This window comes from Mus musculus, chromosome 1 (assembly GCF_000001635.26).
Source record: "Mus musculus strain C57BL/6J chromosome 1, GRCm38.p6 C57BL/6J".
NCBI lineage: Eukaryota > Metazoa > Chordata > Mammalia > Rodentia > Muridae > Mus > Mus musculus.
The window spans coordinates 64514826-64659004 of record NC_000067.6 but is presented as its reverse complement, the minus strand read 5'-3'; the positions used below and the strand labels follow the sequence as shown (position 1 = coordinate 64659004).

Below are 144179 nucleotides of genomic sequence, written 5' to 3'. Positions count from 1 at the left end.
AGGCTGCAAACCCGGACAGGAATTCCGTGTATTCCGGGAGTTGAGATTTTTAAGAACAAATATGAAACTTGTATTTTCATTCTCTGCAGAATAAACAGCTTTGCCCGCATCCATTCTTCCTCCGTGGCCCCAGTGACACTCTGTGAACCATGTGAAATGTTTTTATTTCCATACCTCTTGTTGGAGAGGACCCTTGTCCTGCCTTGAAATGCTTGTGTGTGTCTCCAAGGAAGGCTGTGCGTAAAGCTTCCACTACAAATTAAGGTTTCCCTTTCTTGCGTTTCTGTATTTTTCTGTAGTTGAGAAGCATAAAACACGATGTGATGGCACACACCTGGAATACCACAATTGCTACTGTAAAAATTACTCAGTAGTTCACTGGATAAAATATGAACATGTTTCTTGAAAAGGAAAATAAATTTCTTCAGAATCAAAAGGATGTATCTGTACCTCTAATCACAGAGATACAGACACATACACACAGAAAGAGAAAAAAATAGACAGACAGACAGACACACAGACACATCAACACACATATGAGTACTCATATTTAATTTCCAAACAATGTAAGAATTACTAACAAGACAGATGAAGTTGTCCTGTTGACTCCAAATAATTTTTTAAATTTATTTATTTGGCTATAAATAATTTTAAATAATGGAAATGAGACAAAAAGTAATGAAACCTTAAATTACTTTAATTAAAAAAAATTCCCTAAAGGGGGAATGTGTTTAATTCGAGACTTTTTAAAATTCAAATTAACACGTGATGTGTTCCTATCAGTTTTCTTCAAATAAATACATGAGTTTAATAAAGGCACTAAGCAATTTCAGCACGGCTTTTAAATTTAAAAATGGAAAACTAGACAAGATTTAAAAATACATTTTGAGAAGAGAATGCATCAGGACAATGTATCAAGAAATCTAAGAGCTGCAGTAATTAAAGCACAATGCTGCCAGCAGATGGTGAGGACAGAGGACATAGCTGATATGTGAGACATTCTGGTTCACTTATTATAGTTATGTACAAACCTTAGTAAATGATGATGAGATATGAACACATTTTCAATAAAAGGTACTGAGAAATTTAACTGTTTAGAGAAGCACTTCACTTAATAATAAAATATATTCTAAGTAGAATGTTTATATATACTATATAATACATCTCTATAATCACAAGTGTGTGTGTGTGTGATACTGGGGATTGAACCCAGGGCCTCACATATGCCAGGCAAGAGCTTTATTATTAGCTACATATCCTGCTCAAGCCCTAAACTTTTATGTCATAGCTCCTTCTCCTGAAAAACCATGTTCCTCCGTGTCTTAGTTAGGGTTAGGATTGCTATGACCAAACACCATGAACACAAGCAAATTGGAGAGGAAAGGGCTTGTTTGGCTTATACTTTCATATCATCAAAGGAAGTCAGGACAGGAACCGAAACGGCAGGAACCTGGGGCAGGAGCTGATGAGAGGTCTTAGAGGATGCTGCTTACTGTCCTGCTCTACATGGTTTGCTCAGCCCATATATGTGTGTGTGTGTGTGTGTGTGTGTGTGTGTGTGTGTGTGTGTGATGTATGTATGTATATGTGTGTATATGGATGTATATGTGTGTATGTGTGTGTGTGATGTATGTATGTATGTATGTATGTATGTATATGTGTGTATATGTATGTATATGTGTATGTATGTGTTTGTGTGTGTGTGTGTATGTGTGTGTATGAGAGCGAGAATTCAGGACTACCACCCCATCCCAGGGATGGCACCACCCACAGTGAGCTAAGCCCTCCCCCCATCAATCATCTATTAAGAAAATGCCTTATAGCTGGATCTTATGGTGGCATTATATCAGTTAAGAGTCCCTCTTTTCAAATATCTCTGGATTGTTTGTCAAGTTGACATAAGACCAGGCAGCACACTTCTCACCCTTGGGCTCCACATGCATTCTAGATACAAAATAATAATAAATAGCATAAGAACAAGGACAAGTCAGACTGATGCAGTTGGATTCAAAAAGCAGAAATGTAAATAGTGCAATGTCATGTAAACAAACAAGATTGGCCCAGGGCTGCATGGGTGTACATGTTGACCTCATTTCTGGGTTCATGGCTTTTCTCCCTTGGGTTATCCAATGCTGACAGTGTTTTCCATACTCTGGAGAGCCTTGAGGGTTAGGGTGAGAGCTGAGACCCCTGTTGGTGGGAGACTGAAAGAGCTGGCAACCCATTGCTTAAGCCACGAATTTATTAGAAGCTGCATATTGTGGGAAGTCGAATTAGAGGCACATCCTGATGTAGTGGAAGGCTGCGATGTCTATAATATCAGGGTAAGGTAAGTGTTATGACTTGGCACTATTTGGAGTGTGGCATTGTTGGAGGTGTGTCACTGTGGGTGTGGGCTTTAAGACCTTGTTCCTAGCTGCCTGGAAATGAGTCACTAGCAGCCTTCAGATGAAGAAGTAGAACTCTCAACTCCTCCTACACCAGGCCTGCCTGGATGCTGCCCTGCTCCTGCCATGATGATAATGGACTGAACCTCTGAACCTGTAAGCCAGCCTCAATGAAATGTTCTTATAAAAGTTGTCTTGGTCATGGTGTCTGTTCACAGCAGTAAAACCCCAAGACAGTAGGAAGACCAAAATACTACTGTCTTCCTCCTCACATAGTGGTTTCTAGTTGCCATGTAGAAGCAAAAGCAATATTAGCAGGCATGAGGTAGTGAGGATGCAAGAGATGAGAAAGAGTAGAAAAAGCAAAAGCTTTGCCCACTCCATATCAACCTCTACAAAAGTCTCCACACTGTACTAAGACCCTAAAATGAGGTGAATTATGAGCCTGACTTCCCCATTTAGAACATGATTTCACTGTAGATAAAATCAGTTTTGTAAAACTGTTAGTAAATAATTGAAAATAGGAACTGGAGAGATGGCTCAGCAGAAAAGAACACTTAATGTTCTTCCAGGGGTCCGGGGTTGTACTCCCAGAACTCAAATGGTGCCCAACAACTATCTGTAACTCCACATCCAATGGTCTGGCGCCCTCTTCTGCCTCTATAGGCACCAGGTGGTGCACAGACATACATGGGGCAAAACATAAAGCAAAAATATATCTTAAAAAAGAGTTGAAAATGAGTAGGCTTAAATTGCTAAAAGAAATAAACGAAAATACTCCTCCCATTAAAAATCAACATGAAAATATGATGCAAAAATTTATTCATGAAACCAAAAGTTTAAGTTTTTGAAGATGATAAAATTTTGTAGGTCAGTCCCATGTGGTTTGAGCATACTTAACAGCATGCACACCTGCACTCTTAAGAATGGTTAAGATACCCCAACAGCTGGAGCAGATAGAGGCTCTCCCTAAAGCTGCAGCCTGACAGTGGTATTCGTTCTCCAACAGGGCTGCATTGTCTGCCCTCAGTGGGAGAGGATGTGCCTAATCTGGCAGAGACTTGTTGTGCCAGGGTTGGGGGATTTCTGGGAGGGGCACCCTCTCAGAGGAGAAGGGATGGGGGATGGGCAGAGGGGAGACTGGGAGAGAGGCAGCTTTGGGGATGTTAATAAATAAATTAATTAATTAAATAATAAAAAGAATGGTTAAGGTAGCAAGTCTCGTCCTCTTTTCTTTTTTCAATCCTACAACACAGCTGCTTCTCCTTCTCCTGCCAATTTCCCTGTAGGAGCGGTAGAGGGAAGGAAGGCAGTATGCATTTCTTTAAGCTTCCTAGGTGATCTTTTAAAGCGGGACAAAAACACTGAATGGTGAGCTGCCTTGAGGGACTCAGTGGGAAGGAAGCCACATGAGTTTAGGGGCAGAAAGTGTGTCTAGAGATATATGAGATATAAAGCAAGCACCGAAATAGAAAAGTGCCCAGCTTAGCAGTTACTGAATCTAGACAAACTAGAGTGTGAGACACAGAGCTTAGGTAACAAAGATGGCACATGATCATCAGGAAGAAAATCATACTTACTCATAAATTTGTATGTAGTTAACAACAGCATTCCAAAATATATAAGGCAAAAGCCTGTTGAAATGAAAATAAGATACAATCCAAAGTCATATTGGGGAATGTTGAGAACTTTCATCAGGAACTAGTAAATCCAAGGAACAAAACCTTGGGAGGATGCAGGCCAGTAAGGGACTATAATTAACAAAACTGATAATAATAGGGATATAGAGAATCCCCACGTCGATAAACAGCATATATTCATCTTTTCCACAAATGCAAAAAATAAAACAAAAATAAAAATGTATAACCTCAGGTTGGCCATGGTAGCTCACACCTCTAATCCTAGCACTTGGGAGACAAGGACAAGGAGATCTCTGTGAGTTTGAGGCCAGCCTGGTCTACTTAGCAAATTCCAGGTCAGCAAGACCCTATTTTTTACAAAACAATAACAAAAACAAACCTATAACCAACAAGGTTACAAAGTCTCAACAAATTTCAAAAGTTTACCATGTCATTGTTTAGACTATGTATTTTTGTTTCCAATTCTAATTTATTTCCTGTTCCTATTCTGATACATTTCTGAAAGCTTGGTGACTTAGTTAGGGTTTCTATTGTTGGGATAAAACACCTTGACCAAAAAGCAAGTTAGGGAGGAAAGGGTTTATTCGGCATATGCCCATATTACTGTCCATTATCAAAGGAAGTCAAGACAGGAACTTGAATAGGCCAGGAACCTGGAGGAGGAGCTGCTGCAGAGGCCATGGAGGATTGCTACTTACTGCCTTGCTCCTCATGGCTTGTTCAGCCTGCTTCCTTATAGAACCCAGGACCAACTGCCCAGATATGGAAGAACTCATAATGGGCCCACCAATCACTAATTAAGAAAATGCCTTACAGGCAGAGCTTAGGGAGGCATTTTCTCAATCAAGGTTCCCTCTGCTGAGATGACTGGAGTTTGCATCAAGTTGACTTGAAGCTACCCAGCACACATGGTAGCACATTGTTTAGTAGAGCCACGTAAATAACCCACAGTAGATTATGACGACTGTGTGATATCTCTCCAAGTTTAGAACCATCTAGTTAGTCCTTACTGAGGCGACTCACCTACTTGAGTCAGATGACAGCTGAGGGACAGTCACATGAAGGCTGGCATTGGAAGGGGCAGCTGTTCTCTAGGCACCTCTCTTGACCAGCTTGGGTACAATCATAACACGGTGGCTTCAGGGAGGTTGGATGTAACTGTGCCTGGGGGATTCAAGGGGAGACAGGAGGAAGACCTTAGACCTGGGCCCAGAAGCCGTCGCTCCTGGTGTATTCTGTTGAGAAGCCTGCACAGATTGAAGGGAGGGCAGAGCTCAGCCCCTCACAAGGTACAGTGCCGTGAAACAGTTTTCATCTGCCAAAGGACAGAAGACCAAATGGAGACTCCATGTGACCCCAGTGGACAGGCTGCTGCCGGAAGAACTCATCTGAGTGTACCCGAGTTCCATCCCCGAGGCAGGATAATTGTTTAGGTCAGAGAAGGAGGACGTGTTGATGACAGTCCCACCTATCACATGAAGGCACTCTCATCAAGGAGTGAATGGATGCCAGGGAGGGAAAAGCAAAACCAGAAATGGAAACAAAAAACACAAAGGGAAACAAAAACAATATACCCTGCCTCAGATGTTCAGTGTCAACTCTTAATCCTTTTTTTTTTTTTTTTTATCTTTTTTATTTTTGGTACAAAGTGAGAGTAGAGTCTTCATAGGCATGCACATTCTCCCTCAGTTTCTTCATACAGAACATGTATTTTCCAGGATCCTTCTTCGACTCCAATAACAGGTATTTTCCGTGGCAGTGCTTGGCAGGCCTAGGCCAGGGTCAGCAGCCAGATAAAGAAGAGTTCCACACAGAGCTGTCCCCACCCCACAGTGTTCAAGTCAGGAGAAAGGAAAGGGAGAGTGCTGTCTGGCAGTATTGTCTCCAGCTCCTCACTCCTCTTGCATAGTCTCTGCTACTGACTCTGTGGTTGGAGGACATCAAAGCTGCCTGGACAGTTCTGTTGTTCCTCCCATCCACGTGCTGTCTCCTCCAAGGCAGGACAGTTCAGGAGGCAAACTGCAGGGGCTATTACCCAGGGACTTCCACATGCCTGCCCACAAAGAAGATGATGACAGTCAAATATTATCCGAATGAAGCCTGTAACAATGTTGTCCTTCACTACCTCACCAAGATCCTATGCATGAGACAAAGTAGGAATTAAAGACCCTAAAGTTCCCAACTACCATCTTTATTTACCTTTTTAACCCAGTAGGAGGAAATACCTTTCTGTCGACATCACCTGCCTCCAATCACTGACATCTCACTTGGACGCGCTCTTTCCCTTTGGCTATGCAGAAAAATCAAATAAAGGTAATTGATGGAATAGGAAACTTCACTTTGGGTGGGCATCGTTAAATCAGTCTCAGGTGTCCTGTGCACACTGTCACACACCTCAGTATGCGGCATCACAGCGATAGTCTCCTCCTCTTCCTGTGCACACCATCAGAATGTTGCCTTTGGTATAGGCTTCCAGGCCTTTCTGAAAAAAAAAATACTGTTTCCCTGGTTTGTTTCTTATTTTTAAATGACAGATGGTTAGGCAATATCTTCTTCACTCTTATAATTATTTCCCCCCGTATTTCTCCATCAAACAGCAATTACTCTCAGGCATACTCTTGTAAGTAGTTATTTTCTAACTCCTGAAGAGAATAATCACAGTGAGTTTATTCATCTGATGCACTCCGTGGCTTTTCTCGAGCTTCCACTGAATATAATTTGTACCCCAGTAACTAACATTGACACCAGAAACACGCTTGGAGTTAGGGTTTTTTTGGCTTTTTTTTTTTTTTTAAAGTGGACCACATTTTCTGATGAAGTATTCATCAGTTTCATGGAGGATAGCTTTCCCAGACTCTCCCACAAAGTATACCTTCAAAAAGAAATTAGAAATGTTGCTACTATACTGCAGACATTTTCTGAGAGATAGAATAAGGGAAAAACAAAAACAACAACAACAAAAAATCTTTATCTTTGGTTTAAATTACCAAACATTTCTAGCATGCTAAACAATTTATAAAACACAAGGCAAATTATCTGCCTTGTAGAGAAATAAAATCCCTTCTGAATTTATTTCTCAATGCTAGCAATATTGAAAACAAGTTAATTTACATTACACCATCTTCAAAAAATCCTTCTTAACATAGATTTAATAATCAAGTATTAACTCCTGGAAAAGTACCAGGAAGAAATAATTACCAAGTCCACAGAGAAATTGTCACCTGTTTAAACTTGGAAGTAATAAACGAATGTCAAAGGACAAAAAAATCCAGAGATTTGGGCATTTGTAAATTGTAATATTAAATGTCCAGCAACCTTATTTCATCAGAGATCATCCATGTTTACTTTAGAAAAAAAAAATCCCTGGCCTTTTTAGTTCAATGATGACCACATTTCATAAATAGTCCTTAACGCCAGAGCAAGGATTTTGAGTCAAGATCTTGTGGTGTGCTGAGGGCAGGGAGTGCCTGATAGTCTGTCACTAAGATTTTCATTCTGACTTAATCTCGGTCTTTTGTGCTGCTATAACAAACTATCTCACACTAAGCAATTTATGAGGGGGGGGGGGGAATATAAGCTTATTTCTCTAGGCTGGAGAAATGACTCAGCAGTTAAGAGCACTAGCTGCTCTTCAAGAAGGACTAGGGTTTGGTTCCCAGCATCCACAAGACAACTGTGTGTAACTACAGTTCCAGGGAATCCCATGCCTGCTCCTGGCTTAAGTAGGTGCTGCACTTGAATGGTACACGTACATACGAGTAGGAAAAACACGCATGCATCCATACATGGACAGTTTGGATGGCTGATGAGCACCCAGTTTCTGTTTCTAGGGTAGAGTTGTGAATGGCACCTCCTCTGGAGAAGAGAAACACTGCCCGCTGGCAGAGAGTTGGAGTGCAGAAGGCTTCTGCCAGGTTGTATTGAAGCGTCTGACTCTGCCACAGCTCCATCCTCAAGATTTAATTACCTCAGGAAACCACCTCTGAATGCTATCACTTTGGCAGCTATTTCATATCATGGATCTGGGAGGAGACAACAAGCATGCAAACTGTGGCAGTCCCCCACCCCCAGCACCTGAGCTTCTTAGTCTTTTTGCCCGCTTCCAGAAGTTAAATGTTGATGCAGTTGTATAAAGGAAAGCATTTGCTGCCGTTGGGCAGCAAGGTTTCTAAACGTGGAGGGTTAAAAGCATCTCGCCAACAACCACACTACTAGAGAGCAATAATAAGGTTCCTGGAAACTATGATAGAAAGAGGGTAAAACAAATGTAAAGTTGGTGAATTCCTGGAGGTATCAAAACCAGGACCCCTCAGTGGTTCTCAACCTGCAGGTCTTGACCCCCTTGGGGATCAAACGGTTTTTTCACAGGGGTCACATATCAGATATTTACATTACATTTCATAACAGTAGCAAAATTACAGTTATGAAGTGGTAGGGACATAGTTTTATGGTTTTGGGGTCACCACAATATGAGGAACTGTATTAAAGGGTCACAGCACTAGAAAGTTGAGAACCAACATTGGAGTCTGATTAGTTTAAGGAAAATGCAGTCTTGAATGTAGATGATGGTATTCAAGGAAATAAATACTACTGTTTAAAAAAAGAAAGAAAGAAAAGGGAAAGGACAGAAGAAAACAAAGAGAGACAAGAAAGGCAGAGTTACGCAAATCAACAGTTACAAGCCAGTTAATGTGAATTCTGACAGCAAGTCCTTTGTCTTCAGTTGCCTTCAGTGCAAGGTCAGTAAAGCCAAGCTGGCCAATGCTCAGACCTCCCCAGCTAGACATGTCTATGGTGATTGTACACCTCAGAGGTAATGATAGTGGTTCCCAGCTGCTCCTGCATCCCTCAGGGCTGCCATACCTCAGTCCTTACCAGCCCTCTAGCTGCCCCATGAAACACTTCCTGCAGAGGTGCTGTTTAATGTGCCAGTGATTGCATGCCCCTGGAATCTCCACATGCCCCATAGCCTTCATGAAAGACTCGCCGCCAGTAACTGTTTCTGCTCCTCTCATGCTCTGGCCTTGAGCCCCACTCTCCTCGTCTGCTCATGCTTCTCTGGAGCAGTGAGGAGAGACGTTTCCTAACAGTCGTCCTACTTACACCCCCACAGATAGTCCCGGATGGGCTGTTCTCCCCACCACGTGTCTGGACTCAGGGCAGAGCCTATTTCAGCCGGAACGACAGATTCCCAGAAGGATTTTGCTGCTAGAAAGCCATCTCTCACCGTGTTCCATAACTCTTAACCTCAAACAGATTTGGACTTTTCCCTCCTCCGCACCTTACCCTCTCCATCTATAAACTCCATGAAGTCAGGGCCAGAACAATTAATTTTCCAACCCTGTAGTTTAGCATGGGGATTGCCAGAGTTAAATACTTTTTGAAGGGAGTAGTGTATAATGACTCACTTGTGTAACTCCACCCACTAGAGAGGCTGAGGCAAGAGGCCTATCTCTGAGTTGGAGGGCAGAGAAGGCTACATAATGAGTCCCAGGCCAGTCTGGACTACAGGGTGAGACCTTGTCTTAAAAAAAAAAAAAAAAAAATCCAGAAGGAACAAAGACATCAAAAATTCTGAAGGAAGAAAGGAGGTTTGGAGGGTGGGAGTCAAACAAGAACTGTAGGAGACAGGGACTCTCTTCCCTTTGGGCTCCAGCTGGCTGTATAGAAGCCTCATCTAACCCTCTGTCCTTCCCTCCCAAGTTCAATATCCTTTCCTCCTCTACTCCCACTCAGGTGCCCACAGGGGACCTTGAACTCAAGGACTGTACACTGATGCTCCAGTGTGGTCTGCCAACTGAATCAGACCTTGGGTTACTTCCACAGATGAGACTCAGGCAAGCCCTGAGATGTGCTGGCACGCCAGCCTCACTCAGCATCCCTGCCTGGGGGTCTCACCGCCAGAGTGCTCTGGTGATCATGTCATGACACCTTGAGGTTGGAGCCTTAGCAGATTTCCAGTACATGTGGTTTGTGGCTGGAATAATTACAGTCATGTATCTCTTAAAGATGAGGATGTGCTCTGAGAAACGCATCTGTAGGCAGTTTTGTGGAGGAACGTCACAGGATTCTCACAGACCTGGTTGGAAAGGATCAGTCACTCAGACAGGCAGTGGACACTGGGTGGTCTCCCTGTTAACCAAGGAAACGCTTGTTTTAGTCTAGAAGCAGTGTACATTAAGAACAGTAAACATTCTAGTGAATGGACAGTCATCTGTTATCAAGTATTTTGTATCATGACTGATGGGATGTTGGTCCAGAGAAGCACCACAGACATGTGGAAACATGTTATGCCTCAAATGTCACTAAGTGATAGGAAATTTTCAGCTCCATTACAGTCTTCTAGTCATTATACCCTCATTTATACCATCTGTCATGGAAACATCACTATCCCACGAATGGCCACATTTATCAGCCCTCAGCTGAGCCGTCTATTGACCTCGAGGTTTTTAGAGCAGGAAGATGACTTAGTGTCTGTGTGATCTAATCCCCTCATTTTGTAGATCTGGAAAGCTAACACCTTGGCAGCTACTGTACGTAGAACAGTAACTAGCCTAGAATACAGTGCTTGGTAGAGGGAAAAGATTTTTCTTTTACTTTTAACAGTCTGGTGTTTTCCCTTCTGAATATAAGAATAACACAAGCTCCGTGCTGAGAAAATTAAAAACTAAATAAAACCAGAAATTAAAACAGTACCCATGGCTGAGAAAGATGCCTCTGAGGACGAGCATTTAAAGAGCAAGCATGGGGACCTGAAGACCTGAGCTAGGCTCTCCAGCATCCCCTCAACATGACTAGGCCCAGCCACACACCCACGCTGGCCACACACACGTGCCGTAAACCCAGTGGCATGGGGAGTGGAGACAGAAGGATGTCTGGGGCTTGACACTTGCCAGCCTAGCTCCAAGTTCAGTGAGAGACCCTGCCTCACAGGAACAGGGGAGAGTGTCTTACAAAGAGGCATCTGATGTCCTCCTCTGACCTCTGAGTGTATGCAAATAGGTGTGCGCATCCAAAAACATACACATGCATATCACCTACACAGACACACACAACATAAATGAAAATTAGTCCATATGTGATAACTCACTAATGATGTTACATTGATCCACGGTTGGAGGCAGTTCTCGTGTGCTTCAGTTTAGGCTCTAGTGAACACATCTTTGCTTGGTGGAAGTTTGTATACTTACACGTTCACTTTAGATAAATGGTATTATGTCTTTATAAAAGGGACTTTATTTTATTAAAGCATCAAATATTTTTATTTTCATGATGGAGATGGTTTTTAGTCATAATCAGTGAGTCCTGCTTTCCCACCAGGAAAAGGAAACATAACAAATACAATTCTAGGGACTGAAGCTTAGTTGGCTCCATCAGTAAGGTTCTCATTGTACAAGTGATAGCACCTGGTCCCAGCATTTGTGTAGAGGGCATGTGGCCTGTGTCTGTAACCCCAGCAGAGTCTTAGAGTCTCAAAAACTAAGGTGGAGAGGGAGCTTGAGGAAGATACCTCTTGTTTTCCCTGGCCTCCACACACATGAAAACATGTGCATACATAAACATGAGGGTGCACATGTGCTTGAGTTTACACACACACACACACACACTTCTCAATTTTTGGATTTTTGGGGGGTGTTTTTTGTTTGTTGTTTTTTTTTCTTTTGGTGTTGTTTTTGAGACAGGGTCTCTCGACATAGCCCTGCCTGACCTGGAACTCACTATGTAGACCAAGCTGGCCTTGAATTCAGAGACCCACCTGCCAGTGCCTCCTGAGTGTTGTTAAAAGTGTGGGCCACTACATCTGGCACACGCACAATTTTTAAGTTTTTAACGTGAAAATTCAATTCTAAAATGAAACTCTATTGTTCCATCACTGCTGACATGTTGATTATCATGGTTGTTTTCGCTGTTTGTGCAAATGTATGCGATTGAACCATTGGATTGGTATTTTAAGTTCCCAATACATGCTGCCAACTCATGTTGCAGCTTTATTTTAATTTAAACTCGCTAGCATCATTGAGTGAGAATGATTGTCATAGTATCTTTATATGCTTGCAAAACTGGATTATAGTAAATGCAATTAAAAGAATAAAGAAGTGTCAGATACAATAGAGCCTCAAGTAAAAACTGCAGCAGAGATGGAGGCAATTTCTCTTATAATGTAAATTTTCTTCTCTTTATTTTCCCAAGTTCTCAAAGGGAAAACCCACAGCAAAATATGTTGATCACAGAGTATATGGCCAAGCTCTCAGATCCCAGTGGCTTCTTTAGAACCACTGCTCTTTGGAAGGGTACACTCTATAAACAGAAGCCAAAGAACACCAACTGTGGAAGCTCATCTTATGAAACAGTTGATTCTTACTTCACTATCTGCCCTCCTAAGGCTTGCCGGTCTTAGTCACTGCTCTATTGCTGTGAAGACCATGACCAGGGCCGCACTTATGAAAGAAAGCGTCTAACTGGGGGCTTGCTTACCCTTTCCTTAAAGGGTTAGTCCATGATCTTCCTGGTGGGAAGCACACAGATGTGGCACTGGAGCACTAGTAGCTGAGAACCTCACATCCTGATCCACAGGCAGCAGGCAGAGAGAGACACAGGGCCTGGTGTGGGCTTTTGAAACCTCAAGGCCCGCCACCAGTGATAGCTCACTTCCAGCAAGGCTGTACCTCCTGATTCTTCTCAGTTTCACTCACTGGTGATGACGCATTCAAACTTATGAGCTTATGGGGCCATTCTCATTCAAACCACCACAGCTCCCCAGCACCGAGGCTTGTGTGGCTTTTGTTACTTTGAGTCTAAAAAAAATTAAGTAAATATTAATATGGATTAAATATCTGGTATGAATTATACACAGTGATACTGTGATTGCACTGTACAGGGGAAAGCAAGATCATATTAATGGAATGCTGCTGGAGGCATAGAGTTCACAGCTCTCAGTAGGTTTCTCTTCCTAGTGAAGGGATGGCATGGTCAGTATGTGATATCAGCATGAAAGGCTAGCTCTGCTATCTCTAGATAACTGAGAGACAGCCCTGGGAGAAATGGAGCAAGAGTGGAGTGGAAATCCCTGGGTTGTATTTCGTAAACATCAGGACTTGTGGGAACAAGTATAAAATTCCGTTAGATAACGATGCTGTCACTGGCGGCGCTGTTTGAGAAGTGGAACCCCTTCAATGTGTTTGCCTGTCTCTGACTGTTACTTGTCAGCAAACAATGCTGCTATTATTCTGAAGCCTTTGTGTTAAAATATGCATAAAAAACTGTAATAATGGCAGAGTGGAAATCAAACTCTCCTGACATTAAAGTCCTTAGATAGCAGGTCACTCGGTAGCCTTTGCAGCCTGATCTCTCCTCTAGGCAAAGCTTTGCTCCAGGGAAACTGTGTGTACAGCATTCCTTCCTGTGGCTGTATGAGGTGCATCTCAGTGAGCTGTGAGTTAGGACAAATGTGTGACGGCTTGTACCCACCACTACAGCTTCTTTAAAAGTATCTTCAACCAACCCACTGTGGCACATCACGTCAATGCAGACTACACACATCCTCTCCCACTGAGGGAAGTGGAATACACAGGCAGGCAACAAAGTCAGGGACAGGCCCCATTCTAGTTGTTGAGGGATTCACATGAAGACCAAACTGCACATCTGCTACGTATGTGCGGGGATCCCAGGTCCAGCCTGTGCATGCTCTTTGGTTGTTCAGTCTCTGGGAGCCCCCAAGAGTCCAGGTTAGTTGACCCTGTTAGTCTTGGGAAGTCCCTATTCTCTCTGGGTCCCTCAATCCTTTCCCCAACTCTTCCATAAGGCTCCCTGAGCTCCATCCAATGTTTGGCTCTGGGTTTCTGCTGTGCCTGTTTTATTCAGTTGCTGGGTGGAGCCTCTCAGAGGACAGTTCTTCTAGGCCCCTTTCTGCAAGCATAACAGAGTATCATTAATAGTATCAGGGATTGGTTTTTTGCTCATGGGATAGGTCTTAAGTTGGTCCAGTCATTGGTTGGCCATTTCCTCAGGCTCTGCTCCATCTTTTCCCCTATACTTCTTATAGGTGTGGGGGTGGGGGTGACTCCCCCTTATCAGAGGAGGAGTGGGCGAGGGGCTATGTGAAGGAGGGACTGGGAGGAGTGGGGGCTGCAACCAAGATGCAAAATGAATAAAAACATAAATAAATGGAGAACCCCTCTCAAAGTATTTTCCCTGAACTGAAAATCTCTTGTCATCCCTAGTCAATCTATTCCACCCACCCACCACCTGCCCTTGGCAACCTTCGGTCTTTTTGCTGTATTCGTAGACTTCCCTTTTCTGGTATGCCAAGTAGTAGAAAGTTACACAGCACACATTCTTTTCAGATTGGCTTTCTCTCCTCCCCAAACCCCTCCTCTGTGTGTGTTATACATGTGTACATGTGTTATGCATGTGTGAGTGTGGATGTGGGTTTGTGTGGAGGCCAGAGGTGAGGTTAAGTGTCTTCCGTTATCATGCTCCACCTTAGCTTGAGGCAGGGTTTCTCACTGTTTGGAGCTCACCAGTTTGGTGTGCTGCAAGGATCCTGTCCCCACGTCCTTAGCACCAGGATGACAGGCTCAGACCACCATGCCTGAAGAGCTCTTTACACTGCTGCTGGAGAGCTGAATTCAGAGTCTCACACTTGGGCAGTAAATTCAACTGTCTCCCAACTCAGGTTGGCTTCTTGCTCTCAGTAATAATATGAGGTTATTTTTCCAAGGCTTTAAAAAATTTAGTTCTGAATAATAATATTCCACTGTCTGGTTATAATACAGTTTATTAATTCGCACCCTGAAAATTGATTCCAAGTTTTGACAATTATGAGCAATGCTGTGGGGTTTTGTGTAAACATATGTTTTTAGATCTTATGGAAAAACTCCAGGGTGTGTATAATCATGGGATCATGTGATGAGTGTGTATGGATTTTGACATGTTATCAAATTGGTCCCCAGGGACCTATCTTGTTATTTTACACCCTCAGCAGGGGAGTTACGTTGTTCCTCTGTTAGCATTTGTTATTGTCATTATTCAGAATTTTGAACACATCAGTAATGGTATCTTACTGCTGTTTTAATTCATATTTACTTGTGTCTTGTGGTGCAGAACAAACTTTATGTGGTTACACATTCTCTTTGATGAGGTATCTGTCAAGGTCTTTGGCCTATTTTTCTGTTGGTGTGTTTGTTTTCATATTATTTTGTTTCTTAGTTCCATGTAATTTCCAGTGCCCCACCTCAGCGAATTAAAGACTTATCCTTATGTTCTCCATAATCATCACTTGTTGGGTGTGGGCTGAGATTCAGATCCATCGTAGCGGCAGAACATTCCCGAGGCCGTGGGTTCGATACCTACCACTGCAGGAAAGGAGAGTTCTTTCCCCCAGTCTGCCCTCTCACTGTCTTCACGTACACTTGTTAAACGCTGATGAAGTCTGGCACGCCCACTGTTTCTTGCAGATTGTCTTTTGGTGTTTGTATAAACAGTGCCACTACATTCAAGGTCAGCTAGCTTATCTGTGTCATCTCTAGGAGATTCATAGTGTTATGTTTTACATTTTTATATATGAATCATTTTGAGTGATTTTTTTGGTGAGAGAGGTGAGGCCTGTGTCTAGGTCTAGTGTCCTTTTGGAGGGGATGAGGTTATCTAGTTGTAGCACCCCTTGTGAACAATGGCCTCCCCCCCGCCTTCTCCATTAAATTAACTTTGTTCATTTACCAAAATCCTTTGAGGGCTGGGGAAATGGCGCAGTCAGTAAGGTACCTGCTTGTGGGCATTAGGACCTGCTTTAGATTCCCAGACCCCACAGAACACCAGGCCAAGCCTGGAGTCATGCTTGTGGGGTGGTGTCTTACACGCGTTCTCGCGACCGGCCAGGAAGAACACAACAAACCGGAATCTTCTGCGGCAAAGCTTTATTGCTTACATCTTCAGGAGCCAGAGAGCAAGAGAGCAAGAGAGCAAGCGAGCAAGAGAGAATGGCGAAACCCCGTCCCTTTTAAGGAGAATTATCCTCCGCCTAGGACGTGTCACTCCCTGATTGGCTGCAGCCCATCGGCCGAGTTGTCGTCTCGGGGAAGGCAGAGAACATGGAGTGGAGAACTACCCTTGGCACATGCGCAGATTATTTGTTTACCACTTAGAACACAGGATGTCAGCGCCATCTTGCAACGGTGAATGTGAGGGCGGCTCCCCACAGTGGTGGAGGCAGGAGAATTCCTGGGCTTGCTGCCCAGACAGTGTAGCCTAATTGACAAGCTTCAGGTCTGACTCCAAGGAAGTGGGCAGTTTTCCTGGGAATAACATGAGATACTATTCTCAGCTTCCACACATGTGTATACACACACACACACACACACACACACACACACACACACACTTGCAAGCAGATTCATAAATAATAATCAGTTGACTATTTCTAATCTATTACTTCTGACCCACTGACCTAATTTTCTAGTCTGGCACTTGGACCGACCTGCCTTGATTATGCAGTTTTACAGTAAGCCATGAAGTCAGGTAATGTCAGCCCTCTAGTGTTTCTCCCTCAGTATCGTGTTGTTATTTCAAGTTCATCTGCTTCTCCATGCTCATTAGCCTAGGATGTTTGTTAGACCACAAAGTAACTTTCTAGATTTTGAATGGGGTCACATTGAATCCACAAATCGAGTGGTGAGGAAATGGCATAGTGACCAATTTGTGTCTACCTACCCACGAACATAGAATGCCTCTCCATTTATCCCATTCCTCTTTAAACCTTCATTTGTAAAGTTAATGCATATATTCTCTCAGAACATTCAATTCCTTTGACGAAAGTTTTGATGATGGAAGCTTGGCTTTAGACAATATGGATGTCAGAGTCTCCCAGCTTGTTCCTGCACTTCTCCACTGGGTACTCGCTGTAGAGAGATGACCATCTCGGCAGAGATAGCTCACATACAGGCATGACTGTAAGAAAGTAACAAGTGTCACTTCTAGGCTAGTGTCCAGGGGATGGCCATGTAGTGCCACGTCCTCCAGGGCAGGAGCTGGAGAGAGGAACTCCAGCGGCGCAAGCAGCTCCTGCATGAGGCCTGCTCACTGAGAGTGAGTGAGGCCTGCTCACTGAGAGTGCATGGGACCTGCTCACTGAGAGTGCACGAGGCCTGCTCACTGAGAGTGAGTGAGACCTGCTCACTGAGAGTGCATGGGACCTGCTCACTGAGAGTGCATGAGGCCTGCTCACTGAGAGTGCATGAGGCCTGCTCACTGAGAGTACATGGGACCTGCTCACTGAGAGTGCATGAGGCCTGCTCACTGAGAGCACCTCAGAAGATGGCAGTTACCCTCTGAAGTGAGTGAGGTGAGTGTCTGTTGGGTTAACCCTAAACCCAGCACTCTCTCTCCTAGTGCACTAGATCCCTGTCCCTGGCTAATACAACTCAGTGTCCTTTAATGCTCCTGCCATTTCATGTAATGGGAATCAAAATGCATGTGTTATATCTAAATGGGTATTTGGTGATAGTAAAGTAGCTTTACTGATGAAATATAGCTTGAGATATCTGAAGTATTGAAGTCATTTACTTTGAAAGTACTTGTGCACTTATACTTTGAAATCCCGTTGTCACTTCATTCTTGGCAAAGAAAAAATAAGATGTTTGGCAAACTGGCGGTCATACTGGCAAATGTAGATGCCAGTCTTTCTTCTGACTATATAAGCCAGATGGTGTAACTGAGCAATAACGGCAGGATGGAGGGAACTCCTTTCTGATTGTCAGACTTCCAGACAAGGCATAATTAGTAAACAGGGGCTCTTGGCCAACTAGCGCTCCCATACACACACCAGTTAGTTGTTCTCTGTAAACCGATAGTATTTTTATTGCTGATATTAGTTCTGAGGTTGAACGAGGGTCAAAAGGAGAGCTATGTATTAGCTCCAAAGTATCCCCAGTGAAAACAAGGTTGAATCTTTAGACCTTCAATTTCAGCTTTGGAATAATTCAGTTTGATTGAATATTATATTAGAATAGCAGATCTAGGGCTGGAGAGATGGCTTCATGGTTAGGAGTGCTTGCTTCTATTACAGAGGATTTTTCCATCCCCAGCAGGATTACAAATGTAAGCCACAATACCTGGCTCCTTTTAAAAAATGTCTGTTCTGGTTATGGAATCCAGGGCCTCATGCTTACAACCAAAGCACTCCACCAAGCAACCATCGTCTCCCATACTTTTGAGGCCATACTTTTTGGTAGTAATCACGCTGCCTTAGTTGCTTTCTCTTTTGCCATGTTAAAATACTAATACTTGAATAAAAAACAACTTATGGGAAAGAGAAGAGATTTATTTTAGGTCACACTTTCAAGTAGAGCATATCATGGAGAAGAGTCAAGACAGTAGGAGTCCGAAGTGTCCAATGGAGGAGAGAGCAGTGAATGCCTGTTACTGCTGCTCAGGCTCCTCCCTCTCTCTGCTTCCATAGTCTAGGACCTCCAGTCTAAGGCCTGGTCTCCACCACAGTTAAGATGGATCTTCCCACATCAACCAACATAATCAAGCATGCTCAGAGCCTCATCTCCCTGGTAACTCTGGATTCTGCTAGGATGACAGTAGTAACAATCACATAGCCCACTGATGACTCGTGGTATGTGGGAACTTTACTAGTGAGTGTTAAAACCAAATCAATGCATTACACCATTAGTCAATGCATTACAGCACACTTTCAAATTATAGGAGTATATTATTGTAGCTATATATAAGTTGGTATGTCAAGTCATGAGTCTTCCATTAATGTTTAAATTGTTCTTATAATACTAAGTTACTCTAAACAAGACAAAGTAAAATACTTCTTAGTGTGGGTTAAAAAAAAATTGAAACTCATTAATTTGGCACATATTTTTCTGGTTACTATTGAATTTATAATTTAACCATATGTTAGGATTGCTCACAAAGTAAAGAAAAAGATCAAGTTTTTAGTAATTAGTATTGTTACTTAAGATAAAATGAAGACATAGAGATAATTTCTCTTTGAAAGCATAGACAAAACATTATTATAAAATTATAAAATTATTTTACAGTGGAAACCTTGAAATCTGTTTCCTAAACCACAAGATTGATAATGAAGTTGTCATAGATTTGCCTGATTATTACCTTTAAAGACTTGCTCCTTTGCATTCTCCTTTATTTTCTTCCTGGAGATTGAATTCAGAGCCTTGAATTGATGAAAGAATTCAGAGCCTCATGCAGCTAGGCAGGCCCCTTCTCACTGGGTTACATATAAGTCCAAGGCTTACTCTTAAAAAGCAGCTTTAGTGCAATAAAATCAACATACTACAAAATTCACCCAGAGGAAGGATACATTGGTTCTTAGTATGTTCACAGAATTACAGAACCATCCTCTGAAAAGGAAATCTCATGCCTACGAGCCAATAGCTCCTCACTCTCTGCCATCCCCGAGCTGAGCGCACCCAACCAGAGCTTTTTTCTGTCTTTAGAGGTTTATCTATTCTGCACATTTCTACACAGATACCACTATCTGACGTATACAGATGCACACATGCTCCTGTGGCATTTTGAGAGTTCAGTAAGCATGCTGTTTTCAAGGTTAGTCCGTACTGTAACATCTGTCAGGACTTCTTTCCCTTCTGTGGATAAGTAATCTATTCCATCCTATGGTTCATCTAGATGCCCATCCATCGGCTTTTGAGGGTATTGTCTACTGTGCTCTTGCCTCCTAGAAGCATCTTGGGAAAACGCAGTATAAGAAATGGTGGTGCCAGTTGTGGTGGCACACGCCAGCAGGATTTGCTGAAGGAGGCAGAGGCAGGAGGATCACAAGTCAGAGGCCAGCCTGGGCTACACGTTTTTTAAATGTTTGAAGTGCCTTTAGACTCTTGCCATATTTTCAAAATAAAATTTCATTAAGCTAAAAAAAAAAAAGAAGAAGAAGAGAAAAGAAAACAAAAGAAAAAAGAAGGAAAGAGAGAGACAATAAGAGAAATGGTGGCATAGTTTTCAGTGCCTTTTGTCTGGTGTGTTTGGTTTTGTTTTTCCATAAAGGAAATATGTCTATTCTGTTCCCTCTGTCTCACATCCTGCACTGAACTGTGACTCTTCCCTGAATACTCGAGACTATTAGCATGACTATATATTGTAGACAGTTTCATTACATACAGCCTCCTGTTCATTCCCTTAATGTGACTATTTCCTAGAGTCTCTCACAACATGGCTTATGACGGCTACATGGTGATTTATAACTGCAAAGGAAACATTAATTTTGATCACCTGGTTGACTCCTGCTATTCTGTATTATAAATAGCACTGCAGTGACTTAATACATTCTGAGAGACCACAAAGCCTGCTTATTTTTGTCTTTTTTGTTTTGCTTGGTTTGGTTTGGTTTGGTTTTTTGAGACAAGTTTTCACTGCACACAGCCTTGTACATAGCCTTGGCTGTGCTAGAACTAGCTCTATAGACCAGACTGGCCTTGAACTTAAAGAGATCTGCCTGCCTGTGCCTCCAGATACTGGGAACAAAGGCATGCACCACCACCACCACCACCCAGCTGATTTTGCCTTCCTGTTACACTGTGTCGCATTAGCATCTTTGTCTCACAAGAGACACAATATGTGCAAAATGAATGCGTTTCACTAAGAAGCATTTAAGTATTTAAGTCTTCATAAATTTGTGAAAAATCCTCAAAGGACAAACTGATGAATGGATGGAGACTGATTTTGAACCCTTGCTCAGTATTCTCAAGTCATCAAAATGTTTTGTTAATTTCCATCCTAACTGGATATACATGGGAATTCCTGGCCATACCGACTTGTTTAAATATATGGAACTGGTTGCTGAAGAGAGTGGTGTTTCTGCAGCTTAAATGTTTGACGTCCCCTGTGGAACAAATGTGTTGAACTATTTGAGTTTTTCACCATGCTTCTTTCTTGCCCCGCAGAGCGTGGCCGTGAGGGAAGGAGAGAGTCTGGGGGCCGCAGCCTGGTGCTGCTGAGGAATAAAAGGGCAGTTTTATGATTTTCCTAATCCACTGGCCTCTCTGACGAAGCATCTTACAGGGTGGCTGGGTCTCAAAGTGTAGAACGGTACCACAGCATTAGATTTTGCTCGATAGTGACCCAATTGAGTATCCATTATACAAAATAAACATGCAAGTTCTTTGAATAAGGGAAATGTATACAAAATAATGTAAGTACTAAAACTAAAATGGTTATTTGACTTCACCTGGAGAGATGGGAGCAAATATAAGGGCTTGATGACAGATCAAAGCAAGTCTGACTTAGTGAACTAATGGGTTTATTGGGGGTTACTTTCAGACCCTTATGGGAGGAATTGTTTACAGGGCATGAATGACTTAAAGCCGGCCCAGCATGAGTAGTGATGCAGGAGCGCTGCCTGCCTGCAGATCCTTGTAGAACTTGCAGGGAAACAAGCCAGCCCCAAAGTCTGCTCACCCCAGCAACTATTACTGCTTAGACAGTGCTAGGGAGGGGGCCCTTTGAGTCTTGTAATTCTTATATTTTTCCTGGGCCTTGTAAGTGGTATTACTCCCTGGATCTTACAAGTTAGGAAGGAAGATTTCAAGTTGGAGGAAACAGCTATACAACAAAACTCATAAAAATAAGAAGACACAAGCCAGGTGTGGAGGTGCACACTTTTAACCCTACCACTCAGGAAGTAGAGGCAGGTAAATAAGAGTTCTAGGCCAGCCAGGGCTATGTAGTGAGACCCTGTCTCAAAAAAAAAATTAATTTAACAAAAAGATACAAATAGGATCTATCAGGAAATTTATTTATAGAAAAACTTTCAGCCAGGTTTTTCTTAGTAATGCTTTTCATCAAAGAAAGAAGGAAAATCCTCTACTAGATTTTAGTTGACAACTTTTGAGGAAGGGGGAATGAGGTCAGAGCCAGGGTGCACTAGAAGCCTCCCTGAAAATGCTTGCTGCATGGGAATATCAAGGCCCTTTAGAGACAGCTTTGGGCCCTACACTTACACACTAACATGATTTCTGATCTTGGATTGTTTTGTTTTGTCTATAAAGAGGGAGTAAACATCTTGCTGGTAGAACAGCACAGTGACTGTGAACCTACAGCTTTGCTTGCTCGCTTGCTCTCTCTCTCTTTCTTACTTTCTTTCTTTCTTAAGTTTTATTTATTTATTATATGTAAGTACACTGTAGCTGTCTTCAGACAGTCCAGAAGAGGGCACCAGATCCTGTTACTGATGGTTGTGAGCCACCATGTGGTTGCTGGGACTTGAACTCAGGACCTCCGGAAGAGCAGTCAGTGCTCTTAACCACTGAGCCATCTCTCCAGCCTCCACAGCTTTGCTTTCTATAGTTCCAGGTACCCTCGGTCAACTATGCTTTAGATCAGAAGTACTCATTGAACTTCTAAAATGTGTGTGTGTGTGTATGCATATGTTATATATGCTTATATAACATATGTATGTGTCTTAGTTTGGTGTTTACTGCTGTGAACAGATGCAATGACCAAGGCAACTTGTCTTATAAAAAACAACATTTAATTGGGGCTGGCTTACAGGTTCAGAGGTTCAGTCCATTATCATCAAGGCAGGAGCATGGCAGTGTTCAGGCAGGCATAGTGCAGCAGGAGCTGAAAGTTCTACATCTTCATCCAAAGGCAAACAGGGAAAGACTAGCTTCCAGGCATCTAGGAAGAGGGTCTTAAAGCCCACACCCACAGTGACACATCTACTCCAAGACTATACCTCCAAATAGTGCCACTCCCTGGGCCAAGCATATTCAAATCACTACAATATATGTGCATGTATATATATATATATATATATATATATATATATATATATATGGTTTAAATTATATGTTACTTGAAGTAGTGTGGCAAAAATCACACTCAGTCTCTCTCCATCATACCCAGGATAGGATATATATATATATATATATATACATATATATATATATATATATTGTTCCTTTGTCCAGTGTCTCCAAACTCTACAATACCCACCAATAAGCCACTCAGAAGTCATCTGGGTGAAGCAGGAGCTAGCTCTCTGTAGGTAGAGAGGGAGAGGGGCCCATGGTGAAAACTGCAATTGCATTGAGGCCAGGGTTGAAAGGAAGATAAAGGGTTAACGTGGCAAGGTGTGAGACACTGAGGAAGATTAAATAAGAGGGTGTATGTCTCCATGTCTGATAGCTAAGCTAGCCAGATGAGAGGAGGGCAGAACACTCAAACAGTAGCAGCAGGCTGCCAACTCCCAATCCCCAGACCTTGAGGAGCTGTGTCAGGCACCCCTGGTTTTCACACATCCTTGTTTCTAGTGCAGCTAATCATAATAGAGTCTAGTAGGGGTGAATTTTAACGCAAAGCTTCCAAGTAGGAAACTACCCAGACTACCCTATAGATAAGGAGCAAATTTAAGACTGAAACCACAAGTTAGTTACTGGGATAGAGTTAACTCTCTGCCATGGGAAAGCCACGGGCTGATGACTGAATGTGAAAACACAGATTAGTATAATTAACAGCACTTGAGACACCTGTGCCACTGCAGGGTATTAATGCTGGCTGAGTGCCTAACAGGTTCCAAGCTCAAAGCTGGGGCCAGAGAGGGATAGATGTCCTCACTGGATGGGCAGTGTGTGAGCAGTACATGATCATCTTCTTAGGTGAGCTAGGGGAACATGATTACAGCGTGAGTGTTCTCCATTGGTCCAGATCATGAAAGCCTAGAGGATCACCCAGTCTCAGTAGAGGTTACTTCAGTTTTTGTCTGTAAAAATATTTTTAACTCCATTTTTTTCTTTCAACCCTTTAGTTTCCATCAACAACAGCTCTGAGACTAATTAGTTATTATTATGTTATGCCTAAGCCATAAGTTTTGGCTCATTCCCTGACTAGTTTGTAACTTGGTTAGTTACCTCTCCTTCAGTCCCAGCCGGTTTCTTCCTGAGTGTCTCTCCTCAGTATCTTCCTGCTGGTTTACAACCCTCTTCTCTGTTTCCTGTCTTGGCTCTCTCAGCTCTCCCAGAGTCTCTTATCTTAGTCTTTTCCAGAATCCTCTCTCTTCTTGCCAGTGTCCCACCTCCTATTTCCTGCCTCAGCTCATTGGCCATTGACTTTTTTATTGACAGGTGATATTTATGAGAGATTCTCTACATTTGTCTAGCTTCTATCATTGTTGTATGTAACTCCTGGATTATGAAAATCCAATGTTTTTTTTTTTTTCCGTTGAATCCTCTCCAACTCTTAGGAGTTTCTCTTCATGAAATTCTCACTTTCCTATAATAAAGTTTTCTGCTTTGCTTACTTCCACCCGTGTTCACACCCTTAACTTTCATTGGCCTGGGCTGTGAGCTTAGGAGCCACTATCCTGGGTCAATCTTTGATGAGTATCCATCCCACTTCTTAGTTTCTTGAGTGATATACAACTGGATCATGAAAGGCTCTGTTACTGTCAGAAACGTGGAATCATCAGTGATCAGATTCAGTGTAATAAATAGTTTCATAATACAGGGAGTCAGCTCTTCCGTGTTTTATGGGATAATTGTGGCGTAATTGCCGCAGAGTGATGGTGGCACTTTGGACATGACAAAGAGAAGACAAAGTGCTTCCTTTGAGATAGAAGGCACAGATAGTAGTACAGATACTGAAAGAGATCATATTCTTGTAAATTTCATTAGAGCATATTGCTACAATTGCTCTATTGTATCTAATTCATGAGTTCACCTTTCTCTCTCTCTCTCTCTCTCATGTGAGAGAGAGAGAGAGAGAGAGAGAAGACTTAATTCTTTTCATAGTTCTAAGCATCTGCTGATTATACTGAAGCAGGTTTCCTGCTGGCTAGTGGTGTGTGTGTGTGTGTGTGTGTGTGTGTGTGTATGTGTGTGTGTGTGTGCATGTGTGTGTGTAAAATGCTAGGGATCAAAACTAGGGTCTTGTACATGGTATGCAAGTGCTGTAATTCTGTGGCACTGAGCTACACTCCCAGCCTGCTTTCTTTCTGCTATTACTGTTCTCCCATCACTGACAATGTAGAGAGAGCTCGCAGTATCTTTAACGTGACAAGGACTGAGCTCTTGCTCTCGCTCTGAGAAATGGCCTTGCTCTGTAACTCATACTGCTTGAGACTTACTTTATGGTCCAAGGTGGCCTCAAATTTGCAGTCCACTTTTCTCTGTCCCACTCCTGGGGGCTGCCTTTACAGGCACATCACTAAAGGCAGTCGTAATGTTGAGATATGCCCCTGCACAGCCAAGGCTCTTTGATCAGCTTCAAGCCCATAATGCAAGGAAGAGGGCTTCTTCTGAGGGAACCAGTAGCTGGAACCTTAGCTCTTCTGTGATGTGATCAGTATTACATCTGCTCTTGGCTCCAGAAGATGCTTTTCTTGGTTCTTCACCTTTAATTCTAGGTACCTCTCCTGTTGTATACATCCACATATTCAGCAAAACACATGCACTCCCACGAAAAAGCCTGTTTTGAGAGAAAGCTTCTCTATCCAGCTCTTTCTCTCTAAGCCTTCTTTGCTCCTGATTCAGCCCTGTGAACGCAGGTTTATATTTAGCCCCACTTGGAGTCTCCATATGTTCCTTCTAAAAACATTTCCTATTAAGGAACTTGCAGTTTTGCTCTCTTAGAGAAATGCTGAGTGAACATGCATGAGGTGGGTCATGTGTCTGGCATCATGTCTGACTGAAGCAGGCATTAGGGAATACCTCACAGAAAGTTCTCCTGTCTGCCGCCTGAGTTCATCTTCCTGAGTATCAGCTATTTCTTGCCTTTACCCACTGTCTGGATACCACTCTGCTTCGAGGAGTGGAGAGGCCCGAGACTGGAAGACATCACAGCATGAGGGGAAACAGGAAGAGACACAAATGACCTCTTGTAGGTGGAGAGCAGCCGTGATGTTTGGGCTAACAGGGCAGAGCTAGCTTGGAGTTCCCAGACAAAGCGAAGTGTCTGGGTGCCAAGCACTGGCTGTTTTGTTTCTTAATCTCCTCCTCTTTTTATTTTAGTATTATTTTTAATTATTTCTCTTTAATTTTTTTGAGATTATGATATAGTTACATCATTTATTCCTTCCTTCCCTTACTCTCTCCAAACCTCCATATACCTCTCTTTGCTCTCTTCCAAACCTGTGGCTTTTTGTTTTGTTTTGTTTTGCTATATACATATAAGTATATGAAGTGGAAACTTAAGGGTTCTTTGGAAAGTCGGTTGGATGGTGTTTTGCTGGGGCAAACACATGAAGGAACGTTTAGCTGCAGCAGACACAGGTGAAAGGATGTTCTGCTAAAGCAAGCACATGAAAGGACGGGATGCCTCACTAATGACACGAGCACGCATTGCTCTGCCTTACATTGTGTAGTTGAGCTGCGTTTGCTGGGACTCCATAGAGAGAAAGACACCAAAACCTTCTGGTGGTGTGCTGCAGCTTCTTGCTGTTTCCATGGACTGGGGCTGATTGGCAGAGTGATGTCAGCTGAGACAGAGGCACTTGCTGATGCCCATGCTGAAGTAAGACCTGTGGAGGACATGTGATGTTTGGAGGGAGTATAAATAGGACTTGACAGACACTGACAGAGGCTGATCTAGGTTTGCTTACAGAGCTAGCTGTGCAATGCTTACTGGTCCCCAGGTCCCCTGCCGGGCTGACTGCAGTTGAAGCTTGGTTGTCTCTGCCACCGTTGCGGATTGCTGATTCGTGTTTGCAATTCCAACTCTACCAAACTGAACTTCTGATTTCCAGACAACACAGATGAGATTTGTTCCAAAGAACCTTTCTTTGTCCACTCCCCCCGCCATCCCTGCATCCTTTTTTTTTTTTTTTTTTTTTTTGCATCACTTCTGGTGGGTGTTGGATTACAAGGGAGGTTAAAGCATTTAAGAACCATCATTAAAAATAAGGTTTGAAAATAAAGTTATATACCCACACACCCCCCATACACACACACACACACACACACACACATATCCCTAAGTCTGTATAAACTCACTTGTGTATGTGGTTTAGGCATGGGCTGTAAGAGCCAGAGGATGAGGGAGTTTGCTGTGAGACTGTGACTCCTAAGAATGTCAGAAGTTATACCAATAAAACCTCAGCAACAAGATTACTTAAACACGGGCTGAGTAGGGTCATCAACAATAGACAAGCTAAAGTGGATACGAGAAAGCCCCGGAGGCCTTAGGGATACACACAGAACTACAGACAACTAAGGAATGCTGAGAGGAGAAATAGTTTCCTCCGGGAAAGAGACACACTTGGGTTTTTAATGAGTGGATCTTGGCCAGCTTCAGCAGTAGGTCCCTACGTGGGGAACAGTCTGTAGTCTTGGCAACAGCCTAGATTGTTTGAGGGTTACTGTAAGACTGATTTGGCCAACAACTCAATTAAATATAATCTATTCCCAGTGTCAGAAGCATCCTTTTTTAACAAGATGTCCAGCTGGGGCTCTGTCTACCCCATTATTTTCAGTTTTCATTTAGAACACCTTCATTTTTGTATTTTAGAAAGTTTCTGATGTATTAGGTGTCCTACTACTCCTTAAATGGCCCATACTTTAGACTGTCTCTCCCTATATTCCCTTCCTTGTCACCCTCCCCCACTGGATCCTCCCATTCCAGCTCCCTACACATTCCATCCATAACTATATTATTTTCCTTTCCTTTCCTTTCCTTTCCTTTCCTTTCCTTTCCTTTCCTTTCCTTTCCTTTCCTTTCCTTTCCTTTCCTTTCCTTTCCTTTCCTTTCCTTTCCTTTCCTTTCTATCTGTCCCCTCTAGTCCCTTACTCTATACCTAGCCTTTGTGGTTCTATGAACTGTAGCTTGGTTATCATTGACTCAACAGCTAATATCCACATATGAGCAAATATCTTGCCTTTCTGGAAACATGTTGTCTCACTTAGAATGACCTTTTCTAGTTCCACTTATTTACTTGCAAAATGATTTTTTTTTTCAGCTGAGTAATACTCCATTGTATAAACATGTCACATTTTCTTTTTCAATTCTTCTGTTGATGAACATCTAGGCTATTTCCAATTTCTAGCTATTATGAATAGAGCCAAAATGAATAAATATGGTTGAGCAAGTGTGTCTGTGGTAGGAAGAAGTGTCCTTTGGGTATATGCCCAAGAATGATATAGCTGCATCTTGAGGTAGATGGATTCTCATCTTCCTGAGGAAACTCCACGCTGATTTCCACAATGGCTGGGCAAGTTTGCACTCTCCTCAGCAGTGGACGGGCACTTCCTTTACTCCACATCCTCACCAGCATAAGCTGTTACTTTATTTACTCTTAGCCATTCTGACAGGATTGAAATGAAATCTCAAAGGAGCTTTGATTTACATTTCCCTGATGACTAATGATGTTGAAGGTTTCTTTAAGTATTTCTCAGCCATTTGAGGTTCCTCTTTTAAGAATTATTCTGTTTAGATCTGTACTCCATTTTTAATTGGACTGTTGTCTTTCTTTTTCTTTCTTTCTTTTTTTTTTTTTTTTTTTTTTTTTTTTGGTTTTTCAAGACAGGGTTTCTCTGTATAGCCCTGGCTGTCCTGGAACTCACTCTGTAGACCAGGGTGGCTTCGAACTCAGAAATCTGCCTGCCTCTGCCTCCCGAGTGCTGGGATTAAAGGCGTGCGCCACCACGCCCAGCGTTGTCTTTCTTGATATCTAGTTTTTTTTAGTTCTCTTATATATTTTGAACACTAGTCCTCTATTGGTGGAGAGTTGATAAAAATCCTTGCCCATTCTGTAGTTGCCACTTTGTTCAAATGGCAGTGTCCTTTGCCATGCGCAAGCTTTCCAGTGTTATGAGATTCCATTAGTAAATGTTCAGTCTTTCCCTGTGCCACTGGGTTCAATTTCTCTTTATCAGGTTCAGTGTATAAAGTTTGAGGTCTTTTATCCATTTGGAGTTGAGTTTGTACAGAGTGATAAGTGTGGTTATATTTAGATTCTTCTACATGCAGCCACCCAGTTGATCAGCACCATTTATTGAAGATACTGTCTTTGTTCTACTGTGTTTTTGGCTTATCGAAAGTTAGGTGTCCATAGATGTGTGGATTGATGTCTGGGTCATTGATTCAAATCTGTCAATCAGCGTGTCTGTTTTTGTGTTACTACCATGCTGTTTTTATTACTGTAGCTCTATGGTGATATAGTGAGGTTGGGGGTACCTCACACTGTTATTTGATTACTCAGGCTTCTTTCAGCTTTTTGTTGTTGTTTCCATATGAAGTTGAAAATTGTCCTTTTAAGATATGTGTAGATTTGTATTGGAATTTTGATGGGGATTGCATTGAATCTGTTGATTGCTTTTGGTAGGATGGCCGTTTTTACTACATTAATCCTACTGATCCATAAGCATGGGAGATCGTTCCATCTTCTGATATCTTCTTCATTTTCTTTTTTCAGTGTCTTAAAGTTTTTATCTTTCAAGTCTTTCACATTATTATGAAACTTTACATACCCCAAGATATTATATATTATTTGAGACTTTTGTGAAAGATATTGGTTCCTTGATTTCTTTTTCAGTCCATTTGCCCTTTATATATAGGAGAGCTACTGATTTTTGTGAGTTAATTTTGTATCTAGCTTCTTTGCTGAAAGTGTCTCTCAGCTATAGGAGTTTCCTGGTGGAATTTTTTTGGGTTACTTATGTAAGCTATCATATCTTCCTTTTCAATTTTTTGATCACCTTCAGTTGCCTTATTGCTTTAGCTAAGACTTCAGGTATTTACTGAATAGGTATGAAGAGAGTGAACAACCTTGTCTTGTTCCTGATTATAGTGGAATTGATTTGTGTTTCCCTTCATTAAAATTGATGTTGGCTATGAGCTTGTGGTAAACTGCCTTTATTGGGGTAAGGTATGTCCCTTGTATTCCTAATCACTGCAGGGTTTTTATCATGAGGGGAAGTTGGATTTTGTCAAATGCCTTTTGTACATCTAATGAAAATATTATGAGATTTTTGTCGTGGTTTATTTATATGGTGGACTACATTTATCAATTTATATATGTTGACCCATCCCTGCATCTCTGGGATGAAGCCTATTTGATCATGGTGAATGATATCTCTGATGTGTTTTTGAATTCAGTTTGCAAATATTTTATTGAGAATTTTGGGAAATTGGTCTGTAATTCTCTTTCTTTGTTGAGTCTTTATGTGGTTTAGATACCAGGGCCACTGTGGTCTTCTAAAACAAATTTGGCAATGTTTCTCCTGTTTCTTTCTGTGAAATAATTTGAGGAATATTGACATTAAGTCTTCTTTGAAAGTCTAAAAACCAAAACAAACAAACAAAACAAAACAAAAACCACCACCACCACCACCACCACCAAATCCCAGAAAGTCTAGTAAAATTTTTTGCTAAAATTATCAGGCCCTTGACTTTTTTTAGTTGAAAGACATTTAATGGCTATTTCTATTTCACTAGGAGATATAGGTCTGTTGAAATTGCTTATCTGATTTTGACTTAACTTTATTAAGTTGTATGTATTGAGAAAATTTCCATTTTCTTTTAGATTTTTCAACTTGGTGGAGTAGTTCTTGAAGTATGCCCTTATGATTCTCAAGATTTTCTTGAGGTCTGTTGTTATGCCTCACTTTTCATTATTAACTTTGCCCTTTTTAAAATTTGGATAAGGGTTTGTTGATCTTACTGATTTTTCTCAAGGAACCAACTCCTTGTTTCATTGATTCTGTATCTTTTTATTTGCTTGTTTCTATTTTATTGATTTCAGCACTGGGTTTTATTATTATTGCCTCTACTCCTATAGGTATGACCTTTTTTTCTTTTTCTTCCCTTTTCTTTTCCTTTCCTTTCCTTTCCTTTCCTTTCCTTTCCTTTCCTTTCCTTCTTCCTTCCTTTCTCTTATTTATATGAGTACACTATAGCTGTCATCAGACACACCAGAAGAGGGCATCAGATCCCATTACAGACGGTTGTGAGCCACTATGTGATTGCTGGGAATTGAACTCATGACCTCTGGAAGAGCAGTCAGTGATCTTAAGTACTGAGCCGTCTCTTCAGATGTGTATGCTTCTTGTCCCTTGGTAGGCATCTTCTTTAGGTTATGGGCATTTTCTTCTATAATTTTGTTGAAAATATTTTCTATGGCTTTGACCTGGATTTTCTTCTTTATCCTCTAGTTCTATTATTCTTAGAGTTGGTCTCTTCATAGTGTCTCAGATCTCCTGGACATTTTATGTCAGTATTTTTTTTTTTTAAAGATTTAACATTTTCTTTGTATATCTGTTACAGAGCTGAGAATGAGAGTGGGAGATTGAGTTTGGAGACATGGAGGGAGAGGTGGGGATCTGCAGTTAGCTTACCTGTGTCCCTGGTAGAGTGGACTGTGGATTCTCAGGGAGTGCCTGTTGGAGTTGGGAGCTAGGATGAAGTAATGAGTATATCTGTGTCGGGGGCCGGGGGTTGGGAGTTGGTAGGGGAAGGCCTTCATGATCCAGTGGAGGCCAGGGCAATGGAGGTCTCAGCATGTGTTCTACAGAGCTGGGGGATTAGATTTAGAAGAGAGGAAGGAGAGATAAAGATCTGTAGCTAGTCTACCAAGCACGTAGGCTTGGCCAGAGTGCAGACACATGCTTGGTAACACACTCTCTGTCTCTGTCTCTGTCTCTGTCTCTGTCTCTGTCTCTCTCTCTCTCTCTCTCTGTGTATGCTCATGGTGCACGTGCATGTGGAGGTCAGACCTCGATATTAATTTTCTTCTCTTTGCTTCCCACCTTATTGCCTTGAGGTATTTAGGGTGGGCCTGGCTGGACAACTAGTGCTCAGAATTAGCCTGTCTCTGTTTCCCAACCTGGAGATACAGGCATGCATGCATAGCAGTGCCCATGGGTGCTGGGGATTCAAACTCAGTCTCCTTATTTGCAAAACAAGCCATCTCCCCACTCCCTACACATTAATTTTAAACTGAATAAATGGTTTATTATTTTAAGTTTAATGCTGTTGATATAAAAAACATCAATAATTATGACTCATATAAATAAAAGTCCTTTAGAATCCTCAATAATTTTATAATTTAATGGATTCCTAGACCAAGGAGCAGAAGTGATACATTTAAACAGTTACTTTAAATTACGTTTCAAAAGGTTGATATCTCAATATATTTGTCTTTAAACTGAGATTGCAGAATACTCTTTGTCCTAACTACACTGCAGGCTTCTGTCTATAAAGACACACCAATATCAGGAGTATGGATTTCGATTCTGAAACACAAGGAACTCAAAGACATTTCCTCACCTTTCTGAATACTAGAGATTGATAGCCTAACCAGTTTCCCTTGGATTACACTAATGAAAGTTCACCACAGCCCAAGTTTTCTGGTAACAAAACTAATTTTTGACTCTACATCATGAAAACAGTTCTTGAACTTTGACAGATGGTGTTTCTTGCTACTCTAAGTATGGTAAGTGTAAGGGGCTAGGGAGATAGCCAGCCAGTTAGTAAAGTACTTGCATTGCAAGTGTCAGTACCTAAGCTTGATCCCCAGCATCCATAGAAAGCAATGGATGGCATGGTAGTGCGCACCTGTGATTCTAGTGATGGGGGGTTGCCCTGAGAGTGGGATCCCTGGAACTCCATCCCTGGGTAGCCTGGCTTCTGTGGAGAAGTTCCAGGTCAATGAGAGACTGTCTCAAACAAAAGTGGAAAGTGCCTAAGCATTGCCACCTGGTCTCCACATGCACTCATATGGAAACTGTGCACACAGATGAGCACACACACACACATGCATACACACACACACACACACATGCACACACACACATCTACACACACTGGCTTAAGTAAAGTTACTTTCTTCTATCTCACTGAAATAACTTGCCACAGTAACTTGGTATTTATAACCATGTGACCTTAACTTAGAAAGTAAGTTCTGGGTGCAAAGTTGACAGTTTACAGAATGACAGCTGAGCTTTGCCCAAGTATACCACCATGCTTGATTTAGGGTTCACAAGGGGTTTATTTAAAGTATGCTAGCTTTTTTAAAAGCTTTGATTCTAAGTAACAAATTAGAAACAAATAAAACAAACAGTAAATCAGCATCACTATCCACTGATGCTATGAGTTAGTCTCAGAGTCAGTGGAGTGGTTATTGTGAGTAGGTGTCCGCGTGGCACGCTCTGATTCCTCCTCACTGCCCAGTTCTTCCACAATGTACATGTCACCGTCTCATGCTTTACAAAGGTGAAGAAGTGATCTTGTCAGTTTAAACCCAGACACTGATCCCATGTACTTGAATCTCGGCCTATCCCTGCTTCAGTATAAAACTGTGGGGTTTAAACAAATTCATAGTTTATGAACATTTTCATTGAATTGTCCTTATTTGTTTGTCTTAGAGGTTGGGCTACTGGCTGTTTTGTCTCCCTGCCTCAGAGAGATTCACTGAAGTCCTAAGAACCCTGTATGTTATGTTTCTGTTGCTGTGATAAAACATCATGATCAAAGCAACTTAGGGGAGAAAGAGATTATTTAAGCTTATGGTTCCCAAGGGAGAGCCCATGATGGTGGGGGAACCATGGCCACTGGCAGCCAGAGAAGCTGACAAAGCCAGCCCTATCCTAGACAGGAAGCAGAGAGAGCAAACTTGGGGCAAGGCTACAAACTCTTTAAGCCAGCCCCCAGTGGCATAGGTGACATATTTCCTCTAGCAAGGCTGAGGCTACCAACAGTTCTAATACCACACCCAAACAGCATCACTAACTGGAGACCAAGTTAAATACTTGAACCTATATAGGGCTTTTCTCATTCAAATCATTACACACCCAAATCTGTGAAAAAGGAATTACTTGCAAATAGAGATACTTCTCAATATGTGGGGTCTGCTCCCTATACAAATCAATCATAAGTTGAAAATGTTTTAAGTCGAAATGCATTGAAGAGATGACATGGTGGTATAGGCCTGGAGTCTCAGCAACATGAGAGGCTGAGGCAGGAAGTTCAAGTACAAGGCCAGCCTGGGCTTACAGAGTCAGTCTAAGGCTAACCTAGGCAACTCAGTGAGACCATCTCCATGTCTCCAAAAAGTAAAAAGAGGGCTGGAAAATAACTCAGCAGTAGAGTGCTTGCCTTAGTACCAGAGAAAGGGCAAGCACTGAATAGAACCTAACCTATGGAATATCATAGCTTGCAGTACAATACAGTGGTGTGTACATTGTTTCTCCTTAAGATCAAGACATTGATTGTGAGACACTGGCCAGCATCTCAAGGTACTCACCGAATAATGCTAGCCTGGGGAAGGATGAAATGCAGCCTGAAGTAGTTTCCACCGAATGCACGCTGCTGTCCCCATTGCTGTACCTGAATCATTGTAAGTCAGGGACCATCTATACTTATTTGCAGATATAACCAAGTAAAGATGAGGTAATATGGGGTTGGGGTGGGTCTGAAAACTAGTAACTGGTGTCCTATACAAAGAGGGGGCCGTGGAGACAGATGCAGAGGGAGAACATGCATGTGAAATTGGAGATAGAGCCTGGGTTTCTCTTGTTACAGCCAAGGGGTACATGGAAGACCACCAGAGGCAAGGGAGGACCCTTTTCTGAAACCTATGGAGAGAACATGGCTCTGATGATTGTGACATCCAAAATTCTTTGTGTGTACTTGTGCATGTTTCAAGGTAACTTGTTTGTTGTCCTTTTGTCAAAGCAGCCCTGGGAATGAATATAGTGGCTTGCTATCCTGGAGCCAGCTGAATGGAAGATCTGGAGAACAGGTCATGACCTTCGCTGTCCTGCTGTGGCGGGATCAAGTAGATTCTTCTGGACAGATTGTCATGGAATGAGCAGGAACTAGAATGAACTGAACTCATAATGTGATGCTGTGTGACTTTCCTGGGAAGACGTTAACACCCCAGATATGGCACTGACAACAGACACAAGGAATGATTCCACCCAAGTTCAGTGTAGTGAAGCAGTGAGATTTTGGGGGGTTACTCACAGGAGTGTGGGTGACTCAGAGGCAGCTGCATCACTCGAAAGCCCACCCCAGCCTGAGTGGTGATTCATGAAAGCCATATCCGTGGAGGTTGCTGTCCAGCTGGAATGCAGCGCCCTGCTGAGAGACTCCTCTCCTAAGAATTCTTGCTGCTTTTATAACCTTGAGAAGGGACCTTTACTAGTCTTGTAAGTTTTGTTTGCTTTCTGGGTCTCACTAGGTCCCAGGAGGGGCCTGGGAATGCTTCATTTTGGAGGAAATAGCTGCTCAGCATCTGGTCCTGACTGCGCAGATTTTAATGGTCTAGTTATAGAGTGAGGTCATTGAGAATCTTAAAACTGTAATGAGACAGTGCCTCGGGTGTAAGATAAAGAATGGTATAGCAAGTCCTTCCGTTTAACAAAACAAACGTGAAGGCAGTGAGAAGCCCTTGAAGAGACCTTCGGGCTCCTCATTGCCTTCACGATTGTTCAAAGGCTGCATAAGTAGAAAAGAGCCAGTTGTTTAAATGTGTTTCCCCAGTTCTTGTTCTGGCCTGGGTTAGGATCAATGCATGTTGTGCTGTCCAGTGGGCTTTCCTTATACTGAAAGGTGGACCTCATCACTAACCGTCCTTTCCAGAACACGAGACCAGCTCAAGGAGCTTTCGTGACTGCGAGAGTAGCACAAGTTCAGGCCCTATCCTATCAAATTCCCTGATCTCCCCGCGGCATCCGTCACCGGCTGCTGCAGGGCACATGGATAGTTTTAAGAGGTTCCTTCCAACAAGTTGGATTCGGGATCACAGAAGAGTGGCCAGGTTTGCAGGGTTGTAGAAAAAAGTGAAGGGCAAGCTTCCTGAGAGCAGCAGCCACCTAGGGAAAACCTAGAGGCAGCACCCACTGAGGAAGCAAGAAAAAGGCAAGACTAGAGACAGCTGTTCCAGATGTTCCAGGAAAGCTGCGAGGCCAGAAGGACCCGGTTACGTTCTGTGGGAAGGTCTGAGGGAGAGGGAGGGATGGACTGCAGGTCAGGGACCAGGCCACAGGAACTCTGAGGCAAGTCTGAGCCACTTACACCCCTGACTGGGCTGGAAAGGCAAAGAGCACCTTGGAGAGAAGCTTGAGAGGAAGCTAGGGAGCCTGAAGGGAACAGGAAACAAGCTGGAGTGTGTGCTTCCTGAGGGTCGGTGAGGGGACAGGACCAAGGGCATTTGTGCTGGTCTGCTATTTTGTCCTACAATGGACAGAAAGATGGAACAGAGACCATGCTTCTATGCCGCAAGTTGCTTTTTTTTTTTTTTTTTTTGAGACAGTCTCACTGTAGGTAAGATCTGACTGGCCTGAAACTCACTATGTAGACAGAGATCTTCCTGCCTCTGCCTCCTGAGTGATGGGATTAAAAGCCTTGCCACCACAGCTGGCCTGCTGTGCCATAAATATTTTCTAACTTTCTAACACATATTCAGGACAGGGTTGTTTTGGCAAATGTATGCCCAGTTAGCATCACTAAATCATGTATGAGGAACTGACAGAATGTTTGTGTTCTGTCTACTAAAAACAACCCCAAAACAAAAACAAAACAGAACAAGAAAACCCACCATTAACCTATTCATTAGGACCCTGAGTAGCATTGAGTAGTATGTATCAGACACGCAAGTAACATTACACACAAGAAATGGCACTTTATCCCATTATCCTGGTGCCCATGGGGTCCAGGAGTCCACATGTATCCACGACGGGCTTAGGACTAGAAATACCTAGAATCTGAGCTCTGCCTCTGGGTTTCTGCAAGCATCTGCTTTTCTGCTCACACAGCACTCTGACAACAGCCCCTACAAGTGTGACTTTATATCGTCTTTGTTCAAGGGATCAGCCAGATTCAGTGTGTTAGGATTGTTTTCCTTCTGCAAAGAACACCACCAAAAACAACTCAAAGGGCTTAATCTAATTAAAGAATTTAATGGCTCACACAGTGGAAAATTCTAGGTTGGCTGGATCCAGGTGGTTAGAGGTCACTAACAGGAGCTGCCTCTCCCTCTGTCAGGACTGAAAAAGTGCCCTTTTTTGTTTAATGTTGCTAGAGCGTCAGATACATACAACCCAGGATCCCAATGAATAGGTGAATGAATGTGTGTGAGTGTGTGTGTGTGTGTGTGTGTGTGTGTGTGTGTGTGTGTGTGTAAGTAAATCATGTAGACAGAACGTCAACATTCTCAGTCCTCTAACCAGTTTTCCCTGGCTCAGTTCTCTTGGACCAGATAACTAACTGGCTGGATTCAAGGTCCTCTCCTTCACCAACAGCCTGGTTTTCTGAGAATGTCGAAAAGCCACAGAATGGGCTCTGGTCAAGCTTTGGCTCAGCCACATTTTCACTTCTAGTCCATGTGGACTTCAGATGGAAGGATGTGCCCAGAGGCCAGGCCCAGGCCCCACCTTAGAACTGGATCCTAAGATAGCACACCCCAAATATACAACAGTAACAGCAATTGTTATGTGCTGTGTCCTGTCTGGGGGAAGAATTCTAAGTAGGAACTCAGTTTCTTCCTCATTTTGTAATGGTCATCTCTTTATCCTTATTTGATAGATGGAAAGCAGAACTAAATCCTCACAACTAATAGTCTCCAACTTATAATAGTCTGACCTTAATGACAGTGTGAAAATGACGTGCATTTAATAGAAACCATACTTTGAGCTTGGAGCTTTTCCCAGGCTGGTGATAGATGCAGCAGGAACCTCCCTTGGAATGCTGAACAGTGCACCAAGCTACAGCTTCCAGTCAGCAGCACAGAGGGCTGTCTGCAGCAGTCTGTGTTGCTAAGCTGCTCGCTGCTCCTTAGGTGCAGTGTATTCTGCGCATTCTCAACTCAGTATTGTTTTACTGGCAATGAGCTGAGCCGATTCAGAACTTGGACCCCAGAAGCTGGACTTTTGACCATCCGTAGGAGAGACCTGCTCCAGGAAAATAGGAAATAGACCGTAGGCAGGCAGCAAAAGCAAATGCCCACAGCAACTCTGACTCCTTCTCTGTAAAGCCTTAGGCTGGACTTCCAGCTTGGTCAGACGTGAGAAGAAGAGTAAGGAATCAGGTTGTAGCAAGGTGACTGCTGCTTCTGTGACCTCAAACATGGACAAATTCCAGAAAACAGGAAGGACAGAAGAAGTGTCCTTCTCTGCGATTCTTCTTGAAGGTGCTGCGTGATGGCAGTAGGCAGTTCTTGTTTTGTTGATGAAGAGGTGTTGCAGGGTAGAGCTGGGGGCAGGGATGGGTCAGTGGGTAAGCCACTTGCTATGTAAGTGAGGGCCTGAGTTGGGCCCATGGTCCCCAGGACTAGTAAGGCCATGTGTTTATACCTCAGTGTTCTTACAGTGATCTAGAAGACAGGAGGCCTCTCAAAGCCTGAAGGCTAGCTGACCTGGCATGGGCAGCTGTGGACAACAATGACATCCTGATCCAAATGAGGGCTGCACCCAGGGTTTTCCTTTGACTTCCACTGAGGTGCCATGGCACACACGCAGCTGTACATACACATACCCCGCCCCCCCAATCTCCCTCTCTCCCCCCACCCACACACACGGGGGCGAGGAGCAAATGAGCAAGAGAGCTAGATTTATTGCAGCAGGGAGGGAACTTCCCACCTATCTATATTTAATAATCGTGTCTTTGAACAAGCTGACAGTAGACTGTAACAGAAGGAAAGGCGATTCCATTTTATGCATGGGTGAACCAGAGGAAAGGAAAATGAATACCCCTAAGCCTTCATGAGATCTGGAAACTTAGAGAGGATCCTGGACTACAGAGAGCAACAGGAGCATGGGCCTCCTTGAGGAAGGTGTTGAGAGCAAGCTGTGAGAGGAAGGAGGGAAAGTCTGAGAATATTTTGGTGAGCCCCAAAAGCTCCTGGGTAAGGAAAATTGCTCATAGCGACAGAAACCATCTGAACATGACAATGACCTCCTATGGTTCTGCCTCCTCTAGTTGAGGAGCTTCACAAGAGAGAGCATATATGACAATCAGTTTCTTTTCTGGAAGCTATCCAAAGAGATGAAGCAAACTCAAGAGAAAGCCCCTAGTAACATCCATAGAAAATAGCATCCCCAGCCTCTGCACTTCAGTGTGGCATTCCCTGAACTCCTTCACTGTCAGCTAACTACCTCTGGCCTATTTGTATGTAGCCTACCCTGAGTATGCAGGAAGGCAGCCAGCCATCACTCTGTGAAGGGGCACAGGGAGGCTACATGTCTGAAGGGAACCAAGCTTGTTCCCTGTTTTGTCATATCCCAGGAAAGGACCACAGGAAGGAGCCCAGGGCATCTTTCTATAAGGAAAAAGCACAATCGTTATATTTAGATATATTTCCGAATCACCCCAGACAATGCAAAAAGTAGACCCTTTTGCATATCCTCAGAAAAACTGAAAGGAAGGCCAGGGTTGTTGGCTCACACATCAACATCTCATTCAGCAAGCCGAGGCAGGAGGATTGTCATGAGTTTAAGACAAGGCCAAGCGGTAGAGCGAGAACCTGCCTGAAAGAAAACTGAACAACCAAAACCAAGGGAGGCTGCCAGTGAAGTGTCCTCTCTGTTCTTAGAGGTACAACGTGGTTAAGGAGTCGAGTCCTCTTAACTGACAATGACACCTGGGAGTCAAGAGGACGAGGAAGATCTTACAAGCCTTGAAGGTCTCCAAAAGAATTCCTACCTTGCCAAACAGTCACACTAAAACATGTACCTCATTAATTTTGTATGAATCTTTTGAGGGCACATACATGTTTACGGTATGTGTGCTTTGTGCATACAGGGGACTGAAGAGGACACTGGGTCCGTGGCACTTAGGTGGAGTCTTGGATTTTTGTAAGCCATCATGTGGGTGCTGGGTTCTGATCCTGCATCCTTTGCAAGAGCAAAAGGCGCTCTCAACCACTAAGTCATTTCTCCAGCCCCTCTACCTCACTCACATTGGAAGTCTCCCAAGTTGTTAGCACCCCCCGTTGTGGTACCACCTAAGCAATGCTGCAGCACGCTCTGTTCTCCACGATTACAAAGGTTTCTTTCTCACTCCTGTTTCAGTTGTGAAGCTCCAACCGGGGACCTGGTGCTAAAGAGAGCCTGGATGTTAAGACACAAGCCTTGGCTAGGCATGGTGACACACAACCTGTAATCTCAGCACTTGCCAGTCTGGGGCAGGTGCATCTGAGTTTGAAGCCAACCTGGTACATATATAGTGAGTTCCTGGGCAGACAAGGCTATGTAGAGAAGAGAGATCCTGTTTTAAACTAAACCAAACCAAAGCCCTGGGATAGTGAGAAAGGAGCAACTACCCAGCTGCGAGGGGCTCTTTCACCCACGTTCTGATGGTAAGAACAATTTGTATGGTCAAGTATGAACTAAGGATAGGAAAATCCCTGGGCATATTAAAGACAGCCATATAGCAGGCTGAGCACTTAAATATGTACTCTATCAAATGCTCATTACTCTCTCCCCCAAGGATTAAACAAGTCTTTCTTCTCAGATATTTAGAGGCTCACCAGTGGTTTCTGTTTGTGCTCTCTTTAATGTCTACACTGCTATAGATGTTGATTTTCCTAAGCGGATGTGTGCCCTTTCTAAGCAAGTCGGCAATAATTACAACTCTGGGAGCTAGGAGGGGCAAAAGGAACACGGTAAGTAAATGTAATGTTGCAAATGCTCTTGTTGGCAGTGTGCTGGAGAGCTTGGGGGAAGTTTTAAAGTCATATACATATGTATGCAATCCTCCCCTGTGTGTGTATACATTTTCAGTGGAAAGATGGAGAATAGGGAGACAGAATGGTTAGCTAGATCCCAGGAATCTGGGGAGGTCAACCCATTTACATTTTTGAATGTTTTTCTGACCCAAAGTCTACACTTTCCTGTGCCTAGTTTAGGTCCCCAAAAGAAAGAAATAAAACAGAAAACACACGGAAGAAAGGTATTTCTTCTTCTAGTAACTACATATCAACGTGGTGTGGTCTTTTCACTTGTGCGTATTCACTGATGAAATCGGATTAGCTCTCTCTAGCGCAAAAACGTGAGCTTTAATAAGAAAAGGAAAAGGGGAAGCTGAGAAGCCGAGATAGCACAAAGCCATGGAGCAAGTAAGGAGAAAACTTACTAAGAGAAAAAACGGAGGAAGAAAAGACCCAAACAGGAAACTCAGTAACTTGAGGAAAGGGCTCTTACTGGTCCCCAGTTTACTGCAGGCCACTTGTCCCCAGTCTCCCGCAGCTGGTGCTGGAATGTGGAGGTCAGGCGCGCCCCCTGCCGGCCGGGAGAGGCGAGGGCGGTCGCGGCTCGGCAGGGTCCGGCACGCGGAGACCCTTGGGTGGCCAGGTCCGGGGATGGAGTTTGCAGCCGAGGCTGCCGGCCAGGATTTAGAAAGGCGTCCATTTCGGCCAGCAGAGTGGCGGCGTGGAGCGACGCGAGCGCCCGAGCGCATGTGGTCGGGCTCAAAACCCGGCCTGGGCGTCGCACGCCCACTCCCCAGCCGCGCCGTGGTTAGGGATGCTCGGTAGTGTTCTCTCCCACTTCACTGCCACCAAACGCGGTGACTACGTTTAGTTCTCTACTTCGCTACGCATCCTTGGGCGCCAACGTCGCCGACTAACTGTCCACTTTAAGGTCGGCCTTTCTCCCATGCAAGGCACCCCACGCCCCTGTGCACTCGCCCTCCCTGGCGCCCCAAAACCGTAGGGCCTCACAGGAACTACACAGCACGGGCCAGGGGAAAGCGGCGGTACCGGGGAAGGGGACCGGAAACCCGCGTCTCTCTTCCCGGAACCAGCTTCCACCGCCTTCTGCCAATCCAGCCTTTTAAGGAGGAGCTCCGCACAGCGACTGGGCAAGGCTGTGCGCTTGCGCGGCTCGGGTACCCTCCCGGAACCGTGAGTATCTACGTGGAGGCACTGCAGGGTGGCCAGCGGGCTGTGTGGGCGCCAAGCCTCCACCCGAGGGTCCGAAAGGAGTCTCTGCAGAGCCCTGCTCCCACCATGCTGGGTTCCCGGGACTCTTTCGTGGGCGCGAGGGAAGCGCATCTGTGGCCCCCGGGTGTCGTGCGGGACGTGCTTTTTGTCCCGCGGGTTGTCCGCCAGTATTGTCCGCTCCAGCCCCCAGGGTGACTCCATCCACTCTGCCGTAGGGAGCCTTCTAGGGTCAAAAGGCAGGGCGAACCCTTAGGATTTAGCAGAAGTACGCATTTGGCTCCTTTGTCCTAGCTGAACATGAGGATGTAGGTTGGCGGACCAAACAAACAAAAATGTGGGAGCTGGGTCCAGACAGATCAGGTGCCCAGGGCCGTCACTGTCACTTCGTGTACCGTTCTTTATGTAATGCCCAAGTAGTAACAGGAGCCTGTAGGGTGCCACAGTAGTTAGAGATTTCTAGGCGTTTCCTCCTCAGAGTTATTAGTTGACACCAATTCAGAGCCAATTTTCACTTCCCTCAAGTCTCGGAGGAAAAGCTGTTGAAGAAATTGGATGCACCTCAGTCTATTTCTTAGTTTGAACTTGTAATAACGTCAACAGCTTTTCCAAGTTACTTAAGTAAGATACAGCACTCAACTTCTGACTCTGGTGACACTCAGGATTCTTTTTGCATGACAGGTCTCAGCAGAGATAGACAGAAGAAATGGCCCTGGTACCCTATGAGGAGAGCGCGGCAATAGGGCTCCAGAAATTCCATAAGCCTCTCGCCACCTTCTCTTTTGCGAACCACACCATCCAGATCCGTCAGGACTGGAGGCAACTGGGAGTTGCTGCAGTGGTGTGGGATGCGGTAAGTCAGCACTGCAGGGCCTTTGAAAACATCCACAGTTGCAAGACTGTATTCTAAAAAGGAAATTGATGGCTTTATTGAGATATGATTCATATATAGTCTCCACCAATGTAAAGTCTGCAAAAACACTGGGTGGTTCAGCACATCCATGGTAGTACACCCATTACATTATTTACAGTTTTTCATGGTCCCTGCATCTCCTTGCCCACCAGGCATTCCCTTTGCCCCCTTACATACATTGCACTTTGCAAAGCTGAGGGAAGTGAAATGACTTAGTTAGCTGCCCAGTGAGGACCGGAAGACTGAAAAGAAAGCGTGGGCCTGACTGCTCTGGGCTCATTAAGTTTGTTTCTGAAAAAACACACAAAGAATGTGTAGAGTCAGAGTCCGAAACTGACGTCATGGTTTCAGTTTTTCATGGTTTGGAAAGATTATTGCTTTTCTGCTTCTTATGAAGAGTCTGTCTTCAGCTGTTAAATAAATGATTGGCTTAAAGACTTGTACTCCTAGGGTATAGCTCCGGTGGGGGCGGGGGAGGGGTAAAACTTATTGAGTTGTAAGCAAATGCTCAGCATGTGAAATTCCAAAACTTTCGGTGAAACCCTACCCGCTGATGCCCAGAACATGCCCATGGTCCCTGTGGGACAGTGACTCAGCGTCACGGCTCAGGCAGCTGTGAGCACTGAGACTCGTCCTTCTAGCATGGCTTAGGAACCAGACAGCCCCTTGAAGAAAATCAAAGATTCACGTCATTTCTTCCAGAGCAGTTTTGTAAACTTCATGGAGCTGTGCTGTGATCCAGGAGGAAATGAAGCTTTTTAGCTAAGCTGCCCGGTAGCTATCTTACTGCAGCAGCAGCAGCAGCAACTAAGTTCCTGTGCTTTGGGAATTGTACTTTTCAGGCAGGGAGGGAGGGAGAGGAGAGGGAGGAGAGAAGAAAGGAACGGGGAGAATAGGAGTATCTTCATTCACTGTTTCTTCCTGCCAGCATTCGGCATCCTGAAGCGACAGCTCTGCAAACGCTTGCTGACCTCAGTCATGTTCACATTGTGTTTTGACTCAGGCTGTCGTCCTTTCCATGTATCTGGAGATGGGTGCTGTGGAGCTCAGGGGCTGCTCTGCTGTGGAGCTGGGTGCTGGCACAGGGCTGGTGGGCATAGTGGCTGCCCTGCTGGGTAAGTGCAATGGTCTGGCTCACCCCTTATGAGCAGGGTACACTTGCTGTCTCCGTAGCAGAAAACACATGGTTGGGATTCCCCTTTCTGAGTTAGCTTCTCTCTCCCGTCCTGTAGACAACCCTTGTATACGGTCTTTTTGGTTTAAATGTCCGTAGACTACTAGACTTAATTTCGTGAGGTAAGTACAACAGACCATCATAATCCTTTCTTGTTGAGGAAACAGCTGGTTTTTTCCTCCTAGGGAGGGTGGGTCCCTCAAGTGTCCCCCACTGACATTTTAAGAAATTATATTAACAGTATAATTCTTAGTTGATAACCTCTATCTGAGACAGGCATTGACTTTTTTTTCTTGCTGGAGACAATAGTCTCCTGAGGTCCTCCTGAGTAGCTGGGATTACAGACATGCTGCACCGCTGTGCGTGGCTGCTTTGACCATTTTTAAGTTGCATTGTTCTCTTTTTTCCCCCCACTGTTGACTTCTTTCTACAACTTCTGACTCATTGTTTACGTTGTCGGCGATAACTAACTTTTAGTTCAGCATCTATCATGCCAACCACCCAAGTATTGTCACCTGGGGCTCTTCTTACGGTGTGGTTTCCGATTCAGTGGCTCCGGAGTGGGACTTTAGAGCTTGTTTTGTAAAAAGCTTCCAGGATAATTATGCCAATGCTACAGGTTCTCAGAGCACACTAATAGTGTGTGTGTGTGTGTGTGTGTGTGTGTGCGCCTTGAATTATTTGTGCTCTACCCATGCTTTAGGCCCAACCTAAGCCCCTCTTGTCCCACCCTTTTTTTTTTTTTTCTTCTGTTTCCTTTTCTGTTTCAGTGCCGAGTTCTGTGTTGTTTTGTTCAGTCTTGATTAGAGAGGCAGAGATGGTGGACATAAGCATCTTAGAGCCGGAGAGATGGCTCAGTGGTTAGGAACCCTGGCCGCTCTTCCAGAGGACCTGGGTTTGATTCCATCCCCCACGTGGCTGCTCAGAAAAGCCTGTAACTTCAGTGCCAGCGGATCCAGCATTCTCTTCTGGCTGTGTAGAAACTGTGTAAGTGCTATACAGACACGTACCCAGGCAAGACACCTATCCACGTGAAACTGAAGGTTAATATTCTTAGAGTACATATTGATTGATTCTTCTGTCCGTCTGGAAGCAAAATAAGCCATTGGTGAGACTCTTGTTGGCCGTGTGTCATTTTTTTATCCTCCAATGGTCCTTATAAACATTACCATTGATGTCATATACTATTTTTAATTTTGTTTTTCAACTGAAACTGGCATTTTGAGATATTAAGCCACATTTAGTGTCCTTATCAGCAGAGATTCAGGACTCAAAGAAATGTCAGCTCAAACTGAGGTTCTTGGTATGCTAACTAGTCCCCCCCATCTCCCTCCTCCCCTGATTTTCTACTGTAAGCATAGGCTTCTTGCAAAATTTTGTTGGCTGGTATAGAGACATGTTACTGCATAAATTTATAGTTGTAGTTATAATTAATTTTGACACCTCGTTTGTTCCATTTGTTTGAGCTTGGGCACAATATTAACCTCTAAACACTGACTTCTCCATCTGTAAAATGGGGGTAGTGATAGCATTTGCTCCTCAGTGAGGCTCAAGATGGGCTAGTTTCCATCTATATGTAATCAGCTAGGTTAGCTCTTTAGCTGACAAAAGATGTGCTCTGTGGTGTGTGAGTGTGTATATATATATGTATGCATGTGTGCTATGTGTGTATGTGGGCAGTGTATGTGAATGTGTGTGTATGTATGCATGGTGTGTGAGAGTGTATATGTATGCATTGTGTATGTGTGTGTATATGTATGTATACATAATGTGTGTAAGTATAAGTATGTGGTGTGTATGAGTGTGTATATGTATGTGGTGTGTGTATGTATGTATGTATATATTTGTGTGTTTGTATGGTATAGTTTAAAAGATCCTTATATTCTGTATATATTAATTAATGCTGGAAATTAATACAGTGGCAATTATTCCTTAACCATTCTTTTCCCAAATAACCACACAGAGACCTTTTAATATTACAATACCTTAGGGCTTAGCTGGGTAGACTCTCAACAAGCTCATCTAACTTAACCCATCCACCTAGCCCCATCCAACCACGTGGCAAGCTATACCTTCCAGGCCTGTAGTCATATCCATCTCTCTTCATGTCTCCTGGCAAAAAAGGCTTTCCTCCTCCTTTTCAGAGTTCCTGTCCCCTTCCCCAAAGTCCTACCTGTCACTTCCTGCCCAGCTAATTGTCCATCAGATTTTTATTAAAGCCAATCAGAGAATGCTTTAGGTAGGTGAGGAAGGACAGACACAATTTCACGCAGTGAGTGTACCACCAACAGTGTAGGGTAGGTGAGTGTGTGTGTGTGTGTGTGTGTGTGTGTGTATGTGTGTGTGTGTCGGTGGCTATTCTGGGTGCTTCTGTTTTTAATGAGAAGTCTGGAGCCGTGGGGTTAAAGAAGTCAGGTTTAGGTTCCTCAGACGCTATTTTAGAATGAAGGATAGCAGTTGCTTCAGGTGTCTGTGTCTTAGGCTGAGGCTCTTCACTCATTCTTGAACAGTGCCAACCGCTCAGACACTGGGGTACTTGGCTAGTTTGTGAGTAAGTCACGAACAAGCTAGGGCCTAGAGAGATGGCTCGGCAGTGATGAGCATATTATGATGACCTGCTCTGCACAGCACTTCAGTTTAGTTCCCAGCACCTACATCAGGTGACTGACAACTGACTGTAAGTCCAGCTCAGGGGGATCCAACACCCTCTTCTGGACTCTGGGCACTTACACTCACACATGCACACACACACACACACACACACACACACATACACACAGACACACAGTTTAAAACTTAAAAAGGGGCTGTAATGGGATCTGATGCCCTCTTCTGGTGTGTCTGAAGATAGCTGCAGTATACTTATATACAGAAAATAAGTAAAGAATTCTTAAATAAATAAATAAAAAAAAAACTTAAAAGGAAAAATGAGCCAACCATATTGAAGACTCTTTGGATATTTTTCTCTATAAAACTGATGTAACTTTATTACAAAAATAATTATCTTTGAAACAGGTGTCCTGTTTGCATTTTGATATATTTCCTTTCATATGCTTTTTTCATCTGTATTTACATATTCACAGTTGTCATTATGGCTATATATGTTTGTGTCTGTACATGTGTGTGTGCATATCTTCATATGCCTATCATAAGCATTTTGTTGCTATATGATTTTCCTACTCAGTATGAAGTATTAGATAGGAGAGATTTTGATGTTAAAAATTGAGAGTAAGAAAGCTTTAAAAATAGAAACAGAACTAAAACAGTGATTTTGAAACATTGGAAAGGGGTTGATTGTTCCCTTTTTAAAGTTTGTGTTTTGGTAATTTTAGTCAATTGTCCCTGACTGCAGTGGTTACTTAGAAAGTAAAGTGCCTGCTAGCTGGGCGGTGGTGACGCACGCCTTTAATCCCAGCACTTGGGAGGCAGAGACAGGTGGATTTCTGAGTTCAAGGCCAGCCTGGTCTACAGAGTGAGTTCCAGGACAGACAGGGCTATACAGAGAAATCCTGTCTCGAAAAGCCAAAACCAAAGACAATAACAACAACAACAAAGAAAGTGCCTGCTAGATCAGTGTAGGTAGCACACAGTAAACAGACAGGCAGAGCAGCATCGTAGGAAGCTTACTTATGCTCTAAGTCTGGAGTGAAGAACAAGGCAAAGACAGGCACAAAAAGGTTAAAAGAAGTAAAGGATGCTCTGCGGAACGTCAGTATTGGGCGTGAGGCTTTCGAAGTGAAGGAGCAGTTCCTGTGTGGCAGATGGGCTGTGTATTCAGGGTCAGTAGAGTAGGCCTGTGTCATTCATTAGTAGGTCTGATCATGAGTTCTCAAGTGTTGACAAAGGGTTAACAAGTAAGTCACCTCCCCAAGGTTGCAAAGCTATGAATCATGGTGAGACTTTGAATCTAGTTCTGGCTTTCAAACTCAGAGCTTGAATTAAAAAAAAAAAAAATCCCTGAATCTTTATGCTAATTGGGAACTATTTCTAGATGGGGGGGGAGGGAGGGGAATCCCATTTTTGAAGCTAGGATTTGGTAGGTTGGGTTGGGTCAGAGAATCTGCATTTTAAAAAATGTGTAATTTGATGCCCAGTTAAATCTGGAGACCCTGTCCTAAAATATAATGCTTAGGAAGGTGCCGTCTGTTGAGTAGCTGCCATCCTACTACAGCTTTCTGCTGAGCCTTGGACCTGTGCTTCTGAAACGAGCGTGGCTCCCTGGCTCTTTCCCAGTACCTCGAGTGGCACAAGACAACGCATGGATATCTCTTCCCTTTCCTCCTTGGTTTGGAGTTAGTGCCATTGTCTACACAGTCACCCAGGAGTTGAAGGATTTGCTGTGTATTTAGTCTCATTCTTAGAACAGCCTTCTGTGACAAGTAGACCTGACTGACTTGCTGTTCTCTTCATGTGCTGTAATGAAGGGGACCACAGAGGTGATGGATTGTGGTTAGATTTCAAATTCAGTTGCCCTGGCCTCTGTGGAGTCTGTCTTAACTCTCTCTCTCTAATGCTGACTTGAGCCTTCACCGTCTGTCCCATGTATGACCATAGCCGCCTTCCACCTGGTCCTTCTGCTTTCTCAGACTTGCTTCCTGGAGTAACTGCCAGATAGTTAGCTAAAGTGTACAATTAACTGATGTGCTCTGTGTTTAAACGCATCTTTCTGTTGCTACGGACTCCATCCCGGGCTTGTAGGCAAGGCTTTGTAGGCAATCTCATTCTGCAGTTCATTGGCTTCTTCCATGTTTTGTGGAGTTTTACCTAGAACGGCCTTTCCCTTTCCCAGCTCACGTGGCCTCGTCTCACACGTAAGTTCAGGCTGTCCTTCCTTTGGCCTCTCCCTCTGAACACTTGCTTTCTGGTGCACAGCTGCCCCGCCTCCCACTTCGTCATCCCACTGCGTCACAGTTATTCTTAGCTTTCTCTCACTCAGGACTGTGCTCCAGGTAAGGGTTTTCTTGCTCAGCTTTGTGTCTTTAGCACATGGTATATGTCTGAATGTTTAATCAAAAATAAAGCAGTATTTGTAAACAAAAACTAAAAGCAATGACAAAGGTTTACACATTGTTTTCCGTTCCTGAGTGACAGCCCATTGTGTTTTTACTAGGTCTGTTTTCATTGTCATTCATGGACTAAATTAGCTTGCTTTTCTATTAGCAGTACTTACCTTACAGGAATCACTGTCTTCGTGTTTGGCCCAACATCATGCCCTTCCTACCTTGCTCATGAGGCTGTAACCAACCTAAGTAAAATTCGGGTTCTCCTGCCAGGGTTCACAGACCTGTGCTGGGTCAGCTCTGTGGCTGGAGTGAGCTGGGTCTCTCCTGGCTGGCGGTGGTCACTTGTGTTTGTAAATTGGTAGATGTTAGGGTAACGTTCGTTGATATTACAATCCTATGTCAGGTCTGGGACGCCTTGTAAGATAATAGTACCTAGTCGGTAGGGATCTACTTGCTTTCCTACCCAGGATAGACTTAGAGAAGTTATCAGGGTTAAATGCTGAGGTGACGCTTAAACGAGTAGAGCACTGAGTCCTGCTAAGAACTACACAGATATAAGGAAACAGTCAAACCAGGAAGGCTGCCTGCAGTTTTCATTATCAGAGAACAGTCATTGAATTGTGCTTTTGGGCAACACTGTGGGTGAATCATTAGAGTGGCATAGGCCCAGGCTTGGAGACTCGGACAGCTTGGGCATTTTGATTGGCAGCACCATCTGTAAAGCTCAGATATAATTGCATACCGCCTTAGTGTTTTAGCAAGATAAGAAACACCTGGTGTGAGCTGCCACTGGAAGGGGTTGGGGGCCTTTGGGAGATTAGAAAAGTATGTAGAAAGGAAAGATACTATTATGAAGGAATAAAACAATTTTAAGTTTTAGATTTTCTGATGTCAGAACTAGACCTGACTCCACTTTGTAATGGTTTGATGTAGTTCAGTCTTCTTTTACCCACATTGGTTTAGAAAAGTAGATGTTACAGTTCATTGTCTAATAGCCCATAAAGACAGATGAATAAAATACTGTGCATCAATTTCCTCCTCTGCATGTAGAACAGCATTTGGAGAACATGTTACACATGAACCTGGCACACACTAAGTCTGCACGCTAACTCAGAAGACAGTTTCTCCTAAGTTATGTTGTATCACACAAACAGCTTAGCTGCTTCAGAATAGCATCGTAGTGGCCTGGAAATTCTCAGTAGCTGAGTTGTCTCTTGTGAGTGTGTTTTAACCTTAGTTCCTCTAAAGCAGACTTTGTTTGTTTGTTTGTTTGTTTTTTGTTTTTGTTGTTGTTGTTTTTTTGAGACAGGGTTTCTCTGTGTAGCCCTGGCTGTCCTGGAACTCACTCTGTAGACCAGGCTGGCCTCGAACTCAGAGATCTGCCTGCCTCTGCCTCCCAAGTGCTGGGATTAAAGGCGTGCACCACTACACCCGGCTTAAAGCATAATTTTTTTGGTTTGTATTTGTATCTTTTTATCTTGATAGCTATATTCTGCTGCTTGATTTTCTATTCTTGGATTGTACTGTACCCTGAGCCCTACTGATTTGAAGGTTATGACCCAATGAATCCAGCTGAATGGTGACTACTCATGAAGCTTGGAGAATTCAGGGGCACTGGCTTGTGTTACTCTGTGACTCTACAATATACCTATGCCACTCTAATGATTCACCCACTTTGGCAAACAGTAGGTGTGGCACAGAAGCAAGCTGATCATTTATTTCTATTTACACAGCATAAAAAGAGTTCTGTTCTGGTCTGGTTACCTGCCTGCAGAAGGGTATGGTATTCTGCAAAATAGCTGGATATTTAGAGAATGCCCTGTGTTAACTAGATAAGACTCTCCATTTACTACGGTCGTACGATGTTCACCTTCCTTTCTTTTTGTTCCACATTGTAGGTGCTCAGGTGACTATCACGGATCGGAAAGTAGCATTAGAGTTTCTTAAGTCAAACGTTGAAGCCAACTTACCTCCCCATATCCAACCTAAGGCTGTTGTTAAGGAGCTGACTTGGGGACAAAATTTGGAAAGTTTTTCACCTGGAGAATTTGATCTCATACTTGGAGCTGATGTCATATACTTAGAAGATACCTTCACAGACCTTCTTCAAACACTGGGACATCTCTGTAGCAACAATTCTGTGATTCTTTTAGCTTGCCGAATCCGCTATGAACGGGATAGTAACTTCTTAACAATGCTGGAGAGGCAATTCACTGTGAGTAAGGTTCACTACGATCCTGAGAAGGACGTACACATTTACAAAGCACAGAAGAGAAACCAGAGGGAGGACTTGTAGCGGGCAGTATTTTCTAAGAATTGAATGTACCAGGTAAGGTCTTACAGCTAGAACTCTTAGCCATGTTAATGACGTGGCTGACTGCAAGTCAGTCCGCTTAGAGCTGCTCAAGGAACAAAGCACATGTGTACTTTGTAGTCGGTGCCTTGCCTCATAGCTGTAACTGTCAGCCAGATTGGCTCACTTCTGCAAGTGGACTTGTGAGGTCTGGCTGGTGTTTCGTTCTTATCCTGTGTGCTCACTGGGTAAGCAGTCCCCACTGATGGAGACTGGTGACCTGGAGAGTCAGTCAGACATTCTGGGATGGATTTTGTCTCAGTTTCCTTGTCTGCTGAGTGTAAACAGATTTATTACATATATTCCCTGAAATGTGTGTACTGTTGGAGTCTCTTGTGTTTAGTCTTTTTTGTGTCGGCCGTGGGCTGGTCTGAAACCGCAGGCCAGGCTGACCTCAAGCTTGCAGTGACTGTCTTCCCTCTGCCGCCAACTGCTGGGATTACAGGTGTGTGCCATGCCACCTGGCTGACTGTTTAGTTCTTAAGCCCCTTGAGATGAAGATGAGTTCTCTGGGTCTCATGTCATACCTTTTTACCAGATTTCAGGAGCAAGTATATAAGCAATGAAATAAAAATAAAATTTTACATTTGAAATTACCTAAACTTGTAGGTTAGAAATTACTTCTAAAACCATGCTTTTGTTTGTTTCAACTTTGCTGTTTCTCAGTTTTGCTGTATCTATTTCTTAGGGTTTTTTTTTTTTTCCTTCTAGTATGTCAGTTTTTCAGAGTTCAATCTCATTTCTTCACAAAGGTCAGCTCCCATGGTGCAGTCTGTATTGTACCTATAATCACCCACTTGGTCTACAGCTCCTGGTGGGCTGCAAGCTGCGGGGAGGCCTTGTAGCTTTGCTTACCCAGGGTCCAGTAAAAACCAAGTAGTCAAGGAGAATTTCAGTTATAGGTAATTGATGTTTCGTGGTGTTAAGGATCAAAACCAGGGTTTTACAGACCCTCGGCAAACATTAGCCTTGAGTTATTACGTCCCCAGCCAAAGGTTACTAGTTTTTTGTTTTCTCTGGGTAGACTTTATGAATAATGTTATCAGTACAAGCTTCTTCTTTTACATTAAAGCTTGACTAAAAGCTTAAGCAGTTTAGAGCATAGCTATTATAACTGCACAGTGGCAGTGGGTGATAGAAATTTGTTGAATAGACTATTCAAAGTAAGACCTTTTTTTAAAAATTATTAAATATTTTGGATATAAGAGTACCTGTCAGTGTTGTCTTCTGTATCTACTTAAAATGGTGATTGTATTATTGGTCATGGTCATTTCTAGGCAAACAGAGGATTGTGTGTGTGCATTAGGGGTACAGAAGTCTAAGTGGGAATGCTTCCAAGATGACATCCCAAGAGGGAGGGTGAGAACAGCAGGCCTCAACTGGTTTGCGTGGCACCTGGAAAAGTACTCTAATTCTTTAGAGCTGGGATTCCCTGATTGGCCTTTTACATCTATGTGATCTGGTGATTAGGGCACACCCTTGGCCTGAAGAAAATACCCGTAAAGGGGTGCAACTGTCAGGAAATATATTCCTTTACAAAGAAATCAGAATTGTAATTCACCCAAATATAATGAACTGAATATTAGATTTTTAAAAATTGGTATTTTAATTATGTGCCTGTGTGCAGATATGTGCATTTAGTGCATACAAAAGCTGGAGTCATTGCAACCTGTGTAGCTAGAATTATAGGTTGTGAGCTGCCTGGGTGCTGGAAATTAAACTTAGTCCTCTAAAAGAGCAGCAAATGTTCCTTACCACTGCAACCACCTAGCTAGGGCCTAAATGCTAGATTCTTTTCAGGTAGACTCCTGTTACTGCTATTTCAGACATACAGTCTAGCCATGTTGCCCAGGTTGCCCAGGAACAAGTCCTACCACCACCTCCCTAGCGATGGGGTTACAGATGTATGCCATCGCTCCCAGCTTGCCTGCAATCTTGTCTTAGCAGATACAGTTTATACTGGAAACAGCACACCACTGGGTTTTGGGTGGTCATAAAAGGCAGCTCAGTAACATCAGTGCATTAAAAAAAAAGCCCTTTATGATTATCTAAATGTACCATGTTATGTCTGCTTTTCTTTCCTAATCCAATCTGTCTCAAGAAATGGATTCTCAGGCTGTTAAAATAACAAAGCATACTCTCAATAATGAAGTTACGTAAATGTGTATAAGATTGACCAATCAATAATCAATGATCAATAATGAAGTTACGTGAATGTGTATAAGATTGACCAATCAATAATCAATGGCATTTCACTACTATACTTTTTCTTTGCCCTTTGAGACCTGGTCTCATTAGTCCAGGATGATTTTAAACTGATCCTCCAGTCTCATGTCTTGCACTTTGCTATATATCCCCAGATAATTGTTATTCTTTATCGGAAGCATTTTCTACTAGTTCTTTAACAGAACAGAACCTTAAAGTGCTTAAACCAAACCAAACCAAACCAAACCAAACCAAACCAAACCAATCTAACACAGTGTTGGTTAAGTTGTGCTGGAACCCAGCACCTGACTTTTATGAGTTAGTAGAAGGCATGAGTTTCTGTGTTCTAACCTTTCTGCTGCTCTTCACTGTCTCAAATAAGTAGCAGTCAAGTTCTTTACAGAACAAGGGTGTCATTGTGTTGAGAGGCTGCCCTAGCAAGCTGTGTTCTCACTCGCACAAGCTGAATAGTCTAGGCAGTCTCCAGTTGTGTCTCAACACTTGAAGGCTTGTTAACTCATAGGTTCTTAGTGCTGTAAAATGGTAAATACTTCTTGGCATAGCCAGGAAAGGGTTAAGTTTAAAAATCCCGAGACAGTCGCAGGAGAACAAACCAACCAACCAACCAACCAACCAACCAAACCAAACCATTGTCAATATGGGGGCAGAAGGGAAAACCAACAGACTAGAAAAAGTGTATACACATCATAGCCTTGTGTAAACCTGGCAACAGCGTCAGACATAAAAGTTAGGGATGCTTTTCAGCGTTAAATCACTTGCTTAGCAAGTCAGATAGAACCCAGGGTTCAATCCCAGCATACTTGAAGATGGAGGATGGAGTAGAACGCGGGACTAGTGTGAACACTACTGGGTTTAATTCCAGTGTCATAGAAACATGTTTCATGAAAAAAGCTAGACACAAAGTCATATACACATTATGATTCCATTTATTTGAAATTTCTCAATTTACAGAAGGCAGACTCTGGTTGCCAGAGGCAGAAGGAAAAAGGGGAAAGATAACCATTTAGTAGGTGTAGGGTTTTATCCAGATGATGGAAATGTCTGTGAACTGCACAGGAATGGTAGTTGCCCAAGTGTGTGAACGCAAATGGGTCACTTTATGGTTCTGTTAACCACTTATCAGTTAAAAAGCAAAAATAATACTCATCGCTGGAAATGAGCCTGCCTTCCACTTGATGCTAAGTCTTTATCTGAAGAATGCTTAAAACTGAAGAAAATTCAGTCTCAGGCAAGGTGGCACGGACGAACAGTGCTTTCCTGGGCTTGACAGTCAACTTAATGGAAAGTGGCACCGTGTGTATGACATGGAAAATGCCTGAAGGGACAGATTTGGAGGAGAAATTTGTTCTGTTTGGGACCTGTGCTTCCCATCTAACAAACACATGGAAGTCTAGAATTCATTGTAGAGGAAAGGGATACCAACTCTACCAAGTTATATTCTTGGAGGACTATTTTCGATTTTGAGAAGTACTTTTCTTCTGTTACTCTAGTTCCTAGGTCCTCAAATGAATGCCAAGTCACAGCTACAGGAAGATAGGCACTATTATCTTTCCGGAGGCCCAATAGCTTACAAGTAATATGATCACAGAACTGAACTGCTTGGTACAACTCTGGTTTACACCTGCCTTTCAGGTTGTGATTTTTTTTTTAAGGGATCTCACTATGTAGCCCTGGCTGTCCTGGAACTCACTTATGTAGACCAGGCTGGCCTCTGTCTCCCAAAACCTGGGATTAAAGGTACGTGCTACCATGCCAGCTTCCATCCTTTCATTTTTAAAATATTAAGTCTCGGTAATTCGGTTAAGTGTGGTTGCTCTGCAGAAAGGAGAAACAGGAAATCCATGTGACCCGAGCTTCAAAACCACATCTGACAAGCAACCAGGGAACATTACACAGCTTACTAATAAAGTTCCTAAGTTCCAGAACTTCAGAACATTATAGGGATCTTATTAGTTCTTTGGCAATAATAGATACGTGCATTTCAGGATTCCCTTGTTCATACCCTTCCCACCTTCCCTACAGGATCTCTACCAGATAGCCCACCTAGTCCCTGGTTCTGCCTCCTGTTCTCATGAGGCTGGGATTACAAGGCCATGCTATTGTACCCACCTTCCTTCTGCATTTTATACAGTCACATATTTCAGAATAAAGGTGATCCGAGTTTTTATTGTTCTTTCAGGGCATGCACACGTCTTAACTTTAAACTGCGGAACACATCTCCATTAGTTACTTGACGGGAGAACAGCACTTGGGAGTTTTAGATCATGCTCAGCCTTACTCAAAAAAGTGCTAAAAAGAATTCAGTAAAATTGAGTGTTTAGATGTGTTGTATGAATTACAGTTTTCTGTTGCTAAGCATTACAAGCTTGTGATCATTCAATGTAATCTTTGCTCATTTGACAAAATAACATCAAGTCCAAGAAAATGAGGGTAAACAAATACTAGCTTGGGGAGGGGTGTCCCAGGCCCAAAAAAGAGACTTTACAGAGTTTTTAAAAGCATGTTTATGTGACTGCACATAAATGTCTGTGTAAAAAGGGCATTATGACAGTTGATACCACAAAGATTACAGTAAGAAAAGCACTTTAAGACAATATTTCACAAATTCACAAGGATCACTTTAATATACAAAGTAACTGCTACCATTCTGAACACAAAGCAGCCAGTATGTACATAGTGTTAATAAAATGCATGGTGTCTTGGTACTTTTATTCTTTACACATAAAGCACAAAAAGATTTAGGTAAAAAATTTAAACAGGGACGTTTCTAGATTGTAGGGAAGGTTATTAGAAATGTATTCCCCTTCTCATAGTTATTAGTACTCTACTCCAATAGGAACATCAGAGTTAAAGCTGATACCCTGTTTTGTGCTGACAGTTCTGGGGAGGTATTCTCTACTCCAGTACTCAAGGAAAAACCAAACAGCCAAATACCATTCTAGGACTTCCCTGGTTATTTTGTTTTTCAAAAGTCTCAAGTGACATGTCTAGGTTCCACTGGGGCATTATAACCGATGTGTACAGATCAGCTCAAGACAGCTTTACACAGAAAACTGCTAACTAGCACACTTCTTCACCATCCTAATAAATCTACACACACAGAAAAATGTTCACAAAATTTCCCACTTTTAATATAAATAATTTTATTACATACACATTGAAGTGGCACCTGGGTAAAAATACGTCTATAAAGCACTTACCAATTCAATTTTAAAAAACATAAGAAAATAAAACTTCCCAAATATAATAAATCATTTCATGTGGCCAACATAGATTATGATCTGCAGTGATCTTTCTTCCCTACTGATTTTTTCAACATCTCGGACTTACTCTTATCTTTTGAGATGCCCTTAGAAGCTTAGAAATGCTATACTACTATGGACAAGTAGTAAATCATGCCTGCAAAAGTAGGAGTTTCCTACTTTTTGACCCTTCTTCCTTTTTCTTGCTGGTAACAATGTAACATTTCCCCAGCTGGGACCCACCCCACTGCAGCAGTGGGACAGGCCAGCTCATCCTCAGCTCTGCTGCTTTCATACTGTCAACTCGCTTCCCAAACTTTGCTCTCTTATTTTTTTTTTAATTTTTCTTTTTTTTAAAAAATAAATTTCAAGCTAAAACACCTGAAATATAATTCCTCCATTCAAATGTTATCTGGTCCTTGTTAAAGTCTGTCTGCCCCTGAGGACACACACAAAGGCTTAAAACTACATTCACTAATCAGTAAGCATACCATGAGCAGATGAGTCAGCCGGAACTTCAGCACCCTGTTTGATTTGTTTGAAATTCTTCCATACTGACTCAACTTCATGATACCTTCAACCCCTCAAGGATTATATGCCTCTCTTGGCCATTGATTCTAGAAAGTCAAGGAAACCAGTTCCTAGTACATAACAGTGACTGTTAACTTAAAAAGTCAACATTAACATTGAAAGTAATCAAGACACACACAAGCCACCCAAAACTCTAGTTGTGCTTTGTACATCTCAGTGAACACGTTTATTCTAGAATGAGTCACCTACAGGCCTAACAAAGCATACTGTACTCCCCCGCAGTCAGAAACCAGTTACGTTTAGGCAGCATTTCTCGGAAGTTAACAAAGCCAAATTAAAATGATTTAGTAACATCGATTACATGGTTTCCCATGATGACAACAAATTAATTGCTTTAACAAGGTTTGTAATCTTCTGAAAAAAAACTTTTGGCATGCTCTACATAGAACTAAAGTTGGAGGATGAAATTTAAAATTATAAGTACTTATTTTTCCTTCACTATTAGTCAAACCTAATTCCCAGATATTTAGCTTTTATAACATGCTTAAGGCTAGCTATGATACTGTGATCAATGAAACGCTTCCATTAAGGAGTCATGATTTGAAGGAGGAAGACAAAAGGGTCAGCTGAGAACTCATTGATAAGGAATTTCCCAAGTTGCTGATACCCAAACTGGGTCCTTAAAAAAAAGTGCAAGTTACAGCAAACCTTTACAAAGAACTACTGTAAATACAACCTCAAGTCAACATACAGCCTGTGTACTGGGCCCCGGGATGCTGTGCCAATCCAGAGTTTCAGTGTTACAAAGGCAGAACAAAAGCCTCTGGAAGGAACTGAAAATGAAGCAGCTATTGGTAGAGAAACCGATTTGTGTTACTAGCTGACGAGTCAACAGAGAACCAAAGCTTCCTAAACAGGAAAGGCAACATTTTGACTGAAGTCACTTCAAGTACGTAAAAGCATTCCGGGTTATATAAATGTTTGTTTCTAAGCCCCAATATTTGTATGATTCCATGTCACCCTAAATGGTCGAAAATAGTAGGGAGGAGTCCTGAGAGGCAGAGACCGGCTTCAGCCAAGAGGGCTTCTGGCTGGACAGCCTGCCTGACTGGTTTGTGCTTTAGACAGTAGCACTGCTTGCTGGCCTACCATCAAAACACATCTTGACAAAAATCCCTGTTCAAATGAAACATGAAAAGTCTTTGCCCAAAATGATTCTTGAAACAATTCTCTTAAAACCTTTTTTCAAAATGTTCTTACCAATTTTATAGCTGCCAGAAACAAAGCAGGGGGAAAAGAGCTTGGGGTTTAGGAGTTTTTAAGTGACTGGTAACATACTCAAAAGCATCAAGCCAAACAAAACAAAAACCTAATAAAAAACTGGAAGAAAAGAGAAAACCCAGTTGTGAGTGCTGGAGTAAAACAGTCACTGAAACACCAGAAGAGATGCAGGAGAAAGCACAGCAAAGTGGAATCTCACCGGACCTCAATACGCTATAATACTCAGCATTCCTGACATACCAGCTCTCAGAGCATTTAGATGATATACTGTATGTATGTATATATGTACACATATATTACAAAATGCCACGTCCCCACCCACACTATACCATCTAAACAAGCACAGCACCTAGGACAATATGATGGTTGCTAATATGGTACTTGCTTTTGATAAAGAACTTAAATTGTATCTCATATCAATTTTTTAAATATGAACATATTGGATCTAGCCCTTTCTAAACCATTTTTCAGTTAAACACTATCAAAGCTTGAAAACTCAGAAGAGTAATATATCAAAAATAAACCTATCCCCATTTCATTTTTATTAGAGTTAATCTGCCCTATAGATAAAAGTGCCACTATATATATGCAAAGTGAGCAGTACCAAACTTCTATTCTCTAGGCAAATCAGTAGCATATGTACAGATTCCTATGACAGTTCCATTCCCTTTTGGCCAACATGAAGAGAAAACATTACCGATAATGTGGCCACATACAATTTTGGATATAAGAGTTTTTAAAAAATTATGTCATTTTCTTAATAAAGATTCTCCACATAGCTCAAAAACAAGTTTTTGTTTTTGTTTTTCTCATTCTCATGTTAAAAAAAAAATCCAGCTTGCATTAAAGAGGCTTTGATTTCTTTCTGTATGAACTGAAATTTCAAAGTCAGGTTTCACAACACCATATATTTCTCACATTATCAAGTAACTGGTGTCAAACTAGTACAGTCATGCTCCAAGCATAAAGACCCAGGCCTCTGTAAATTAATATCCATCCAACTAGGAAGTATGGCTGAGACTGCCTTGGTCTCTAAAGGGTTAAGGAGACCACCTGTTTCCTCATTATGTAGAAAACCTCGACTTTTGAAGATAGACACTTAGAGATTACAACTTCTGCACGCTAGGCAAATTTTCCACTTGTGACATTTAAAATGTTCAATCTGACATTCTGACTTAATGTGAAGTAATTCCAGTTTGTTGACAGATTTGTGATTCTGCTTCCTTTTTGTTTCACCACGTTTAGCAAATGATACATCTACTTGCTAGCACAGACAGCTTTTATGCTATCTCCTTCCCAGCAAGCTCAGCAGGACAAAGATCAAACTTTAGCCGTTTGAAAGCCTTCTGGAGAATCTGGTGAACTGTCCAGACAGAAGGATTATTACATCACTCAACTCCTAGAATCATGTCCTTCACAAACTGTTCATCCTTGAAAAAAGACAATGGTTTGTTATAAACAACGTAGAACATTTACAGATAGCAACCTAGTCTTAGCTTAGAAATGGGCCAAACAGTTCCCGCTCATACGTATACTGATATTAATATTAACTTTCTTAATATCCCAAAGCAAATATAAGACACTCTTCTGAGTCTGAGTTCTTCCTCAAACGTGAAGTAACCTAACATGCCAGCCTCCACTGTCCTCATATTTGTCTTTTAAAGAGGTAACTCTTAGATTTTATTAGGTTTAATAAAAAAAAAATGAGTTATTACTAAGTCTTATCAGAAACAATGTTACACATAAATGTAGACTATAGGTAAGGATGTAAGTAGAAACATCTTCAGAAACAGAACAGCTTTTGGATAGTTAAAGCAGTACCACCTTTTTTAGGAGAAAAAAAAAAGTGTTTGCCAAATATTGTACCATAGCACACACTCCAATGTCTGAAGGAAATTACTTTTCTTGTGTGCATTTAACACAATGTTTTAGAATCACATCCTTGTAACTTCTTTGATTTAAAAAAAAAAATCCCAAGAGATTCTCTGATAAAAATATGACTATAGAAAAGGTTGTCTATTTAGTACTTTCCATCACTTTGGCTGGACATCTTGAAAACGCTCCTGTTGGCTGCACAGTGTAAATGCAGCAGTGGACTAGGTAAATGAGTGACAGTATGAGGATTCGGAAAGCAAGGACAAAAGTCTTTATTTATTAAACACCTTATTGTATAACTCAAGGAGTTAGCTTCCTGGCCAGCACCTACTCATTAAGACTTAGTACTCACCAGAATAAGCTTTATAGTATGATTTTAACTTAACTCAAAATTCAAAACCATGCTTTCCATTCAGTTGGTTACTTCTGTTAATGTATTCAAACTGCTGAACACACAGAACTGAATGAAGAAGCAACAACTGCCCTACAGAGGAACTGTAGCCAATACCGTGCTTCTCAGCACCAAGGACAACTTGTCAGTGCTGAAGAAAGGAACATACATATAAAGTTTACTCCCAACACCACACTAATATCCTTATTTAAAGGATGTTTTTAATAGTTCGACATAATTCACAATGAAAGTGTAAAAACATTAATTTGGCAGTCAACACTTCTTCATTGCACCTTCCTTACTTTCCTGTGTGGCCCACACATTACGTCAGCTCAGCAGGCTGGGTAACTGTCCCTAAGGCAATCATGGAGCTCAACAAACCTTGAAGTCATTAATAAGAAAACAAACAAAACAAACCTAAAACAAAAATAAGAAAGCCAAGATTTCATTTTCCTCATTTCCCCCAACAATTTACAAATAAGCAAATGATTACTTCTTGAGGGTGGTGGAGACGGAGGGCAGAAGTCTCTTCATGATTCCTGGCGCTGCACATTTCTTGAGGGCAGAAGTGGAAGTAGTTTTTGGAACATTCACAGTTTAATGCAAAAGCAGAAATGAATGAAATTCTGTAGTTGCTTTCAGGCAGTTTTGCGCATAGAAAAAAAGAAATGTTTAGAAAATAAATGTTTACTTGTCTTTCTGGTTGTGGCCAAGCCAGTCCATTCTCCACCGTAACAGGAGAGAACTTAAATCCCAAATTAATCTGATTTGTGGCAGTAAAGGTCCTTAAGTGCTTTTAGCTCCTCAATCAATGTTTTGTTTTGGTTTTCAAGCACTGCCACTCTGTTCTCTAAACATTTCACATATTCTTTCTTCTTTCTACGACATTCTCTTGCTGCCTCCCTAAAAATGAAAAACACAAAAAAATTTATGTTCATAAACTCCATTCCACTAATTTTAGAACAGAATGTTTTCTAGAGAAACAGCTGAAATAAGCAAACGTTCAGTATTATACAAGAAATGCTCAGGAAATGATACTGGCATTGCCTGATGCGGCAGCACACTGGTAATGCCCCTTGCTGCTAAGCTGGACAATCTGAGCGCAGCCCCTGAACCCCACATGGCTGATGGTGAGAACCTACTGCTTCTTCTTTACTTATCTGCTCCCATGCATGTGTACACGCACTAGGTAAAAAATGTATCTTTTCCAACTACCTAAAAATAGCTCAGTAGGTAAAGTACCAACGCACAAGCAGTGGACTGGATTCAGATGCTTAGCACCCTGATAAAAGCCCACAACGGGCTCAGACAGAAGGCAGAAAGCTCCATGGAATGAACTGGCCATAAAGCCTACCTCAATCCTTGAGCTCCAGATTTAATGAAAGACTTTCAAAAATGGAAGTTGGTGGGAAGGATGGAGGCTAAGTGGAGATCTTCTCTTTTTTTCCCTCTGTCCCTCCAAATCCAATCCCGTGTCACCTGCAGAGGTTTCTTCCTTGAACACCTCTAACCTCCCTCCTCCGGCCCCCCCAACTCGTTGCCTTATCTCAGACCCCAACTCCAACAGGGACTCCCTAGGAATCTGCATGCCACTCTCACCAGGGAAACAGGCAGACTAATTTCCGATCTTCACCTATATTTTCTCTCCTCCAAAACCAATTCCCCAGTCACATCCATAGCTATGTAGATTACCTCTGAGGCCTCTGTGCCACCTCCTGCGCCCATCTCCTCACCTCTTCCTGTATTCCTCCAAGTCTGTCCCCGAGTCTCATCCCCAACTCTGTAGAAGACTACTTGTAACTTCTCACTCTGGCCTCACTCCCAGGGGTCTGAGCAGATCCTGGTGGAACACCCTGCTTTGCTCTTCCCTGTGCACCCCACCTCCAGGACCATCATAGATCAACTGTGTGTGAGATCCCAGAAGAATGTCCCACCAGACAACAAAGAGTAACAACAGAGAGTAACCACATTCTCCAAAGAACCAGAGAGCAACAGAAACCAAGGAATAAATCATGCTCACAAACACAAGATCTGATATCAACACCTAGAATTACATTCTTCTCAAACCAGATGCCTAGATGTCAGCATAAAAATAGTAACAGCTAGGACAATGTATCCAGCAGGGCTCAGCAAACTTACCAGAGCAGGCCTTGAGTATTGCAACAGAGCCGAAAACAAGAAACCGATTTTAAAATAGCCTTTATTAATATGATAGAGGGCCTTAAAGAAGAAATGAACAAATCCCTTAAAGACTCCCATGAAGTCACAACAAGCAGTGGGATGGAAGGGATAAAACAACTCAAAGTCTGAAAGTGCAAACAGAATAAAGGAACCCAAGCTGAGGACACTCTGCAAATAAAACCTTTAAAACTTGAACAGGAATCACAGAAGCAAGTCACATGAACAGAATGCAAAGATGATGAGGTAATCTCTGGTTTTGAAGACAGGACAGAAGAAATTGATCAATCAAGGAAAATGTTAAATCTAAAAATTCCTGGCAAAAGACATCCTAGAAATACGGGACACCACAAAATCTAAAAATAACAGTCGGACAGGAAGGATAAGAAACCCAGATCATTGGTTTCCATATGGGACCTGGAGTTGACCCTGTGCCAAAACTATCTGCTCCCCAGTCCCGACCCGAGAAAGCGAATCTCCCACGAGTGCTGACACACATAAGATCACAGCTGAGACCTATGAGACCCAACCAGAGCCCACAGGACCCAGGAACCATGGTGCAGCTGGGGACAGGATCCTTCTAGAGGTTTCCATCTGCGCCCTGGAGCTGACCCTGTGCCACAGAGCTATCTGCACCCAAATCCTGCCCCTCATCTCCCAGGAGTGCTAACAAGCCAGGAGAACAAGCTCCAGTCAGAGACAGCAAGACCACTAACACCAGAGATAACCAGATGGCAAGAGGCAAGTACAAGAACATAAGCAACAGAAACCAAGACGACTTGATATTATTAGAACCCAGTTCTCCCACCACAGCAAGCCTTGGATACCCCAACACACCTGAAAAAGCAAGATTCTGATTTAAAATCACATCTCATGATAATGATAGTGGACTTTAAGATGGACAGAAATAACTCTCTTAAAGAAATACAGGAGAACACAAGCAAACAGGTAGAAGCTCTTAAAGAGGAAACACATAAATCCCATAAAGAAACACAAGAAAACATAACCAAACAGGTAAAGGAATTGAACATGGTTATTCAGGATCTAAAAATGGGAATAGAAACAATAAAGAAATCACAAAGGGAGACAGCCCTGGTGTTAGAAAACCTAGGAGAAGCTGGGCGTGGTGGCGCACGCCTTTAATCCCAGCACTTGGGAGGCAGAGGCAGGCAGATTTCTGAGTTCGAGGCCAGCCTGGTCTACAAAGTGAGTTCCAGGACAGCCAGGGCTATACAGAGAAATCCTGTCTCGAAAAACAAAAAAACCAAACCAACCAACCAACCAACCAACCAACCAACCAACCAAAAAACACAAAACACACCTAGGAAAGAGATCAGGATTCATAGATGCAAGCATCACCGACAGAAGACAAGAGATAGAAGAAAGAGTCTCAACCTTGACACAACAGTCAAAGAAAATGCAAAAAGATCCTAACCAAAAACATCCAGGAAATCCAGGACACAATGAGAAGACCAAACCGAAGGATAACAGGCATAGAAGAAAGCAAAGATTCCCAAGTCAAAAGGGCCAGTAAACAAGTTCAACAAAATTATAGAATAAAACTTTCCTAAAGAAAGAGATGACCATAAACATATAAGAAGATGATAGAGTCCTAAATAGATTGGATCAGAAAAAAATTCCTCCTGTCAGATAATAATCAAAACACCAAATGCACAAAACAAAGAAAGAATATTAAAAGCAATAAGGGAAAAAGGTCAAGTAACATATGAAGGCAGACCTATCAGAATTACACCAGACTTCTCACCAGAGACTATGAAAGTCAGAAGATCTTGAGCAGTTGTCATACAGACCCTAACAGAACAAAATGTCAGCCCAGACTACTATACCCAACAAAACTCTCAATTACCATAGATGATGAAACTATCATCTATGACATGTCTAAGAAACTACATAGAGAAACAATGCAATGAACAGAAGTTATGAACTGAATGGGTTTAATAGATATCTATTGGACATTTCATCCTAAAACAAACAATCAATATACTGTCTTCTCAGCATCTTATGGTACCTTATCCAAAACTGACCATATAATTGGTCACAAAACAGGCCTCAACAGATATAAAAATACTGAAATAATCCCATGCATCCCATCAGATTGCCAGGGACTAAGGTTGGTCTTCAATAACAAAACAAAACAAAACAAAACAAAACAAAACAAAACAAAACACCAGAAAGCCCACATACACATGGAAGCTGAACAACTCTCTATTCAATCACAATTTGGTCAGGAGAGAAATAAAGGCAGAAATAAAAGACTTTCTAGAATTTAATGAAAATGAAGGCACAACATACCCAAACCTATGGGACACAATGAAAGCAGTACTAAGAGGAAAACTCATAGCTCTGAGTGCCTCCAAAAAGAAACTAGAGAGAGCACACATTCGCAGCTTGACAACACACCTAAAAGGTCTAGAAGAAAAGGAAGCAAATTCACCCAAGAGGAGTAGAAGGCAGGAAATAATCTGGCAGAAAATAATCAAACTCAGGGCTGAAATCAACCAAGTGGAAACAAAAAGAACTATACAAAGAATCAGCCAAACCAGGAGCTGGTTCTTTGAGAAAAATCAACAAGATAGATAAACCCTTAGCCAGACTAACCAGAGGGCACAGAGACAGTATCTAAATTAACAAAATCAGAAATGAAAAGGAGACATAACAACAGAAACCAAAGAAATTAAAAAAAAAAATCAGATCCTATTACAAAAGCCTATACTCAACAAAACTGGAAAACCTGGGTGAAATGGACAATTTTCTAGACAGATACCAGGTGCCAAAGTTAAATCAGGATCAGATAAACCATCTAAACAGTCCCATAACCCCTAATAGAAACAGTCATTAAAAGTCTCCCAACCAAAAAATGAACCCAAGACCAGATGGTTTTAGTGCAGAGTTCTATCAGATCTTCAAAGAAGACCTACTACCTATACTTTTCAAACTTTTCCACAAAATAGAAACAGAAGGAACACTACCTAATTCATTCTATGAAGCCACAGTTACACACTGATACCAAAACCACACAAAGACCCAACAAAGAAAGAGAACTTCAGACCAATTTCCTTTATGCATAACAATGCAAAAATACTCAATAAAATTCTCACAAACCGAATCCAAGAACACATCAAAATGATCACTCACCATGATCAAGTAGGCTTCATTTTAATGGGATGTAAGCATGGTTCAATAAACAGAAATTCATCAATATAATACACTATATAAACTAACTCAAAGAAAAAAATCTCATTAGATGCTGAAAAAGGATTTTACAAAATTTGACAGCCCTTCATGTTAAAAGTCTTGGAAAGATCAGGAATTCAAGGTCCATACCTAAAGATAGTAAAAGCAACATACAGCAAACTAGTAGCCAACATCAAACTAAATGGAGAGAAACTTGAAGCAATTCCATTAAAATCAGGGACTAGACAAAGCTGCCCACTCTCTCCCTATGTACTCAATATAGTACTTGAAGTTCTAGCCAGAGCAATCAAGCAACAAAAGGATGTCAAAGGGATACAAATTAGAAAGGAAGAAGTCAACACATCACTATTTGCAGATAGTATACTTAAGTGACCTCAAAAATTGCACCAGAAAACTCCTTCAGCTGATAAACTACTTCAGCAAAGTGTCTGGATATAAAATTTACTCAAACAAATCAGTAGCCTTTTTCTACTCAAAGAATAAGCTGGCTGAGCAAGAAATTAGGGAAATAACACCCTTCACAATAGTCACAAATAATATAAAATATACTGGTGGGACTCTAACCAAGCAAGTGAAAGATCTGTATGACAAAAACTTCAAGTCTCTGAAGAAAGAAAATGAAGACCTCAGAAGATGGAAAGATCTCCTATGCTCATGCATTGGCAGGATTAACATAGTAAAAATGGCCACCTTACCAAAAGTCATCTATAGATTCAATGCAATCCCTATGAAAATTCCAATTCAATTTTTCTGAGATAGAGAGAGCAATTCTCAAATTCATTTGGAATAACAAGAAACCCAGGATAGTGAAAAAACATTCTCAACAATAAGAAAACTTCTGGGGAAATCACTATCCCTGACCTCAAGCTCTACTACAGAGCAACAGTGATAAAAACCTCATAGTATTGGTACAGTGACAGGCAGGTAGATCAATGGAATAGAATTGAAGACCCAGAAATGAACCCATAGACCTTGATATTTGACAAAGAAGCTAAAGCCATTCAGTGGAAAAAAGACAGCATTTTCAACAAATGGAATGGTGCTGGTCCAACTGGCAGTCAACATGTAGAAGAATGCAAATTGACCCACTGTTATGTCCTTGTACAAAGTTCAAGTCCAAGTGAATCAAAGACCTCCACATAAAACCAGATATACTGAATCTATTAAAAGAGAAAGCAGGAAAGAGCCTTGAATATATCGGCACAGGGGGGAATTTCTCAATAGAACACTAATGGCCCAGGCTCTAAAATGAATTATAGACAAATGGGACCTCATAAAATTGCAAAGCTTCTGTAAGGCAAAGGACACTGTCAGAACAAAATGGCAACGTACAGATTGGGGAAAGGTTTTTACCTATTCTACATCTGACAGAAGGCTAATGTCCAATATATATAAAGAACTCAATAAGTTAGACTCTGGAGAACCAAATAACCCTATTAAAAATGAGGTACAGAGCTAAACAAAGAATTCTCAACTAAAGAATCTCGAATGGTCAAGAAGCACCTAAAGAAATGTTCAACATCCTTAGTCATCAGGGAAATGCAAATCAAAACAATCCTGAGATTCCACCTCACACCACTCAGAATGGCTAAGATCAAAAATTCAGGTGACAGCAGATGCTGGCGAGGATGTGGAGAAAAAGGAACACTCCTCCATTGTTGGTGGGATTGCAAGCTGTTACAATCACTCTGGAAATCAGTCTGGCAGTTCCTCAGAAAATTGGACATAGCACTTCCTGAGGACCCAGCTTACCACTCCTGGGCATATACCCAAAAGATGCTCCAACATATAACAACGATACATGCTCCACTATATTCATAGCAGCCTTATTTATAATAGCTAGTAGCTGGAAATATCCAGATGTCCCTCAACAGAGGAACGGATACAGAAAATGTGGTACATTTACACAATATAATATTACTCAGCTATTAAAAACAATGACTTCATGAAATTTGCAGGCAAATGGATGGACCTAGAAATATCATCCCGAGTGGGGTAGCCCAGTCACAAAAGAACACACATGGTATGTACTCATTGAGATTGATGCTGTATGCACAGGGTCTGCATAGCTATGTTCCAAGTCCTCTGCATATATGTTATGAGTCTATAGAAACCCCGAATGTGTGAATGAGATTTATTGTGCCTTCTCTTGGACTCTTTTCCATTTGTTTTGTCCAATTCTGGTATGTTATTTTTTTAATCTTATATTTTATTTTATTATAATCCTTCATAATCCTGCTTGTTTTCTTTTTTTTTTCTTTACTTTTTTTTTTCCATTTTTTATTAGGTATTTAACTCATTTACATTTCCAATGCTATACCAAAAGTCCCCCATATCCACCCACCCCCACTCCCCTGCCCACCCACTCCCCCTTTTTGGCCCTGGTATTCCCCTGTACTGGGGCATATAAAGTTTCCTGCTTGTTTTCTAATGAGAAACAGAAAGGGAGTGGATCCGGAAGGGAAGGGAAGTGGGAAGGAACTGGAAGGAGTAGGGGGAGGGGAAACTAATAAGGATATATATGTGCGAAAACATCTATTCCAGTAAAAGGGAAAACAACAAGAACAACAATCCACAATCAACGTTGGAGGGGCTAGAGAAATGGTGCAGTGGTCAGAAGCACTTGTTGCTCTTCCAAAGGACCCAGGTTTTATTCCCAGCTCCCACGTCATGCCTATTTACTCTAGTTCCAGAGGATCTGACACTCTTTTCTGGCCTCTATAGACACTACACACACTATGGTTTGCAGACAGATATGCAATTAATACACTTATATACATTATAAAAATGAATTAATACAAGCAATGCTTATATACATTATAAAAATAAATCAATATTAAGAGCAAGTTAAATAGTAATTAAAGAAAAGTCCTGATGCTACCCTTAGCCCACCACACAAATGCATATGCAAGTGTATACATACTTACAGTAACATCTACATTCAAAGAATAAAAATAAATAAATGCTGTTAGGAAAATTGGATCTCCACAGGTAAAATAATGAAGTTTTTCCCTTGCCATTTACCATATGCAAAATTTAACTCATAATGGATCAAGGATCTAAATATGAGACCTAAATGTGTAACACTTTTACAACAAAATAGTTCTGAATTTTGCTTCGCAGTGATTTCTTGTGTACAGCACTGTAAACGGTCAAAACAGACAATGAGGATTCACCACATTTAAAAAGTTTCTGTACGTTAAAGATACAATGATCAGTAAAAAGGCAGACTAAAATGAGACTATTTTTGAATAATAGATGATAACTAGTTAAGAATAATTACAATTTGACAATAAAATAAGCAGTTTAGAAAATAAGCACTGGCTGGGAGATGGCGCCTGAGTCTGATCCCCACCAATGCGAGGTGCAAGCCTGTAATCCTGTGAAGAGGAAGCAGTGAAAGGCAGGTCCCTGGGGCTTGCCAGGGAGCCATTCTAGCTAACTGCAAGGCTCCAGGTTCAATGAGAAACTTTTCACAAAAAATGTGAAGAATGATTAAAGAAGACACCTGACATCAAGCAAAGGAACACACACACACACACACACACACACACACACACACACACACACACACAATTTTAGCAGACTTAGATGATGTACAGATAGCCAACAGGCACATGAAAAGGTGCTCAATATCAATCACTAGGGGGATGAAAATCAAAACCACAAGATAGTACTTCACAACTATTAGGATGGCCATACTAAAAATGATAATCACTATCTTAAGAAATAACTGAAAGGATGAAAAGAAACTAGCACAGCACCCCCCACCCCCCCCAACCTGCCCCTCGAGACAGGGTTACTCTACCACATTTATCCTTATCATTAATTCTGAAATGTCCTAATAGCTGTTTTAGGTTGTACTGCTGTGAACAGACCCAGAGGCCAAGGCAACTCTTATAAAGGAAAACAATTATTTGGGGCTGGCTTATACGTTCAGAAGTAACCCTGGCTGTCCTGGAGCTCACTCTGTAGACCAGGCTAGCCTTGAACTCAGAAATCCACCTGTCTCTGCCTCCCAAGTGCTGGGACTAAAGGCCTGTGCCACTACTGCCCGGCTCTAGCACAGTTTTATCTATAATTGCTGCTACAGTGGAGCAAATCTGTAGAATGCATCACATTTACAAAAGGCCCAATTTCTGCCAAGATTGACCAAACAGAATGGTGGGTGGGTGGGTGGGTGTTGTGTGTGTGTGTAGAACATTATGAATAGAATTAAGCAATACAATTCATCAATTTCACTAGATTTAAAAGAAATCTTTGTATACCTGTGTCTCTAGCACTCTTCACAATATTCAAGATGTACAAAAGCAATCCAAGTGTCCCTTGACAAATGGATGAAGAAAACAAAGTGCGGGTCTGGAGAGATGGTTCAGGTTAAGAGCACGGACTGACTTTCTAAAGGTCCCAAGTTCAAATCCCAGCAACCATATGGTGGCTCACACCATCCGTAATGAGATCTGATGCCCTCTTCTAGAGTGTCTGAAGACAGCTATAGTGGACTTATATATAATAAATAAATAAATCTTAAAAAAATAGAAAAAAAAGAAAACAAAGTGCTTACAGACAATGAAATGTTACATGGCCTTTAAAATGAAGAAAACTTTGGTATATGCTATAATGTGGATATTGCTTTGTGAAGTAAGCTAGTCATAAAAAACAAAACTGTAGAATTCTGCTTCTAAGAGTTTGTTAGAATAAAATTTTATAGGACTGGATGCGTTTGCCGAAAGATTGGAATGGGGTTAGTGGAGAACTGTCGAATACAGAGAGAGTTTGGGGGTTCTTGTTTTGAGATATGATTCCATACTACATACTCAGTTTCGTGGGTAGTGTCCACATGAATTATAAGCATGACTATCAGGTTGAGTGTTTTGCAAGATAAAAATGTTCTGGAAATCTATTAAACCATGATGGGGATATATATAGTATTTCGGAACTGTACACTTAAAAATGGTCAAGATAGAAATTCTGCTTTTTTTTTTAAGGATTAAAAGGGAGGTTGAAAAATCTTAACAAATTAAAAGAATAAAAATTTATTATTCGGCAAGCTTCAAAACAAACTCATAAACTCAAAAGCTCTATCTATAGTTCAATAATCCTAGCAATAGAAAGTAAAAATATTCTAGTTTTGTAAAACATGAAAAAATGAGCAATTTTACAGGCAACCATTTGTAATAGAAGCAGAGATCTATTCCTTGCACATCCTTACTATGTGGTACAGACATGGAAGAAGGAACACAGCTGGCTGGGAGAAACAAGAAATGGGGGCATTATGTGCACAACAGCCTGTTCTGTCTCAAAGTCTTGCTGAGTAGACCTGGTTGGCCTCAAAATTTCAGTCCTGTCTGGCCTGAGTGCTGGGATTACAGGAGCCCACCACACCGTGGTTGAGTAAGGTTTAAAGCAATGAAGGGAAGGGCAACATTCCTGGCCTTAAAGAATTGCAGGAAAACACGACCAAACAGGTGATGGAACTGAATAAAACCATCCAAGACCTAAAAAGGGAAGTAGACACAATAAAGAAAACCCAAAGTGAGGCAACGCTGGAGATAGAAACCCTAGGAAAGAAATCTGGAACCATAGATGCGAACATCAGCAACAGAATACAAGAGATGGAAGAGAGAATCTCAGGTGCAGAAGATTCCATGGAGAACATCGGCACAACAATCAAAGAAAATACAAAACGCAAAAAGATCCTAACTCAAAACATCCAGGAAATCCAGGACACAATGAGAAGACCAAACCTACGGACAATAGGAGTAGATGAGAATGAAGATTTTCAACTAAAGGGCCAGCAAATATCTTCAACAAAATTATGGAAGAAAACTTCCTAAACCTAAAGAAAGACATGCCCACGAGCACACAAGAAGCCTACAGAACTCCAAATAGACTGGACCAGAAAAGAAAGTCCTCCCGACACATAATAATCAGAACAACAAATGCACTAAATAAAGATAGAATATTAAAAGCAGTAAGGGAGAAAGGTCAAGTAACATAAAGGAAGGCCTATCAGAATTACACCAGACTTTTCACCAGAGACTATGAAAGCCAGAAGATCCTGGACAGATGTTATACAGACACTAAGAGAACACAAACGCAAGCCCAGGCTACTATACCCAGCCAAACTCTCAATTACCATAGATGGAGAAACCAAAGTATTTCATGAAAAAACCAAATTCACACATTATCTTTCCACGAATCCAGCCTTTCAAAAGATAATAACAGAAAAAAACCAATAAAAGGACGGAAACCACGCCCTAGAAAAAGCAAGAAAGTAATCCTTCAACAAACCTAAAAGAAGACAGCCACAAGAACAGAATGCCAACTCTAACAACAAAAATAATAGGAAGCAACAATTACTTTTCTTAATATCTCTTAATATCAATGGACTCAATTCCCCAATAAAAAAGACATAGACTAACAGACTGGCTACACAAACAGGACCCAACATTTTGCTGCTTACAGGAAACCCATCCCAGGGCAAAAGACAGACACTACCTCAGAATGAAAGCTGGAAAACAATTTTCCAAGCAAATGGTCTGAAGATATAAGCTGGAGTAGACATTCTAATATCGAATAAAATCGACTTCCAACCCAAAGTTATCAAAAAAGACAAGGAGGGACACTTCATACTCATCAAAGGTAAAATCCTCCAAGAGGAACTCTCAATTCTGAATATATATGCTCCAAATGCAAGGATAGCCACATTCATTAAAGAAACTTTAGTAAAGCTCAAAGCACACATTGCACCTCACACAATAATAGTGGGAGACTTCAACACCCCACTTTCATCAATGGACAGATCGTGGAAACAGAAACTAAACAGGGACACAGTGAAACTAACAGAAGTTATGAAACAAATGGACTTAACAGATATCTACAGAACATTTTATCCTAAAACAAAAGGATATACCTTCTTCTCAGCACCTCATGGTACCTTCTCCAAAACTGACCATATAATTGGTCACAAAACAGGCCTCAACAGATACAAAAATATTGAAATTGTCCCATGCATCCTATCAGACCACCATGGACTAAGGCTGATCTTCAATAACAACACAAATAATGGAAAGCCAACATTCACGTGGAAACTGAACAACACTCTTCTCAATGATACGTTGGTCAAGGAAGGAATAAAGAAAGAAATTAAAGACTTTTTAGAGTTTAATGAAAATGAAGCCTCAACATACCCAAACCTATGGGACACAATGAAAGCATTTCTAAGAGGGAAACTCATAGCTCTGAGTGCCTCCAAAAAGAAACTAGAGAGAGCACACACTAGCAGCTTGACAACACACCTAAAAGCTCTAGAAAAAAAGTAAGCAAATTCACCCAAGAGGAGTAGACGGCAGGAAATAATCAAACTCGGGGCGAAATTAACCAAGTGGAAACAAGAAGAACTATTCAAAGAATCAACCAAACGAGGAGCTGGTTCTTTGAGAAAATCAACAAGATAGATAAACCCTTAGCCAGACTCACTAGAGGGCACAGGGACAAAATCCTAATTAACAAAATCAGAACTGAAAAGGGAGACATAACAACAGATCCTGAAGAAATCCAAAACACCATCAGATCCTTCTACAAAAGGCTATACTCAACAAAACTGGAAAACCTGGACGAAATGGACAAATTTCTAGACAAATATCAGGTACCAAAGTTAAATCAGGATCAAGTTAACGATCTAAACAGTCCCATATCCCCTAAAGTAATAGAAGCAGTCATTTACAGTCTCCCAACCAAAAAAAGCCCAGGACCATATGGGTTTAGTGCAGAGTTCTATCAGACCTTCAAATAAGATCTAATTCCAGTTCTGCACAGACTATTCCACAAAATAGAAGTAGAAGGTACTCTACCCAACTCATTCTATGAAGCCACAATTACTCTGATACCTAAACCACAGAAAGATCTAACAAAGATAGAGAACTTCAGACCGATTTCCCTTATGAATATCGATGCAAAAATCCTCAATAAAGTTCTTGCTAACCGAATCCAAGAACACATTAAAACAATCATCCATCCTGACCAAGTAGGTTTTATTCTAGGGATGCAGGGATGGTTTAATATACAGAAATCCATCAACGTAATCCATTATATAAACAAACTCAAAGACAAAAACCACATGATCATCTCGTTAGATGCAGAAAAAGCATTTGACAAGATCCAACACCCATTCATGATAAAAGTCTTGGAAATATCAGGAATTCAAGGCCCATACCTAAACATTATAAAAGCAATCTACAGTAAACCAGTAGCCAACATCAAAGTAAATGGTGAGAAGCTAGAAGCCATCCCACTAAAATCAGGGACTAGACAAGGCTGCCCACTTTCTCCCTACCTATTCAACATTGTACTTGAAGTCCTAGCCAGAGGAATTCGACAATATAAGGAGATCAAGGGGATACAAATTGGAAAGGAAGAAGTCAAAATATCACTTTTTGCAGATGATATGATAGTATATATAAGTGACCCTAAAAATTCCACCAGAGAACTCCTAAACCTGATAAACAGCTTCGGTGAAGTAGCTGGATATAAAATTAACTCAAACAAGTCAATGGCCTTTCTCTACACAAAGAATAAACAGGCTGAGAAAGAAATTAGGGAAACAACACCCTTCTTAATAGTCAAAAATAATATAAAATACCTTGGCGTGACTCTAACTAAGGAAGTGAAAGATCTGTATGATAAGAACTTCAAGTCTCTGAAGAAAGAAATTAAAAAAGATTTCAGAAGATGGAAAGATCTCCCATGCTCATGGATTGGCAGGATCAATATAGTAAAAATGGCTACCTTGCCAAAAGCAATCTACAGATTCAATTCAATCCCCATCAAAATTCCAACTCAATTCTTCAACGAATTAGAAAGGACAATCTGCAAATTCATCTGTAATAACAAAAAACCTAGGAGAGCAACAACTCTTCTCAAGGATAAAAGAACCTCTGGTGGAATCACCATGCCTGACCTAAAGCTTTACTACAGAGCAATTGTGATAAAAACTGCATGGTACTGGTATAATGACAGACAAATAGACCAATGGAATAGAATTGAAGACCCAGAAATGAACCCACACACCTATGGTCACTTGATCTTCGACAAGGGAGCCAAAACCATCCAGTGGAAGAAAGACAGCATTTTCAACAATTGGTGCTGGCACAACTGGTTGTTATCATGTAGAAGAATGCGAATCGATCCATACTTATCTCCTTGTACTAAGGTCAAATCTAAGTGGATCAAGGAACTTCACATAAAACCAGAGACACTGAAACTTATAGAGGAGAAAGTGGGGAAAAGCCTTGAAGATATGGGCACAGGGGAAAAATTCCTGAACAGAACAGCAATGGCTTGTGCTGTAAGATCGAGAATTGACAAATGGGACCTAATGAAACTCCAAAGTTTCTGCAAGGCAAAAGACACTGTCTATAAGACAAAAAGACCACCAACAGACTGGGAAAGGATCTTTACCTATCCTAAATCAGATAGGGGACTAATATCCAACATATATAAAGAACTCAAGAAGGTGGACCTCAGAAAATCAAATAACCCCCTTAAAAATTGGGGCTCAGAACTGAACAAAGAATTCTCACCTGAGGAATACCGAATGGCAGAGAAGCACCTGAAAAAATGTTCAACATCCTTAATCATCAGGGAAATGCAAATCAAAACAACCCTGAGATTCCACCTCACACCAGTGAGAATGGCTAAGATCAAAAATTCAGGTGACAGCAGATGCTGACGAGGATGTGGAGAAAGAGGAACACTCCTCCATTGTTGGTGGGATTGCAGGCTTGTACAACCACTCTGGAAATCCGTCTGGCGGTTCCTCAGAAAATTGGACATAGTACTACCGGAGGATCCCGCAATACCTCTCCTGGGCATATATCCAGAAGATGTTCCAGCATGTAATAAGGACACATGCTCCACTATGTTCATAGCAGCCTTATTTATAATAGCCAGAAGCTGGAAAGAACCCAGATGCCCCTCAACAGAGGAATGGATACAGAAAATGTGGTACATTTACACAATGGAGTACTACCAGCTACCAAAAAGAATGAATTTATGAAATTCCTAGGCAAATGGTTTGACCTGGAGGGCATCATCCTGTGTGAGGTAACCCAATCACAAAAGAACTCATATGATATGTTCTCAGTGGTAAGTGTATATTAGCCCAGAAACTTAGAATACCCAAGATATAAGATACAATTTGGGAAACACATGAAACTCAAGAACATATTCATTTTCTGTAAATCTGCCAATCCATATCCTCAACTCTAATCCCCCAGTTTAATGTTTACTTTGCTATTTTTCTTTTGTTCTTCACTGAAGTAAGGTTTTTAAATTTAGTGTGAAATCTATTTAACGGTTTATTAACTTCATCTTTGGAAACCCTATTTAAGGCCCCTCTACACTGTAGGCTATCTAAAAGTAAGGGCAGCAAACTGTATTACTCTCACAATCCTCTCTGTGGAAAGAATCCCCATGCACAGCCCACTGACTTGGGCTTGCCTTCCCAGAGTTGTAGCCAGTGGACACAAATGGACATAGTGAGCCAAAGCATATGTAGGTTGGGAGATGTCTCAGGGCATGAAAGCGCACACTGAACAAGCCTAACTGTTTCATTGCACACACAAAGCTGGATCTGTACTACAGCAGCCCTAATGCAGTGCAGTGGCAGAAATGAGACATGCCTCAAAACAAGGTAGAAGCGGAGAGCCAGCTCCTGAAAAAAATGGTTGGATCTTACGCTCAGGCCCTGTGCCTTCCCCATTTGCCATAGAAAGGCTATGTCTTGAACATGCTGCTCTTACTCAGTGGGGATCCAGGAAGCAACTGGCAATGACGATGAGATATGAAGACAAGCCACAGCAACTGACTTGGAACTGACAATGTACAACTTATAATGAGAGGAAGAGGTCATGCTGTTCCAAGATGCTGAGATTTTATGACTGTTGCTATAGTAACACAAAATGTATGCCAATTATCTTCACTTTGGAATAATTGACAACTCTCACACAATAGAATTTTGGGGTTCCTCAAACCACCTCCCCAAGTTCAGTGTGAGATGGGCTGTGATCAATGTACACGAGGGTCACTTATTGTGGTCAATGATGCTCTAACTTGTCTACTGAAGACTTACAGTAATAATGACACCAATATGGTAGGTGATTCTGGAGATACAGCTTAAAGCAACTACTACAGTACTAATGTCTTTTGAATTTACTTCCTCTTAAAATTAGAGTTTGTTTCTCTTGACTCTGAGCAAAATGGACATCCCAGGAAAGCATTCTACAGTTATTTCCTGGGGCTATGTATCCTGACAACAGTGTGTTTTACTCTGCTTAGAGGCACAGCAGGGTGAAACAAGCTCAGGAGACTTGTCATTAGACACAGGGTCAAACTGTCTTTCAGGCTTTTTACCTAAGATACCGGACATCTGACTGCTATTTAGCTTTTCTCTGGTATTTACCTTCTTTCTCTTCTGCAAAGTGGAAAAAGATCTTATTTGGCTATAAGAGACAGACTGCGTGTGAAGGCTAGTGTCTAATACACACTGTAACTTAGAATAAACCAGGGAAGCTTAGGATACTGAACATTCAAAAGTTGGCTAACCACAGAGGTAGAAATAACTGAGAAGAGTATGCTAGACTTGCCAGGGGTATGGGAAAGCCTGTACTTTTCTAGGCACATGTAAGTGATATGGTAAGAAGCCAGATTCTAGGAAAGCTTAAAAAGTTCCCTGGGTAGAGGAAAGAGAACTACTTCAGAGTATGGGCAACTTCCCTTTGACAGACAGTAACTAAATCTAAGCAAAAGCATCTTATTACAGTCCCTGCTTGTAATCAGGCAGCTTTGTAGACCTCTTGTAAGCAACTATCTTAACAACTGCCTTCCTGTTTAGTTAGCCCTTTTCATTTCCTCTTGGAAACCTTGAGCTGCGTGCGTGTATGTGTGCATGTGAACACACCAAGAAGCACATACATAGCACACACACACACACACACACACACACACACACACGCACGCACGCACGCACGCACGCACGCACGCACCCACGGCACGCTTGCACGCATATCACTGTTTACCTTCCATTAAGGACAAGAGATAAGAGATACAAAGTTAGATGTGTGTTTATTGATCTTTAAACCGTCTGCCACAGCTGTCTCACCATCTGCCCTGCCTTCATGCACAGTAAATGATGAAGTTAATACTGCGTCAGTATCCATCAGAGCAAACACTGGTTTTGTATGAATTCCCAGGGAACTGCCCTGCAGTTCATGACCTTTCTTTGTTCATGTTTGTTTTTTTAAAGCATAGATTCTGAAGCCCATTTATATGTCAACAATACATAATAAAATAGTATCTTTTTGCTTTGTACGCTGAATATTAGATACATATATTTGATTATACACTTAAAGAGAAACAAAATTTATTTGAAATGAATTTTACTTAACCTCATTTATCCTAAAGTATTATCATTTTAATGCACAGTTAATATAAAATTATTTGGATATTGTACTCTTTTATTTTGTCCCAATTGTGGAAATCTGGTGTGTGCTGATACACAGCTGTTAGTTGGGGCCAGCAACAGTATATATCCTCACAGCAGGCAAACTAAGGATGGCCATCTTGGACAGCGTGGTTTTTCATCTACTCCTGGGACACTTGAAGATGTAAAATATCATTTTACAATGTGACTTTCCTCCCTGAAAATTCATAAATAAAATACTAGTTGACTTCCTAAATGGAAGATCTTGTTTTTAAATTTTATGTACACTATTTATCCTTTTGATGATGTTTCCAAGCAAAAATAAACCATCTGAGAAGATTATGATTAAAAAAAAAAAATGACCTGCCTTCCTAACCTGGTGTGGTTTGGAGGTAGTGACAGTAGTAGAGTGGCCTATGGTTTCAATGGAGTGTTCCTGAAAAGGCTTGGCTATGAATAAAAGCAATGTTGTGAGTTATGAGGACCTTCGCCTCACTTACGGGTTAATCCATGGATACGTTCACAATTGCATAGGAAGGTATCGGAAAACTTGGGAGATAGAACTTAGCTGAAGAGAAGTGGGTCAATAAGTTATGCCCTTGAAGACTAGGCCATAATTTCCAATCACTTAAAAACAACTTACATTCACTCATTCCTATCAGTGTGGTCTAAGCTTGTGTAATGTGCAGGTCTGTACAGGTACATATGCTTGTGGAAACCAGAGGTCGATGAGTGTTGTCTATCATTCCTACATTACCAACCTTTTACATTTACTTATTTTTGTGTGTCCAGGGAAGATAACTAGGGGGAACACACACACACTCACACTCACACACACACACACACACACACACCCCAAAGCACACAGAAGGGGAACAGAGGACAATTTTGGAGAGTTACTTTCTTTCCATTGTGTGAGATCCACTACCAGTCTCTCCAGACATGTTTTTCTTTCTCTGCCTCTAGTCTGCTAAAACGTGAGCCACTCTGTTCCACTGCAGGCTCCTGGCCATGATGTTCTGCCTCACCATGAGACCAAAATCAATGGTGCCCAGTAACCATGGAGTGCTGAAACTGAGCGTCTTTTAAAACTTTTCTTCTTTAAGTTGGTTTCTCGGGGATTCTGTCAGAGTGACTTTCAGAACACTGAGAAGTGGAGAAAAAGCAGCATTGTGCCTACTGGTAAACCTAACAAGTGTTTATAAGCAGGCAATGCTCTGGGCAGCTAAGAAGGTGTAATATGAGTAGGCTTGGCTGGCACAGGTTGTAATCTCAGCTACTCAGGAAGCTGAGACAGAAAGACTGGAAAAAGTAGCCTGGCTCTTTTTTATTGAAACTAAGCTTTGCTTCAGGATTCCAGAGATGAGGTAGGGATGGGTAATGTGCCACCGGATCTCAGAGTGAATTCAGATCAACCTGGGTAACAGCAACACCCTGTCTGGAAGTTTTAAAAATTGTAAAAAGGCTGGGTTGAGTCTAAATCAGTGGTAGGGCGCCTGTCTACTATGAACAGGCCCTCAGGACAATCCCCAGTACTGCAAGGAAGGGAGGAAGAAAGGAGCTGGTGCTGCCCCTGCACATGGTCCCACACCTCTCTGAGGTTCTCTGTAAGAGATGAGCCTTCACTCTACAGAGCCAAAGTATGCAGCCATGATTTCAAGTCCTTAAAAAACATTCTGATTACTCTGTCCCCTTAGAATTGTTTCTTTAGTAAGTGCTGCTGTCTGAAATTTTACAATTAGATCTTTACTTGAGACATCTTAAACACCATTCTTTCTTATTTTAGAAAAGGTCAACTATTTCTTAACAAATACTTTAAAACTGAACAGATTAATGTGTAACTTAATTCGTATTTCCAAATAACATTTAAATAAGAGTTAGGCAGTACATTTCTATTATATCTTAACTACTTATAGTTGTTTGGTGTTGTGTCCGGCCAGCAGATCACAACATGGGTTCTAGCCTGGAAAGGCATTTTGGAAACCTGGAAGAGAAGAGGACTAGGTGGCGAGATAAAGAAATGCAGCTAAGACAGGCATTCTGATCAAAGTTCTATTTTACTGTTCTACACGCAGTTATGAAGCAGGGGAAGGGGGCCCGATTCCCGCCAATTAGTCTTGGGGTCAAATAGCAGGGTGACCACGTGCACGGCTCCAAACAGCAAAGCCGCAGGTCCAGCAGTGGGCGTGGCAGAACGATTGAGTGGGAAGCTCCACCCCTGAGCAAGCAGGTTTCAGGCTGGGGGAGGGGAGACTACAGTTTGGTGCACAATAAAGGTCACAGGGCTTCTTTTCAAGATTCCCTTACTATCTCAGAATGGGTTTCTCCTTTTTCATAGCTAGATATAATTTACTAAGACTGTGACAGTTAAGACTATTTCAGGAACAATGATGCTGACCTACCAAAAATAAAATTGTTGGAAGAGAAGGAGCAGTAGAGATGCCATGTGCTGTCTTACCTGACCCTGAGAGCCAAGCTTTGGGTGCAAGGAGAGATCTTATTTTACTCAAAGGTAGAAACCCAAGTTTAGGAAATTAATGTATTCTTCCAGAGTCATAGCTAAAGGGTGAATGCAGGAATTGAAGTTAGATCTGCTAAGTTCAATTTCTGTCTCATTTACTTTATCATAGTTCTTACACTCTTGGGGTAAAAAGAAGAATTTAAATAGTTTACATCTCTATACACCTTGATTCTCTTTTAGTTTTCACCTCCCTCCCCCATTATAGCCCCTTGATGTTTACTCACATGTTTTATGTGTGTGCAGGCTATCTTCCCTAATGTTGCTTTTTCGCTTACTCTTGAGTCATGGTTTCTTCAACCCAGAGCTTACAGACAAGCTTACCCTGAAAACCCCACCTGTGCCATCAGAGGAATTACAGGGCCCTACCAAGAATTTTATATGGGTTCTGGGGATCTGAACTCCAGTGTTCTTGCTTGGATGGTGAACACATTAACCAACGATGGCCTCCTCAGACCATTTGTTTTGTTTTGTTTTGATCATTTCCACATTAATAACTTCCTTTTTTTTAAGATGGCAAAAACATTTGAAAGCAAATAAATTTCTAAGAAAGGCTTTACCTGTGTTTTATAGCTTCTCTTCTGTACCACTTTAACTTCTTAAGACTAACATTAACTGTGCATTAAGGCTTTGTCGGGAATACCATACTTTTTAGAATTTCTCTGTTTTAAAAGTGTTTGGATGTTAAGTTATTACTGAGTAAAGAAAGCCCCTGCCCCTAAGGCCAGGCCCAAGGTTGTGATTCCAGCACTCACTCCCAGAGGCGGGAGGATAAGAGCTCCAGGCAACTTTGGCCCACACAGCAAGACTCTGACCCCAAACAAAGAACAAGGCAGGTGGCTGACCAACCCCTCTCACTCTAGTTCCAAGAGATCTAATGCATTCTTCTGCCCTTTGTGGTATGAATGTGGTACATATACATACATGTAGGCATTGACACATATGCATAAAACATGCATAAATAAATCTGTAAGTGTATAAAAATGCAAAAGAAAGTATTCATTAAAACAAAAATGGCTACTGTATACTTGTTATAAATAAATTTAATGCAAATAAACTAGAGTCTAATGTTAGTATACATATGTGACACTTTGATGAATATTACTTACAAATTTTTTTAATTAACATATCCTATTAGCTAGAATAAAGTACAAATTCATTAAAGCTATGTATTTCTCTTGTGGAAAAACTATGAAGAAAAATTACTTTTTTGATTGAAGACTGACCTAAAGTTCCATTAGCCATCTTATAAATGCAACTTAATAAACAAAGAAGCTTTAGCAAGATCCACTAATTCTACCAGAAAAAGAAAATCAATGCACAGAACCTACTGTTAGCAGATGTAAAGGCACACACAGAAGAGTTTATAGACATACTTGACCCATAGCATTTAAGTGTTTGGAATCTGTACCTGTTCTTCATTAGACGGACCTCTCTCTTCCGTGCTGCTTCTTCAGCAGGCTGTGTAGGAAGTGCTGGGGAGGACGCCATAACAACTCCAGGGGCAATGGTGCTCGTGGGTGCTGTGCGGATCTGGTATGTTTGTACATCGCCTGAGGCAGCTGCAGAGAAGAGCGAACAAGGTATAAGACACAGAAACACTACAATTTAATTCAACTGTGTCTCAATCAATCTAAACATACTTAGATTAAAAGGGAAACAGGGAATGGGACTCTATCTAAGAAGAAGACTCCAATTGTCTGTCCTATTTATTAGTACAGGTACGGGGCAGGGTGCCTCAGCGTCCCTGCGGGTCTTATTCATGTTGTGCTGGGAGGGAGATGCAGTCTGTGGTTTGCATGCTTGTCAGCTTTAAGTCTAAAGGAGCTGAGCAGAGATGTCCTCCCACACAGGCCTCAGTATCTTCCCTTGCTTTACATAAATTCACATTTAAAACAAAACCCAAAAAACTCAAGTAGACTCTTGCCACGACATAAAAACGACCATGATTTTTCATAAAATAGCAAAATAGAAGAAAAAAAATAAGCATATAGAAACTGTTATAAATTTCTAATTCAAACAAAACTCCAAGTATGAAAAACTGGACATTTGCTGCCAATCATGGTATATGTAAACATATCTTAATATAAGTGACTAAAACTAAGTAAGTAAAAGCTGAATTGTTTTCATTTCAGTTTTCTAAGACAGGGACTTACTATGTAGCCCTGGCTGTCTAGAACTCATTATGTAGACCAGGCTGGCTTAGAATTCAAGAGATCCACCTGCCTCTGCCTCTGCCTCCCAAGTGCTGGAATTAAAGGCGTGTAGTTTGGGTTTTCCTCACCATACAATCTCCATATGTGAAAAAAAAAATCACTATTTGTCCATTATTTGCTTCTAGAAACAGTGTCATGATATGCTTTCATAAGTACCCTAATACTATGTGAGAGATTTTGAATGTCTTTATAAAATCATTCATATCAGTTAAAAACACCGATTGTATCGTTTGAGGGACAAAGATTTATATACTAAACATGTTACCATATTCAAACTGACGTTGAGAATTCAAATTCACTGACATCCTGCTTTACAATTTTTTGAGTACCTGCATGTAAAGTGAAAAGGTGTTTTACTCCCACTAATAAGCAAAATATTTTTTAAATATCATTGGTCTAATAACAAGATATATAGTATAAATTTATTAGACATTGTTAAACAAAAGATGTTCTACTTGGTGTTGTGGTATGATCCAAAAGTAATTATCCATGGTGAAGGGATATAACTCTCATTAACACAGGCAACATTAGTTATTATTAATAAAATATTTTTAGAAGCAAATATTATTTTTTTAATCTATAAATTTTTAATCTGGTAATATTGAACTATGAACTGCTCAGTGAATTAATGCTGAATAGTTAACACTCTCCAGACTCTTGAAATTTTGGGAAACAAAACAAAACAAAACAAAACAAAATCCTCTCGTCCACCGAGGCTAAAGGACAACTTGTTCTCCAATGAGCAAGGATCTGCATAATGATGCTTGTTCTTATCCAAAATCCAAATTGATGACTTCAGAAAAGCTCTATATTCCTTTTAAATTAAAAATAATAAAAACAAGACAAAACAGATAAAACAGCAGAATCCACTAGAACTCTTTAATAGTGACATAGCACACAGAGGAGGGAAAGAAAGGGGCCCAGGGGAGCTAGTGTTACTTGAGGCCATTCAGCCTGGCTATAACTTCCTCAGTTCTCTTCTAACATATTTTGGTTCTTCCAATCCTGACTACTGAAGGCATTAAAGACAGGAAAAACCCCTTTTAAGCTAAAAGATAGTTGTTTTTATGCCATGACATTTTCATCTGAGTGGAAAGTTGCATGAGAGATATTTATGTATTAAATACATGCATATCTAAACTGTTAATATCTAAATCTATACTGAAGAAAACTATTTTAGTAGTGCTTTGTAATATACTTACTTTTCATGAGTATACACATTAATTTTTAAAAGAATGTACCATATGTATGAATTCTTAATTCTATTACCTTGAACAACAACTTGGTTGCTGGGCACTAGAATCTGCTGTCCATCAGTGGTCTGTGCATACTGTAGAATGGTAGTACCCGGCTGAGTGGCAGCTGCATTGGTCATGGTTAATGTCTGCAGGCCCTGTACCCCATCCGTACCATTGTTAGCCAGCTGTATTGCTCCTCCCTGGGTAATGGCAACTAAAACCCAATGAATTTTATTGTTACAAGTTTAATTCATACCACACAAGACTTTTAAAATACACTAAACCCATGCAATTAGCAAAGCATAATCTAGGAGAAATTATTCTAGAAAATAATATCACCAAGAAAAACTTGGTATATTCAAGTAACCGTGTACCCAGGAAACCATATCCAATTTCTATGAGAGAAATATACTCTATGAATTGTACTATAATAAATAATGCATGGTAACAATATAAAAAGTGAAAACACAAACTCTTTTTGAACTTATTTAAACTCCAAGGAGGGCATGCTTTACAACAACACTTTCCTTTACAGCACTGGAAACTCCCTCAGATATTTTTACTATCTGCTGCTTTAATTGTAAATACATTTTTTGGTAGAAAACTAATTAATTAATATAAGAAGCACCCAATAAATATTTGTTAAAAGTGTATTTAATAAAGCCATCTGTCAGTGAATTATATTTTCTAACTCTTAAAACAATTTATAAACTCTGTCAGTAGTGTACTTAGACAGCCATGTGAAAGCATGATACTTCTCAGGGGGCTAAAGCAACAACAACAACAACAAAAAAATCACTGAGCTAGGAGTTTAAGACTAGCCTGGGAAACACAGTAAGACAGCATCTCAAAATAAATCCAGGAAATTAGTCATATTTAAGAAAAGAAAAAGAGGAATCAGTAATACATTAATGTGCAAGGCCCTGGGTTCAGTCTCTAGCACCTACCATCCACCATCTCCACCAAAAATCTCATCAAGAAAGACAGGAAATACCCTGGATCTCAGTTACTATGTGTGTCTCATCAAGTTTAAACTCAGATCCAAGACCCTCAGCTAGATGCACCTCATCTTGTTCTAAGCTCCATGTCTGGGTCTTCACAGAGCCTTCTACTGACTGATGAGTAAGCACACTAGCTACTATCTGGCAAATGAAAATTAATCAATACTCACACAAGTCACCCTTATACAACAGTACACAGGAAAAGTGACTTGAAAGGTAAGTTCTTACCTTGTTTGCAATACATAATCTTTAGATACTAGAACTGAAAATATGATTGACTTCTCAGATAAATCTAAGGATCACGTTTTCCAAAAAAAGACTAAAAATTGTTAATTTTACCTGAGCAATTTCATAAAGTGTGTATGTGTGTGTATATGCATGGGTGAGTATTGAGAATAAAACTTTCACTCACAGTAGGAATGCACTCCATTGATTGAGGTTTGTTCCCAGCTCTCCATAATGGATTATAATTGCATTAAAAGGAAAGTTTAAAAAGTGTGGTATCAATGTATCTAATGATGTTACTGTCTAACAGAAGTGAATTAGTTTGGGAGTATCAGTGAGATCTGGGGAATTATACCATCCTGAGTGGTGTGTACACAGAAAATTGATAATTCACTGTTCAATCAAGAGCATTATTATTTAGTCACTTTATCAAGGTGATAAATTTGTGGAAATTAACATACTAGCATATATAATCCTCCTATGTTAGCTAATCACAGATTTTTTTTATCTTAGATGTTAAAAAAATGTCTAAGAATTGTTCTACAACTAATTCTGTAAGATTACTTGGGAAGACCTGGAGACGTGGCTGCTCTTTCTATTCCCAGCACCGACAGGGAGGCTCATAGCCATGTGCAGCTAGTTCCAGGGGACTGGACACCCTCTTTTGGCCTTTGCAGGCGCTGCACACATGTGGTGCACAAGGAAAACATCCACGCATATAAAGTAACAATACACCAAGAGGGTGGGGAAGGGTACTTTAAAGAATCAGAAGGTTAACAAAACCTCTTCATTTAATCAACACTCTACTTTTTTCTTGATTACACAGTAACAGGCTCAAAGTGAATGGAAGGAAAAAACTACACAAGAAAAGATATGGGCTACTCTGTTAAGATCATTCGACTTTGTAATTTTCCTGGAAATCTAAAAACATCTGCTCTTACATAACAGATGCATAGTTGTTTTAAACACTAAATAAGGTGTCTAACACACACACAAATGACGATTCTTTGAATATATTCGTCTCATCTAAGATTTAAACATGTCTTTAACTATGCAATATTTACCTGTCCATTTGATCACTTTAAAAGTATAAGACAGTTTTGACAAAACCAAATTCATTAAGAAAATTATTATCTCTAGGTTTAATTAAATTACTACTGAGAAATATGAACAAGGAAATATAATTACGTAAAATTTTAACTTTAATAATCTAAATACAATTAAACTGTATTAGCTGAGAATCTGTACAGGACAGCTTATTGAAAAATAGAATGAGAGAGGAGAGATATATACAATCCTTCCTCATGGGAAAGGCTGAAAGAGGTTTACAGTTTATGGATATTATAAATCCAACCCTTCAAGTTTGGTAACCATGTTAACTTTACAAGTTACAAAATACAGGGCTGTAGAGATGATTAAAGGTTAAGAGCACTGACTACTCTTCCAAAAGACCCAGATTCAATTCCCAGCATCAGCATGGTGGCTAACAACCACCTGTAACTTCAGTATCAGAGGAATCCAACGCCCTCTTCTACCTTTTACAGGTACCACATACATGTGGTGTTGATATACATGCAGACAAAGCTATCATACACATAAATTTTTTTAAAAATTACAAATAAATAAGTTACAAAAATAAGTAGTTTGCCATACATGTGAGTATTCATTATGTTGTTTCTTAGTGGAAAAGAAAAATCAAGAACACAATGCTAAACCAGTTTCATTAAAGGCACACATGCATGTACCAAAGGGGCAGTATATAAATGAATAAAGGTTTAGAGAAAAATCTCAAAGTATAGTACATTTAAACTAAAGTATCTAAGGGGATGGTAGTAATCTAATACTTCTCCCAGTCAGCTCCTGTATGTCTTTTCTAAAAATCATCTTTTCTAGTTCAAGTAAGAATCCCCGAGGTAGTAAGTTAGGACAGGAATATGATATACCCTCAGTATGTTCATGCTGGTGGAAAAAGAAGTCTTGTACAATGTCAGAAAAGAACCATCTTGAACACTTAAACTGGAAATGAAATTAGCTCAAACTAAACACACACACAGACACACACAGGCAGGGTGAGGAAGATATACCTTTTTACAGCCACCAATAATTTAAGGAAAAAAAAATCTATCTAAGCTTATTTAGCTCAGTTATCACAGATAGTAAAGGCAGTTTATCAAAAGCACCATCCTTACGGTTCAGACCGATGACGTGGTGGCTAAGAATGCTTAATCCTCTAGGGTACTTAGGCTTGGTTCCCCGCACCCATATTAGGTGGCTCACAAGTGTCTGTCACTCTAGTTTCAAAGGATTTGATCCAAAGGTTTCCCAGAACTGCTGCACACAGGTGATGCATATAAACTCATGCAGCACACACACGCATGAATAAAAATAGCAAATCTTAAAAAAAAAAAAAAAAACAACAAAAAAAACCCCCTCCCTTATAAATAATACTAAAAGTTTCAGTGTTGGAAAAGCTAAAAATTTTCCTTTAGGAATCTACTTTAAATACAGCTGGAATACAAATTACAGGCTGGCAAGCCAACATCATTCTAAAATTAAAAATAGTAATTTGTGCATGAATCATGTAAGAGACATGGCGAAAGGGAAGATAGGATAAAAGAAAAAAAAAGTGACATTTCCAATAAATGCCTCTTAACAATTCTTTAATAATGTCTGACAGTAGGGCAAACAATATTGGCAGCAAAAGCCTTGGCATTTATCACTTTCTTAAAGAGACTCTAACAGTTTTCCTTCTCACTTTTCATAATAGAAAAATGTATTACTCACTGTACTGCCCACTGCTAGTTTGGTAAATGGGGGTTGGCACTGTTACAGTGGTGATGGCAGGGGCTGAAGTCTCCTCTTCTGACTTTTCTTCTTCAATCCTTGGCACCCCTGGTGCATCAGAAGATAAGTCATTCAAAATTTTCCTAGAAAAATAAAGAGCTATTTTAATTTTAAAAAAATTCACTAAGTACAAATAGAGATTAGAAAACTACTAACGTATAGGACAAAAATTCAAACACATGAATAAACTCCAAACAAAGCAGGAACTTCAAATGCAAGAATTGCGTGGTGGTGGTGGTGGTGGTGGGGCAGTATAAAAAATAAAACTACATATGTTTATTTTATTTTTTGTGATGTGTTTGGGTGTTTTATCTGCACATGCCTGGTGCCTGCAGAGGCCAGAAGAGGCCACTGTGTATCTTAGACTAGAGTTCCAGATGGTTGTGAGATACTATGTGACCTGGGGATTGAATCTGGGTCCTTTAGACCATCTCCCCTTACTCACTCCAGCCTTCACAAGCCATGTGTCTATGTGTATACATATATGCACATACATACGTATGAATGTATGTATGTTTGGTTTTTTCCAAGACAGGGTTTCTCTGTGTGGCCCTGGTTATTCTGAAACTCACCTTGTCACCCTGTATAGAACAGGCTAGCCCAAATTCAAGAGATCTGCCTCTCTGCTTCCTAAGTGCTGAGATAAAAGGCATGCACCACCACCACCTGGCTTTTTTTTTGTTTTTTTTTCTCTGTGTAGCCCTGGCTGTCCTGGAACTCAGAAATCCGCCTGCCTCTGCCTCCAGAGTGCTGGGATTAAAGTCGTGTGCCACCACTGTCCAGACAGTGTCTTATTATGAATCTCAGGTTGGGAAGATCACAATCCTCCTGCCTTAGCCTCACCAGTACTGGGATTACAGTTACATACCTTGTATGCCTGGCGCTATTATAACATGAAGAAATATTCCTTATTTAGGATTATCGTTGGAAGTTTAAACATCATCAATTTAGTCTCACAATCTAATCTAGCTCCCCTTTGCATGAGAATCCAAACCCACAGCTAAGACATTATTCACACTTTAGTTCTTTTTGCTCTAGATTATATTGGCTGATAAAAATAAATAACTTTACTTCTTCATCAATAAATCCAGAATCAGATATTTGAACAACTTGTTTATTTTGTAAGCTGTCTCAGAGACTTTACAGTTGTCATTACAGTTTCACCTTATTTTTCCAGCCCATTTCCTTTGCCTGCTGTGACCTTTCAAGGCACTCATGCTCCTAGCACCAGGGCACTTTATTAAGCCTGATGGTTCTATCATTTGCAAATCTGATATGCATGGCTTCTATTTTTTCAGAACAATTACTGGTGAAAATATCAAGCCACAAGAGACAAAATGGAGCACCTTTCTGCTGTATACAAATTAACTGCTTTAACCTATTTTGTATAATCAATCAATTTCATTTTTCTAACCTTGCAAGCATACTATAAGCATCTGTTAAATAGCTTGTTATAATCTAGATAGATATAAAGGCTACATTTCAGGAATTCATAACCTTCATATAAATAGTATCTCAGTGTGAAGGTTTAACTCTAAGGTAAGGTAACAGTACCCTTTATAACCCTTTCTCTCCATGCTTTCTTTAGAGAGCTTTCCTTTCATTAGTAAAGCATGGTTGATTTAAATAACTTTTGCTAGGATTTTGGCCAGAGAAATATTAAGACAAACATAAAGCTGGCCTTTGTGTGGGTTTTGTCTGTTTGTTTGTTTAAGTGTGAATGTAGTAGGAGGTCCCTGTGTGGAGGTCATAGAACAATTTGGTGGACTTGGTTCTTGCCTTCCAGCCTTATGTGGCTGAGACTCAGGTCACCAAGCTTGCATCAGCATGTTTATCTGCTGGAGCCATCTGGCAGCTATGATTTGCTTAGGATTTAGGAGAAGTCATGTGACTTGCTTCTTAATACTTTGTTGGATTTGCTTCAGGATCAAAGGTATTACATACTAACATAAGATATACTTCAATGTCTCAAGATCTAACACATGCTATATTGAAAACAAAAGAGAAGCAGCTCACACTGTTTCTAACTCTAGTACTAGAGGGCCTGACATCACTTCTAGCCTCTGCAGGTACGTCATGCACATGGTGTACAGAAATACAAATACTCACACACACAAAATAAAACAAATAGTAAAGACTATACATATAAATGCCTATAATATATATCTTACAACATAAAATTTCTTAGGACCTCAAAATTAATTAACTAATAATATTTGGAATTTATAATTGGATGAGGATTGAAAAAGAGCTTAGTAGTAACTCTAAGTAAGTACATGGAGGGAGATAAGGCAATCAACTACTTTTTAAAAAAAGGAGTAAGGCTAGATAGACGGCTCAGAGGTTAAGAGCACTGGCTGCTCTATTATAAGGCCTGTTTTGATTCCCAGCATCCAGAGTGATTCACAACCATGGGTAACTCAGTTCTAGGGGATCCAACATCTTCTGACCTTTGTTGGCACTATGCACACAACTGGTGTACAGACATATGCAGACAAAACATCCATTAACATAAAACAAAATAAATCTAAAAACAAATAATGAATAGAAATGTACATAAATAGGCATAATTTAAACTAACACAGAAGGTTACTGTAAAATTCTGAAGTTAACGGAATTCTTTTCTTTTTTATTTTTTATTATTACGTATTTTCCTCAATTACATTTAGAATGCTACCCCAAAAGTCCCTCATACCCTCCCCCCCATTTCCCTACCCACCCATTCCCTTTTTTGGCCCTGGCATTCCCCTGTACTGGGGCATATAAACTTTGCAAGTCCAATGGGCCTCTCTTTCCAGTGATGGCCGACTAGGCCATCTTCTGATACATATGCAGCTAGAGTCAAGAGCTCCGGGGTACTGGTTAGTTCATAATGTTGTTGCACCTACAGGGTTGCAGATCTCTTTAGCTCCTTGGGTACTTTCTCTAGCTCCTCCATTGGGGGCCCTGTGATCCATCCAATAGCTGACTGTGAGCATCTACTTATGTGTTTGCTAGGCCCTGCATAGTCTCACAAGAGACAGCTATATCAGGGTCCTTTCAGCAAAATCTTGCTAGTGTATGCAATGGTGTCATCGTTTGGAGGCTAATTATGGGATGGATGCCCAGATATGGCAGTCTCTAGATTGTCCATCCTTTTGTCTCAGCTCCAAACTTTGTCTCTGTTAACTCTGTTAAGGGAATTCTTAAGTAAGCATGAGATTAATAGATAATGTTGTTTCTTGATATACTTAACATGGAACCAATTGATATATTGTAGTAATTGGTTTTGACCTTCTTTTGAGGCAAGGCATAGACTAGGTAGGTAACATCACAGTTGCACTCAAACTTGAGGATGTTAGCAAAGAATTACCCTGAAAACTATTAAATACAGCTGTTTGCTAAGGACCATGACATAAAAATCGCCTATAAATGTGTAACTAAGCAGATCAACAGTGCACCAAGAACGATGCTAACACTCAAAGGTAACCCAAGCTTTTTAAAGGGAGAGCAACAGTCTGCACAGCTACAAAAACAGGAGGGAAATGTCCTACAGCTGCCAGAGCAGTGCTTCCCAATCTCCTAACCCTTAACACAGTTCCTCATAGTGTGCTGACCCTCACCTAGAAAATTATTTTCGTTGTTACTTTGTAACTATAATTTTCCACTACTATGAATCATAATGTAAGTAACCTGTTTTTCCAATGGTTTTCAGGGATCGCAAACCACAGGTTTGAGAACCACTAGTTTAGAGTAATAGTCTTATTTTGTACTATAAACATCAGCTTATTTGAGAAGTAACTCAAGAGAAATAATATGCAAAGTACTTTCTGGACCAGCTTTATTGGTGTCTGACATCTCTACCTGCCAAGTACTAAGTCTTCCTGCACGTCTCTGACTGTAACTATTAAATCACATACCTGTAGGAAGGCCTCCTTGAAAGGATTTCCCTTCGTTTTTGGGAATCAGTTACACTATCCACAGACTCCTGTGAATCTTCACTTTCTGCAATAGTTGAAATCTGAAAGCAAAGAATAACTTTATCTTGATTATCAAATTTATCAAATTTAGTTCCCATAAAATATTTAAGTCCAACACAAGATGTATATATAAATCTTATACACACTTCAGTTTTTAACGGAGACAACCACACCACTAAGATTCATCTCCTACAGACTAACATGATGCCATGGAAACAAAAATGTTTGTCCAGAAAATGTTTTTAATTTCTACCAAGCAATCAATCCTAAATATATCACCACAGCAGTGATTTCTTGCAGTTGTTAGAACAGAACTGCCAAGAAAAATAAGGATTCCGACATGAGTTATGAGTCTATAATAATAATATGATTTCCTGTAACTGTTGTGCAAACACAGATTTACAGTTGTATAAGTAAGTTAGTGATTCTTTACCAAGTAGTAGACTATTGGCTAGTTTTATGTCAACCTGACACAAGCTAGAGTTATCAGAGAGGTGGAAGCCTCAATTGAGAAAATACTTCTCTGTAAGATCTGGCTGCAGACCAGCCTGTAGGACATTTTCTTATTAGTGATTGATGGGGTAAGGTCCAGTCCATTGTGGGTGGTGCCATTATTTCATAAGTATCAGGTACCAGATGAGTCCATTGGTCTTATGTTCATTGAAGAAGATAGAAGAGCTAAGGCACAAGCAGGATAGACAACTCTATGGGGCCGCAAAGCTAAGGAGTGTGGCCTTTGCTGCACTCAGCACTTCCACTTTACACGCATTAAAATCCTGGTGGTCCCAGTGTCAGTGCTGTCATAGCAACAAGCTCACAGCACTTTAGATCACTCTGGACTCCAAATCTGTAAAATTTATATGACCAAGTTTTTCTAGCCTATACTATAAGTCTCATGTGCTTTCCTCCATGTGACATGATGCTGTCACACTACTTCTCGGTAGTGTCTTAAACAATACAAGAGTGTGTGTTAGCATTGCCTCAAAATAGTCAACAACAGCAACATGTAAAACCATATTCAGACAAATTTGAGAAATTCCAAAGGAATTCCACATGCAATCTAAGCTCAAGGACTTAAGCTCAAGGTGGACACTCATGTCTTTTGACAGTGCTGTATGATGTATATGCTCATTGCAGAGAAAAATAAGGAATGCTCTAGCTGCTATACCTAGCCCACTCTAGTGTCTCTATACAAATGTTCTTACGGATAAAGAGAAGATCAGAAGCTAGGAAAACAAAAAAACAAAAAAACCAAACAAAAAACCCAGAACAAGAAAAAGTCAATAGCCAATAAATACATTCATAGTAGGCACCACTATGGCAAATGTACTTATTTTGGCTAATCTTTCTTCCCCTTTGGCTTTCTACCTTTGACTCTCACATATGATATCCCCCATCCTTACAACCATCTTAATATTTTTCCCTAGGGGAAAGAAGAGGCAGAGAGTCTTTCCTGGTCAGCTAGGCTGGCCTCAGACAGACAGACCTCCTAGTCTTGCTTCTAAATGCTGGAGCAATAGCTATGTACTGCCATGCCCTACTCTTAACAACTATCAAGATCTTAAGGATACACACTGACAGAGGAATACCTCATTCATGTTGAAACTCAATAAAGCAAGCTCTATGAGCTAGTTCCTTACATACTGGGCTTGGGGATGTAGCTCAGTTGGTAGAGTGTTTGTTTAACATGAACAAAACCCTGGGTTTGATTCTCAGGACCAAGAAAGTATGGTGCCTTATGCCTACAAACGTAGCACCTGGGAGGTGGAGACAGAAGGATTAGTAGTTCAAGGTTATACATGCCATACAGTAAGTCCAAAGTCAACTTGGGCTTTATGTTTCAACAACAACAAAAATCAAAATATATAAAGAAATAAAGTACAGATTAGTTTTGAAATAAAATTCTGCTTTTTTAGTTGCAACTTTGTTTCCTACACCAACTCAGTAGACTTTGTGGCCTTTCTCTAATCTAAAAGATTTTGTCTTTTCAAACAGAAAGTATTAACTAAAATGAAAAATCCAAACCACATGGCTATGAAGCATACCAACACTGAGAGCCTGTGTATCATTTTACACTTGGGCTTGGATGGTTATGATGCAGCAGCTCTAACAAATGTAGCAATCTGGTATAGGGGTGTTAACATGGAAGAAGCTACACATGTGGGGGCCAGGAATACATGGGAAAACTCTTTAACTCTCAATTTTGCTGTGAATCAAGCTGCTCTTGAAAAATGAAGTCTTAAAAAATTATACAGGATACATGCTTTTTACACTAATAAAAATATCAAAATTCAATTTTATAACTTCATAAGTGTAAGAAATTAAAAGTAATCATGTAAAATTAAAAACCTAATATAGGTTTCATAATTATCACATTCCAGTAACACCCCCCCCCCCCAGTCCTCACACCTCCTGCCACGTCTCTTAATGTCTATCTCCCCAAATTCCTTAAACAGGTTTTTACCTTTGGCTCTTTGTAACAGTCTGGACATTGCCAAAACCCAAATCATTACTTATTTTTATAATTTGAAATTTTAACAGAACCAAACAGTGACTAGAAATTAAGAAATGCTAAAACATTATTAAAACTATACAATCCTTTGCAAACTTAAGTGTTTTGCTTGGCTGGTTTAGATAACTTTTTACTCAATGGATCAAAATAAGGCCGGATCTTAAAACTTGATCTGCTATCTCCCTTACATTAAGAAAACTGGGGGTTGGAGAAATGGCTCAGATAATAACACCAGCTGGGGCCAGGTGTGGTGGCACATGCCTTTAATCCCAGCACTTCAGAGGCAGAGACAGGCGGATTTCTGAGTTCGAGGCCAGCCAGGGCTATACAGAGAAACCCTGTCTTGAAAAACCAAAACCAAAAAACAAACAACACCACCACCAACAACAAAACAACAAAACAAAAAAAACACCAGCTGGTCTTACAAATCCTGAGTTTAATTCCCAGCACCTACATGGAAGCTCACAACCATTTCTAATCCAGTCTTCAGGATACCTTCCTTCTGGCATCAACAGGTACCAGGCATGCACATCTTGTACAGGCACACATGCAGACAAATAAAAAAATTTCACGTGGACATATATGTTTATTTGTAAATTTTAAATGTTATTTATTTTAAAAGTTCTTAGGATAGGCTAAATAAATAAATTATTCAAGTAGAATTAAGTTTTTCACTAACAGTAAGAACAATGTCATTAAATGTACTTCATTAAAAGATCACTAACAGCCAGTGGTGACATCTTTACACCCATCACTCAGGAGGTAGATAGTGGATACATCTTTAATCCCATCACTCAGGAGGTAGAAGAAAGCGTTATTTGGGTTAGAGGCAGCTTGGTCTACAGAGCTAGTTCTGGGACAGCTAAGGCTACACAGAGAAAGCCCATCTGGAAAACCCAAAAGATCATTAACATCTTTCAACGGTGATTCAAGTCAAGTATGGAGGCACATGCCTTTAATCCCAGCACTGAGGCAAAGACTTTGAGGGCTACCTATACAGTAATACCCTGCCTGCCTAGGTCTACATTTTTGGAAATGTGGCTGGATATCTACCAATTTAAAAGAGAACTCTAAATGTAGAGATTAACAAAAAAAAAGTGCCTTTTAGCTGTGCTTAGAAAATAATTATTTTCATTTACATATTGCACTCCAGTAAGAAGATACTTTTTTTCCTTTTTTGCAACAAGATCTTAGTATATAAACCTCCACTAAGGCTGACAGTGATACAACTGAGGAAACTCTAAGACTTAAAGCAGATAAACTTACACTGTTTACCATGGAAAAAGTTAAGAAAGCATTTTCAAATTTCTCTCGACAATTTCTTATAACTAATAATCCTTTCACTTGTGGCTAATGCCCCCTCCCCACAAAGATAGTACAAAGGGATTTCTATTAGGTAAAATATCCCTCAAAGCCCTTGCTTGCCATCACCAAGATCAGAAATTTTGGAACACTTGTCTTGGGCTAGCAAAACAAAAACCAAATATCCCTCCCAACCCCCCAGGTCCCCAAACCCACTACTCATTCTTAATTCAGACACAGCGATGCTATATGATAGCCAGAGAACGGAACCACTACCTATGTTGTAGAAGGCTTTACCACTGTCTCCATCATATCATTGACGAGTCTATCAACACTGAGGGAGTCTCCATCGTTTTCCTTCCCCTTCTCACTCACTTTAACCAGCAGGAACATGCTACTCTTTCAAATCACAAACATCCTCATTTCCACATCTTTGGCTTGGCTTAGCTCCCTCTCCTGCTGTCTGGTTTCTGCTCACTGTACTGCCCAACCACCGTCAATGAGTTCCAGCACACTTCCCTTTGCATCTTGCCCTACCCTTTCCCCTGTTTGATTAACTCTGCAGCACTTATCCTCACCTGACATATTTTATTTTCTCATAGTATGTCTCTCTTCACTCAAATGTGATCTTCATGAGAACAGAGATGTACTGTTTGTTCACTGCTGCCTTTGATAGCACCTAGAACAATGACTGGCACATAGCATGTCATCAATAAACATTTGTTGAAGAAATGGATGTAATAATTTACACTCATAAAAATCTATGAATCCTTTCTGGTACATTTAGACAGCACTATATTGAAATGTGGCCCAAATTGGTAAGTGCCACTACTAACCCTATATACACTGTGAAACTGCTGTCATTTTGCAAGAATTCTCATGTCACCTATGAGATGTGATTTATACACGTAAGAATTATAAAGTGAAGCTGTACATAAAATATTAGTACAGTCTCCAATATTACTATATTGAAATATATCAAGCGATGTCCTACTATTCCTACTCTTCCATTAGGAGAGTCATACCTTGTCTATTTTGGAAACTTTATATATAACGCTATCATTCTACCATCTAGAAGTTTGAGGGATACTTCCACCCTGTTTGATAAGCTATTGTAAACCACTACTTCCTAGTTATTAAAACTAACCACTGTTGGCTGGCTCAAGTAACCATCAAAGTTTAACACATTCTTCCGGTGTAGAGTGTTTAATGCAAAAGAAACACATTTACATCTCCATATAGTCCAGGCTTCAAGGAGCCAGTTTTCTTTTTCAAACATGTTTTTTTAAAGTTATAAACATAGCTCACTGTGATAAAAATGTATTCTTAAAAAGACAAACACAGATTTCTATCAAAGTTAAGGACATTTAATACTTGAGTTCAAATTATTTTGCCCCAAGATAAGATTAAAAATAAGAATACAGGCAACAATTAAATATCATGTTTTATTAATTAAAAACTGTAATATGGGCTGGGCTGTGGTGGCGCACGCCTTTAATCCCAGCACTTGGGAGGCAGAGGCAGGTGGATTTCTGAGTTCGAGGCCAGCCTGGTCTACAAAGTGAGTTCCAGGACAGCCAGGGCTACACAGAGAAACCCTGTCTCAAACAAACAAACAAACAAACAAACAAACAAACAAACCCCAAATCCTATAATATGTATTTTGTAGCTTAACTTTATTTTTTAATAACAAAAACTTTCTGTAAGTGAAAAAGAGAAAGTAAGGGCCATTTGTGCTTACCATCACTTGACCTATTACTATCCAAAGTAGGTCTGATCTCTAAAACTCTTGACTAGCAGGTAAGCCCTAGAGAAGAATTCAGGGACGGTACTAATGCTAAGATCATATGGAGATTGGCAAGGTGGCATTTCATGAAATACAAACTAAGTCACAGGACTACTTATCACTGTGGTTTCTCAAAAATAGGCCTTAATCTGGCTAATACTGTCAAGGCTTGTTAATAATGTCCATTCCCAGCATCTTCGGGAAACTAGTAACCAGGATTTCACGTAACAGTTTTCTACCCTGTAAATGTTACAGCAAATCAGAAGCCCAAAGGGAAGAAACCGCTAATGAACCTTATGTGGGCTTTGATAACAATAACAGAATGGTTCCTGGACAAAGGAGGAAGCACCTTTCCCCTTTGCAAAAATACTAATCAGTTCTGGCTACCATACAAGGAAAACACAGCAGAAACAGCCAAGGCTGGGCAAGAGAAATCAACATACACCATATAATAAGTGCTTTAGAAAAATAGAAGCTTGTTGAATCTAGAAAACTTGCTGTACAGTGGGAAGGGTGTGGGGAAAGAAGGGAAAGGAAGAAGTCTGACAGAAATGAGTGAGATTTGCTGAGTTCTTGGGGTTACCAGGTCCCAATTTTAGAAAGTATACTCTGGCTAGTCACACAGTATGCCAGCAGTTAGGCTTCATGTCTAATTGTCTAGACCTCAGGAGGTTCAGCTTCCTTTTCTCAAGGCATTCATGCAGTTCTGGGGGAGGAGAGCTGTTACAGAGACCTGAGCAGTAACTATGCAGTGAGCAGTACAACGGAGGTGTAGACTTTGACTCAAACCCCAAAACTCCATGTTCACAGAGAAGGACAAAAGACGTAAATAATTTCTCACCTTCCTTTCTAAAAATAACTTTCTTCAAATCTAGGACCTAGGACTCACCTGAGTTCCGGAGAAAAGTCTTTTTAAGTCCTTACAGGAAGACTGTGAAGTAAAAAAATATGAAACGGGAGGCTGGGGTTATGGCCTACTTGCATGAATGTTCAGTCTTTGTTTTTTTCCTTCAATTAGCTGATTGGTAAAGAATTATCCTGTTACTGCTCTTGGTCCCTAGATCTAAGTAGTCACCTTCAGAATGCCTTTATTCCCAAAACCCCAAAGAAGCAAGCTCTCCAAAGAATCAGATATATGTGATACAATCAATGATCCTTATGATGTACCTTCTGAATATAGTATTATTTCAGAGTTACATACTCTACCTAAAAGCTCAACAGACAATATGATGTCTGATGTGATCTCTAAGTACAAATTCTATCTCAGGTAAGGCTATTAATTAATTTTTATCAACCCTTTCCCCATACAAACTTAGGTTCATTTTAAGTTAATTTTCCTTAATTGAGGTACATCAGTCCTACAGTCTTTCCCAACATTTCCTTTATCACATGTATTTACTATTTATCTGTCTAAATAAATGCTTTTTCTTTTGAAGCTTAAAAAAAGTAATTTTCTTGAGGTCTGACTTGGTACATATAACAGAACTATGCAGATACAACATACTCCTTTACTGTCAAGTAAAATAAATCTAAACTAGATGTGTCTTTATTTTCACAACTAATGAAAGGAGACAGAAATGGCTATAAACAAGTTATTAAAGTACATACAAAACTTTTATACACATACCTGAACTGTTTGGACTTGTGGAGACTGGATAACTGATGGCTGGGCCGCCTGGATAACGCCATGGACCTGGACTGTCTGCCCATTGGGCAGCTGCACTAAGGTTACATCAGTCCTACAGTCTTTCCCAACATTTCCTTTATCACATGTATTTACTATTTATCTGTCTAAATAAATGCTTTTTCTTTTGAAGCTTAAAAAAAGTAATTTTCTTGAGGTCTGACTTGGTACATATAACAGAACTATGCAGATACAACATACTCCTTTACTGTCAAGTAAAATAAATCTAAACTAGATGTGTCTTTATTTTCACAACTAATGAAAGGAGACAGAAATGGCTATAAACAAGTTATTAAAGTACATACAAAACTTTTATACACATACCTGAACTGTTTGGACTTGTGGAGACTGGATAACTGATGGCTGGGCCGCCTGGATAACGCCATGGACCTGGACTGTCTGCCCATTGGGCAGCTGCACTAAGGTTACAGTGGGAGCAGATGATGTTGCATGAGCTGCTGGCATGGATACCTATAGAAACACAGAAAGCAATGACCACCACAGAAAACTCTGTGGGACTACTCAGGTTTAATGTTGAGTGACTTCTAATAAGCAAAACTATGACCGTTCTGCTTGATACATATTTTAACAATGTACAAGAAGCCAACAATTTACTAGTCTTAAAAAAAGTTCAAACCCTACAAATCTTCTCTACTTTTCAGCCATTCCCAAGTGACAAAGCAAAACAACCAAGAGCCAGCTATCTCCTGTAGCTTCAAAACATGCAACCCAGTCATTCTCTGAAGCTAATGAATACCCCATTCATTCGGTGTCTACATTTCCCTGTCTGCTTTTTTATATCCAAATTTTCTCTCCTTCTTTTTAAAGGTTGAGTAATAAGGATTATATTTACGTAAAGACAAAAATATGCTAAGAGACTGATTCACTCAAGGTCAACGACAGACATGCTACTGGTCTTAAGTACAAAAGTTTTCACAACACCCTGCTGTTAAATCATGTTTTAAAATCTTAGCTTTTCCAATCTGGGCAACAAGGACTTGCTAAGTTCAGAACAACACATGCTAAATAAAGACTTTAGTATGCTACTTTAGACTAATTACAAGTAAGTTTCTGGGCTGGAGAGATGGCTCAGCTGTTAAGAGCACTGATTGCTCTTCCAAAGGTCCTAAGTTCAAATCCCAGGAACCACATGGTGGCTCACAACCATCCATAATGAAATCTGATGCCCTCTTCTGGTGTGTCTGAAAACAGCTAAAGTGTACTTTCATATAATAAATAAATAAGTTAATTAATTAAAAAGAAAGAAAGAAAAAGATTTACTTTTTAAAAAAGTATGTTTTTTCATTAACAAGAAGGTACATGCATTGTAATTAAAAATTTCGATTTTTCACATTCACAAAAAACACTAATCTGGTAACAGGTGGAATTTTAAGAAGTGTTTTAATTTTGGATGAAAAAGGAGCAGAGCTAAAAGAATATTAAAAGGAAACTAGTTTTTCTTGAAGCACAAAGAAGTCAATATTAATGATTCAATGTCCAGATCTTAAGAGTTTACTGACATGTCTATCAAATAGTATTTATTGTTCCTAAGCACCAACATATTTAAGAAACTTTCATTGCATTTGATAAATAGTAACCACAACACATGTACTGAGAGCAATGTTATAATAAAAACCACAAAAAGGAGAAAGATATAGGGCCCTGCTTTCAAAAAGTTGACCTGTGTGTAGGTGTGCACCTGTTTGTGTGTGTCTATGTGTGTGTGCGCATGTGATGCACGCATATGTATACGTGAATGTGTGTGTATGTAAAATGGAGGAAAGGCACACACATTGCTAATGTCAGAAGTAGAGATAAAGTAACAGAGGTTCTAAAAGTCTTCAATGGTCTAGTTATAAACACCTCCCTATATGGGCCTGGAGAGATGGCTCAGCAGTTAAGAGCACTGATTGCTCTTCCAGAGGTCCTGAGTTCAATTCCCAGCAACCACATGGCGGCTCACAAACATCTTTAATGGGATCCAATGTCCTCTTCTGGTGTGTCTGAAGACAGCAACAGTGTACTCACATACACAAAATAATTAAAACAAACAAAACCCCACACCTCTCTATATGTCAGATTAAAAAAGCTTTCAAGCCAGACCTATTGTCTCATGTGTTTAAGCCCAGCACTTGGGAGGCAGATAGCCAGATCTCTGTGACTTTCAGGCAAACCAGAGGTGTAGTGAGACCCTGTTTCAATACAAACAAAAATCTTGCATTTTAGTCAGTAAAAGTGTCACATGTTTGTAATTCCAATACTAAAGATATTTGGGCAGAAGGATTGCTGTAAAGGAAGGCCAGCCTGAGCCATTCAAGGCCATGTCTCAAAAATAAAACTTCATTTATTCTGAGAATATATAGGAAGAACTGCTGAACTAAATAGAATGTTTGCATTTTAGATCAATCACTTTAGTGGCTGAATGACTGATATACACTTCAGACAGAGAAAAGTGGAAGTGGTGTACCATGAGAAAGCCTATATAGTTAGGGTAGGCTGATGAGAGCCAGAAGTAGGGTAGTAGGTGGTAAGGACAGGTCCAAGAGAAGCAGCTCATATGAACATCCTGAGGCAGACCACGGGCTTTCTGAAAGGCTGTCTGAGAGGAATTAAAGACGAGACAGAATGAAAGAGGGACAGGGTTTGGGAGAGCTGGGGTTGAGGTGAAAGGTATAGTACTGAATGCCAGTTTGCAGACATACCTACCCAGCAAGGCCTCTTGAAGACAAGTGATCTTTAACACACAGATTAAAACTAGAAGTTTCCTTTCCTTAGACATCCACAAAAGCCTTCTGTACTAGTCCTATTTTCAGTCATGTTTTATTTTACTTGGTTCTATAAATGTGGTGCAAGGACTATCTGCAGAGTCGCACATGTTGTCCTGTTTGTAATGACAAATTGAAGAGGAAACTAAGAATGCTGATTCCTTAGGTTTAAAAGGCTCAGCCATAAAGTTATTATGAGCTGAGCGTCTCATCTTAATTTCATAGGAAAGCTATTTGAGTATTTGAAGCAATTACAGTATCAGTGACTTCTTACCTGCATCCTTCAAGGGTAAACCTAACAAGCTACTCCAGTGAATTATCCTAGCTATTTATCAAAGCTCCTTACATTTAGGTTACACAGACACAGGAAGCAAACATAAAGTATTAAGTAAGCCCTCTTTCGTGTGTGTATGGGTGAGTAGCAGACAAGTAATCTAACATGGAAATGTATCACCATCCTCCTTTTTTTCAATTTTAAGACAGTGTCTCACTTGACTACTCAGGCTGATCTTGAACTTATGGTCCTCCTGCTCAGACTCCCAAGGAGCAGTTATCTCACAAGGCTGTCTGATAAGGCCTGCCTAAAAATCCCATCTGTCTCTACTACCAGAATCACCATGGCATTTTTGCTGTGTTCTAGCTTTTTTTATTCTGTGCCACAGATTAAACTCAAGTCCTCCCGCCTGCTAGGTAAGCACTCTCCTATCACAGATGTCCTATCTTTTGATATTATAATGTTGTTGGGCCATATTCACAACTATTCTGGGAAGCTTATGGCCTGGTCAAAGTGAGCCATGCTTGACAGATGTCTCTCAAGACACACAGACACATTCAATTTTTACAACACACCACCATAACCTATTTTTTTGGTTTTAGGGTAATTATAATATCTTGACATAGTCTAAAAATAGAGCTACATTGTAGAAGTTCATTATTTCTGTTTAATTCTTTATTGCTTAATAAAGTCCTATGATTACTTTTTGCTTAGATTTACTGGATGTAACATTCTCCCCTGTGTGGTACTGAGGAGACAGCACGGGTGAGGCCAGCCTACACAATCCTAACGTTGCTTTCCTTCACTACTTGCTTCCTCCCCTCCTATTCATTGGCAAAAGCACAATCATTCTGCCTTCACTTTACAATGTTTTCCTAGTATTTAAAAACTAGCATTCAAACATTATCTGGAGTCAGAATTAACAGGAGGTGTGTCAACATCTATGATATACACCTCCCTCAAGGCTCAGGGAACACTTTAAGAGAACAGCTGGAAGGAATGTAACAGAGGATGGGAAGGAATGCTGGTAAACTCTGAGTTCTGGGCATGACACTGCTGTTACACTAACAAACTGCTACAACAACTCTGATGACCTGCATAAAACATGTATAAGATGGGGCCTGTAACATCCTACCATGGATAGAGGCAGGATTTCATAAGCTCTCTTAGGAACTATTAGCAGTTAATGGTTACTGGAAGAGGGACAGACATTGTCTTCAGTGGGATAGCCACTGACAAGGTGTTATGTAACTCCCCACTCACGTTCATGTAAGCATTCATAATTACACTCAGTGGGTCATCACCACCACCACCACCACCACCACTACCACCAGAAGAAGACAACAAAGTAGAAGGTATCTTGGAAAGAAGAAGTCTGGTGGGAGCAAAAGAGTATAGAGGTGATACATGTGACACAATACATTATATACATGTATCAAACTCTCAAAAAAAAAAGATAATTTTTATTAGTATGGTGTTTTTGTTAAAAAAAACTCAGATAGTAACTAAAAAGTAAAACTGTAACTAGACAAGAAGAAAGAAAAGCTTTCTTAAAATCCACGGTCAACTACGCATTCCATTCTAAGTCTTCTATGCTAAAAGGCTGCCTGATAGTAAACTGAGTATGTTCCCTTCTGGATTCCAAGTTATATTTCATGAAATTAATTTCACTTCTATATGCACAATCAAATAAGTGCAAGGACTAGGAAAGGAGGCAGTGGAACAGATGGGTCAACAGTAACAAACTAAGCTGCCCACAGATGGTCCAATCTTGGAGGAAGGAAAGCCTGACTTGCACCACACAAATGCAGATAGGTACTTGGGGTCTGCAACACTGCAAACGGAAGCATGAAGAGAAGGGCTGAAAATAAGTAAAGGGTTCACTGGAAGCTCTTTAAAAACAAATGAATCCTTACTCAATCCGTGCAGGAAAGAAGTCTGGCCCGCTGTGAGAGAAGAGTGCAGCATTACACAGATAATGGGTCTTAACCACGTCATACCAGGTTTACTGAAAGTCACTATGATATCCCAGCCCTCTTCTTTCCCTTGGCTCTCAGGCCTTTTATATATAAACAGAGGGTTAGTGAAACCTCTGGGGATCTGATCAAATTCAAGATCCAAGGTACTAAAAGTTAAGACAACCACTGTCCTGCAGTTAAGTTCTTGGCTTGGAGCTACTATATACACAAAGCTTTCAAAGTAGCTTCTTCGTCATTTTATATCTGCCTACGATTCACTTAATGTTGAGACACGAGCCCAGGGCTTTACAAGTGCTAAGTACATGCTCTACCATTAAGCTACAATCCTATCTCCTAGTCTTCCTCTACTTTAATCCTGAGCAGACATTCACAGAGTATTAAGAATCTGGTGAAAGCCTCTACTAGGAAAGATGGACACTAAAACAAATGGAAATGAAGATGAAGAGTTATGTGGCCATGTGAGAAATAGAAACTCAAAATAAGTACCGAATAAGGCGAAAACCACACCGTAAACAAACCCCTTTTCCTGAAAATAAACAGAATACTTATAAAACACAGGATACTATGAAAATACCAGCCGGGTGTGGTGGCACACGCCTTTAATCCCAGCACTCGAGAGGCAAAGGCAGGCGGATTTCTGAGTTCGAGGTCAGCCTGGTCTACACAAAGTGAGTTCCAGGACAGCCAGGGCTATACAAAGAAACCCTGTCTCGAAAAACAAAAACAACAAAAACAAAACAAAACAAAGCAAAAAGAAAATACCAAAAGACTACCCAGGGAACAAACATAACACTCTTGGAAACATGATAGCAATTCATCAGTCAGGGGCTGGAGAGATGGCTCAGTGGTTAAGAGCAGTAGCTGCACTCCCAGAGGTCCTGAGTTCAATTCCCAGTAACAAGATGGCTCATAATCATCTATAATGAGATCTGGTGCCCTCTCTGTGCTGCAGGGATATGTGCAGGCAGAATGCTGTATATGTTATAAATCTAAAACAACAAAACAAAACACAAAACACAAAAAACAGTTGCACAGCTTCTTAAAAGAAACAAAACAAACCCATGTTTTGTAAATGAACTGTTTATTTAAAAAAAAAAATTCAGCAGGCAGGATGGAGTGAATACATTCCTAGGAAGTAGAGCAAAAAGTGAAAAATTGCAAGGAAAATATAAGGAAATGGAAGAAACAAACAAAAACGTACCACCACAAAACCAGTCACAGAAGCGTAACATCTGGGTCACAAGGATTCTGACAATGAAAAACAAAACCACCAACAACTAATTGAAAGAAATTTCCTAAAACAGAGGGTGTGAGTTTCCATCCTCCACAAGAAAAAAAATGAACATTCATTGTGAGGAGATCTAAGGTATTTTATAACATGTGAGATATAAGAAATTAAGTCTTCTAAAAATTTGTAAGCAACACTAAGTGGACCATAGAAAACTTCCAAAGAAAGTATCTTACCAAGAATTTTTATCTCAGTTAATCTTTTATTCTCAAAATTATGCTACCTACATGTTCTACTTCATCAAGAATACAAATTCCCAAAGAAAAAATAATGAGAGCAAAAAGAATTTCCAAGATGACTCTATAAAGTCAACTCAGGGAACAACCAAGCTGGATAGAATATGGTAACCAGAATAGACAACATGCTGAAGGCTGTCTTCATCAAGGAGACTGCTCAGCTAAATGGTCAGATGTGCCCCAATTTCTCCATGCCTGTTTTACTAAGCCTATTAAGTGCTACCTCATCTGATATATCTTATCTCCAAGCATATGTGGTGTTGTCTTACTCGTGAGATCTGCAGGGAAGCCCTGTTCTTAGGAGGAAGGACAGTCAGCTTGCTTACTCTGACTATTTGGCCTGGAGCTCCAGTATCTGACTCATTCCCACCCTCACCCCAGCCGTGGTTAACCCTGTATTTCCCAGGACTTATTCTAATTAGCCACTTCCAATGGAGATTTTTAACTCCTGGAGAAACTGAAGATAAGCAAAGCAAAGCTTTGCCAGGATTATTTTTCTTTGGGAGCCTTCACTTTAAAAACACACAGGCGTGGTACTACGCACCTTTAATCCAGAGGAAGGTGGATCTCTGAGGTGGAGGCCACTCAGGGCTACACAGTGACATTCTGTGTCCAAAAATCAGAGAAGGAAATACCACATTCTTACCCTAGCAGGTTTAACACTTATTTGGTTCTTATATTAAGCACTGTTTCCACTAATATTTAAGCAAAGATGTTAATAAAGAAAAACAGATATGAACAATAAAGCAAGCACAGAGATGACAGCCTCAAGGGCAGGACTCTTTCTGAGACAGGGTTTCTCTGTGTAGCCCTGGCTGTCCTGGAACTCACTCTGTAGACCAGGCTGGCCTCGAACTCAGAAATCTGCCTGCATCTGCCTCCCAAGTGCTGGAATTAAAGGTGTGTGCCACCACACCTGGCAAGGGCAGGACTCTTAAAACAAAATCCGACTAACGCATTTAAAATGCACAGGAAAGAACGGCTGTTATCACCTTTAGGACTGAGTTCCACACCGACCTTTGACTCTGCATTTTAGTATTAGAATATATAAATTTAGACTTTCAAATCGTCTGCACCTCAAGGTCCCAAAATAAGCTTGTGTGGTATTTAAAACAAAAATAACAAAAACAAACAAACAAACAAACAAACAAAGAAAAACAAGGCAGTTGTCATCATTGCCTTGAGAGGGCCAATTCATTTATTAACAAAAAAGTAATTATTTCTGAATCATGTCACTACACACATTATATTAATGTTTAATGATACATTTTACTAATATGTTAATTTATCATTACTTTCATTTCTAAACATAAGCTAATGCTAATACTGAACAGGAATTCTGATATTTTAAAGAAAATTTCCACTCATTCTATGTATATGTTTATTAAAAATTAAATTCTCTTGGAAACATATTACTCTTAAAAGAGATACAGCTTGGAATCTCTCCATGTATTTTTATACCTGGGCTAATGTGGCAATCTGTGGCTGGGCTTGAACTGTCATTTGTTGATTTTCAGCTTCTGTTACAGCAGCATCTCCACTCTGCTGGTTGTCTGCTCCAGATTCCATGGTCATTTAGTTACCTACAATAATATGGAAGATCGTTACGAGCACTACAGTGCTTTGTACTTGAGTGACTTTAAAGGCAAACTTCAAGTTATGAATAGGCTATGTGGTGGTTAAGTTAGCAAATGCACTTAAAAATCTAGCTAAAACAGAATGCAGCTGATCTTTTACTCAACTTGCTCAAATCTGATTAGCTATAAATCTTAGTAACTTCAAATAACAAAAACAAACAATGAAGAAATACAAAGTCTTCTCTGTGTGTTTCTTCCTAATAGGAAATGAGGAATGGTCCCTGTCTTGATTGGTCCCTTACTAGCCAGGAGGCCAGAGGAGGCAGCAAAGCTGATTTTCCCAAGCTGCACCAGCCAGGTTCAGAAAGAGTGTAGAAAGCAGGAGTGAAGTCAGGCCTGAGGTCTGGCTTCAGATCCCTCTAGGCATTTCTTCCTATCAGAGCAAGAAGAGCAACTGTAAGCTGCTCCCTAGAAGGTAACTGGTAACAGGACAAATCAAGTAGGGCACAGAGGTAAAAAGGAAAATATATGGCCAGAGCCTAATCAGAGACTTCAAACACTGCGAAGGTCATGGTGTCCTACTCCTCACTCATGGCAGAGTACAACACGATACCTATACACACAGAGAGAAGCAAAGCAACTTTTTATGATTGTAAAATTCTGGATAAGTCAATATTGGACTCTTGAACTTTTAAGACCTTGTTTTGCATACCTGTGGAGTTCTCTAACACCTCTCAGCAGCAAGATTCAAGAGAGAAGAACTCCTAGGTGCAGAAGTTAAATGCACATTTTACTAAGCTTTCAGATAACTGGGGAAGCAACCCTTTCTAAATTTTGGGGACAAGAAAAAAGGGAATACCTCTATAGTGTATCCTTCTTATAGCTCAATGCCTACATATTACCAGACAAGATGAACTTACCATGAGTGGTATCTATACTCATCTCTCATAAACCAGAGAAATCTCAATGCTTTACCAAACAACTCTAAAACTAATCAAAACAGACATTCATCCTTATAATCATTATATACTATTAAATGTATCCAATATTTAACATGTCATTATTTATAATACTTTAAATTTAAGATAAAATGCCATTTCAAAAATTAATATAAAAAGTTAGAAATACCAGTATCCATAAAACATAGATGACAAAGAAAAAAGATCAGCAGACTTGTCAGCATGGGTATTAAAACAGTCATCAAGCTCATGAGGCACTGGGAGAAGTAACTGCCAAGACCACCACGAGATCGTGCAAAATGCAACTCTGAGTCAATATGAAACCCTCAACAGGCAGTTTACAAAAAAAAAGTAGTTCAAAGGTATCTGGGATAGAATTTTGGTGTTTTGTTTTCTTTTGTTTTTAAAACCACAAAACTAGAAACACTATTTTTAGGAGGGATATGAAAAGAATTAATGCAGTAAAAAGAAGCCTGTCTACAATGTAATGACATTAAATACAGTGGAATCCCACTTATAATTAAAAAAGAAGTGTGAAGGTGTGGCCACAAAAAGGGTGTGGGGAATTAAACACTAAGCTGGAAGTGGGATCTATAAAAATCTTTTATAGGATGGCAAGTCTCATCATCTGGTACTCTTTTTACATCCTTTAATATCAGCACTGGTTGAAGACTATTTTCCTTCTAGGAAACATAGATTCAAGAGTGTTTGTATAGTTTAAGCAATAATTCAATAATTCACCAATACAAAAACTGTATTTCAACAGTGATTTGGAGATATCCACTGACATTTTCTCAAACCTCACTTTTTAAAAAAAAATTACTGAATTATTTTTTATATGCATTGGTGTTTTGACTGCATGTATAACTGTGTGAGAGTGTCAGATCCCCTGAAACTGGAGTTACAGACAGTTGTAAGCTGCCATGTAGGTGCTGGGAATTGAACCTGGGTCCTCTTAACCACTGAGCTATCTCTCCAGCCCCCTCACTTTTTCTTTTTTAAGTAAAAGTACTTATTTTGGCTGAACTGTTTACTCTGTTTTTATAAATGAAGGAAAAACAAATAATGTAGTTATGAAAATTTATAAAATTATCATATCAGTTATACTAATTTTTTTAAAAGAAACATAGTACGTAAAAAAACAAACAAACAAACAAAAAAAACCAACAACAACAAAAAAACCCAAACCATTAAAAAACAAGTTGGCTATCCCAAAACAAATCTACACCTTTGACTTGAATGAAAATGACATGTGAGGCCCGGCAATGGTGGTGCATGCCTTTAATCCCAGCACTCGGGAGGCAGAGGCAGGTGGATTTCTGAGTTCCAGGCCAGCCTGGTCTACAAAGTGAGTTCCAGGACAGCCAGGGCTACACAGAGAAACCCTGTCTCAAAATACCAAAAAGGGAAAAAAAAAAAAGAAAGAAAGAAAGAAAAGACAAATATAAATGATCATTTTAAGACGTTCTTCCAAACCATACCTCTTCAAAATTCTGTCTACTTACTTATTTATACCTATGTTGCCATCCACACATAGTTTCACTTTACCATTTGATCAAAGGGAGCCTACAGATGGGTCCCATTCCTTGTTTCTATTGAGAACAGCCTGAGGCTACTTGCCTTTTTTTTTTTTTTTTAATTTAAATTTAAGGTATAAGGCTTCTTGATGAGTTTTTGGAACAGAAAATTTAAGTAGTTACAGCTGCAGACTATGTATGAAAATGGCTATGATTTTCACATCCCCTTCCTGCATCTAGATAATCCTCTCTATCACTGGACACTATGGTATTTCCAGTAGCAACGGGTCCTCAACTAAACTGCTAGTGTTTTATTACCACTTTAGTCAGGTGGCTACTGGCCCTTATTCAAGGTAGGAGCCAGTTTTAAATGGTTACCTTTTACCTTAAACAGATGCCAACCAAATGGGCAGTGACACGAATAGTGTCTTTCCTAAGAAGAAAGTGCTAGTAAGATTACTACGACAGATGAGAAGGTTCTTGGACTCAACTACAACACTCTTGGTTTTCACCTTAAAGACATTACACCACCATTCTGCCGGTTGGCCTGCGCTGACATTTGGAGCAGGCCCATTCCACCTGCTTGTCTGCTCGTATGGGAAGGACAGAGTATGGAGCATCACGTGTAGGATCTTCATTTTTCTATTAACCCCAGTGTTGTATCCAGGTACAGAATTACCTATCAGAAACAATTTGTAGGATCCTGAACAATGAAAATATAAAAACTAATCCCTAGGGCTGAGACTGGCTAAGCAGGTAAAGACGCTTGCCATGCAATCCTAGCAACCTGAGTTTAATCCCTGGAAGCTCCCTCAATGGCAGAAAGAGAAAACCAAACTGACACCACAAAGTCAGCCTCTAGCTGCCATCACTACCGCACCCATCATGCATGTAATTATATATTTTAAATCATAACACTTGATGTTACTGGACTTAGAATTTTAAAAATTGCAATGGGCTAATTCACAACAAAATAATTTCCTTTACTAATATACTTTACTAACAATAGTCTTAAAGTTGATCAATTTACCTCTACATGCTAAGCATCATTCAAGCTATTGAGTGAAACCGTAAATATCTTTCTTTTATAAAGCTTTCATTCTGCTGTGCAGGAACAGTACAAAAGAGCAGGCATATAAAATGTCCACCAAGTCAGAGGGTGGAAGTGTGTAGGAAAATTAGCCTAGTACAAACAGTGGCAATATTATGCGTGACATACTAGCCAGTATTATGAAGGCTGACCAGTGAACCTGTCTAACAGGCTAGCATTTAAATTCCCCTAAGTAGCACCTACACAGAAGTGTGCTGTATCAGAAATAAATTTGGCAGCACTACCTCCCTATCTATCTACACCAAGTTAACACAAATTGTCATGAAACTGAAAATTAAAGCTCATCAAAGAAAGTCAAACTGTCACTTTCATAATCACCAAGTGAAGGGAGGTTGTATACTTCCACTTCTTTTTCCTAAAATATTCTGATTTTCTTAAGAACCTCAGTCCTTAAGATCTTCATCACTCTACAAGTTTTTGAGAAATAAATCTATCTTCAGGAGGCTGGATATGGTTCATCAGTGTATACTGTTCCTGTAGAGCACCTAAGTTTAATTCCCAGCACCCACCAGAGGCAGCTCACAATAACCTGAAACTCCACCCCCTGGATCCAAGGCTAACTCCTGGCTTCTGCAAGCACCTGCACAAACATGCCCAGTCTCACATGCATTCATATTTAAAAATGAAATAAATCTTAAAGCAAAACAAATCCATACTCCTCATAACCTGGCTATTTAAGTCTTAAATTCAAATTTAATTATTACAAAGATATGAGATAATATTTCAAAGAAATGCTTTTCTAACTAGTGAAACATATGCTGTCTGTTAAAAAGAAAATAACCTGTTAGAAATGAGAAAACGATTTTTCAGCATAAGAATAAGATCTTAGTTCATCCTTAACGCTTAAAATTCCAAGGATTTAAGGCAACCACATAAACAGAACTGAAGTTTCTAGGGCAACTTCAGCAAAAGGCATATTTGGGCATGTAATTTAAAAACTGACTAGGGTTAGGGAGATGAGTCAGCAGTTGAAGTGTGTGTGTATCTCTCATTCAGAGGACCTGTGTCTGTTTTCCAGCAGTCATATGTCTAGCAAGCAGCTCACACTCACACTCAGCTACAACCCAGCTCCAGAAGGATCTGACACCCCTGGTCTCAGCAGGTGCCTGCATGTAGACACACACACACACACACACACACACACACACGCTTGTGCAAGTTCTGCAGAAGTATATCCAGCCTTACATGGGGTCTCAGCAGGTGCCTGCATGTAGACACACACACACACACACACACACACACACACACACACACACACACGCTTGTGCAAGTTCTGCAGAAGTATATCCAGCCTTACATGGGGTACAGTGATTTCTAGTTCTTTTGTACTTGTTTTTAGTTTTGTGAAGTTTAAAAGCCTTGCCAACCCATCCTTTCACCGCTGATATATATGCTCCTTTTCTGAAGTGTCACTGACGAGGGACAAAAGCTTGGGTTCTGTGTGACAGACGTTTCACAGCCAATGACCTTGTGGCACTGCCTGTACTTCTCTACCTTATCCTTGCACAGTTCTTTCTTGTTCACCTTGAAATATTTGCCATTAGACATTTTGTATGTCTAATCTATCAGAACTGAAATGTATATAATCAACAGAAACTGAGCAATGTTCCAAATCTCTGCGAATAGTCTCCCGGTGGTCAATATAGCACCCCTTCATCGAATCCAGACAAGAAAACAGCATATTCAGTCATCTCCTACATACATACCCAATTTAATACTTATTAACCCGAACTGTCTAAACCTGAGATTAAGTCAGACTATGTTCTAACAAAATGGAAATGTTGTATATTTTGAAAGAACAAGTCAAGACAATGACATCACTAAATGCTATCTACACTAAGTTTATTAAATTCTCTTCTCAAATTTTCAGAGCCCCTATTAAGGCCTTTTTCAAACAGAGAATGAATCTATACTTAAAGTCTCTCCTCTAGATAACAAAGGCAAGAAATGTAATATGAGCCGGGCATGGTGGCACACGCCTTTAATCCCAGCACTCTGGAGGCAGAGGCAGGCGGATTTCTGAGTTCGAGGACAGCCTGGTCTACAAAGTGAGTTCCAGGACAGCCAGGGCTATACAGAGAAACCCGGGGGTGGGGGGAGGGGGTGGGGGAGGGGGAGGGGGAAGAAAGGTAATATCAAGGTGACTGTAATGTAATGACTAGAACTCTAGGGGCTGGAGAGACAGCTCATCAGTTAAAAGTGTTTGTTACTCTTCCGTAATCAAACTTAGGTTCCAGCACCCACATCAGGTGGTTTACAACTGCCTGTAACTCCTGCTTCAGGAAATCAGACACACATTTCTCACCTCTGCAAGCACCCAAACATGTGTTGCGCACACACAAATCCTAAAGTAAATTCCAGATGCAAAGGAAGACTTTTCAGTTTTCATATTTTCATAGACAATATGTGCCATGAGTAAACACCAGTGTAACCTAACCACCACTCCAAATGGAAACAGCAAATAGCAACACTGCAATGTTATTTAGTAAATCTCCTGATTTATTTGCTTAACACAGAGAAAGTTTATTTCAGTATTTAATGGTTTACTGTAATTTTGTAATTACCAGATTATTGGAATGCCAGTTTTAACAAATTTTAACATATAGCACAGCTTAAGAAAAATACTGTTCTCAAAGCAAATATTCAGCAAGAGTAAATTAGGAAAATGTTATGTGATTTATGTAAACGCTGTGTAACTTATGACATTTATGAATATCTCATATATAGTTTCTTTCAACAAGAAAGTTGTCAAACATTATCAAATCCAAGTTTTTTGTCTTGTTTTTAAAGTACTGGCAACATTTTCTTGCCTTGTTTTCTTTAAGGTGAGACTACACATGGTTCTAAAAACAAGCTTCCTGCTACCCGGTAAGCAATTGCAACTACACAGCACTATTTATACATCTTTTATGATGGTATTAAGTGCCTTATTTTTTTTTAAGATTTATTTATCATGTGCATGTGTGAGTATGGTGATCAGAGGACAACTTATGTAGCGGATTCTTACCTTCTACCATGCAGGTTCCTGGGACTGAACTCAGGTCACCAAGCTTGGCAGCAAGCACCTTTACACAACAAACCACACACTGGCTTTTTTTGGCAACACTTTTATGCCACGTCTTCCCAGTGAACTACCTTCGCAGACATGAGCACCTCACACAGCTCTCTACACTGAGCCTTTTTAGAAAGCCAACCCTTCACGCAATGCCTATGTGTAAAGTGCTACGAAATGGACCCTGAAGTTCATTTAAAAAATTTTTTTTATTTATGTATGAGTGTTCTGTGTCTATATATGGTGCTTGCCAGAAGAGGGCATCAGATCTCATCATAGAGGTTGTGGACCACGTGATTGCTGGAAACTGAATTCAGGACCTCTGGAAGAGCATCCAGTACTCTTAGCCGATGAACCATCTCTTCAGCCCCAGAAGCTCATTTCTTAAAAATAAAAAGCACTACATCTTCAACAAGTAGTTACTTTTCTAAAACTAGTTTTCACACTGAAAGAGAGTGAAGCTGTCTTTAAGTTTTGCTTTATAAACTAGTTCAATTCCTGAACTGAAAGAACCACAAAGTTATGTATGACCTGCAGTTAAATATTTAGTATTCTATCTGAGGTGGTCAGCAAATCCTAAATGACTGTGTAAGACTACATTCAAAGGACGCTGAAGGCCTACACAGTTTGATATTGTTGTTGGTAGATTTTTTTAAGAGGTCTGTAAGTTTAAGCATCAGTGTGAGTGATTTTGAATTAGGTCTTGAATTCTTGATGAAATATTTACAAGTCAGACATGGAACAGTGAAAACTCAGCTCCCTGAGGTGGGACTGCATGAAGGCAAGGTCAAAGAACACATATTCTGCATTTAACCAGACAACTGGAGATGCTGAGAAGTCTGTAAGGAATTTATAGGCTTCAGGGCTATCCTCACTGTCTTCAATATTATAAAAGTGGAGAACTGTCTGTATTGTCAACAATAAAGCTCTACAGAATAGAAAGAAATATGCAAGTCATTTTAATACATTGCTTACCAGTCATCCAGCAAATGAAAAATGTAAGATGCAACAGATTATACTTAAAACAGTCCATGGATAGTCTATAAAACTGATAAATAGCATGTAGACAATGATACAAGCTTTATGTATTTTTACTGTATTTATTTTTTGACATCACGGTTTATCTTGGTACTTCGCACTGAATCTGGACATATAGAATGACATGCATATCCACTATATAGTATCAGACCGAATATTGTTCTTTATGTGTAGTTTTGAGAAGACTTATTTTGAATTCAGTGTTTTTTTCTTTGATTGTGACATAATCAACACCAAGTCCAGCCTTCGAGGGAGGCGCGCTTCTTTACTACCGTGACCCCGACTTCTCGAGAAGTTATTCTGAGCAACACAATCTCAGCACTATGCTTAGGTTCCAGAGGAAGATGCCACTGTGTAAAGCATAAGGATGAAAGGGAATCCAAAGCACAGAAGACTTTTTTTAAGGTATAAAAATAAACTTCCTCTTTATCTTTAAAAAAGAAAAAACAAAAGACAAAACCTGCAATTACGCTGGGCCTGGCGGCCCACACCTAAATCCCAGCACTTGGAAAGCAGAGGCAGACTCATCTCTGAGTTCAAGGCCAGGTCTACACTGAGAAACTCTGTCTCAGGGAAAGAAAAATCAATTAAATTATAGTAAACATGTTTTTTCTGCTTCCTCTAATCTGTACAACTCTAAAAGAATACTGCTAACCCTTCCTTTAAAATGTATGGCCCTAAAAAGAATAAATCACTAAAGAAATGTTCTGTGTTTCCTGCACGATGGATCTCCAGGAAGTAACAGATTAAAACACACAAGACGGTCCTCTTGAAGAGCTTACAATCTAGTTAGAGATGAAATATTGTATCAAAGGAGACAAGTATAATGTAATAGTTATAACTTGGGTACCTATAAATATTCCCTCTAAACAAGCATTTCTGTTTGGTAAGTTATTGAAAAGTATGCATGTCCATTTGGAAATGACTAGGATTTAAGAAATTGGGAGTGGAGGGTATAACCTCTCTACTGATAAAGATCTGATTAATAAAATAAGGAAATTAATGCATTTTCCATGACCTATACTAGGATAATCACCTCCAAGTGAGCTATTTATAAACTAAAGCTGATATTGCTTAGAGACAAACTTTAGGAGTTATTAATAAAACAAGAGCCTTGAAAACTTTTTCCACAGAGATAATGTGACCAAAAAACGAGCAGTCTATGACAGTAAGTACATCATTTACAGTCCACAGGACCAATTTAGTCTTCTTTAAACAAACAAACAAACAAACAAACACACAAACAAAGGCACTAAAATTTCCCTCACATCTAAGTTTATATAAACTTCCAAACTTATATATAAATTTCCCAAGTAAGGTAGTTTATAAGTAATACACTATACTTACTCTGACACCATAAATGAACTAAAAAAATATAACCAATTATTATGTTATATTCAAAATTGCCATTTCTTGATTTTTCATCTTTTCATTTTTTTTTTACATAAGTCACTCCAAAAAAAAAAAAAAGGCATAAGGACACAGATTAATGGAGAAGAGCAGAAGAAAGTAGAACATAGTCCTGCATCCATTCAGTTAACTGTTTTTCATTAAGCAATGCTATTGTTTGCTGGGCTTTCAGTTACTTGGGGGAAAAAAAATGTGATGTTTAGAAAAAGATTCTAAGGGTACAAGCAACAGAAGAAAAATAAAATTGATGAACCAGAAATAAAAATGAAAAATTTTATGCCTCAAGCATGATGGCACACACGTTTAATTCTAGAACCTGAGAGGTAGAAGCAGGCAGATCTCTGTAAGCTTGAGGTAGGCATAGTCTACAGAGCAAATCCAAGGCCAGTCAGAGCTATATAGTGAGAACTTGTCTGGAAAAAACAAAACAAAACAAAACAAAACATAAAATGACAATCTATACAATGGGAGGGAAAAATATAAATTATATATGTACCTGGTAAGGCAAAGGATCTAAACAAATACATTTTTCAAAGATATATAAAGGACCAATAAACACATTTGAAAAGATGCCTGATACCGTTAGGAAAATACAAATCAAAATAGCTTCCTTGTCACCCACACGAATGGATATAATGGAAAAGATAGATTATAGCAAGTATTAGTGAGGACATGGAGGCATTAAAACCCTTATACACTCCTTATAAAATATGTGCAGTAGTTTTAGAAAATGGCCTGGCAGTTCCTCAAAACAGCTTTAACAGGGTTAGCATACAACCCAACACGTTCTTTCCTAGATATCTATACAAGAGAAATGAAAATGTTTATATTAGTATAACTCAAATCAAAAAGCCCAGTGTCCATGAACGAATGAGTAAAATATTGAGCATAATGTGGACTATTATTTGGCAACAGAAATTAATACTGATAAATACTACATAGGTGGACTTTGAAAAAATTATGCTAAGATGATAATACACTGTATGCTTTTATTCATATGAAATGTCCAAAAACAAATTAATAAAGCACAAAGCAGATTAGCTGTTGTCTTGGGCTGTTGTGTAGGAAGTTTAAGGGGTGATAGTTTCTTTCTGAGGTGGTGAATATGTCCCAGGGCTGACTGTGGCAGTAGATGCACAACTGGCTAACAACATTAAAAATCATGGAACTGTACCTACCAAATGGGAAGATTATATATAACACTTCAAAAAAGTTTATAGAGAAGCTATTGTGTCCTTTATAATACAACACACTGGAAGTAAAAAAAACTACACTTTTAAGGTAGTCATTGTATTGTTCATATACACATATAACACAAACACACACACACACACACACACACACACACACACACACACTACTTACATAAAACTTAAACCTGTGCCATGAGGATTCATATTCAGGATTCCTTAAAGTGTTGATCTGTAGCTAATCTAACATTCTCTTCACCAATTTGTGTGTATATCAAGTTCATTGCACCTCAGCGTCGTCCTCTTACGGTTTTCCATTTTACTGTCTATGACACACCCTTTTTACTTCTACCTATACAAATTCTTCAATACTCCATTTGAATGCTATCTTCCCACCAAGTTCCCCATGTGAATTCTTTTCTCTTCTAAACGCTATAGCTCTTCATGACAGCAGAAACTTGTCCTTGCATCACCATACCCTACAGTATGTACTGCAAATTCTTTGTGGGTAAGAGACATATTTGGACTTTTTTTACTTATAACATCTAAACATCTTCATGTAACATTCAGGAATTATTTTTTTTCTTTTTTTTTTTTTTTTTTTGTTTTGTTTTTTGTTTTTTTCCAGACAGGGTTTCTCTGTGTAGCCCTGGCTGTCCTGGAACTCACTCTGTAGACCAGGCTGGCCTCGAACTCAGAAATCCGCCTGCCTCTGCCTCCCAAGTACTGTGATCAAAGGCGTGCACCACCACTGCCTGGCTAGGAATTATTTTCTTAACTACCTGAATACATTTTCTTGTGATTTGCTCATCAACTTTGAATTGATGATCATCAAATGTTCCATGATCAAATTAGGTTGATAAATAGCAACAAAGAACAGCAGAATATTACTATTATTATTTGCAGGCTTCTATTGATTCAAGAAAATGATACCACTTTTAACCCCAGCACAGAAGGCGGAGGTAGGTAGATACAGGACAACCAATCCACAAGGGAAGATTTCTGTCTCAAGACAAACAAACAAAATCACACAAAAAAGAAAAACCCTAAGAAGAATAAAAATGCTTCAAATGAGCAATAATTATTACTTTGGTGATGAAAAATAAGAGACTTCCAAGTCTCTTTTTGTCAATTGCTAAAGCAAGCAGGGATAAATTTCTGGAGAATGTTTCATTATACCCTTGCCGAATTAAACATTGCTTGCTACATCTATATCATAATCACAACCAGAATTTCACATGCAAATCACCAGGTTATTAGGATACAACTACAATCGATTGAATAAATCTCAGTTTCAAAGAGGATCCATTAATGTTTGGGAAAGAAATTTCCATTCCTACTAGTATTAGTCAGCATTAAGACACACCCTTTACTCCAGGAACAGGAAGTGGCTATTTTATCTTCCCACTCAGCTCACTCTTCTTGAACCAAAGTATCAATCTTTTCTCCTTTTAGAAAAAAAAAAGCTCTATAAATCCCCTAGATCACCTCCTCACAAACCTTGCTTGCATCTATTTAGGTCTTGTTCATCATAGGCAAGTGCTCTCATCGAGTCACGTGATCAGTCCCAACTACTGCTTTGATATTTATGTAAATAGCCTCAAGAATTAGGTACTTAGTTCTGAACAATTTTTCATGGCTGGACTATCTAATGTGTGCAGAAATTACAGATTATGTTCCTCTCCTAAAGTGGAGGAGAATATGAAAGGCAATTTAGGGTAACCCAAGAGATAACCAAAAATCTAGACAAAATAATAATAACATATATTTTAAATGAACTAGTCTGGAAGAATTAAGAAAAGAGACCATAAGCTAAACAAAGTCAGGACCTGAGACAAGAGTGTGCTCATAGTAAGGGAAGAAATACAATCTGAGTGACGGAGAAGACGAAATGGCTACCCTCATTCAAACTTTAAAACCCACATTTATAAAATAAACTCAGCATCTGTGTGTATATAAAACAATTATTCTACATCAGCCATGCCTTTAATCCCAACGTCTGGGAAGCAGACACAGGTGATCTCTGAATTCAAGGCCAGCCTGTTCTACATACAGCACAAGCTCCAGGACAGTTAGGGAACACAGAGAAGCCCAGACTAGAAAAAACAAACAAACAAACAAACCCCAATGATTAGAACAAAATACTAAACTGAAGGAAGACCCAAAGACATCAAGAAACCATGTATGTACCTTGCTGATAGCTTGCAAATACCCGCAAGTCACCTGCCTTTATAAACTTCAATTATCTACCCCATTTTTACCAAATCTATACACATGCTTTGTGTAGTCCTTTAACTATGCAGCAGGTAAAAGCAGCATGTTAATATTTATAATACTAAGAAAAGCTCCAAAGAGCAGTAAGAGTAGTCTTGTAAAACTGCAACCTGCATGACCACAACACTGTCATTCTCAACTTAAGCCTTTAACCATACAAACAATTCACTCTATTGTGACAGCTTTATTTAATAACTAAAAGAAAACAGGGGGATGCACTGTTTAGAAAATCTGTAGCATGTATACTTAAAACCTACTATAGCTTTAAGCTGCTTTGAAGAGCCAAGAAAGAAACAAAGAGCTACTGAGACTTGTTCAGTGCTGGGGCTGAAATGCATTTTACATAGTCCAGCTGACTGACTAAGAGCTTTCAACAATTAAAAAAGGCAGCAGTACAGTGTGACTCCCAGGAGATAGACGTGTGCCAACCTACTTGTTTTCTATTTGAGCAAGAAATACAAAACTCACTGGTAAATTACACCAAGAAATGTTTAAAAAACAAAACTGTAACCTCAGTACTCACAAGGCTACAAGCTAAGGCAAAATGACTTCAAGTCTGAGGCCAGCCTACGCTCCATAATGAGTTCTAGGATAGTCTAGATTACACACCAAGACCCTCCTCAAACAACCAAATAAACAGAAAAGAGCCGTTCTCCCTCTCAAACAAAACACTGCACTAAATTTAATTAACCATTCTTTTTTTGTTTTTTACCAGTAGAGAAAACTTCCAAGACTTTTTTTGGTCAAAATAGTAATTGAAAGTTCAGCTTGGTAAGAATTCTAATGAAGCAAAGTCATTCCTTCTAAACTCATAGTTTGCTTGTTGCTATGTACATCTCAATCTTTTAACTAAAGCTTTTATAAAGTGGAGCTAAAAATAAGGCAGTTTAAATTAAACCTCAACTTCCACTTATTAACTAGTCCATTACTTTTCACTCAGATGAGTGTTACTTAAATAAAGTTTGTGTTTGAGACTAGGTTTTACTATGTAGCCCTTGCTGGAACTTACTTTGTAAAACAAGGCTGGCCTTGAATTTAGAGATCCAGCAGCCTTTGCCCCAAGTGCTGGGATTAAAGGCATGAACTAATACCAAGCTTGGTGGCATTACAATTTAAAAGGCCGTGCATGACCTAGAAATAGAATCAGCTTACTAAAAGGTTAATAAATTTAAGTATATCCCTATATACATGCTTCTTTTAAAAGGTTCAGGTTGATGGAGGAGCTAGAGAAAGTACTCAAGGAGCTAAAGAGATCTGCAACCCTATGGGTGGAACAACATTATGAACTAACCAGTACCCCGGAGCTCTTGACTCTAGCTGCATATGCATCAAAAGATGGCCTAGTCGGCCATCACTGGAAAGAGAGGCCCATTGGACTTGCAAACTTTATATGCCCCAGTACAGGGGAACGCCAGGGCCAAAAAGGGGGAGTGGGTGGGTAGGGGAGTGGGCGGGTATGGGGGACTTTTGGTATAGCATTGGAAATGTAAATGAGCTAAATACCTAATAAAAAATGGAAAAGGAAAAAAGGTTCAGGTTGGAGAGACAGCCCAGTGGTTAAGTGCTCTTGCAGAAGACCCAGGTTGTGTTCCAACATCCACACGGTGGCTCACAAGTGCAGCTCCAGGGGATCCGATGTCCTCTTCTCACCATTTTGGGCTCCTACAGACACTGTGCCCATTCATACACTCAAACATACACATATACACATACAATTTAAAGATCTTTTTAAAAAGGTCTTTACATGCTTATACAAATCAATTGCTAAGTCATTATAAGTAGCCTGGGAAATGAGTGTCAAACAGGTAAGGGAGGACAGAATTCAAGACAGATTGTATAGTATGCTACTGCTTGTATAGAGGACGATACACATACATGTTTACTTGCATATGGACAGAGCATCTCTGAAAACATGTGGGCAACACTGGATGACACAGAATATAGGATATGTTGCTATAACTTATGTTTTACACTATAACCACAAAAATAATTAAAACACAAAACTGAAAATACAAAGACTCCTTTTCAGCTCACCAAGAGTGTTCTCTTTCCTTTGATTGTTTTCAAATGACAAATAACTGTTCCCAACAGTTCCTTAAGCATAAAACCAGTAAAATTCCTCGTTGGATTTGTTGGTCTTTCTGGCCAACTGTATTAAACACAGTAAGTTTGGAGAAATTATGACATCTTTGGGAAGTCCCAAAGGTAAGAGGTAAAAACTAAGATGAACAGTTAAACTCACCCTAGAAAAAGTACTTTCTATTTATCTCAAAACCCCCAGGAGTATATGCTATTATTTTAACTTTACAAGTGAAGAAACTGAGGCAGAGATAGCAGACAGTGTCCCATGGTCACAAAACTCCCCAAGTGCAGGCATGTGACAAGACTAGCAGTTTCAAACCCACACTCGTGATTTCCCAAACCAGATAGACGATCTTTCAATGTACTGCCCATCACTATATGTGTTAAATATTCACATCACCAGTGACTACTGTCAAGTATTCAGCGGGGCAGTCAAGTTCACACATGCATGAGGAATAAACTGCTATAATTATCTATTTTCTGATATCTATTATATTCTTAAGCTAAGATTTGAGCTCTATTTATTCAAAATAATGAAGCTACCACTAGAAGTAATACAGCAAGAAAGATGCTCACACGAATGTATAACAGGTGAGTTTATATGGCTGTATCTGCTAACGTATTTGTAATAAACATTTTATATCGTATAAGCACTGTCACAAGTAAACAATGTTCTCTATTGTTTTAAAAAAGGCATATGAGATTTAAAAAAACAAACCCAAGGGCTTTACAAGTGACAAAACTACTTCTCTAAGAAAACTAAAATCCCTATGAGTATCTGAGGGTAGGAAAAAAGAATATTATGGTCTGTTTCTTCAGGCCCTTGTGTGAAATTCTGTTCAAAAGTGTTTAACACTAGTTTTAAATTCCAAAGGAATGCTCACTTAGTATTCATTAGGTAAGTTTTTGTAAATAATTCATTAGCTTTCTAAAATACATAGGTCCATCAAAAATAAACAACTAAAGGAGAGGAAGGAGGAAGAGGAGGGAAGCACACCGTGCTAGAACTTTCACTGACCTCTGCAAGAGAGAACTGTAATTTATTGTCAGGTTCCAGGTGAATGCTTGAAAATTAATGCACACAAAAAGTGTTCCAAGTTTCACTTGCAATTGCTGAGAATCAATTTGATTCTCCATAAAAGATCCCATAAATAAAACCTAAAGTATCTTTTGGTCAACACTGAAGAAAGGACACATAGGAATTTTTTTTTATTCTCACAGGGGAAGAATCATCCTCATGTATCATCACTATTGGCTTGTAGAAAATCTTTTGAAAAAACTATTTTATCATCAACATTACCATGTATAGAGTCTTCACTGTGTGGAAACAAAATCATCTTCTCAACCCTATGGAAACAACTCCTTCTATTGCATCTTAATTTTCTTAACAATTGCAAATTGGAGTGCTAAAGACTAGCAATGTAACTTGTCAAGTTTCAGAGTCCTGACGCATAGAAAAAAAATCAAACACAATGGTTCTATTACCAATCAATATTTATTCCTAACCAAAAGCCTTGTATGGACCAATCACAATTCAATGGTACAGTAACTGGTTGTATTGTAAAAGAAACAAGCAACCCCCCCCCCCAAATATATAAAAAACTGTGCACCTTTCAAATCAACTAAAATTTTGGGCTTTGCTTTTCAATTGGGAAATGATCATCAGGGCACAAGATTTCAATAGATGGCCCAAAGGTATTTTGTGCTAGATCTTTTGAAGGCAGATGTGGTGCAAAACTGAGGCTAGGATCAAACTCTTAACTTTGAGAAGATATGGCAGGTTTAAATAGGTCATACTGCAATGCCCTTTAAAAATGTCTTTGGATCTTTAAGGTGTCAATGACTTTTGACAGTCCCCTTTGCAGATGTTCTAGGTGAAGGAAAAAAAGGAACACCACAACCCCTGCTGGCTTAAACTGCCATCAACCTCAGGCTGGGATTACCTACGGCAATATACAAATAATGGATAGTTTCAATAACTATTTTTAGAGTGAGAATTATATCAATCCTCCATTAAAGTTCAGACAGAAGCGTGTGAGGAGCATGGCAGAGGCTAAGGGGAGATACGGATGACTCAAAAAACCTTGGCAAGACTGCCTCCCTTCAAATGACAGAAAACGAAAAGTACCTTCGCTAATACTAATTTCCCCTTCGATAATTTCTAAGGGTTTCAGAATGATTGACCTCAAGTGATCATTATCTTAGTGGAAAGGGTTAAAACCGAAACTGTTTTCAAGCACCAGCTTCCCTTTTACAAGATCCCAACAGTTTCTGCAAAAAGTTATTACATGTATGTTTTCTTAGCACCTCTTTCCTTCCCAAAAGAATGCATTCCCAGGACTACTGATTCGTTCTTCATCTTCAAAGCCGAGGGGTGAGGGAAATAGTAAAAAAAAAACAAAAAACAAAAACAAACCAAACAAAACAAAAACAAAAAACCCCAAACCCTTAAAACAGCCTAGGGCAGAAAACAGCATTTTCTCCGACCGCGTGGGAGCCGGGGAGAGGGGCAAGAATAAAATACAGCACCAGAGAAAACCTTGGGTTTCGAACTTTATTGCACAAAGAGCGCTGTAGAGGAAAGCAGGTCGGACGTTGCGGCTCGCCGAGCGGGCACCGCCGCGAAGGCGGCAGCACCTTCACCTCCTCTGCCCTCAACTGTCTCCTTCTTCTTCCTCCTCCTCCACCCCCCACGGGCACCCAGGCGGCGGCCCGGGCGGCCAGCCCGGCACAGCCGGGGCGAGCGAGCGTGCGAGCAGGCGGGCGGCGGCGGCGAGGAACGGGGGGCGGCGGCGGGCGGCCTCCCCCGGGGCGGCTCCGCTCCGCGCCGGCTCCGGCTCCGCGCCCGGCACGGCCGGGCCCGGCCCGGCCCGGCGGCGGGAACGCGGGCGCCAGCTTGCCGCGGCCGGCCGCCCGCTCGCTCGCACCCCGCCCCGGCCCGGCCGCCCCCCGCCATGAGCGCCGCCGCTGGCTGCAGGCAGAGTCGCTGCCGCCCGGCCGCCGCTGGCTCCAGTCCGCCGCCATTATTCTTTGTTCGCTGCGAGCGGCGGCGGTGTTGTGGGGCTCGGGCGGAGGCTCCATCTTTACCGCGGCCCCTCCTGCGAGGGGAAGGCCCCGAGCGCGGGTGTCCGGCGCCTCCCCGGCCCCCCTCTGTCCCCCCGGCTCTCTCCGGCTCCTGCCTCCTCCTCCTGCTCCTCTTACCGGTGGTACAAGCTCCTCCGTCACTGCTTTCGTTCGCGGCCCGGATCTCGCTGGAGTTTTATTCTCTCCCCCACGTAACACACCGCGTCAAACTACACCTCCGCCGCGTCACTCACCAACACTCCGCTTCTCCCAGCCGCCCGGGCCACAGGCAGCAGCAGCCGCCGCCGACTGAGGAGCCGCAGCCAGGGAGCCAGCCAGCGCCGCCCAGTGCCGAGTGCGCAGCGGCCACTCACGGAAACAGCCGAGCTCGACCCGGAGCCGCTCGACAGGCCCCGCCCCCGCGCTACTGGCGGAACCTGCCGAAGGCCTTCGGCTACTTCCCGGCGCTGCGAAGGGGTTGACCGGGGAAGCTGGTGTAGGCGGTTTGAGACCCGCTCTGGAGGCACGATCCGAGCCTCACTGTGGCGGGTGGAGGCTTCGGACGCCAGCTGAGGAGATTTGGAGGAAGCGGGGTTTGTGTGTAGCCAGATTTGGGGTGGTGTGGGGATTCCCGGGGTGGCGGGGACTTGCTGGAAACCCCCGCGCGGTCTGATCCTGCGGCGGAAGCAGACCGCCCGGGAACTTTGACGCGCCGCGAGGGCCCAGAGCCGCGCGGACGGCGCTGGAAGGTTGGAGACGCCGGCTACCGGCCAGGGGAGTCTGCCGGGCCGGAGCTGGTTCTTTGCTGGGAAGAAAGCTATGGCACAGGTGGCATGTGGGGATTCAGCTCCGCTTTGCGGCCAGCCAGAGCCCCTAGGTACTGGGTACCGTCCTCCCTCTGAGGCTGGAGAAATGATCAGCCATGCTGCTCTCAACACTTGAAACAGATCCCCACCCTACCTGCCCGCGACATCCTGTGCTGACTTTTCTCAGCCCTTTCTGCAGCGGTGGCACGCTGCTGCGGCGTGGCTTCCACCGTTTGCACCCCAGAACTTGACAGTGTGACTTCCGTAGCCTCAAAGCTACCGCAACTGCTCTCTGAGTTGCCCCTAACCGCCAGTTCTTCACCTTTTGTTGTTGTGCCGTTCAGCCCTCTTCCTATAGTTTTGTTCCTGCTGGACGCCAGCCCTTGTTGACGTTTTATAACACTGAGCTTGCCTTCATTCCGTGTGTCCTAGCCGTTCCCGCTTTCCCAAGGACATTATACTGAAGAGTAGCTTAATTTTCTTTTGTTTCTAACCAGAACTTTTAGCATGCTAACGTCTCTTCCTCTCTTTAAGAAGACTCTTGTGGCATTGGTGAGATGAATAAAGGCCCTTGCCACCAAGCCAGATAATCTAAGGTCAATTTCGAGAACCCACGTGGTAGAAGGAGAGAACCAGCTCCCATAAGTTGTCCTTTGACCTCAGCACTTACATCACAGTAGTATGTGTGGGCAATAAATAAAATATAGAAACTTCCTCCTTAAGCTCCTTTCCGAGTTCCACCTGTCTTTTACTGTCTCTCTCCATTTGCAGTGGCTCTGAATTGTCACAGTCTTCCTGTCTATGTAGTTTTGCATCTTGCATTTTCAAGACCATCCTAGCATTTGATGCTGTTTGACTCTTCCAAACACTCTCTCCCCTCTTCACTTGCCAGTTTTCCTTTTAACCCTACTCCTCAACAACTAGATTCTCCTTTATCTAACTCCTGTGCAGGAGTCATCTGAGCCCGGATCCTCCACAATCCTACTGTAATCTCTTGCCCTAGGTGGTCTCATCCTCTTCTACTGGCTTCAAATGCCTTCTCTCAGACACTCCAGTCTTAGTTAGGTCTCACCCTGGGACTCTGAATTCCTCTTCCCAGCAGCCTCTGCTCCGGGTCCGTTTGGCTAGATGCTCAGTGTGTAGTCTTACTCACCTCGAGTTCTCATATCCCTTCCTCCCACGGTTCTTAGCTCAGTAAAGGGTCAGGACATCATTCAGATACATTGGGAACCGAGTCCACTTCTGATACCAATTAGGCTCCCCTGGATTGCCTGCTTCCTGAAAACTTGGGTGTATGAGCTGTGTCCCCATGCCTTCTCCACCAGTCTTTTAAGCTGCCTTCGTCTCTTGCCTGGAGTCCTGCAGTGGCCACTACCCACATCCTCTAAAACTGCCCCTGCCTCACTCCAGTCTATTTGCCAGTCAGATTCAGTTAGATCACTGCCTTTCCTAAAGCCCTGCAAGTGGCTTCCCTTTTGCTTCATCAACACTGGCTTTAGCACCATTCTCTGGACTTGTCTCTTGTCCCTCCTCCATCTGTCTCCTTTACTTTCTGTTCCCCAGCCGTATTTACTAGTCTCTTTATTTGCAGGCTCTTCTCCCGCTTTCCCTCCCAAGTCAGGCTCTCACCTCCAGGCTTTGCTCTTGTCATCCTCTTTCCCCAGAATGCTTTACTCTTACCAAGACATAGACTATCACTGTCTCTTCTGATTCTTCACTCCTGTGATTCTTTGTCCATTCTTCTTGTAGCATGTTTCTATAGCACGAGTCCCTCTACCTTTTAACTGCCTGCTTCCCTTCTTTCCCATCCCCAGGAACATGATGTCATGATGTCTAGAATACAGCAGGGCTCACTAAATGTTTATTGAACAAACAATGAGTTTCTGTATGGTTCCAGATTTATATATATATATTATATATATCATCTTTGGGTTCAAATGCTGACTCTTAGTGAGCATGGCTTGTTATAATAAAGCATTAGCAGCTTGTAAACAAGTTTCTCCCAGTTCTAGAATCTGGAAGTCTGAGAGCAAACTACCAGTATGGGCAGGCTCTGAATGTGTCCATCGTCAGGAGTGCAAGTGGGCATCTTCTCCATGTAGCTTCACAATGTGAAAGAGGTCAAGAACTCTCAGGTTCCTTTTGTAACGGTACTGATTGGGTGGAAAGATGTGTCAGCAATTAAGAGCAATTGCAGAGGAACCAGGTTCCTTTCTAGCGCCCACATGGCAGCTTGCAACAGCCTGTAGCTGCAGTCCCAGGGGATCTTGTGCTCTCTGCTCCCTCAACCTGTACAACTTTACAGTTGACCTGAGTGGGGTGACAGGAAATGAAGAAATGATGGGCACACAGAATGAAAATCTGGGATGGGCTAGGTCTGTGCTTGGATGAAGATGTACCACCAACAGCTGGGGCATAGCACATTTATTATATACAGCACAAAAGAGGGGGGCTGTCGGGGAGCAGTCTGGGGCTGCAGTCATAGGCATGAGGAAGTTGCAGTAGCTACTTTCTGCATGTACTGGTCTTAGCTAAATGACAACCGTTTGTCAGTGACCATCCATACCTAGGACAAGGGGAGGGCCTTGCCATTCCCATGGATCTGAGGTCTTGGTGTCCTTAATATGGCTATGCTCCTCTCAACAATACATACACTCAGGATTTCACTCCCCATTCTCTTATGGCTCCTATGGGCACCAGGCACATACTTAATGCATATAAATACATATATGCAGGCAGAGACATATTAAATAAGTCTTTAAGGTTATTATACTGGCTAGTTTTTTGTCAATTTGACACAAACCTAGACATACCTGGTAAGAGAGTCTCAGCTGAGGAATTGGCTCGATCAGACTGCTCTGTGGGCATGTTTTGGGGGCATATTCTTAATTAATGATTGATGTGGGAGTGTCCAGCCTACTGTGGGCGGTTCCACTCCTAGGCACATAGTACTAGGCTATATAAGAAAGCAAGCTGAAAGCTGGGCGTGGTGGCGCACGCCTTTAATCCCAGCACTTGGGAGGCAGAGGCAGGCGGATTTCTGAGTTCGAGGCCAGCCTGGTCTACAAAGTGAGTTCCAGGACAGCCAGGGAAACCCTGTCTTGAAAAACCAAAGAAAGAAAGAAAGGAAGGAAGGAAGGAAGGAAGGAAGAAAGAAAGAAAGAAAGAAAGAAAAAAGAAAGAAAGAAAGCAAGCTGAGTAATATGTTGGTGGGTAAGATTTCAGTGTGAACACAAATATTTGATTTGTTGTACTAGTTCAGCCACTTAGCTAATGACACTGGGTAAATTGCTTACTCTTGTGACTCTGTCTCCCATCTGTAAAATAAAGTAGCACCTACGTCATAATGCTGTTGTGAAGCTGAAATAAGATAATTAAGGTGTACTAAGCACAGTGTTTCATGTGTCTTGAATTCATAAAAGTGTTGGCTACTACTAACTTTATTTGGCTTTCTTGTTCTTATGTCAAACGTTTTTTAAGCATTTAGGTTTGTCGTCATCCTGATATTTTTCTTACTCTGGCCTTATAGATAATCCTAACATCTTACAATTGCCTGTCCATGCCATAATACCCTTTGGGATCATTTGTTTTGTTTTATTGTCAGCTTAACACAAGCTAGAATCTGGGAAGAAGGAACCTCAACTGAGAATACAACATTTTCTTGGTTAATGATTGACGGGAAGGGAAGGCGGCAGCCCACTGTGGGCAGTGTCATCCCTACTCAGGTAGCCCTGGACTGTATAAAAAAGCAACCTGAACAAGCCATTGGAGAGCAAGCCATTAAACAACATTCCTCTATGGCCTGGGCTTCAGTTCCTGCCTTGAATTCCTGCCTTCTCTTTGTTGAACTATTGACCTGGGAGTTGTAAGCTGAAATAAACCATTTCTGCTCCAAGTTGGTTTGGAGGCAGTATTTATCACAGCAATAGGAAACAAACTAAGACACTTGCCAAACTTTTAACCTTAGTTTAACCTTGTTTTTTTTTTTTTTTTTTTTTTTTTTTTTTTTTTTTTTTTTTTTTTTTTTGTGCACCTTTCCCTTTTATTCACATTGACCTCTATTTAGGCCTTATTTGTTCCACATTTTGTCAAATTCTAAAGTGCCTTCTAAAGCAGGCCTGTCTGGTCTTTTCCACCTGGATCATACTATCAGACCAGTGGGACTCAGTTAAGTCATGTTCTTTTCTGTCTAGTGGCCTCTGTACCCAGGTGAACTCATTCATACCAGGCAAGTTATTTTGCTGTACTTTTGGGCACCATCTAAATTTGAAATCCAGCCTCCTCATGTATACCCTGCTTTAGCTTCAGTCTGTACATCTTAGACACAAACCAGGAATGCTAAACTTTCAAACACACAATTTGTGTGCCTGGGACTTGAAGTCACCTCTATTTTTCAAATTCAGTCTCTTGGAAGATAAGGTCCATATTAGGGGTGAAGAAAGAGATGAAAGTAGGCCATGTGGATAGAACTTGACACAGTAAAAGATGCAGTATCTTCAAAGAGGTGCAGGAGGGGGGAACATCCCCTGAGATGAGTATAAAAGGCTTCAAGCAGAAAGTGTACTTGAGAGCTTTTCTCTAACCACAGCTTCCTTTTTCTGTTATTTTCCTCTCTTGCTTCTGCTGTTAGACCTAATTTTCACAAACTTCATGGGGTTCAAGTTCCTTGAACCTGCCTATTCCAATTCATCACTTCTATGGCTTGATTTTCTTTCCTATCTAACCCCAAGGCCAGGACAATCTACTTCATTCAAGTTAAAATTCTCTGTTGAACACCAACTTTGTACCATGTACTTTTCTAGAAATTGGAGGGACAACAGTGAATAGAACTTATTGTCTCTGCTCTCACAGGGACCAAAATATTCAAACTGTCTGCTTTTTCTTCATTCTTTTGTATTGTCAACCAGTATCATGATGGCACCCATTGCCCATCATGCCTTTGGTGTCTATGTTCACAACACTTAAGCTTTCATCTTACAAAATCACTCTCTCAAACTGTGGCTCATTTAAACAACACCCTCCTCCCAACACCAACACATCTATCCACTTAGATATTGTCTTTTATGTTCTCCCAGGAGGCAGAACTTGAGGGAAAAGCCTCCGTACTATTTTCTTAGAGAGCAGAATCTCAGGACATTGGAGAAAAGAACAGGTCAGGATTCAGTCAAAGGCATGCTTACACCACTCTCCCTCCATCTCAGTGATGCACACCAACTTCTATTTTGTGTGGATGTCCAACTCTTTCAAGATGCATCGCCTGCCTGGGCACAAGGCAGAGTGCTATTGGGTCTACTGCAAGAGGTCAGTTGTTCAGCAGCTGTAGGACAGTAGCCAAAGGCCCCAAAGAACCACAAGCAAAGCTGGGACCATCTAAGGTACAACAAATGGTTACTAGACTTTAAATTCAATCTGTTCAAAATACAGTGGTTATTTCATCACGTAGCTTTAGCCTTTCCTGTCTTACTTAGGTTAAAATGTTGGCTCACTGATAGAACCTATCTTTGTTCCACATCTCACCCAAAAGGAAACCTTGGTACCTTAAAGATATCTGGGTACACATGAGCCTGGTCCATATCAACCTTCATCTCTTTCCTGGATTGTTACAAAGCATCTTGAGAAACCTGCCATGGCATCCCTTACTTCTTCCTTTTGGTACGTTAAACTGTTCCCTTTATACTCAAAAGGTTTTTTTTTTTTTTCAAAGAGCCAACACTGTCATATCCTCCCAATCTTTCCACCAAGTGGGTCTGAAGTTTTATTGGGGCTTTTCTCTTGTCTGTTTTGAGTCAGTTTATTTTCTTGGTTACTTCCACAATCAAAATGAAGACAAGGGATTTTTCATCTAATTTAGTAAAATTTAAGGACGAATACAACAATTGAAATCTTAAATATTTCTCTTTAAGAGCCTCAACAACATGAATGGCACAAATGTCTCCAAAACAAAATAGTAAACCATGTAATTCACCATTGCCTCTTATATGTACAATGTCTTAATTCTATATGCACAATGTCTTAGTTACTTTTTTATCGCTGTGAAGAGACACCACGACTAAGGCAACTTATAAAACATTTAATTTGGAGCTCACAGTTCCAAAAAGTAGTAGAATTCATGATCATCATGACAAAGAATATGGTAGCAGGCAGGTAGGCATGGCACTAGAGCAGTAGCTGACGGACAGTGTATGTTCTATTGCTGAGAAGGGACACCATGACTGTAGCAACTCTTTTTCAAAGGAAGCATTTAATATGGGGCTGGCTTACAGTTTCAGAGGTTTGGTCCATTATCATCATGGTGAGGAAAATGACAGCATGCAGACAGGCATTGTGCTGGAGAAATAGCTGAGAGTTCTACATCCAGATCCATAAGCAGAAGGAAGAGAGAGACACACTAGGCCTGCCTTGGGTGTTTGAAACCTCAAAGCCCACCCACAATGACACACTTCCTCCAAGACCACACCTATTCCAACAAGGCCACCTTCTAATCCTTCCTAAACAGTCCCACCAACTGGGAACAAAATAGTCAAATATATGGGGCTCTGAGGAGCATTTCCATTTAAACCACCACATACATGTATTTATCTATTAGAGATTTCTAATTACACATTCATTCACTTGCTCACATGCTTTATCCCATGAAATCTTTGAAGGCAAAGCTTATGTTATTGAACTTGTTTCACTAGTAACTGGCACATAATAGATGTTCAAGATTCCTGACTTCAACAGTGTTTCTTGAATGAGAGAGTGAATGGGTGGTTAGAGTTTCCCTTGGGGGATGTGCCCTATGGAGACATTTCAAACATCTGGTTCATTCACCACTGCTTCCCCTGCAGGGTAGATGGATGTGTGGGACTATTTATTCATAGTTGAAATTAGTGTAAGGAGGGAATGTTATAAATGCTTAATAAGTCATCTGTGATTTTGACTTTCAATACAGAGAAATCACTGATCTATTCACAACTATTATTGATCTGTTTACCAGTTACCCTTTTCCCCCATTAATTCATGTGTTGTATCTTAATATATATATATATATATATATATATATATATATATATATATATATATATATATATACACACACACACACACATTCACACATACACATACATGAGAGAGAGGTGGGGTAAGATGAATGAGAATTAGAAATTAAAAACCCCAGGAGTATCAAAAACCCTTTATATCTACCTCTTCTTACAGCTTTAGTACAATTTTTCTGTTGTTCTAGTTCCTTTTTTTGGAGGTAAATTCTCAACCAGATTAATTCCCAGGGTTCTACTCTTATCAAGAAAAACATTTCACTGAGGCTGGCATGTAAGTTCAGAGATTTAGACCATTACCATCATGGCTAGAGGCACAGTTGCATGCAGACAGACAAGGTGCTGGAGAAGGAGCAAAGAGTTCTACATCCAGATCCTCAGGCAGCAGGAAGAGAGACACAGGGCCTGGCTTAGGCTTCTGCAACCTCAAAGCCCACCCCTAGTAACACACTTCCTCCAAAAGGCCACGCCTACCTCAACAAGGCCACACCTCCTAACAGTGCCACTCCCTGTGACCAAGCATTCAAATGAGTCTATGGGGCCCATTCTTATTCAAACCCACCATCTTAATGTAGATAAATCTTTGAGAATAATAAGGCCTTTCTCGTGCTGGTGAGCTTAACCCAGAGAACTTAGATGCTGGATTATTAGTGGTCAACAGATTGAGCCTGAGCTGGTGGCTCTTGAATTTGTTGTCTCACACTGATATGAGACATAAACAGACAAGGGAGTTAACGAAGTGAAGTTTATTAAGGAAAAACAGGAAAGACTCTGGAGAGTGGATGGAATCCCAAGAGAGAGACTGCTGAGTGGTGTAGTTCAGCAGCCTTTTCTGAGAACAGTGGCAGAATGGACAATGACTGAGGTACTTTTTATTAAGTTAATTCTCTGGGCATGTTGCTGGCTAAACCAATGGGCATTTGTATACACACACACACACACACACACTGTGCATGTCCCTGGTCCGACTAAGGAGCTGATCATGTGCTCTTCACCCAACAGCCAAGGGCATCATCATATATCATGATGATTTCTGTTCATTTTCTTTTGACCTTGGTATACTAGTCATGGTTCTCTAGAGTCACAGAACTTATGGAATGTCTCTGTACATTAAGGGAAATTATTAGAATGACTTATAGCCTGCAGTCCAACTAACCCAACAATGGGAATCCAAGAATCTAGTAGTTTCTCAGTCCCATGCGGGTAGGTGGTTTAGCTGGTCTTCTGTATAGGCTGGAATACTGAAGAAGTAGGTTCTAACAGATGTGCTGGCAAGTAAGTGCAAGCAGCCAAAGGAGAGAGAGCCTTCCATCTTCCATTGTCTTTATATAGGCCTCCAGCAGAAGGTATGACCAAGATTAAAGGTGTGTACCTCCATGTCTGGATTTGGAACTTGCTCTGTCCAAGGCTGGCCCTGAACTAGAGAGATTTGCTTTTCTCTATCTCCTGGGATTAAAGGCCTATACTATGTTGCCTAGGCCTCACGATCTGGATCAAAAGTGTGTGTCAAGATCTGGGTCAGACCTGTGTCTTCCAGCTTCAAGATCTGGATCACGGGTGTGCCCTCCATTTCTGGATTGTAGTTCATTCCAGATGTAATCAAGTTGGCAATCAGGAATAGCCATCACACTTGGATATGTCTGTTAGCTGTTAATTAGAATATTCTCTCTTTATCCTCACATTTTTAGGCTTGTGCTCCACAGAGACTCTTGTACTTACAGACTGTAGGGAGCTGACTCTTGCCTCCTTCCTGCTTCCTCCCATCTCCACCCTTCTGCTCATTTTCTCTGCCTGTCTCTCCCTTTCTCACTGTTATATGACCTGGGAAAATGTGAACAAATATCTCTTCATCTGAGAGAGAGAGAGAGAGAGAGAGAGAGAGAGAGAGAGAGAGAACTTACGTCTAGCTTGTTGACTTATAGGAATACCAGTAACCAGAAGGCAATTGCATCATCATAAGCCATCCCCAATGTGGCTGACAGCTGCAGCTTCAGGCACCTCCCCCATACCTGTTCACTGCTTATATAACCTTGGAGAGCAGCCTTGTGAATCTTAGAAATTTCTGAGTTTCTCAAGCCTTACATGTTGCCTTAGCTTCTAGAGTCTTAGCTCCTGGCTCTGGGAGGCTGTGATTCAGTATCTACACAACACTTGCTTTCTTTTTCTTCATAGTACCATTGCTTTCCAGTGTTCTATATGCTAATTCAATTATTGTTTATTGTTTTCATTCTGCAGGATAGGCACTACCCCACAATTCCTACTTTATCTATAATATCTAAAAGAGTGGCTGATACATAGGTAATACCCAAATATTTGTTGAATGAATGCCGCTAAAGCTCAAACTTTAACCTTCTGGCTGTTTGGTGCACTCAGCAGGTCTCCCTCAGATGGAACAGGCCTGGCTTGGGTACATCTATATTTTCTGTATTGCAGCCAGAATCCTGTTGGCTCTACCAAGGCGTTGCCTTCCTGAGGACCCGATTCTGACACAGCTGGGTTATATTTAGAAGTTTTGTTTCCATTCCATAAAATGTGAAAGATAAGACCTCATGGAAGTGTTTTGGACTCCCCATGTCTCCGGATCAGAGCTGCAGAAGGGATCAGCGGGATTCTGGTTGCTTTGCAGGGTTATTTCAAGGATGATTTCAGATGGTAACGTGCAGGTGCTGCTGCCTTCTCTGCTGTCTCTCCAACGGAAAACAGTGCCTTAAGTCAAATGGTCCATTATCCTTCTTGAAAATTCTTAAAAGGCCAATGGTTGGCAATTAAAACAGTAATAGTAACAAATAAAGATTTCCTGACTGTCTTCTTTGTGCCAGCTACTGCTCCAGACTCGTACATATATTATCTCATTTGCTTGTCATAACAATGGAGTGAAAGAAAATAATGATATTGGGAATACTTCATAGCTGAAGGACCAGAGGTCATAGAGGAAGTATGTCTGAATCCTTAGAGTTGGCACATGACAGTCTCTCTGTAGAGTTTATACACTTGTGTGCTCCAAGCCCTGCTGGTAAAATGCAGCAAGAGTCAGGGAAAGGGAAGCTTGCTTTGAAAAGCAAGCAAAGAAATTCCATGACTTGGAAGAACCATAGCAACGGAAACACTGTCTTCTCAAGTGAGCCCTGTTGAATTTCCCCTGCTTGATACTAGAAGCAGGTGAAAGACCTCTCAGAGACCCTGTTACTCTTCCTAGCAAAGAAGCAGGCTGTTTGCAGCCCTCTTCCCAAGCTCTTCCTTCATCTTGGCTGCAGGAGCCCCTGCTCTTTAGTTGAGTTCTGAGAGGTGTTGTTGACAGAGAGAACCCTACCTAAAACCTGTCTCCTGGCCCCATGCCAACCAGCAGTTTAATTTGGCTTAGATGCCTGAACTCTATTCCCATCAGAGCCCCTGCCACAGTTACTTTTTATGGTTTGCCTAATGTCTAGTAACTCTAAACTCCGTGAGGGCAGACAGCACACATGCCTTATTCATCAAATCCCTCGTGCCTAGCATGGTATTGGCACGTAGGAAGAGTTTAGCAAATTCTTTTTAAATGAATGGAAGGGGTATTTCTATAGAATATCTGCAATCATACTTAGATGTTTCACATTTTCTGTGGCTGACTAGTCCCACCTTTTTTGAGAAACAGTGAATCTATTTTAGAAATAGTGACGCTCTTCTTCTTTAGGCTGCCTTCTAGCTATTGGGTTTTCTTTTTTTTAAATATTTTTTTATTACATATTTTCCTCAATTACATTTCCAATGCTATCCCAAAAGTCCCCCATACCCTCCACCCCCCCACTCCCCTACCCACCCATTCCCATTTTTTTGGCCCTGGCGTTCCCCTGTACTGGGGCATATACAGTTTGCGTGTCCAATGGGCCTCTCTTTCCAGTGATGGCTGACTAGGCCATCTTTTGATACATATGCAGCTAGAGTCAAGAGCTCCGGGGTACTGGTTAGTTCATAATGTTGTTCCACCTATAGGGTTGCAGATCCCTTTAGCTCCTTGGGTACTTTCTCTAGCTCCTCCAGCTATTGGGTTTTCAAATTGTGGCCTCGTTGTCAATGGCTTTGGTCTTCAATTTCCTCTTCTTTCTGTGAAAATGCTTAATAGACTCATAGACGATCTGACTGTGAGCTTGAGAATAGTTTAGAACTTGCAGCTATAAATGATTTTTTTTAAAAAATATTTTAAAATAATTTATGCATACAGTTGTTTTTCCTGCATGTATGTGTATGCATCGCATGTATGCCTGGTGCCTGGGGAGGCTCAAGGAGGGCACAGGATTCCTTAAAACTAGAATTACCGGAGTTGTGGAGCACCATGTGCATGCTGGGAATGGAACCAGGTCCTCTGCAAGAGCAGCAAATGATCTTAACCATCGAGTCAGCTTTCTTGCCTTATAAGTCACGTTTTAAAAAATGTGTTGCATCACTGCATCTTTTCTCATCCTTGTCTGCTGGCTCACAGCTAGCACCCAGTTACTAAGTGGTATGCATGGTTTTCAGAATCTTTACATGCACTTCTTTTAAAAACACGTTTCATGTCCCTTACTTCCTTTTCCACTTTTGTTCATGTTATTCTCATATTTACTGTTAGCTTCTTCCTCAAGCACTAGTGGGGTTTATAAAAAACATTTCTGGGGGGGTCAGTCATAACCTCATGAATGGCTTGAGGGCTTTATTGAGATTGGGTTATTTCTATTATGATATCTATGCTCTTAGTATATTTATATCAGAAATAGATGTGAGAAGCGTCTCTGTGATTGGGGTCAGGGCAGAAACTATTTGGGCTCCTGGTCAAGCAAAGTGGTCGACTGCATGCTTTTGCTCTGCTTTTCCTGACCTTGTGTGAGGCAGAGCAGGGGTCTCCCTGAAGTTGTACAAACCCAAGGCTTCAAAAGCCTCATCTATCCATGAAGATAACAAAGTAAGAAACTGGAGAGTTCCACATGGACCTTAGGTATCTTTAAATACGTATGCAGTCTTCAAAGCAGCTAGAAGACAAGTATCCTCATGGCCCTACAAGCAGCAGCAACAGCATTATACAAATGCTGACCCAAAAGAACAGGGTCTCAGTGCCCCAGGGCTTAGCTTACTATTAATGGATATGTATGTGCTGTCTGCTGGGCCTTGTCTCGCTGCTTGCTCCATCTTCTTCAAAGGAAAGAAATAGCCATTCAAACACCTCCCACAGCAGCCTACTCTTAGAGTCTGCAGAACACTTTCCAAGGACAAGGTCACTGTGACTGCCTCAGACACTGACACTGGAATGTTCTTCACAGATGATCATGTCCTAATTGCTAAAACTTCTAAATATTTATGTTATCTGGTAGAAAGTATTTTTTGTAGATATTATTGAGTAAGGACTTTGAAATAGGCAATTCTCATGGGATGAGTGGCTAGACAATCACAACAATCCTTATAAAGAAAAAGAGGAGTGGAAGTCAGAGAGGAGGAATCAGGGTTTGCTCTCCTGTTAGCATTGGAGATGGAGCATGAGGCCATGAACTAAGAAGCAGACAGCTTCCAAGGGCTAGAAAAGCCAATAGAAACAGTGTCTGGTAGAATTTCCAGAAGGTGAGCAGATCCACCTACTATCTTGATTTTAGCATAATGAGATGAATTTTGCACTTCAACCCTTCAGGACTTTAAGTAATAAACATGTTTTGTTTTTAAGCCATTAAGTTGGTGTTAATTAGTTACACTGTCAATTAGAAAATAATGCAAACCCCCCCTCCCATTAACATGGGAGCAGGAACGGAAATAAGAGCCCCTGAGATAACTTATCTCAATTGGAAGATAGGAAGTGGATGGAGGAACACAGCAGACCCAGCAGAGTAGGCAGCCAGTGCCTGAGCTTGTAAAAGGAGCTGGAGACCACATCTTCAAACCATTCCCAGATGCAGGAAAGGAGCACACAAGCATGGGTAAGGAGCATTCACTTGAAAGTTATGAAGTCAGCTAGTAAAGTTCTGATGGTAGACATGTTCTCTCCTGTTGTGAGAGAGACACAAGAAAGGTCTTCCATTCGAAGCTTCTGCTCATTTGCCAGTTTCCTTCAGTGATGCCCAGTTGTAAAGTCCTGGTCATGCACACAGATCACCACTGGGTCATTTTAGTGCCTTGTTCTTTCTTATTTAATTAGTTTTAAATTTGGTTTATTTTTATTCTATGGGTATGAATGTTTTATCTGTGTGTGTGTAAGTGCAGTATGTGTATGTAGTGCCTCGTCTAGAAGCTAGAAGAGAGCTTTAGAGACCCTGAAACTGGAGTTAGAGATAGTTGTGAGTCACAATGTGAGTGCTAGAAACTGAACCCTGGTCCTTTGCAAGAGAACAAGTATTCTTAACACTAAGCAATCTCTCTAGCACAATCTTACTTTCTTCCTCCAAAAGATTTATTTTTAATTATGTGTATTTGTGTGTGTGTGTGTGTGTACCTATGGAAGCCAGAAGGAGATGTGTTTTCTCTGCCCCCGGAGCTGGAGTTGTTAATAGAAGCATTAGGAAATGGGAGAAAATAGCAATGATTTCAAGTATTGTCTCAAGTCCAACGTTCTGTTGCTTCCAGACAATGAGGCCCTGCTGACCAAAAACTTCCTTTCAAGAAGCCACTAGGAGCTTTGCAACCCCAAAGCAGGGAGTAAATCTGTCACCCTAGGCTATCATGCAGTAACAAATTACACAAGTATTCCACAACTCATGTTAACCGTTTATTTCTTACCCAACAGGTCTGATATGTAGGTAATTCTCCTCTTTGCTGTTCTCATAATGGAATCCAAACCAATGGGTCTTGCCTTTGAATGAAACATTGCTAATTTTGTGAAGGGATAAGGATAATTATATAATCTATTTCTTAAGCTTATATGTAGAATTGACACATCATTGGCCAAAGCAAATCACATGGTCACTTCTGAGTTCCACTAGACAGGGATATAAAAATCAAGAGCAAGTCAGATATCATGGAAGAGAAAATGTAATTCCCATGAAGAGAGAAATGATGAGTATTTTGAATAGTCAATCTCAAAGGCAGTTCTTGTGGGGAAAAAGAGAAAGAAATAGTCAGGACATCTGTGTAACAGGTTCAGAAAGGACTTGGCATGCAGTGGGAAGAAGTATGAGAGTTCAGAGGTGCAGTATTCCTGTGTGCAGCTCTGCTGCCGGGCATGGCTCCCACACAGCTGCCTTTCTGGTGGGCACTGAAAGACAAGAGAAGGGTGAAGTAGAGGGTGGGACGGCCATTTTCCAGTCAGCTTTCCTTTCATTAAATGAATTTTTATCTCACCCGCCACATAATACAGTTGTTTACACGTGCTTCTTATTCTCCACCCTGCCCCTTTGCTGAGACTTCTGGAAAGAAGCCAGAGAAGGCCATGAGCAAACAGGGTTAGTGACCCTGAGATGCTGAGCTTTGCAGTGATAACAGGTCTACCATTTTATAATCCTGTACGTACTCTGCTTATGACCATGCTAGTCTCCATCTGAAACGGGTAGTCAAATACCCAAGGCTGGTAGGAATCACACAAAGCAAGAGAGAGCATCTTGCCTCGGGCTTTATCCATGCCACGCAATGTTTCCTGAAATAAAGCAGAGAGCTAAGTCCACATTGATTGCCGCTTGGATTGGAGAACTAGTCCTTTACACTGGTCGATATAAACTAAAGTTTATCATGGAATGTATTTTAGAAAGACCAGAGAATATTTAAGAATAGTTGAGGTTTCTTCCAGTATATAAATAAAACTGGTCAAATGGTCAGTGTCTTAGTGTTTGGATGGTATTGCTGTGAAGAAACAACACAACCATGACAACTCTTATAAAGGCAAACATTGGGCTGGTGAGATGGCTCAGCAGTTAAGAGCACTGACTGCTCTTCTGGGGGTCATGAGTTCAAATCCCAGCAACTACATGGTGGCTCACAACCATCCTTAATGAGAAACAACAATAATAATAATAATAATAATAATAATAATAAAATAAAGGCAAACATTTAGTTGGGGTCGGCTTACAGTTTCAGGTGTTTAGTCCATTATGCAGGAAGACATGGTTCAGGAGAAGCAGGACTTCTACATCTTGATCCACAGGCAGCAGGAGACTATATCACTAGACATATGTTTTTAAAATTAAATGTATTTATTTATTCACTTTACAACTCAATATCAGCCCTTCCTCTCTTCCCAGTACCCCTTCACATAAGTCCTCCATCCATTCCCCTTAGATGGAGAAGCCCCATCCCATTCCCATCCCCCAATTCCCCACCCTGCACATGCAGTTGCTGCCCATCCTTTAGGCACTAGACTAGAACTAGGACCTGGCTCATCCTCTCCCACTGAGGCCAGACAAGGGTGTCCATTTAGGGGTGTGGGATCCAGGGGCAGGCAGGTAGGCAACAGGCTCAGGGACAGCCCCTGCTCCAGTTGTTTGGGGGACCCACATGAAGACAGAGCTGCTTACCTGCTACCCATGTGGGTAGCTGGACATATCTTGAGCATAGGAGACTCACCCCCACAGTGACACTCTTCCTCTAACAAGGCCACACCTATTAATAGTATCAGTCCTCATGGGCTAAGCATTCAAACACGAATCTATGGGAGCCTTACCTATTTAAACCACCACAGGCAATAGCTCAGTCTTAACACAGGAGTTCATGTGTCTCTAGATAAAACGGTTCTGTGCTTGGGTTTGTTGTCATGAGAGATGTTTTGGTAACACTGGAAGATATCGATCAGAGCAGATTTACACCCTAGCAGGAATCCTGATTAGCCAAACCCAGGTATGGGATACTATGTACGGAAAACACAGCCAGGGTCTACATTTGAGAGGGGTAACATTATGTTTAGCCTGTAGTGTTGAGTTCCTGGGCTTCCTCTAATTAATCATGTGGAGGTATCTGACGTATGTGTTCAGACACTTAGAAAGACTTTCTCAAGTTTTCATTTTCTGTTACACTTGCATCAGTGACATCTATCTACGAATAGGGTGAAGGCGAAGATCATTGTATTTAAAACTCCTCCCATCAAGGCTTGGTTCCTCCTCATACACCCTTTTGCAGCAATTTAAGAGACATTTTTCATTTGTGTAGTGACAATAGGAAGGGAGAAATACATTTCTATTTTGCTTCTACTTTGAAACTTTATTTCTGTTGATAATAAAATGCTAAAGCATTACACTCTCTTGGGATTGCCCCCATATTTGTGAGGGTATAACTGACAAATGAAAATTGTGAATATTTACAAAGCAGGGAGTGATGTTTTGATGTATGTGAATTGATTCAATAAGCTGTTAGCATTTTCATTACCAAACATTCTTTTTTAAAAAAGAAATTGTAGTGAGAACTGTCTCAAAAAAATCCATTCTGCAGTGTATGGTACATTATTACTAATTCCAGTCACCACGCTGTGCAAGACATTCCTAGAACTGAAAAGAAGTGTTTTTTAATCTTCCCACTTTCCCACAAGTGAGAGTAAGAACCTCTCACAACAAGAGTCTTGAGTGTAAATGTCCTTTTTCTCTGCATATTTTTCTTTTTTCTTTTTTTGTTTTTTTTGAGACAGGGTTTCTCTGTATATCCCTGGATGTCCTAGAACTCACTTTGTAGACCAGGTTAGCCTTGAACTCAGAAATCCACCTGTCTCTGCCTCCCAAGTGCTGGGACTAAAGGTGTGAGCTATCACCGCCCTGCCCCCTACCTTGTTTAAGGATTTATTTATTTTATGTATGTAAGTACACTGTAGCTGTACAGATGGTTGTAAGCCTTCATGTGGTTGTTGGGAATTGAATTTTTAGGGCCTCTGCTTCCTCCGGTCAGCCACACTTGCTCCAGTCGTTCAGGCCTGAAGATTTATTTATTATTTATTATATGATCTCATTACAGGTGGTTGTGAGCCACCATGTGGTTGCTGGGATTTGAACTCAGGACCTTTGGAAGAGCAGTCAGTGTTCTTACCCACTGAGCCATCTCACCAGCCTGGGAAATGTCTTTTTAATAACCAGATGTCGATGAGAGTGTGTGTGTGTGTCTATGCCTCCTCTGTATAAGGGCCTTGCATTTGGGAATCACATCAAAACACTTCTGATGAGAAGGTTCAGCCTGTAAAAGCAGCTGCCACCAAGTTTGAACCTAATTCAAACCTCAGGGTCCAAGTAGTAGAAGGAGACAATTGACTCCATAGAATTGTCCCCTGACTGCCACATTCACTGTTGGCACATGACCCCACTCCCAAACAAGCAAACAGATGTTTTTAAAAGTCTGTTCAGTCACAAGCCATTGGTTGGAACAGAGTCATCCTCAGTTCTGGTGTCCTTTTAAGACAAGAGACCTTTGGCACATATATTCTCAAATGTGAATGAAGGTGACTGTGATGGCTTGTATATGTTGGGCCTAGGGAGTGGCACTATTAGAGGGTGTGGCCCTGATATAGTGGGTGTGTCATTGTGGGTATGGGCTTTAAGACCCTCATCCTAGCTGCCTATAAGCGAGTATTCTGCTAGCAGCCTTCAGATGAA

General features: G+C 40.9%; 2 protein-coding genes and 2 long non-coding RNA genes across 23 annotated transcripts; 1 reads left to right on the top strand and 3 right to left on the bottom strand.

Moving 5' to 3' along the window:
• Positions 1-4986: 4986 nt before the first annotated feature.
• On the bottom strand, positions 4987-7583 carry Gm29152. Of its 2 annotated transcripts, XR_001778944.2 has the most exons (4): positions 6422-7583; positions 6227-6317; positions 5602-6080; positions 4987-5191 (listed from the first exon to the last, which is right to left on the bottom strand). It is a non-coding gene; the product is annotated as a predicted gene 29152 (long non-coding RNA). The 2 variants fall into 2 exon arrangements; XR_001778943.2 differs by having other exon boundaries at positions 6227-7583.
• A 30955-nt stretch (positions 7584-38538) lies between these two features.
• On the top strand, positions 38539-52532 carry Mettl21a (methyltransferase like 21A). Of its 5 annotated transcripts, XR_001785519.2 has the most exons (5): positions 38539-41843; positions 42561-42732; positions 43796-43907; positions 44737-44953; positions 50868-50957. XR_001785519.2 is itself a non-coding variant. In NM_001368284.1 (4 exons), exons 2-4 carry the CDS (start codon positions 42586-42588, stop codon positions 51263-51265), a joined length of 657 nt encoding a protein of 218 aa, NP_001355213.1. In that variant the 5' UTR covers positions 41241-41843; positions 42561-42585; the 3' UTR covers positions 51266-52532. The 5 variants fall into 5 exon arrangements, 3 of the variants coding, with proteins under 3 accessions (NP_001355213.1, NP_001355212.1, NP_080240.1); XR_003946423.1 differs by having other exon boundaries at positions 38539-42732; NM_001368284.1 differs by lacking the exon at positions 44737-44953 and having other exon boundaries at positions 41241-41843; positions 50868-52532.
• A 1924-nt stretch (positions 52533-54456) lies between these two features.
• On the bottom strand, positions 54457-126211 carry Creb1 (cAMP responsive element binding protein 1). Of its 14 annotated transcripts, none has more exons than XM_017314080.2 (10): positions 125985-126073; positions 108035-108156; positions 100461-100502; positions 99975-100079; positions 99237-99278; positions 92688-92788; positions 88729-88871; positions 84750-84932; positions 82676-82826; positions 56035-61771 (listed from the first exon to the last, which is right to left on the bottom strand). In XM_017314080.2, exons 2-10 carry the CDS (start codon positions 108146-108148, stop codon positions 61627-61629), a joined length of 1026 nt encoding a protein of 341 aa, XP_017169569.1. In that variant the 5' UTR covers positions 108149-108156; positions 125985-126073; the 3' UTR covers positions 56035-61626. The 14 variants fall into 14 exon arrangements, with proteins under 14 accessions (NP_034082.1, NP_598589.2, NP_001032815.1 ...); XM_030245776.1 differs by lacking the exon at positions 99975-100079 and adding an exon at positions 97140-97252 and having other exon boundaries at positions 100356-100502; positions 125985-126050; NM_009952.2 differs by lacking the exon at positions 99975-100079 and having other exon boundaries at positions 54457-61771; positions 100356-100502; positions 125985-126201.
• Positions 126212-140378: 14167 nt separating this feature from the next.
• Positions 140379-142204, bottom strand: Gm36148. Of its 2 annotated transcripts, XR_373467.3 has the most exons (5): positions 142128-142204; positions 141683-141776; positions 141131-141253; positions 140962-141026; positions 140394-140875 (listed from the first exon to the last, which is right to left on the bottom strand). It is a non-coding gene; the product is annotated as a predicted gene, 36148 (long non-coding RNA). The 2 variants fall into 2 exon arrangements; XR_865486.2 differs by lacking the exon at positions 140962-141026 and having other exon boundaries at positions 140379-140875.
• Between the last annotated feature and the right edge of the window lie 1975 nt (positions 142205-144179).

Bases quoted from the DNA above. Each gene is read 5' to 3' on its own strand.
- Mettl21a (NM_001368284.1), top strand. From the start codon at position 42,586: ATGGCCCTGGTACCCTATGAGGAGAGCGCGGCAATAGGGCTCCAGAAA. The intron at 42,733-43,795 runs GTAAGTCAGCAC...GTTTTGACTCAG, and splicing joins CTGCAGTGGTGTGGGATGCG to GCTGTCGTCCTTTCCATGTA. The intron at 43,908-50,867 runs GTAAGTGCAATG...TCCACATTGTAG, and splicing joins CATAGTGGCTGCCCTGCTGG to GTGCTCAGGTGACTATCACG.
- Creb1 (NM_009952.2), bottom strand. From the start codon at position 108,148: ATGACCATGGAATCTGGAGCAGACAACCAGCAGAGTGGAGATGCTGCT. The intron at 100,503-108,034 runs GTATAAAAATAC...GTGTTTCTATAG, and splicing joins AGATTGCCACATTAGCCCAG to GTATCCATGCCAGCAGCTCA. The intron at 99,279-100,355 runs GTATGTGTATAA...TTTACTTCACAG, and splicing joins CACAAGTCCAAACAGTTCAG to TCTTCCTGTAAGGACTTAAA.